This window comes from Triturus cristatus, chromosome 11 (assembly GCF_964204655.1).
Source record: "Triturus cristatus chromosome 11, aTriCri1.1, whole genome shotgun sequence".
Classification (NCBI taxonomy): domain Eukaryota; kingdom Metazoa; phylum Chordata; class Amphibia; order Caudata; family Salamandridae; genus Triturus; species Triturus cristatus.
In genome coordinates this window covers 1,030,387,294-1,030,531,472 of record NC_140594.1, presented here as the reverse complement: position 1 = coordinate 1,030,531,472, position 144,179 = coordinate 1,030,387,294, and the positions used below count along the sequence as shown (strand labels likewise).

The following is a 144,179-nucleotide window of genomic DNA, read 5'->3' as shown; positions in this document are numbered from 1 at the left end:
GCGGATTGTTGTGCTTCAAAATCGTCTTGTCCTTGACGTCATCCTAGCCGATAGGGGCGGAGCTTGTAGGGTCATCGGATCAAGCTGTTGCATTTTCATACCAGAAAATTCGCCATCTGTATATAAAGCCATAACTCGCCTTCATAAGATTGTAAGCCAGATACATCAGAACCCAGGCACCTGGACTTGGTCCGGTTGGTTTTGGAGTATATTATCTACCTTTGGATGGAAGGTCCTATCTTTCCTAGGTATTGGCCTTCTCATACTATTCAGTTGCTGTCTATGTCTACAATGTGGACCAGCGATCTGTGGTCTGTGTGCCACATCGTGTATTCCACCACCAAGATTTCATTCATCACGGAAGAAGAAAGAAGAACAAATGATGTTATATGAACAGATCAATGGATTGATGAAGATTGATATCTCTTAACGGGCAAGTAGGGGACAAGGAGGGAATGTGGAAATATGGATTTCTCTGATCAGTTATGTCCCCTATCTTGGACCCCAACGGTTTCATGTATGAATCACAAGTACATGTATGTTCCCTCCAGTTCCAGTTATGAAGACATGTGCGTCCACCGTCAACATGTCCTCTGTCAGATCCGCCATGAATAGGCCGGATATTCCATTCCTAAGTATGAAAGGCCACCGGCTTTATATGGTTCACTTATGCCATTTTACAGTCCAGGCAAGTAGGCCCTGATTCTGTCATCAAACTCTTCTTGCCTTCTGCCTCTGAAAGCTCCAGTCTGAGCCTGCATCTGGGACCATGAACTTTGTCTCATTCTCTGCGCGGCTCACGAAGCCTGACATCAGCCTATTCTCTGCCAAAAACTGTATTTCACCTTCGAAATTATCTGCTCCGTTCCCTGCCCAATGCATTCCTGTCTAGCAGTTTAAGTAACCATTCTTCCAGCTACCGAGCAAAGGCTCGGCTTCTCTGTCTTTATGCAAGTAATTCATAGCCCTATTGCTATGGAAGATTTCCGCCCTCGCATCTAGTGTAGACACTTAGACGCTTGTACACGCACTAACAGTCAGTATAGTCAGTATAGAATAAGATTCTGCTCTAAGAGACCTCTCTTTTGGATAACATAGTTCTTTAAACATGGGATGTTAGATATGATTTGGGATTAGGTTGACTTGACCCTCCAGACTTCTGTCGCCACATGTAGAGCTAAATGTCAAGTCCCCTTCACCCCCTAGTTGCACGTCAAATACACGTCATGCTGCTGCGCGCGCATTTCTGCCAAGTATTTCTGCTGACATTGCGAAATTCTTTCATAGAACCACCCTATTCTGACATCACATCTAATGACGTTCTTTCATCACTCCCAGTTACGCCTATTTTTGCTATGCACGAATATATTATACATATTATCAATTGTTACGCCTCTTGTATTTGTTTCACTGTAATGCCTATTGTATAAAAGTGATTGATTGTCAATAACGTATGTACTTCACTTCCTGAACCTTCGTGGTGATGGAACTTGGAGCAACTGATTATAATCGACCATTGGAATAAAGCCCATTCCGAACCTCTAATACCACGGATTCTGCCTCTTATTTACTGAGCTATTTTATTAAGTTTCTGTATCAAATTAAGTCCCGGTAATTAAATTATTTACCACAACAGGATAGCTTGACTCCAGTGGCACAGTGAGCCCAGGACCCACATCTGGGCATACCTGGCACAATTAGGGCGAGAAAGCAAAAGACACACAATTGATGGCATTCTGACCCACCTGTGTCCCTACGATGCTTAACGGCCAACGTTAAGTGTTTTTTTTTTTTCGGTGTGCAGTTTTATAAAGCTCGAACTGTACCCGAAGGTATTACAGCGCTCCTTTACATGAGCAACAGTTACATTAAATAAGGCCAAACTATGTCCTTGCTTGTGGCTGTCAGCATTTCCAGTCTGATGGAGGCCCAGGCCAAGATCATAACATACATCTTGGACAGGAGGGCTCATTACAGAGGGCCAGCCTAGGCACAGACGGGAGATTGATTCAGGTATGAAGCTGGTTGTTGACATTGTATAGAATGCAGTTTGTTATTAATGCATGTTTCAGGATTATTTGTTTTACTTTTAATAATTATAGGGTGTAAAGAATACAATTTAAACTGACAAAACGTTCTTTTTCAAACACCTTTCGGGTTCTGTTCTTTCTTGTTTATTTTATCTTCTTTTGGTTTATTACTCTGAGTGGGAGAAAAAGCTGCAGATTTGAGAGCAAGAGCTCCCTTTGTTTACATGACTTAAGAAGAACCAAAAGGAAACTACTCCTCTCTGTCTTTTCCTGAATGTAGAACATTTCAGTCTGTATGTACAGTGTACGCATTCTTGTGGTGATGATAGGGCAGGGCAAGAGAGAAGGTGGCATAACTGCTCAGGCCTGCCTCCATAGCAGTGCTTAATTTGAGGCAGTGGTTGCCGGTGCAGCCCACCGGTACTCATTTTCGGACATCACCACTTATTTTTCCTCATCAAAGATTTACTAAGAGCAAGAAAGCGAAAAACACAAAGAAGGAAGAAGAAAAATATGGAGAAAAAAATCACACACAGGGAGAAAGCAGGAGCCTGTTAGAGTGAGATAAAGGGGTAGGGAGTGCTTCCAGGTGGATTAAAGACATATGAGGTGGAATCAAGACTGCTCAGCCTTGGTATTTGGTGTGCTGACATTTAATAACACTGGGGGGGGAGGGGTAGGACCATCTTCCCACAACTCATCTTTCCCTTCACGCTCACTCACTGTGTTCTTGCATGAGTTCTATTCAAATCTCTGTTTCCCGCCACACCACTTTTAGAATCCACCAGCCGCCACTGCTTCAATGTACTATTGGCACTTCTAATGAAACCCTGCAGTGTCTGCTTCTATTCAAAATTCTCTGTTCACTTTTGCATGTCAGTTGCACTTAAAGATACGCAGACACTAAAACAAAAAGGTACCCACAACACTTCAAACAACAAAATAAGCAAATACATATTTAATCTGCAGGCCAATCATGTACAGGAAAATTAAAATAAAGGTAAACATGAAAGCGACTAGTTATCATTGCCTTGGGCACGGATATTCATCCTGTGTTTTTGGACTTTTCGACTGTCTGTTTATGAGAATGTGAAAACCTAAGTGACCTGTTTATGCCTGTGAGTGCAGAGAGGAAAGTGTCATGTCACTGCCTGTCACGGGAGTTTTGTGGGCGGGTTAGGTTATTGTTATCATGGGAATGTGACGTGTGCTGCAAAGGGACATTGGCCACGCTCTGTTTGCATTTCTGGTGGAATGTTTAATTTGTATGAACTTTGCCCACTTGAATGCGTTTTTCTGTGGCTATACCCTATCAGTTACATGTTTTGTGTAAGCCTCTACTATTTATTCATTTTATTTTCTCAATGCATTTTACTGTACTTTTTGCATGCGTCTTTTCCAGTTCAGTGGGGCCTGTCTTGTGGGAAAAGGCATTCTGTTTAAACTACTGAATGATTGTCAAAGTTTTTTTATCACCAAGTTTCTTGTTAGCAGCTTCTCTTCATCGCTTGGGTGTTCCTAATCGGCGTCCCATTTTCTTCTTTCTCAAATTCTACCCTGTTTTCTAGATTTCCTATTATACTTCTGCATCATGGTTCATCATGTAATAGGTCCTGCTCAGATGCTAATTTTGAACAATTCGTGGCATACTCATACTTTGGATGCACAAGGACCTAACCTGCGTTTTCCACACTAAAAGGTTTGAGAGTGCTCGATTTAATTTCAACATATTGTGAATGGGGCGTAATTGAAAATTAATAAACTTCTTTTTAAGTACTGCAAAATAATCCTGTGAAAGGACATGCTATGATATTTTCTGGATATGTTCTAATGGCCAATGTCTGTAACTGCATGTTTACTATTTTAATATTATGGTTTTTTTGTTTTTATGGCACAAGTACAACTGCCTGATCACAATAGCTTGGGTGTTTCCGCACCTGGGATTACCGGGTCCACAATACAAGGCCTGACTTTACCAGCAGGCACTGCACTTAGTTTTAAGAACAGCCAAGGGAGGAGTGCTGTATAGGGTCAGAGAAAACAAAGTCAATCAGTGACAGGAGAGCGAGCTGGTTGGGGATGGTTAAAACCATCTGAAACATCAATTCTAGCCAGCCAACCACCCAAAATACCTGCACCCAAACCATGCTCATTTATAATTGATCCCTTAATCGTGTAGCAATGGGTTTTATCACATTTGTGTTACCTTAAGTTTTCTTTTGTAAACATTTTATATATGGTTCATAACCAATATCCTGATCAAAACTGGTAAAAGTGAAACAAAGTTAACATATCTTTACAAAAGGTGTGTGACCCTTTACCTAAGAAATTGCTTTGAAAACCAGTAGCACATGTAGCATTTTAAAGCATACGAGTCGGTGAATACTGAATCAAATTTAAATACAACTGTTGCATATGATATTCAGTTTCTCTGTTCTTCCTTGACCATTGTCCCCCCTTCTCCAGTTCACATTTTCCCCTTTTCCTGCTGACCTTTTGGGATCCTCCACTAGAGTGGATTTAGAATTTTGACAGTCTCTGATCACAGCTCATTCAGGAATTCTGGAGTCACGACTATTTCTCTGAATAAACTGGAAGTTTATTTGTCCTTGTGTTGAACTTTCCTTCAGCTACTTCAGAGGATGTTAGAGGTTTTCAGAAAGGATATTTAATGAAAAGAAGTGTCAAAAGTTGTGGCTTCAACACATTCTATTGGTAACATAAAAACAATTTAAAGAACATTTTCAGGTGTTTTAGGGATCCTTCAAAATGAAGGTTTGGAAACATTATGTTCACTTTGAAGCACAGTAACTAGAATGCAGATGGCAGTAGGCCTGACCCAATTTATTTTTCAACAAACAAGTATGAAATAATTGGGCCAGATCTCTGTACTGGGGTGCATGGTTGACATTGTTCAACATTCTGTCCATCAAGTCTTCTTTTTGCTCAAAACAGTGTGTCCCAGAAACATTGGGGAAGTCTGGGTAAATGTATACAAAACTTTACATCTGGTTTGGAAAAATCTTCCTAAAGGAGCAGGAATACAGACATGAGAAAATAAATGGGTGGACGCAAGCATTGCTCTAATAGTCATAGGTGGGAAGTGTTACAAAGACTGTATCAAAAGGACTTCATTTGACTGACAACAAGAAGCACAGTACCATATGGTATGCATAGGCCACTGGGGAGCATGGCCAGGCTTCTGCCTGTGGCTTCTGGCTTTATCTGAAATCATAAGAGCTGACCAGGCAGCAAATCTGCAAAAATTCGAGCTCTTTGCAATTGGACCTCTGGCACCTAGTGGTTCCACACCCTAGTTCAGACGATATGTTATTTAAAGTCATTGTATGCACTGGTCGCAAGCACCTTGAGAGGTCATGCTAAAAATGGATGCTAGAATGCTTTCCCTTTCAGAATGGATCAATCGATTTTAGTTTTTTATTATTTGTTAAGGAATACATTTTCTACACAAAATATACAATATTTTCCACGCGAGCCACTGTTATAACTCAAAATCTTGCTAAGTACTGCTATAATGAATTTGCATTTGCGAAGGTCAAATTTTTTAAATGAAGAAAAATATTGGAAAGGGACGAAATGGCTTAACTGGCCGATGGGACGCGTGGCAAAAAGAGTAGTGGTGCGATAAGGGGTAGATGATGCACTTTTGCCAATCTATTGCAGCATTCGCAAAACGTACGTGGCACCAATGATTCTGTTTTGCGACAAGTTTTAAAAGACTCCAGGTTCAAGATAGTGGATTTATTGTGACCTTTATGTGTATGAAGTGTTTTTTAAATCGGAAACAAACTGTATCGGATGAAAATATGATGGGAAGACCTAACTTGGTGGAAGGTGAGTATGTATCCAACTCCCAAAGCAGCTCTGCTACAAACTGAGAGAAATGCAGTGTTTTTTCAAAAAACAAAAACTGAGAACATTTCTTGTTGACTATATTAGTAAGAAAGTGGCTGCAGAATGTAAATCTATAGAGGAAAAATCTTCAGGCAATTGACTCAAGAAGTAGCTTACCTGATGAAATTGGAGCTCTAGATCAATTTCACGAAAGCAACTGCACTGGAGCCACTCTTCTCCAGAAGCTCCACAGAGAGTGCAATTGGAACAAAACAGACTGTGTTGCTCAGTGTTGAAAGAAGGAAAATGCACAGGTATTAAAAACTGGATTCTACACTCTCAATTTGAGGGTGAAAGATGTTTCCTGTCATGACGTCAGAAAGAAATAGTTTTTAGTGATAATAAAGAACCTATAGTGTAGAAAACAAGTCTAGCCAATTTCTCTCAACTTACAAATATGTTAATAGTTATTAGGAAAGTCGAACACTCTGAGACGAAGACTACATTTCTGATGACAAGTCAAAAGGAAGGGCTTTGGTACAAGCATCAGCAATATTATGAAGAGATATTCTGGAACACAAGCAGCCACCCTTTTCTAGATTGTTCAAAGAAGAATGTCAAGAAAAATCCATCACTTGTTCACTTTTGACCCTAACATCTATGATAGTGCATGACTTAAGAATACAAAATGAGGTAACTTATAAATCACAACCATGTCTTATACAATGGTCTCATTCACATTCTGGTCCACAAATGCAGTTGTTGTTATAATGTACAGCGCTCTACTACCACTCTAAGGAAGCCCTCCAGAAAAGCACTGTAAATAATTACATGGTCCAACTACCTGATTTCAATATCTTTAAGGAGCGTCATCCTCTAGGTACAAAGCATTGTCAAACCCAAGAGACACCATTTCCAATTACTGTCAGATCTTGTTTTTGAGTGAATGTAAGAGTCCAAGGACCTCGAGGACTTTCCATTTCGTTTGGGCACACCAATATCATACAATTGTGTCTTAAAGGTCTCAGCTGAATTAAGGGAACTCAAGTGGTGCTCATTTTCTTTACATTGGTGCTGTAACCCCTCCATTAATACATTCAAGCCATCTTTAGTTGAGTCACTGTGGACTCGTCAACAGGCATTGTTGACAGCATGAAGGGATTTCAAGTATTTTCTTGAGAACTGGTCAAGCTAGTTTCAATAAGTCAACGATACTGATCAACAGAACGAGCTCTTGGTAGCAACAGAACGGGTTTTCAGCTTGAAAACAACGAAACACGTGCATCTCTGGACATTCCTTTGAATGAAAAAAGAACGGCTATCTTAGTTTAGGTTGCCTTCTTCAGACTAAGCCTTTATTCTAATCGCATGCAAACCACAATTGATAATTTATAATGAATCTGCAAGTAAAGGTGCTGAAAAACAAGGATTTATCAGTACCCCACTGTACTCCAAATTTGTTTACATTTTTGGAATTTTCGCACTCATAAATGTACTAGTCAAACATGGTGCCACAATATTGTCCTCATTTTTAGGTAACGTGCATTCACTTGATTTGGCATTGACTATTATTACAGAGCGTTGGTTTGTTATAAAACATAGGGGTTTCTATATGTTATGATTAGGGCTCCTGGTCCTATGGTATTTATTTTTTTAACATTTCCATCTATTTATCCATATTTATTTTTTGCCCATTTTATCTACATTTTTGTGTTTTGCTTATAATAGAAGTTGCAAAACTGTACATTTCCATATTTACTTAACTGATAAATGAGTACTCATACTTTAATGTTGGTTGTGTTTTAGCTTCTTAAGCTGCCAAATATTACATAACAATACATCCACTGGTAAATACTAGCATTATACCACAAATGTATATTGACACGCCGCTATTTAAAGAAATTTCCTCCTGTTTTTTAATTTCCCATGCTGTCCATCTGCTCAGCTGTTGGGCTATAATTCATGAAAGACAGCACGGAGAGTCACTTAAAAGCATCACAATTTTCTGTATTTATCCACTTTTAAAAATAAATGCAGACAGAAAACCGATTATTTTCTGTCTGTATTGATCAGTAAAAATCCGTAAAACCGGAACAGGGAGACTTAGTTAGAATACAAATGGCTCGCACACATCGAGTGTATCGCATTTATCATTGAATATTTATTCTTCAAAACTTTTATGTAAAATCATTGAACATTACACAAAAAGTGAAGGTGGGAATGCTTTCAAAATGTCTAACCACTGGCAAACCCTCAGGGTAGCATTGAACACCACTGTTCTTTTGCGTACATTGCCACCTCAGATTGGACCCAGTCATATGCAAATCAGTCTTGACCCTGCTCCACTGGGAACAGTCCAACCCAAACTACCAGGCCAGGTCCTCCCTGAATCAGTACACAAGCAACACAAGACTGGCATTGCTCGCAATGGGGTTCATCAATCAGATGCATCTTGGCTCCAGTGGTACAGTGAGCAGGGGGCCTACATCTGGGCATGCCCTTGCCACTCAGGGTGGTACATCAAACACACAAAAAGTGATGGGAGGAATACTTGCAATACGTTTAACCACTGGCAATTGCATGGTGTAGTATTTCAATCTAAAGAACAATGAGTTGGGATGCTACCCCCAAGCGACTGCCAGCCCATCCTAAAGGACACTGATTTGGACAAATTGCAAGCATTCCTCCCGTCAACTTTTCTGCATTTGAGATACATAAAGTCATGGGTCAGAGGTTCATTTTATCCATATAAAGAGTTTATCATCAGCCACTCTTTCATTTACAAGCTTACAATCTTGCTACTGACGTGTTTTGTTCTATGGAATTATAGCCACTAATGACTTCTGAAAAACTTTAATTTCCTATTTCATTCCAGTTCATTAGTGCCACTATTAAAAGGTGAGTATCTCTGAGAATTTGCAATAGGTGTTCCTGGTATCTAACAAGATAATAATCACTTTGTTTCTCTGTGGGAGAAGTATCCCATGTAACCTATCCAAGCTTTTTTGGCATTTCTGGAAGTTAAATCCTAAGATGGCCAAAAGTCAATAAGTACACCTTCAGTACTTTTATTTGGTGGTATGAATGCAGCAAGTAAATGCAGAACAAATATTTCTTTAGTCAGATGTGTACTCTATTACTGCTTTCTCTCTTCCAATTTCCATTTCAGGACATTGGCCAAGGCCGTCTTGTGTATAATTAATCACTTTGGCTCCTAGTTTCATGGATGAGGAAAAACCTAGGGAATCACTCAGGCAACCAGTGGTACCACTTCTCAAGAAAGAATGATATCAACAATTCTTCATTAAACGCTTGATTGATCCTTCTACTAGGGAAAATATTTAAGATCAAAGAAAATAGAATAAATTAATCTACGACTGGGTCTGACTCAACTGCCGAAAATACTCACCAATCTTGCCTGTACCATGAAGGCACAGTGCCACCTCCACTAACTGCAGAAAATCTGTACTTTTAACTTATAGCAAAACCAAGTGTCAACCATGACCATATACTACACTCAGATCTTCCAACAAACCAAAATAAGATTAGTTAAAGCGAAAAGAAATCTGAACATTTATTATGAGTTTAATGTGAGCTACACTGGGGCTGATCCAAACTCTCACTTCTCTCAAGATAATCTGCCTGTTCCAATATATATTTGGAATTTTCCCCCCAGGTCTGGCCAGTTGATCTGAGAGCTCTGATAGGGAAGTTTGAGTTAAATTAATTCTCCATGGAGAACATTAGCTTGAAGTATTTATGGTTTTTCTTGGTAAAAGGTCTGACAATTAAAGATCCTCTTTTGTGGAATAACCTTCCTGCCTCACTACAAATGAACACAACTATTAATAATTTCAATCCATGAAGAAGCCCTTTCTTTTCCATTAGACCCTGCACTCTTCCACTTTCTTTTCTCATTCAATAAGTTACGATCGACACATATAGATGGTTTTCAAACATGACCGGCTATTGTTTTCCTCAACACAGTGCCTTATAGCAATGTGCGACTATGTAGAGTTTGATGCTTTAATGCAGAAAACTGATGCTAATGAGTCCAAAGAATGCCATTATCTCTAAGACTATGCTTCCCTCAAAATTGGCAACGAAGAATAGGCCAGTGGCCCAAAAGTAAAATCTCCGGGGCTAATTTTAGACCAAACTCTTTGCAGAAAATGACATTGATGGGATTGCTAGGAGTTGAACTGAACGTGTAATGATTTTAAAGAAGCAGCTTATGTTAGGTTACCCAAGATTATATTCCTGAACATTGTGAAGAACTACCACTAGCCCAAATGTTGGAAAGGCACACAGTTCAGATTCAACCATTAACTTGTTTAGAAGCTGCACAGGATATGCATGACGGCTATTCTATTGTAGCTTTGAAAGCATGTCTAGAACCTTTTGTATTTGTAGTATGGTGATGGTCAAGTTACTGAACATAGTTTACTATGCTAATGAGTAGCCACTGCACCTTGTAATTACAAAATTCTTCTGCAGACATTGCAGATGAGGGCTTTGATGGATGCTAGTGACAATGGTAATATCTAAAGTATGGACCAAATCTACTTTTTGCATTTTGACATTCTCAGGAATGAGAGTCTACTCCCTACTGGGGTCATTATTGATTGCTTGGGAGGCTGGATTATCTGTAAAATATAATAAACATAGATGAAGTATTTTTAAAAAAGTTATAGAATGAATGCCTCCTCCTCCAAGAGATGTAGGATGTGAAATGCCTACTATATACATTTTTAAAGATAAAAAAATGGATGTACCACAAGAAAGAACCAAGTTCATACTACATGCAACTTAATAATTTAGGTAGACGCTGAAAAAAGAAACAACTTATTTCATGTATTCAGGACTGTTACAAAATCACATTTTTACTTGTTTATTTACCACTCCTGCACTTCACGCTATTTATAATTGTATGACTACTGCTTACTCTTTACTACAACTGAACTAGTGCACAATCTAGCTTCCCTGTCCCTCATCCACTCTGCTCATAATCCACAGACTAATTTTCACCCCCCATCTTCCTTTAGAATGCTCTGGGACACACCCAGGGGACATCATTTTTTTTTTCAGTTTCATATAGCGCAAACTAGACCCAAAGGTATCAGAGCACTTTACATGGGCACCAGTTGCGTTACAGACAGACACATGAATTGTTGTAGCGCACAGGGAGATTAAGTGATTTGCCCAGATTCCCAGGATGTTTAGCGTCCCTGCCGAGACTCAAACCCGGTTCCCCAGCTTTGAGGTCAACCGCTCCAGCCATAAGGCCACATCCTCTCCCCATTTCCTTATTTCCCATAACTGAACTTCCCAGCATCGGCTATAAAATATTTTCCGTATTATCTCCATATATATCCATGCCCCCCCTTCAGTTTATGCTCAGTACTTCAATTGACATGCTCTAATTGACTTTTCCCTTTACTGTCACACAATTCACCTCATTGGATGCTTTGCATTGGCTGCCCTTTATTTTCAAATTCACTCCCTTCATTTCTTATGTTATGTTTTTTAATTTATAGTGTGCGTGAATCATACCGGAAGGGGTATCTCGGTCCCTGACAGGATGCTGTTCAGCAGAAGCTTAGGAATCAAATCAGCACAGTTTGAAGTATTTCCTGAACATATAGGGCCTCATGTAGGTAGCCAAATACCGGTCGGTAACGGCCGATTTTCGGTAATTATACCGTTACCGACCGGTATTTTGGCTATTGGTATGTAGGGGGACAGATTGTGGATTCGGAATTTACCGATTCGGTAAAATTACCGATTCGGTAATAATACCGAATCGGTAATGTTACCGAATCGGTAACTTTTCCGAATCGGTAATTTTACCGATTCGGTAAATTCCGAATCCACAATCGAGATGTAGGGGGAGTGTGTGTGTGTGTTTACGAGTCGGTATTTACCACCAACTTATAGTTGGTGGTAAATAATTAATGTATGTGTTACTGCTTTTGTATGCGCGTAGCAGTGTGCAATGTGGCATACATACATGCCCTTAGGGCATGTATGTGTGCCACATGTGCACACATGGCCGAATCAGGGGTGCAACAGGGTGTCAATGTGACACCCTGCCACCCTTGCATGTCTTCCCCCCATTACCGAATCGGTATTTACCGATTCGGTAATGAGGCATACCTTCCCATCAATGGGAAGGTATGCCTCATTACCGAATCGGTAAATACCGATTCGGTAATTACCGAATAGTAACGAATCGGTAAAAAATACCGACTCATTACCTACATACGAGTTACCACTTCTAAAATACCGATTCGGTATCGTTCGGTATTTTAGAAGTGGTAACTCGTATGCTACCTACATGAGGCCCATAATGTTCAGGACACAGACGAACAGGTAAAGGCAACTCATTCCAGTAAAGCGGGGCAAGATATGAGAAGGACCTGCCTCCAGTGCAGGATTATCTAGTGAGTAGTGCTTTGTCACAAGATCGTGAAAGTCTGACTGGCGGGATGGGTTTAAATAACAGATAGATAACTTGGGCCTTTCCCTATCAGAGCTTTGGGAGTGTAAAGCACATTTTAAAAATTATTATTTTATGGACAGGTAGCCAAGGCAGAGAGATTAGTAAAGGGGAAGACGCTGTTCTGGAAGGTAAATTGCAAACGAGACGGGCAGCCATGTTCTGAACAACTTGCAGCTGGTCACATGTGCTGAGGCCAGAATGGCATTACCATAATCCAGTCTGCTTATCACCAGCACCTGGACCAGGGGTTTCCTCACAGAGAAGAAGAAAAGGGAAGCCTCTCCTCAGCAGGCCCATCATATGAAAGCAGGGGCCTTTAATCGACAGGACCCGATCTTTCAGAGTGAGTGATTGATCCATATGAATGCCTAAGATCTTGACTACCTCTTTAGGAGTTGTGCCATGGGCCACCATCAGGGTCCCAGAGCTGTCAGACCTTACCAAACAGCATAATCCCCGTTTTGTCAGTATTTAGGAGATTAGTAACTGCATGTTGTCTGCATAGGATAGTATTTCAAAGCCGAAGGCTTTGGCAAGCTTGGCGAGGGGGCAACATAAATATTGAAAAGCGCAGGGCTCAAACTTGAGCCCTGATGTACCCCTTTATTCAATGACATGGTGCGCGATTTCTAAGGACACAGAGTAATAATTTGGGTTTTGTTGCTAAGAAAGTCACCAAACCTGTGTAACGCAGTCCCATAAATTACCAATCTCAGGAGCAGCTCAGAGTCAGAGACACTATCAAATGTGGTGGACATGTCCAACAGTACCATGATGGATAACTGATTTGCATTAAGAGAACACCGGATGTGGGCAGTAACTGCCAGTAGAGTAGTCTCTGTGTTATATGAAGGTTGGAACCCAGATTGTGACAGATCTATACATTTGTTAGCCTCAAGATATTGCATGGGTTGTTCATTTACTTGTCCCTATAATAATGTGCCAGGCAATGAAAGCAGCGAGATAGGAAGGTGGTTTGTAGGTGCCATATTGGCCTTTTTTCTGAATTGGTATCACCTTTTCACTTTCCAAGCAGATGGTATTTTCTGATGAGTGCTTCAAGAGGTGTGAGCGAGCAGAGCTCTGCAGCAAGGGATATGAGCTGGTTGAGTTCACTAGTGGGATGCATGAGCACCCACGCGTCCACAGGTGGGTTTGAGCTGTGCACTAATGGAGCAGTGCTGGGATGCTCCCGGGTAGCCATGCGCTATATAAATGTCATTTTCATTTCACTAAGAGGTGTGAGTGATTGAGTGCTTCTAGAGGTGTGAGTGAGCTGTGACCAGGTGTAAGCTGGTTGTGCTCAATAGCAGGATGTGTGAGCACTCGTGCCTCCACAGCTATGGGCAAGCAGTGCCCGGCTTCAAGATGTAGGAGTGTCTGTGTATCCAGGAGTATGGGCTGGCAGTGTGAATGTCAAGGCATTAAAGTGTGTGAAGACTTATCGGGTTGGAGGCCGTGTCCTGCTTCCAGGCCACTGAAGCAAAACACAGGCAGGCTCGTGCACAGAGCACAGCCCCATGCTTAATTTTGCAATGTATGTTCATTTTGTACAGGGCTGGCCTTTTTTTAAAAAAATTGTAGATTGTGCTTTGTGCTTGTTTTGATGGGGCATTGCGGTTGTTTTCACCCAGGTCCTCTGAGGGAGGCATCGAGACGAGAGCTGCCTCTGCAAGGAGAGGAGACCCGATGGAGTCGGTGGTCGGAGGGCCGAATGCACGATGCTAGTCCCTCACTCGTGGATACACCAGGCCAGTCACTCACTTGTGGCTGTGCCACAGATCACACACCTGGAGCAAAAAGAGGGACAAGGTAAAGGCAGGATACAGAGGTATGAAAGCCTTTGTTTAATAATCCATGTAGCAGGACCTCTGTGAGCCCTACGGCGGAGCGGGCCTTCATGGAATTCCACTGAGTTTTCATGCAACTTCGCGGAATACCGCGTAGTTTAACTGCGCAAACTCCAGCCACCTCTGGTTAGAAGCAGCATGGGCTTTCAAGGGCGTAATTTGTCAAATGCCAGGTTTAGAGCTCTATGGTAGTCTCCTAGAGCTTGATAAACCTCTGAGTCTTCAAAATTGACAGTAGACTCAAATTCATTAGCAAAAAAGTCAGAAGCGACCCAATGCCAGTGCCTTATAGCATGGTTAGAGGTTTTAAAAATGGTTTACTTCCATTTACTGTAGGCATCTGAAACTGAACTAGTGAGTGATCGGCCCAAACTAGAGGCTTTGTGGAGGTGCATGTCAAAAGAGCTGAATTAGTAAAGATGAGATCAAGTGTGTGCCCTGCAACTTGTGTAGGCCCCCTGAAGTTTTGGTGCAGGTCCAAAAAGACTAAATCAGGAGTGAGCCGCACAGTTTCCACATTGAGGAGATAATCGTCATGCAAGTTAAAAGCACCCAGCAGAAGCCACTGTTGGGATGACAGAACAGAGGTAGAAATAGATTCGGTTAGGCGCGGACTAAACTTGTTTTTGGACCCGGGGGCGGGGAGTACACTAGAGCGCCCTTCCAGCAATCTATGGGGGAGAAATCAAGTTAAAAAATACATATCTCTGCCTATTCTGCCTGCAAGGTGTAAATAAGTGAGCGTTTGACAGTGTCTTTATATACAATTGCTATGACTCCCCCTGTCCCCCCTTCTCTGTCACGTCTATGCATGCAGTAGTTGTCTGGTAAAGCAATTGTAGCAGCTGGCAAAGAGTTGGAATTTATCCAGGTTTCAGAAGGAAACGGACCTCAGGTGACACAGAAGAGAACAAGTCCCAGAGCTCCATCGAGTGTTTTGGCAGAGACCTGATTTGCATAGAAGACAGACTGCTTATGCGTAAGTGAGTGTGAGAGAGGTGTTTAGAATATCGATAGGTGCGTTAGTAAACTGGTGATTAGGATTCTTTGCCTGGCTAATTGATCCACACATCACACTGGAAACATCTTGAGAACATAGAAATTGACATTTTAAGGAGGCTATTGGGCCTTCCAGCTAAAGTGGGAAAAGACCTTTGCAGTAGGTAGCTGCAGGAGCTAGGGTTCCATGGAAGTTCTTACCTTTAAGTAGAGCTTCTGGAGGATAGGTAATCCTAGTAGGATACCGGAGTTCGGTAGAGAACGAGGCAAGGGTCTTGGCTCCTGAAGACAGACTGGCTTGCATTTGGCACACCCGCTGTGCTTCGGCATCAGCTTTATGTGGGCTGCCAGATGTGAGCAGCTAGACTGCTGACCAAGCTAACAATCTAGCAGGAAGTGAGGAAATGAAGTGCTTTCTCCACACAAGCAGTAAATACCGTGGTTGGCCGTAAAGCATGAACACCCCAATTTAAAAGCTCAAAGAAGTATTATACATGAAGTAGCACATAAGTTAAAAAAGATTCAGAGCCACAATATCCGCTTGTCTGAACCTGCTGGCTGTGTGCAGGAAGTGGGAAAATTAAATGTTTTATTCACACAAGCGGTAAATACTGTGGTGGTCTGGAAAGCATAAATACTGCAATTTAAATGCTCAGAGAAGTATTTTACACAGAGTAGGACACAGAATTTAAGAGCCACAATACCTGCTTGCCTGTACCTCCTGGCAGCTCGTCTGCATCACCTTTATGTAGCCTGCTGGATGTGAGCAGCTAGGCTGCCAACCTCGCTAACAATCAAGCAGGAAGTGAGCAAAGTAAATGCTTTCTTTACACAAGCGGTAAATACTTTGTTGGACGGGAAAGCATAAGAAGTATTTTACGTAAAATAGCACAAAGGATAAAACAATTTCAAATACCTCCAATGATCCCCCTTAACTATCTTGCCCGATAAAGCTCTGTGTTCCATCAAACTTTTAGTTCCATTTGTCCTTGCTGTACTTGCCCTAAACATTTGGTGCAATTCTCTTTTCCAGTGTTATTTTCCCCACACTCTACCTTTTGCAATTCTCTGACAATTCATCTGTTCTCTTGGAAGCTTTCCTTAGTTTGGAAAAATTGCTGTGCATGGCCACTGCTTGAACTTGTACTAGCTTCCACATATCCTTCCTTCTTTATCTTGCAAATTGAGACATCAAGAAGTTAGAGACGTAAAGTCATCATTTGTTTGCACTTTATGTTAACTTGCAACATGCTTAACCATTACTTATATGTGTGCACGTTATTTTACACTTTGATTTGGTGAAACAAGTGGTTTATACATTCTCAATTGAGCTATAGTTGGCATCTTAACATTGACATGAGCGGGCCCGCGCAAAAGCATATAATGTAATGTTTACTCATTAGAAAATTTATTATCCTGTTGCAGAGGAGCACAAAACTGAAGTTTTGTAGATGTGTGGGAAGAGGCAACGAATAGTAACTGGTCACTAAAATGTGCTGGCCTGCTGTGTGAGACCTGGGTAATTTAGTAGCAGGAAACTGATGCTGCGAAATATCTAGTGAAACAATCCACAATGAGGTGTGTTCAAGGTGAATGCTTTGTCTCGACCGCGTACCAGTTTTCTAATGTATGGGATACGACATCTGGATCATACTTGAAATCAATTCCTTTTGAAAAGACCACTTTGGGTTTCAATGTTCTCTACTCAAAAGGTTTGAAACTCTTCGGGAATAATACTATCTTACAGAAGGAAATTCCTTTCACTGAAAGTGTCTTGCTTACCTGTGGTACAAAAGAGACACAAATATTACTTAATTTTGTAAATTCACAGTTATGTTAAAAAATGTCTTACACAGATCTGTATTTCTTGGAGACTTTGATCACCCTGGGAATTTATCTGATGTCAGTGGAAGATTTCATCTGAACAGAGATCATTATCCGATATTGAACATTCCTTGTCACTTTGCCTGGCCGATTTGAAGTTATCTACGTTTTGTGGAGGTGAAGTTGTTTTTTATGTTCATTATGAATGCATTAAATAAGACAACCACGAACATATGGTTCTGCTCATTTGATCCACATGTCATGACAAGAATGAAAATTACCAAATGTCTACTTGTAAAATTAAGAATAATTTTGAATTATTTTGAAGTTTTGAGTTTATTAGTCTAGGGGACCATTGCTTTTGGTGGGCGTGTTACTGCTGGAGAGGATAATTCACTTGCTGACATCTACTGATCGTAAGACAAAAAAGTGGCATGTGATCTTGTGAGTAGGCACGTGTGGAGTAGTGGAATTAAAAATAATAGTGCAATGACTTTACATTGGTTATCTATGAATTATTTTATCAGATATATATATATATATATATATATATATATTCACTGAGAGAACCATAGGTTTCAGGGGCGTTATAGTTAGCTGGACTTTTCACTCGTACAAAACCATAGAAATTCCCCCGTTATAGTTAGTTCAGCTAACTATAACTCGCGCGCCCGCAATGCACTGCTGATGACGTCACATATTACATCACTCATGACATGGTCAGTGACATCACTCATGACATCACTGATGACATCTCAAATGACATCACTGATGACATCATCCAGTGAATGTGTGTTTTTCTGAAAATTAAATATGTTTTATATATGTATATCTCAAGGTCGATGGAAGAAGTAATGGGTATATAAGTGTCTAAATGGATGATTTGTTTTTGAAAAATTGATTGTATAACTGACTGATTAAGTGTATCTTAGTGAATACATGGCTTAGTGAGTAATGTTTAAATATGTAAATATCTGTATGTGTATAAGTGGCTGCATGGGTTGGTGAGTAGCTACATGGGTGTCTATATAGGTTATTAGTTGATTTTTGAGTATCAGTATAAGTGTCTGATGTCTGTATGGTTCAGTGGGGGGTATTACGTAGTGCATAGGTGCATGAATGAGTGACTCACTGTTTGTATGTGTTGAAGACAGCATGTGTGCAGGACTGTATGGGTGGATGAGTGTGTGCATGGGTGTGTTAGTGAGTGAATGACTGTCTCAATAGTGTCTCTATGAGTAACTACATATGTTTCAAACTAGTATATGTGACTATTGGTGTATATAAGTGAGTATATGTGAGAGTGAGAGATTGAAAGAGTTTGTGTATGAATAAGTATGTGTTTCTATAAGTGATTGTTTAAAAGACTAAGTATGTGTAAGTTTCTGTAGAAGTAAGTGTGGTGGTGTGTGTATAACTGTATATGCAGGTAAACGGATGTTTGATTCTTTATTAGCATGAGTGACTATGTGTGTGAGTAACTTTATGGAGGAGTGGCATTGTGTAACAGGATGTATAGGTGTATGAGTACATATGATGAGTGAGTACATGTATGAGTGACTGTATAGGACTGTTGGTGAATGAGTGGATGTGGATCTTACAATTACTGAGTAGGTTGTTGTAACTGGTATTGGTATGTCCATTGTTTTGAAAATTTTAATTTCTATTTTTGAATGTGTGTATCAAAGGTTATATTAGGGGGACAGGGGGTCTGCCACTATCACAAGGATGATGTCATCAGTGATGTCATCAGTGATGTCACTGACCATGTCATGAGTGATGTAATATGTGACGTCATCAGCAATGCATTGCGGGCGCGCGAGTTATAGTTAGCTGAACTAACTATAACGGGGGAATTTCTATGGTTTTGTACGAGTGAAAAGTCCAGCTAACTATAAAGCCCCTGAAACCTATGTTTTTTTCAGTGAATTTCTGAGGCTTTTTAAATGCTAATTCCTAGCTATAACGTGCCTGAAACCGATGTTTTTTTCAGTGAATTTCAAAGGTTTTTTAAATGCTAATTTCTAGCTATGCCTACAGAGATAGGACATGTGAAGAAAGAAGGAAAAACGCACAGAAAGAAAAAAAAGAAATGCAGAAAGAAGCAACAGAAGTCCTCAAAGACGAAGAAAAGTGCAGGAAGAAGTATAACGTGCAGAAAGAACAAACAGAAGAGCAGAAACAAGCCTTGTTGCAAAATCATCCTGTACCCTCAACTTTTTCAGACGGATAATGGTGGGAACTGAGTCTGACTAACCAGTCCTAGAGCCAGTGCTATGTTAAAAGACACTCAGAATACAGTGAAAACACCTACATACACTAGGGCACACTATGCGTTGGGGTCCCCCTGTGATTAACATGACCTCCTCTGTAAGCCCCTAGTATATAATAGGGCAGGGGATTAAAACTACCTCTTAAAATGCACCACAGGGCGTGTTTGAACACGTCACCTCATGCCCCGTCCCCTCCCTTCCCCACTGTGTAAACACGCCCTGTAGCCGTTTTAAGTTGGGAGATTAAGTCCCCTTGAATCCTGAGGATCCCTAGGGTCCAACTAGACCACTAGGAACCTCCAGTAAGCGCCACAGAGCTGCGTTGCAGAGAGGTGTAAAAAGTGGCACAGCCTGCACCACCTCTCTGCAACGCAGAGCAGTGGTGCTTAATGGAAGCACCTGGTGGGCTAGTTGGACCCCAGGGTCCCTCAGGATTGAAAGGGAATTATTACCCCAACTTAAAAACGTGCCACAGGGCGTGTTTGCACAAGTCACCTCAGGCCCCGTCCCCTCCCTTCACCACTGTGTAAACGCGCCCTGTGGCCGTTCTGAGTTGAGAGATTAAGTCCCCTTGAATCCTAAGGGTCCCTAGGGTCGAACTAGCCCACTAGGTACCTCCAGTAAGCGCCACAGAGCTGCGTTGCATGGAGGTGTAAAAAGGGGCGTGGCCTCAGAACACCTGTCTGCAACGCAGCTCCCTGGCGCATACTGGAGATACCTGTTGGGCTAGTTGGCCCTCAGGGACCCTCAGTATTGAAGGGGAATTAATTCCTCAACTTACAACTGGCCAGGGGCGCGTTTGCAGAGTGCTGCAAGGAGGGGGCGTGGCCTCCGGCGCGATGCCGGTCTTTTATTTTTTTTAGAAGGAGGGCTGTGTGGCCCCCTTTCTTTTTCTAATTTATTAGCCCTGTGGACCCCATCCCCCAGGGCCTGCACCCTAATTTTTTTTGTTGAAAAAGATAAATTTAGCCCTCCCAAGGCATTAATCGGCCCCGGGGACCCCAACCCCCGGGTCATGGCCTATTTTTTTTTTTTATTCTTTAGGAGGGGGGCTGTGTTGCCATCCCATCCCCCGGGGCCGGCCTTTGTTTTTTATTATTTTAAAAATATATATATTTATAGAAACACCTAGGACATGCTGGACAAACCGTATGTACCTATCACCATGACGATTTGCGTGATATTCATTAAAAGGCGACTATGCATACAATGAATCCACGTAGAATGTATTCACACCGCTAGTGAAGCTCTGACATGTCTGACACCCTACCATACCTAATCCCGGCGCCCCCGCTGGTGGGTACTCTCCAAGTAGACACCCTTGTCGTTTATTTATACAAACAAGGGTAGCTATTGACGGGCACATTTAATACACATGCACACCAAGCCATTCAAAGGGGATTCAACAAAAATTCGACCAAACTATGCAAGAAACCCCCTCACGGTTAATAAAACACACATCCACCGCCGGATGTGTAATACTTTTTATTTTACTCTCTGGAAAGGAGACAAACCTCACTTGAGAGTCACAGCGTGCTCCTGGCTGAGCCCAATGCTGTGTTACACCCACCAGTGCCCGCCAAGTGCCACACACCTCTGTGTTGTATTCCACCAGCTAGTACGTATGCTATGACACTCTCTAGCCCATGTGCACTGTAACACCACCCCGTGAATATGTCATGCCACGCTTGCCTTCGCACGGGTTATATTGCCCCATCTAACGTGCCTTCCTCGATGCCTATGTTAAAAGCACAGCGCTTTGCCATACATATTATAATCTGGGATCCATATCTTTGTCACAGTGCATATGCAATGTTACACTACCCAGCACATATTTTATATTACAACTTTAGAGACTAGTTATGTTACACAACACTGCCCTGTGCATATTACACTCCAAGGCGCATATCACATAGCAAGCGCTAGTGCCTGTGCTATCTCGCGCTCTCCAATGAATCTGTCATTGCGCACAATGTATTGCATATTATATTTCAAGGCCCGGTTCATCTTATATCACACTTTTTGGTGCATAGTTTATACCATATACTATATCTAGCAATCGTGCTCTCAGGACTATGTTCTATATAACATTGCGTCCACCTACCCTTTTCACGGGCATTACATTTTGCGATGGGGGGTGGAGGGTCAGGGGATGTTTCTGCCAAGTGAGCCCGGAGTCACAGTCCCAAACGTCCTCTTCTTCCTGAATAAAAGTGAGATTATGCTGCATACTTGTTCATATTTTAAGTAGTTCGCACAGACACACATTTTAAAAACAATAAAGTTCCTAATAGCCACCTTCTATGAACAGTTAGCTTGCTGCCCCATCCACCTCCTCCCTATCCTCTGTTGTCTGAATCCATGGACTAGCCTCCTCCCTCCTGCCATGCATGGTCTGATGTGCTGCCACTGCCCTCCATTTAGCATGATGTACCAGTCCACTCCTCCTGCCCTCCATTGCCCAATTCTATGGCCCATCATTGACCTCCTGCTTAGCCTCTGTGCTTAGCTTGCTGCCCCTATTCTCCTTCCCCCTGCCCTCCGAAGACTTTGTGCATGCCCCTGCTCCATCCTTTTTGACCACCATGTTCCATGGACCTGCCACTCCTATCTACTCTGAGTGTTCTGTTGAGCTCCCCTCCCACCTGCCTAGCATTGTCAGATGACTGTAACCTGCCCCTGCCACCTCCACCCTGCCTGTCCACATGCCATGCCCCTATCCCCTTCCTCCTGTCCTCCATTGTCCATTTTACTGCCACACCCTTCTGCCCTCCCTGGTCTGTTGTGCTGCAACTGCTCCTCCTGCCTGCCTGCCTGCTCCGCGCGGTCTGTTGTGAGGGCCCCTTCCCCTGAACTCTCTTGTCTGTGCCCAGGTCCTGACCCTTCTTTCTATCCTACATGGTCCTTTGTGCATGCCCCTGCACCCTCCTTCTTGACCATCATAGCCATTGTGCTTCCACTTACCCTCCCGCTTGCCATGCATGGTCTTCTGAGCTGCCATGGCCCCTCCCACCTTCCCTGTGTGGTCAGCTAGCTGCTCCTGACCCCCTCCCACCTTCCCTCCATGGTCTGTGTGTATGCCATCATAGTCTCACTGTTGCTCTCCATGGTGTGTCTTGTTTCTAGTGCCCATCTTGCCTGACCTCCATGGTCATCTTGCTGCTCCTGCCCTGCCCCCTTGCCCCCAGCCCTCTGCTTCCATGTGCAGACCCCTATTCCCTCCCTCCTGGCTTGTCGGTTCCATTGTAATGCCCCTGATCCGTCCCTCCTGCCCTTTATGGTCTGTTATGCTGCAGCTTTCTCTCCTGTCTGTCCATTATGGTCAGCTAGCTACCATTGCCTCTTTCCCCTCTGTTGTCTGTTGTCCATGTGCATGGTCCTGTCCCCTCCTTATTGCTTTCTATGGATTGTTGTGCTGCACTCCCATCCCGCATGCCCTGTGTGGTGTATTGTGCTGCTGCAAACCCTGATGCCTGCCCTGTAGGGTCAGTTTGGTGACCTCTCAATGTCCCTCCTGTCCTCTGTTATCCGAGTCCATGTCCCTACCCCAATTCCTCCTGCCTACCATGATCCAATGTACCATACTTGCGGACATTTTGTATTTGGTAAGAGGGAGATTTTGAAATAAAACTGGGGTATTGATTTTCCCCTTTGAGTTACATTGAAAAAGAGAAGATTGTAGACAGGAAACCGATCAAGTAAAGCCCATTTGAGCTTAAAAACATTGGACGTTTCCTGGCTGAAACGGGTCTGTTGGCATGTATGGTTGTATGACCGCTGCCTCTTCCTTCTGCCCACAATGGTCTATTATATTGCCACAGCCTCTCTTGCCAGTCCTGTATTTTTGGTTTGTTGCCCCTGCCCCCCTTTCCACTGCCCTCCATAGTCTGTTGTGCTGCCACTGCCCTTCCAGCCTGCCTAGTGTGGTCAAATTGTTGCCTCTGCACTCTCCTACCTGCCTTCAATTTTCAGAGTCCGTGCCCCTGACCTCTGCCTCTCAACAGTATCCCAGTGAACAACTAGATTGCTAACATTCTATATTTATTACAAAAGTGTGGAACGCCTGACGTCATCTTGATGTAATCAAAACTGTAATGCCGAGAGCATTTCCTTTAGAAATTACATATATGAGAGGGTCTTATTTGCATCAAAATTATGGTTAGTGCTCTAAAAAACTAAAATGAGGACATATTTTCTGAGTTTTCAAATAGCGACAAAGAACTTTTAAATTATTTGTAATCTTAGTTTTTTTATCCAGTTGACCACTTGATTAAATATTGCATCCAAGGGGAGAGGGTATGGTGTTACTTCCAGAGCTGCAGACTTTGCAACTGGGGAACCAGGTTGGAGTTTCTGCTTCAGCTCAACATTCTGTGATTCTGGTCAAATCACTTAATCTCCCCATGTCTACAACCAAAATGAATTTGAGCTTGTGTGATGTAACCGATGCTCATGTAAAGCACTCCAATACCTGACAAGTCTGCACTATATAAAACTGCAAATACACAAACAATTAGTGTTTTGCACACTTCTGTCATTGGGCTACATTTGGGCTACATCTGGGTGATATTTGGGCTACATTTGGGCTCTTTTGTCTCTGGTGGTCATTTTAGGAGATTTATTTTTTATGAAGTTTCCTAATTTCCTCATTTACTGCAGTCTCCTCAGTAGGAAATGCTTTCAGTTTTTTACTTTGATTCCATCAAGAAGGTATTCAGGGGGGGCGTGGTCTCGCCGAGCATGGAGTGAGACGCGCGCTGCTTCTGCTCCGGGCTGCCGCAGCGATCAAATGCCTGTAACTGCGGTGTAGCGGCAGCAACTGGGTCCGGATCGGCGCCCATTGGCAGCGGACGGCGGAGGGCTCACGCCGAAAGGCTTCGAAGCGATCTGTGACCGCGGCCATCTGCATCGACTGGTGCGGAGGGCCTGAGGGTTGCTGCGCTGCCCGCCATTTTGCCTGCTGCCCGGCTGCGGTCAGAGCGCCTGTCCCCTCCGTGAAGGGGAGAGCCTGCAGCCACGAGGGTTGGGCTGGAGTCGCCTGGAGTGCCGGGAAGGCCCTGACCCACAGCGGACCTTGAGCTGCCGGGGCCGTTGACCCCGGGGACGGAGCGGCGGCCGCCATTTTCCCCCTGGCGAGCAGCGAACGGAGGAGAGCGGGAGGCGTGGAGGTGGCTGCCGGAGGTGCCAAAGACCGGTAGGAGATGGCGGCGGAGGTGGCTGAGTGGCGGCGGCGGATGTACCGGAGGGAGATCCGGGCTGCAGACCCCACATGGCGCTTCCCGGCTTGAGCCTGAGTGACTGTGAACGGGGGCAGAGAGGCTGGCCGCCATCTTGGGTGCGGGACGCGGCTGGGGCCTGGTGGCGTGGATGGCACTGGCGGAAGCCCCAGGTGAGTGACCGCTGATGAGGAGAGGGGCCTGCTGGCCGTGCACTTGGGCCCTGGATTTGCGGAGTGACTGGCTCGGAGGGCCCCTGCTGGCGTCCTCTGTTGTGGAGCGTGGGCCTGCCCATACAACGACTGGGGACTATCTGTGCACTCACTGGTGACCGTTGGGGGCTCTGGGCCCCGGGACGCGCTCGCACGCTCCTGCTTCGCCCGCCTCGCCCCTGGAGACCGGTCAGAGCCGGGCGGGAGCCCTTGGAGAGCCGGGGGCAGCACTAGGCGACGGCACAGTCTTCAGCGGAGTGGGCCCCTCTGGGGTTACCTGCAGCCTCCTCGAGTATTGGCAGGGCCTGACCGGGGCCGGGGGCTGCCCTGTGGTGTGGTGGACCCCTGAAAGCAGACGCAGGACTCTGGGGCGCTCTTGGCTTGGTGGGCCCGTGAGTTGAGGCACCTACATGGGCTTTGGGGAGCTGGGTCTCCGTTTGGGCCTGTACGTCCTGCTGCGACTGCCCGGAGGAGAGTCTACCCTGGGGGGGGGGGGCCTGGGCCTACAAGAGGGGAACAGCACTGCAACGTTTGCAGCATGACCCGCACGAAGGCAGGGAAGGTGCCCCCGGCGGACTCTAAGGATGCCTCCGTTATCGACCTGTGGGGCAAGTCGGGCGCCACGCCGTCGGGAGTGGGCGCTTCCGCTGAGCCGGTCACCCAGTCCTTCATGGCGCTGTTTATGCAGGAGCTCAAGACGGAAATAGGGTCACTTCGTACTGGAGGTACAGGCCTGTGTCAAAGACCTCCGGAGAGACGTGGGGGAGCTGGGCGGTAGAGAAGACGACATGGAAAAGACCCTTGATGCTCGCACGGAGGATCAGGAACACCGGTGGCAGCGGCTGGCGACCCTGGAGGAACAGCATGTTGAGCTCCAGATCAAGCAGGAGGACTTGGAAAATAGGGGGCGTCGGAACATCCGCATCAGGGGTGTTCCAATTGGGACAGAAGGTACGGATATAATGACATTTGTGGCGGAGTTGCTTCATGATGTCCGCGGAGACGACGATGCCTCGCCGCCGGCTCTGGATCGAGCGCACAGGGTCTCGGGACCACCGGGGCGGCCTGGACTTCTCCCTGACATCCTGACACGGGTCCACTTCTTTGTTGAGAAAGAGGCGATCCTCAAAGCCGCCAGGGATAAACCCGAAATTCAATATAAAGGCATGTCCGTTCAGCTGTTCCAGGACCTGGCCCCCACGACTCTCAGACGCTGCAGAGACTTCAGGCCTATCACCGACAAGCTGCGAGACCTTAACATCCGCTACCAGTGGGGTCATCCCTTCGCCCTCATGTTTCAATGGGAATCCAAGCGCAGAGTGCTGCGCTCCTATCGGGAGGCGGCCCAGTTGCTCCAAATTCCGGACACTCTGCCGGTCAGTCCTGCGCGGCGGCCTGCCGCTCATAGAACTCCACTGAAGCCACAATGGTCCACTGTACGAAGATCCCGCCGCCCTTCTTCCCCGGATGGCAGCAGGGCATCCCGTGACAAACAGGATATCATCCAACACATCAAATCCCTTTAAGGGGGCCCATCGCTGTCAAGCTCACAGGCATCTCCCCTCAAATGAGGCCCCATGGGGGGGGGGGGGACAACCCTTGTTGGCGTCAATCTTCGTGTTGGGCGGGCCTCCCGCCAGACCGGACTATGGCCACTTTGGAGGATCCTGCTTGCAGGCCCTTGGCGCCTCAGCTGAATGCGCGCCTTTGCCTGTTGGTGGTGTATCACCTCTACTGAGGAGGCGGTAACCCGGAGCGGGCTCTTGGTGATTTGGTCTCCTGGTCGGGCGATGACGAACCCCCACGCCTATCCATGGGAGAGTGACATCTCTGGGACAGCTTGTGCCGTAGTGCCTGGCTACTCCCTAGACTGGAATAGGACATGTTGGCCATGCTGGCCGTCTACGAGTTGGTATTGTTTCACTTGGTCCTTCCCTCCCCCCCCCTTCCCTTCCCTTTGGTACCCTTTCGGCAGGGGGGCCAGGCTAGCGCATGGATGATAGGGGAGCAAATTGCTTCCCTTGTGGACTTGGGACTATGACTTCTGACCCTTGCTGGAAAATTCTCTCCCTCAACGTGAAGGGGCTCAACTCGCCCAACAAGCGCCGCCAAATATGGCGGTACCTGCTGCTCCAGAACCCTGACATAATTCTTCTCCAGGAGACCCACCTCCTTAGGGCTGATGTCACCCGCATGGCTCACCCCCGCTTCCCTCGGCAGTTCTGGGCCTCGGCAGCCACTAAGACGGCAGAGGTGGCTATTCTCTGCAGGGCGGGGATCACTCCAGGGGCTGCTAAAGTGATTCGAGATAGCGAGGGACGGTTCTTGAAGGTTGAGGTCAGGAGGGGACATCGCACGCTCACCTTATGCAACATCTATGTTCCCAATCAGGGTCAGGATGCCTTTTTACGCAGGCTGATCAGGGAACACCTTGAGCCGGTGAACACTGACCTCATAGTAGGCGGTGATTTTAACTTGGTGTGGGACGCGGAGCTCGATCGCTGTGGGGGGGCTTTTCACGGGGTGGGGGCCATGTCCGCGGCGGTAAAGAGCGCCCTAGGTGCTTTGAACCTGGTGGATGTCTGTCGCTATCACTCACCGGGCCGGCGCGACTACACATACTATTTACATGCACACCTCTCTTACTCTCGTATAGACTTGCTGCTGGTCTCGCATGCCCTGCTTGGGGATGCGGTGGCGGCGGCACACCCTACCATCTCCATATCCGATCATGCCCACGTGGAACTGTGTTTACGCGAGCGCCGCAATGGTCCTCCACGCTCCTGTAGATGGTGGTTTCCGGACCACGTCCTTCGGGACCCGGTGGACAAGGAGGAAATTCAGGCAGCCATCCTGGCATATTTCGAGGCGAATGATCTTCCGGGACCCCCCTTCCCCTCTTGTGGGACGCTTTCAAGGCTACCATACGGGGTACCCTCACTGCCATCGCCGCTGCGAGAGCGCGGGAGGCGCTGCTATACGAGACCAAGCTCACACGGGAGGTCCAGACGCTTGAGAAGATGGACCAAGAGCGTCCGTTGGCAGCGCATAAAAGACGCCTGGCGGTCCTTCGCGGCCAGCTCCGGGCACACCGGATGAACAAGGCGGAGTAGGCCTTACTGGCGCTTAAGCAGCGATATTATGCTGGGGGCGATAAGGTGGGCACGGTTCTGGCACGACGCCTGCGTACACGGGCGGCCAAGGCCCATATCGCGAAGCTGCGGAGGGCGGACGGGTCGTGGGCTACCACAGAATCGGCTAAGCTACAGGAGTTTCAGGATTTTTATGCGACCTATATACGGCCGACCCACCGAGGGCGGATTTGATATCGTCTACCATGGGCGTCTGTGATTGGGAATCGTTGAGCGAGAGTCAGTCTGGGCTTCTGGAGGCCTCCATCACTTCGGCGGAAATGGCTGGCGCCTTGAGCGATCTTCCGCTGGGTAAGGCACCAGGCCCGGATGGGCTGCCGGTATCCTTCTATCGCGCCTTTTGGCCGCAACTACAACCGTATCTTCTCCGGCTTTTTAACTCGTTCGACAAGCTGGTGGGGCCCTCGCCGGATATGGCGATGGCTGAAATAGCCCTCATACCGAAGCCTGGGAAAGACCATACCCTTTGCTCCTCCTATCGGCCCATTGCCTTGTTAAATACGGATCTTAAGCTGTACACTAAGCTCTTGGCCAAGAGGCTTAGTGTCCACATGCCCAACCTCATTGAGCCGGATCAGGCGGGGTTTATCCAGCACTGTCAAGGGGCAGACAATGTGCGTCGGGTCGCGCACATAGTCGGGAAAGCTAAACATTGGGGGATACCAGCATGCTTGCTTTCGCTCGACGCGGAAAAAGCGTTCGATCGAGTGGACTGGTCGTTCCTGCGTGCGGTTTTACGGAAGGTGGGTCTGGGCCCGAGGATGGTGGCGCGCATTATGGCTCCCTATATCTCGCCGGTGGCTAGAGTGCGCGTGAATGGTCAGCTCACACAGGCCTTCCCCATCTGTAGGGGCACTCGGCAGGGCTGCCCCTTGTCGCCCCTGCTGTTCGCGCTGGTAGTGGAACCCCTTGCCATCATGGTACGTCAGTCTCCCGACGTCCAGGGTATTTCGCTTCGAGGGGTGGAGCATACGATCGCTCTCTTCGCGGACGACCTTACTTTATCTGACCCGTTGCGCTCACTACCGGCACTACACCGGCTGCTCCAAGATTTTGAGCGCACTTCCGGGCTTAAAATCAATCACACGAAATCTTGGGCCCTCAATATTTCGATCCCGGCTGAGGAACTCCGGGCGCTCCAAGCCTGCGTCCCCTATCAAAGGGCAACTAGGTCGGTGCGCTACCTGGGCCTCAACCTGACCCCAGATCTGGCCACCTGGTCGCAGGCTAATTGGCAGGAGTACAAGCTCTCAGTACAGACGGTCCTACGCGGGTGGAAGGCCCTACCACTTTCCTGGCTCGGGCGACTTAATTCGGTGAAAATGTTGATTTTGCCGAAGATCCTCTACCTCTTCCAAACGTTGCCGACACCTATTCCGGAACATCAGATCCAGGGGCTGCAACGCGAACTGGCCGCGCTTCTCTAATAAAATCTTGATGCTCCCTCGCGATAGGGGTGGCCTTGCCTGCCCGAACCTTCTCGATTATTACTGGGCGTCACACCTCCGCTATGTCCTGGAGTGGGGAGCGTGGGAGAGCGAAAAGGTGTGGTTCCACATGGACAGGGCAGTTACCTGCCGTCCATTGTGGGATCATGCCTGGTTGCCCCGGGAGGCGCGTCATCGTAGCGCCTATATGGCTGTACCCACCAAGACGGTTCTTGAGATCTGGGATAGGGTGGCGGTTTGCAGGGGGCTTACCACCTTCCCGTCCCCCCCCCCACCCCGATCGCACGCAACCCGCAGTTCCTCCCGGCGTGCCGTCTGCCCTATTTTGCGAACTGGACGGGAACTGGTTGTCGGACGATTGGGAACCTCTTCGCGGGCGGTAGTCTTAAATCCTTTGCCCAATGCCAGCTACAATTTGGGCTGAAGGACAGAGACAAATTCCAGTATATTCAACTTCGGCACTGGATCCAGGGCTTCTCCTTGACCCAGGCAGCCACACGACCCTTCACCCTGTTCGAACAGCTAGCTCGTACATTTGGCGCGTATAAGGGGCTGATCTCCCGCTTCTACAGGGTGCTGCAGCGATCACAGCGCCCGGACCCTCACCTATACCAACTGCGATGGCAGAATGTTCCCGGCTCAGGTGTTACCCCTCCTCAGTGGGCCAGGCTCTGGAGAGACATTCCAAAAATGTTACGTAGCGTTCCCCAACAGGAGTCAGCCTACAAGGTGATGACTCAATGGTACCACACTCCCGCCAGGCTTCAGGAAATGTTTCCTAAGACATCTCCCTTATGCTGGCGCTGTACGCAGGCACTGGGTGACTTTATTCATATTTGGTGGACATGTCCCCTCCTGGCTATCTTTTGGAAAGAGGTCCTTAGCCATATCAAACGGGTTCTGGGTTACCCCTTGCCTGCGAATCCACTGGTGGCTGTTCTGGGCCTCAGACCAGCGACTACGCGAGCCATGACGGGTCGCGACCCGCACCTTAGCCTTCACATGCTGTGTGCTGCCAAACAGACGGTGGCACTATATTGGAAGAAGGCAGAGACGCCCTCCATAAACGTATGGTTCACTCGCTTGTGGCATGTGGTGGCGATGGAGCTGCTCACGGCACGTCTTCAGTTCCGCGATACTCAATTTGAGAAACTCTGGAAACCTTTGGTGGATCACCTAGGGCGCCTGGAACATGCTCAATTGCAGCCACCACGACTTCGGGCCCTGAGGCTCTTCAATGATGTAGTATGCCCTGCGGATCCAGGGGGCTTTTGGGGATCGACTGATAGTAGATAGTTTGTGACAGCCTCTGCCACCCTCCTTGCGGGGGGAGAAACCTGCTTCTGAAACACTGGGCTCTCCCGGCCTCCATCGCCTAGTGATAGTGTGGCTGATACTCCTTCCCCCTCGCCGAACCTGCCCACCCTACCCCAGTCCCCCTTTCCCCGTTCCCTCTTTCACCTGGTTTCTTTTCAGTTGGTTAACTATTCAGAGATTGTTCTGGAGGGAACGCACACAGCTGTATTGGGGTACGACTGGAGCGCCTTGCTGCATGTTCTCACCTTGCCATGGTTAGCCTAGCGACGGTGGAGTCAGTTTATGCCTTAAGTGTCCCTGACGGATGATTGAGGGGGCACGAGCTGCGGGGTGGAGTGGGGGTGTGGTGGGGCGCTCCCCAGGGGGCTGTTCACGAGGGTGGGCGCCTCCTGGGGAGGCGTGCTGCTTGGCCCGGTTGTGCGCTGCTGCACTTACGAAGACATAGAACCAGGCGCAATTAAAGTTGCTGTACAAAAAGTTTGGACATCACGATGCCATTCCAGAACTATGCACCCTACAGGGAAGGGGGCCCTAGTGGGGCGCGGTTGGAGCCTTTTTCGTATGCTATTGCTCACTGGCACTACTGCAATTGCTTGTATCTGTTCTTATGATGTGAGGGTATTGTTGGACATCGAGCTTCTTGGGCGAGGGAGTGTGTCCATTTATGGGATTGCATATGAATCTGTACTTGGGATATGACATGCACCTCTGATTCCCTGGTCTTTTGCCCTTTGATATTTGAGTCTATTGGCTGCCGGCCTATATGGTTGTAGGCAAATAAGCTGTGTACTGTGTCGGTGCGACCCTTCTAAAATTAATAAAACGTTTATAAAAAAGAAGGAATTTAGATATGTCACACATTTGCCATAAATTCTGAATGTTAGCACTCTAGTTGCTCATTAGATCACTGTAGTAAAGCTACTGCTCACCACGGAAGTCTGCTGCTAGTTTTAGAAGTGCATGTTTCAGTCTGCATATCAGAATTTTTTAATGAAATAGAAGAGGATTTGGTAAGTCACTCAAAATGTGCCCTAATTTTTCTTTCTTCAGCACTAATCATAATTTCTATGGCAAAATGAACCCCCTCATTGTGTTCCTTTTTAAATTAAATGTTTTAAGTGTTACCAGTTTATTCCAATCAAGATGGCTTCAGGTGTGCCATACTTTTGTCATAAGTAAGACAGTAAGCGCTCTAGTTGTTCTTAATAACACTCTGGGACATTCTGTCATTGGGCTATACTTGGGCTACATCTGGGTGATATTTGGGCTACATTTGGGCTCTTTTGTCTCTGGTGGCCATCTTGGGAGATTTATTTGTTATGAAGTTTCCCAATTTCCTCATTTACTACAGTCTCCTCAGTAGGAAAAGCTTTCAGTTTTTTACTTTGATTCCATCAAGAAGACATTCAGATGTGTCACACATTTTCCATAAATTCTTAATGTTAGCACTCTAGTTGCTCATTAGATCACTGTAGTAAGGCTACTGCTCACCAGGCAAGTCTGCTGCTGGTATTCAAAGTGCATGTTTCAGTCTGCATGTCAGAATTTTTTTATGAAATAAAAGAGGATTTCAGAAGTCAAAATGTGCCCTAGTTTTTCTTTCTGCAGCACTAATCATAATTTATATGGCAAAATGAACCCCCTCATTTTGTTCCTTTGTAAATTAAATGTTTTAAGTGTTACCACTTTATTCCAATCAAGATGGCTTCAGGTGTGCCATACTTTTGTCATAAGTAAGACTGTTAGCGCTCTAGTTGTTCTTTAGAGCACTCTGGGACGCTGCAGTAGAACACAAAGGAATCAACTGACAGTCTCTGCCCTTGTTGGATGTACATGTTTTACTGAGAATGTCAGACTTCATTCTTACATGACTGAGAAAGATAATGTGAATTTACAGAAAATATGCTCTCAGTTTAGCTTATAGATCACCTTCCAAACCTCTCTGGGAAAAGCATGAGAAAATAGTTCTCTCTCAAACATGGTTCATGATATCACAGCAGAAGGCTTTTTCACATGGTAAAATCACCTTAGAACACACCACAATTCCTAAAATGAGTATGGTACCATCAACAAATGATTTATAATGTAACTAAAGTCTTAAAACCTATTAACTGCAATGCTTTTTAATGAGGTGCTATCATGTATATTGGTCCCAAGATGGCTGCCAACACTTCGTGGATGAAGTACTGACAGCCAATCAGATCTCACGAGGAGATGTCTCGTTAGGCTCCGCCCAGATATGTATGTGATTTTACTTTTGATTTTCTCAGGAACTACTGAACAGATTGACACCATATATGCAAAAGGCACATCCCTGAGCTGAGGACTACCTCTCTGCCAAATTTCAAGTAATTCTGTTCAGCCGTTCGGGCTGTACCTTGGACTAAAGGTCCCTATGGAAAATTGCATGGGAAAAACGTGTTTTGGGACCCCCCTTTTTTCTCGCCCCCGCTTGACGAATCCCCCCGAGACTTTCAGGGTAGGAGCGGAGCGGAGTGCCCCACCTATTTTGAAAATTTCGCGAGGATTCGTCAACCGGCGCCAAAGTTATTCCAAATAGAATGTTGCGGATTTCCTATGGAAACACGGTCCTGACTATAACTATCTACTGGCGACCACCAGTAGATTATATATATGTATATATATAGTGTGAAAAGAGGCAGTGTATGCAATTGGATTCTCAATCTTCACCAAGAGAAGCAACTGACATCCATGTTTCCACAGGTAGACAGTAAACTAAGAGCACCTGGTGTTTTGTGTTACAGCCGGTTGTATTTTTATGATGGGGGGGGGATTAGCTACTACCCGAGACGATTGAGTAGTCGGGTCACTGACTGTAATCCAATAGAGACATTCTTGGAAAACAGGAAAAAGCATGCTTTAAAACGTATGCGGCAGTCAAGTTGAGCTCTATGTCTCCTGTCTGTTCAATGACCGCTACAGGTGCTGTGTCTATATGTTACATAAAAACAAACTGTTTGGGGTTGAAGGTGTATTGATGCAATTAGAATCTTTATAAAATGTAAAAAGGCTGTCATTTGTCTCAAAGTATCAAAGTAGGTGTGTTCATTAATGTTCCAGCACTTACACATTGGACCTCAGACAAATACGATTTTTCTTTTATGCTGCCTAACGCTGTATCCTTAATTTTCAAGTAGGTTTCCTTTTGCCAAGTGCAATATATTGTCACAAAGATAGTGCATTGGCATTTAGTTTCATCAGTTTTCTTTTTTTTACTGAAGCAGGTATGCTACCTAAATTTCACTACATTATATCGTGCCCTAAAGCTACATTCCAACTAACTTTATTGAAAAAGTTAACTGCTCTGGTAGGCCACTTGGTCAATATATGTATCAGTGGCTTTGTGCAAAAAATGTAAAATAGCGAATTTTAGTTTAACACAAAAAAACGTAAATTACCATTTGTTTTTATGTGGATATATCATGCTATTTAGAATGTAGTGTTCACCATTGTAACAAGGGAAGTTCGGGGTCTGGTTTCTTTTGTCTTTCACCTAAAATACATTAAGTCATTAACAGCTGAATCCTTTTCATAATAAATATGCATCGGAACAGATCACAAAACTTTATAGGCAATTCATTTCAGATCATACAATATTTTGGAGATTAAAAAAATGACCCCATGGTTCTATCGTCCTGCTTTAAACTGGACTTGCAAATATAAGCATTGCTTAAAAAAAAATAAGAAATTGTAACTGAGCAGTATGAAATACATTTCTCTTGGTTATCGATGTTGATTTATTTTTCTTAGTTATGAGATAGGGCCATATGGGTTCTGAACATGGGTAATTATCATAGGTGCCAATCTATACAACTTTCTCCAGCACTGGTAGACAGTATGAAAAACAACAGAAAAAAACCAGACATCAATAACCCAGAAAATAAAATATTAGCAATAAATGCAGATGTACATGCTATTGTCAAACCGATTGTTCTTCTAGTGTAACATCTGTGAGTGTCTTTTGGGAAGTAAGAGTACTCATAGAAGTCTTGCAATTTTCTCCCGAAGCGAAAGGGAAATTATTGCAGTAGATTTCTGGCTCTATACAAGTAAGTTGAGGGACTTGCAAATATAAGCATTGCTTAAAAAAAAATAAGAAATTGTAACTGAGCAGTATGAAATACATTTCTCTTGGTTATCGATGTTGATTTATTTTTCTTAGTTATGAGATAGGGCCATATGGGTTCTGAACATGGGTAATTATCATAGGTGCCAATCTATACAACTTTCTCCAGCACTGGTAGACAGTATGAAAAACAACAGAAAAAAACCAGACATCAATAACCCAGAAAATAAAATATTAGCATTGTATACCAAAAATGAATTATAATTCATAAAAAATTGGCCATTTAAAAATAAACTAGCTCGATGTTACCCTCAACTTACTTGTATAGAGCCAGAAATCTACTGCAATAATTTCCCTTTCGCTTCGGGAGAAAATTGCAAGACTTCTATGAGTACTCTTACTTCCCAAAAGACACTCACAGATGTTACACTAGAAGAACAATCGGTTTGACAATAGCATGTACATCTGCATTTATTTTAATTTCTCTACTTAAATGTCTCTGAAGAAACCCCTGATCTATACATCCCAATTAAAAAAAATGGGTTTGTCACCTTACGTAACCCCCGCAGGATCGGCATTTACTCCTGCCTGCCTCAAAAGGTCTTTCACCTGTGTTTTCAGGATGGATAGTAACAAAAATGTTTGTGAATACCCACAACTGACAAATGTGCGGGTGGCGGCTCTACTTTGAAGCACCCACATTTCTATAATACTCCAAATCTCTTTTCCTTCAGCAGACCCAAATTGATGATGGTTGGGTATCTGCTGAATGGTGATTTTTCATTCAAAGTAAGTGAAGGTTTTGCTTTAAAAATTTTAAATCATGAAGTCTAAGTTGGAGGCACAATAATCTTTTTCTAGCACCTAACAGAAATTGATCTGTAAGTTTCTTTTGAGAAAGTACTTTTTCAGCATCCAACAACAGCAGCGACTAGTTCTGAAAGGAGATAAAGACAAAGCTGCAATATATTTTAGAAAGTTACGTAACTGGTAAATATATTTTTTTAACTAATTTGAAAATGAACAATGTAACAATTTGTGATAATTTATACACATGCAGGGACAGGGGCAAACACTCAGAGCGCAAGCAAGTGCGTACTTTTGATTAATGTGTTTCTACAGAGTCCGTCCTCGACTGGTACCCCTGTGATGTCTGTTGAAAAAACAAGTCATTTTCAACCATACAAGGAAAAGGTCCTATAAATATGATCTGTATGGTTGTGTGCATGTTTTTTACTATTTAGTTGCACAGAAAATTAGCAATCGCAAAAGGCAGGGTAAAAATGAGGTCCTGAGGAAAGCCTACTGACCCTTCACAGGCTATATAAAGGCTGAAACATGTCGACTTATCAGATGCCTGGGAACAATAATACCTAAAAGCATCACACTGATCTATTTTAACCTGGCCCTAGATCCCAGAATAATAAATTTGTTACAAAGGATTTAAAGGCTATTTTAACACACTCACTCAACCCTGCCTTCACTCACTGCTACCACTCAAGGAGCTCCACTTACAAACTTGTCAAGCCCACCCATTCATGTTCAGTGTCTGGGTGAGAATTCAATGATGAAGCATGCCACAGGTGGTACCTGTGGATGGGGAATATATATATACAATGTGTGATACTTCTGCCATCTAATTGATCTACATAGCGACATGTTGATGTTCTGTCATGAACTACTGTAATAAAATGACATTTTTACTTGGTAAACAACTGATATATACTTTATTTGTTTCAGTAAAACTGCATGCATGTAGATCTACATTTAGATCCTGTTCATACTTTTTTCTCCCAAGATCAACTTCGTTTTCACAGAAACAATGGGAACTTTACAATATTATTTGTAAGTCCCCCGAACATATTTTATTTTGCGTATAGATAACAAGTAATTAAGTAAAGGCCCGCACAATATAATATGATGCATTTGCACTAACATCCAGTCTACTAAAAGAGAACATAGTACAAGCTTTACTATTTGACATTCACATTTGATTTAGCATTACAATAAAAGTTATGGACTTTTCCAATGGCATTTTAATAAATATCCCTGCTATACAAACTAAGCCATTTCAAAGTTTCCACCACAACACATTTAACAATTATTAATCCATATTTTCAATAAAAAAATAACATTTATTTTAATGACTTCACGCGCAGTCCAAACAAATTGGCTGCTAATACCCGATTTCAATATACCTTGATAACAGTAGATCTAAATCGACTGGATGTTTTTATTTGGTAGAAAAGTAAACAATGGCATGTGTGTTCTGGAAAAAGGTACCTTTTAAAAATCTCTAGAAAATGGGCCAGCAATTGAACTTTATAACAGTACTTTAACACTGTGCCCAAGACAACAAAGGTATAAAAGACTGGCAGAGTACTGCAAGCACTTGTGTAACATTGTGCTTCAATATACTCTGTGCAGATTGTGCTTAATCTGGTTATGGTCATCGCATTATGTACAGATCATGAATACAATTTTACATGGGAGATACGGTCCTCTATCAGGTCTGCCTGTACTAGTACTTACCAATTAAAAACTCATCTTGTTAATTCTCCCCGTGGTCTCCAGAATTGGTGTCATCTACTTCACCTATGTTTTTTTAATTAACACCAGAACCATCATAACCACTATATTTAGCAGGCTCGGGTAACATTTTTTGTTTTACTTTGCATAGTTACAGTTATGAACTCAGTGAAAGATAATTCTGAACTATTAGGTGAACAGCAGGGAACTGTCAGAGGCAAGAATTCAATTTCCAAATTATTTTCACAACACAAAGATGTGTAGTAATAAACTGGTATGTTTTGTAGAGGAAAAGCTGGTTTCGCTGACATTGTCCTTTCTGATACCAAGCAATTCAATTAAATGCAGTGAACCAGTCAGGCTCAAAAAGCTTTAAAACAAAAGGCAAGTCTGACAAATATGAATTCCCAGTTGATACTAAAAAAACTCCTTGACGGAATACTATGCAAGTGTACATGCACATTGCCCAACAGAGGAACTTGCAACTACATTAATTGTGTTTTCAGTGCATTCAAGAAGCATAAGTCCCATTGTCAGTACCAAATGCAAACAGGTTACTTTGCGACTGTAGAGTCTGCTGTCCATGCATATTTGAAAAATTGTCAATCATCCAGCTACAAAAGGGAAAAAGCAGGAGAAAACCATTTTCCAAGCAGTGCAAGTAGGTCAGGCGTGCTCAACAATATTTCACCGGAGAGCAATCTTAGTGTGAGTAGCCATGGCTCAGTTTATGAGAGCAACAGTACTTTCATGCTGGCCTCCACATATGCTTGAAAAGAACTCCAAAGCAAGCCGGACATGGATGGGAATGAAGACATAAGATGTGTATATAACCATGGCGATGACCGTCAACAACACAGTGTTGAAAATGTTTTGTTCCCACGGCTCCAAGACATAGCTGCATGTAATCAGTAGGTACTGGTAGTACAGCCAGGACAGGTATTCTTTCATGTGCTTCACATCCATTTTGCGCAAGAGGGACGATTCTAAATGCCAAAACACAAACATTACAATTAAAATTGGCTTTTATGACATACTCAGTACAAGTGACCAAAAATAGATAAATGGTAATTGAAATTAACTACCAATTAATTTTAAAATCCCCTTTCCCATACAAAAACACATACTATCATGAAAGCAGCAAACATCCCTGGTGAATGAAGGATGTGCTACTGCATTTGCAAAAGAGCCTCCATGAAATTTTGACATCAAAGCAATAAGATTTGAATCAAAAGCAAGAGGGAGTTTAACATCCGGACACTGCTTTGAAAAGTCTTTCCAACCAGGATTCTGTGGTGTTTTCCATAAATGTGCAAACAGGAACTGGTACCATCATAATATTACACATTCCTAAAGCTGGACTGAATATACACCAGGGTTCACAGCTTTACAGAGCTTTAAGTACGATGACTAACTACAACTGGGGTAATATGCTCAAAATGGAAGAAGCCTCAGTTTTCATTATAGAAATTTCCCTCCTATCTGGAGCCACTTTGAAATTCCAAGGGTAGCACTTTCCAATATATGCTGTACCGGGCAAAGCATTCAAACAGATAACATTGAAATACAGGTGCAAGTTTCCAACCCATAGAACCGCCACATGTACAACCAACTACAATAATAAACAGCAATAAATGTAGATATCAAATAGTAGATTAAGGATATTTAATTATAACAGAAAATATTCCAACAGATTGTGCAGTCCATATATAATATTTAATTTATACTGAAAACCATTCTCAAGCAACAACTACAATCCTTGCCAGGGTAAAACACAATAGTCACTAAATTAACCTGTGCTTAACGCTTGCTAACTTGGCACAAAAGTAGTAAGGCTTAAAGTAAACTATAGTAAGTATTTATACAGTATACAAACAGCAATATGGTTTAAACGCAACACAAAAAAGATCCCTCACCAATTTCGAAAAATAGAGTACAATGTGATAAATAATTCAAGACCAAAGCAAAAATAAATCTTCCATCAGTAGAACTGGAGTTATGGATTTTAAAAGGTTTTCAGTAAAACCTAGGTCCCAAAAGGACAAAGTGCCAACCACTGGCACCTATTGTGCAAGACTGGGTAAAAGTCGAAAGTTAAAGCAGACCGTGATGGAGCAGGATTCAGATACACAAGGAGGATTGGGCCCAGTCTCAGCTTACCTTCAGAATTATAAGAATTTCTGAGGAAAAATATCTGAGAAGGTAATGTTCAATGGGGCAAGACAGCCGGTAGTGTCAGAGGAGGAGGTGTCGTCGTTGGGAAGCCTCTGGACAAAGTTATGGTGAAGATTTCTGCAATCTAACTGTGTCACCTTTTTTGAAGTTGAAAACCTCCAGTGGGACGAAGCTTTTGGATGAAGGCTTAAAGCAACCTTGCACCTGCGCCTGGACTCTGGGACTGAGGTGGCAACAGTTTGCAGGGTCTCAGCACAGATGGCAGAGTCTTGAAGTGAGCTTAATGTTCTTTGCGGATCTAGGAGAAATTACATATTGCCTCTGCTGTGCGACACAACCCGAGCAGAACGGACGCACCTATGCTGCTGCATGGATTGGACCCGTTGCAAATACTCACATCGCCCATGCATCGCCTTCAGAACCACCACTGCGTAACTCCTCCCCAGCCTTGCATTTGTCGCTGATGAGCGGGACTCTGCATTGCAGTTACGCAGGTCTTCGGCACTAATGCATTGCCCAACTGTGAGCTGCAACCCCGACACTGAAATTCGCATTGCAATACCCGTCGATGGGACCCTCCATGTCGACGCAACAGGACTTCGCACTGCAGTCTTGCCACATCTCAGAACTGATACACCACCTAGGCTGCGAGACGCATCTTCGAGGAGAATCACCACAACGCTCCGCAACCCAGGATTTAAAGTACTCGGTTCAGCGGGCCTAACCGGGTCGCTGTAGCCAGCTTGCACTCCATTGTGGTCCACCTAAATGTGTGACTTTCGCCTGGTCAGACGCAATCAGATATCCAATTGGGGATTAATGTCTCTTGGCACTATTTTTACCTAAAAACTTTAAAAACCAATATCTCCGGTTCTACTACTAGGATTTGTATCATTTTGGCTGGTTCTATGTATTAAACTCTGATCTATTTTTCTTTGTGGACGCCTTTTGGAGGGGTGTTTTCACTGTATTACTGTTTTAAGAGCTGCACAAATACTTCACACATTTCCTCCAAGTTAAGCCTGACTGCTCTGTGCCAAGCTACCAAGGGATTGGCACAGGTTAATTCGGGGTTTGCTTGTGTCCTACCCTGACAAGGATGGTTGTTGAGGCTTGACCAGAGCTCCTGTCCCAGTCAACCAACAACCCAATTTCTTACACCAGTCAACAAGCCCCTGGCTGCACTTTTGTAGTCCTGGGTTCAATCAGTAAGGCAGGCCTCTAAGGGTACAAGGCGGGCTTCAAGCAGCAGGGTATTCCTCTTAAATAGAGGAGGGTCCCGCAGGTTCAGGAGTGAACTCAAGAGTTGGTCTGAGGGTCCAATATTTATACTTGCTGCCAGCCTTTGAAGTAGGAGAAGCTGCTAGGCCTTTCTACCACCTGGTTCTGGAAACCTGATGGTAGAAAGTTTCCAGAACCTAAGGGTTCTGAGGTCAAGGGTGGCAAAAGAATGTTGTCAAGTTCTTTTGGCGTGTGATGGGCAGCCACTAGGTGGTGCATGGAACAGCTCTGTTCTTTCTATCCTTAAGTGCCCCTTTGTCTCACTATTAGAGAGGAATATACAAAGGCCAAATGCAAACTACACCTTGTCATGTGACCCCAGGATACAGGAAGCAAATGGTCAGGACAAGAAAACACCTACTTTCTAAACGTGAAGATTCAGAATTGTGCCTTAAATTCTGAATTTACCATTAAAATAATGTTTAATTACAATTCCTTTGAGACCAAACATGACATTTCTACAAGTTCCCAAACAAAAGTTATCACTTATTGAATGTAAAAAGGTAACACAATGTTATCCTATGGGAGAGGTAGGTCTTGCAGAAGTGAGAGTTTTTCGCTACCAGGACATGTACAACTTAAAAGTTCATGTTGCACAATTCAAACGCAAAACACCTTGCTCTATGGGTTGTTTAGGGCCTACCTTAGGGGGTATAATAGGTAATAAAGAAGATGTATTAGGCTTAGCAAAAGGGTTATTTTGCAAAGTAGAATGGGCAGCTTCAAACTGCAGACAGGCTGCAATGGCAGGCCCAATACATGTTTGAAGGGATACAAAAGTGGTTGGCATACTAGGAGATGCAGACCCACTAGTAGCATTTAATTTACAGGACCTGGGCACATGTAGCACCACTTCACTAGGGACTTGTAATGAAATTAAATGTGCTGATTGGGTGCAAGTCAATATTACCCTGTTTAGAAGAGTGAACAAAAGCACTTTAGCACTGGAAAGCAGTGGTTAAGTGCACATAGTCCTAAAGAAAACAAAAATACATTTCAGCAAACAGGAGAACAGAAGGTAAAAGGTTTGCCTAAGGCTGCAGGTCTAAATATTTGCACATTAAAAATTGTTTAATCAACACTAATTCATTGTCAAATAAATCACTTTCCACCCATACTTAATCAGGATGACCCAAATAATATTATTGGTCTTATGGAAATGTGGTTTACAGACTAATCAATTTCTATTACGCATGAGTTTCTCTCATGGGAAAAAAGAAGAATTTAGAAAAAGAATGACTGGGAAAGAAGGAGGGGTAAGGGTGAATATGTCATTAGCACTCCTTTACCATATGTGGACTATTCAATGCGTTCTATTACATCGTGGGGCTTTACCACACATTGGGCATCGTAGTGAATATATATACACACACACACACACACACACACACACACACACACACACACACACACACACGCACACACACGTTTATATGTATTAAATATAAAATATTACAAAAATGTTAGCATTTTCTGTTTGGGTAGTAACACACCCAACCTTCTTTTATAAACCCCTTTCTTCCCCTTAGCACTCTCATCCTGTGAACCCTAAAATCCTCTTACTACCCCTTCCACATAGCCATCCCTGAATCCTAAAACTGTTTACTACCACTCACTCGTATCCATCCCTGAATCCTTAAAACACCTTACTACCCCTTACCAAACCTTGAACCCTAAAACACCCTTACTTACCCTAGAACCTCAATCCCTTACTATCCCTTATCCATGCATGAAAGATAAAATAAAAAACTGCCACCCATTATCTACGCCCATCCCTGAAACCTATATGTCAGGTACCTAAAATGGTCTGCATGCTACTTACCTGTGTGATAAAGACTGCGAGGTAAAGGTGCTGAGTGATAAAGAATACATACTATTGCTGTAACATGCACAAAGGAATATCATGTACTAAGATTAAGATTACATAACACAAATCCTTCAAGTGTATAGTTGCAAGATGGACAGTTGATGAAAGCCAACTACAGAATATAAGATTACAACAACTTATTTCTGAACAGGATCCTTCAGCAGGCATTTCATCTAAAAACACTGGCTCAGAAAACTTAACTGAATGAGGGAAGTCACATGGTGAGCATCAATAAAAATGAAACGCCTGGTGGTCAGGGGAGAATATGGAAGCCTTGAGCTTCAACAAACTGATCAAGGCATCCATTAACATGGCTGAGGCACTCTGAACTTAATCTTCACACACACAACAAAGCTCCAAGGGATGCATGTACTAAAAATAGATTAAAAAGGGGTTGAAAATTGAGTCTTTTTTTGTTTTGTTAATCAATTCTGATTTTGTAAACCAACCTATATGCAAATAAGTTCTTTCACAAAATATTAAATTGAGGGGTTGGGAGGTGGGGCTCAGTGCAAACTAACTCATGAATATTCATTAGGCATGTAGATAATTGCTACCCCATACAAAAAATTGCTGCCTGTTTTCCTTAAAAGAAACTGGACTGCATTTCCAACTCCCACTGCTATAACGCTCTTAAACTTTTCTGAGATTCACAAAAGGGAAGGGGCCAAAGGGGACCCCCTCTATCTTTGCAAATCTGATACCACCCTCGTTGAGGTGTTGGTATCACATACATTTTTTGTAACTGCAATTGGGACCACAAACCATTTAAACATTTCTCTTGGACTCATAAATAGGAGGGCGGCGATCCTTTCACACAGTTTCCCATATGGGACTCAGATAAGGTTGTAAAAGCCCTTTTAAAAGTCTTTAAATAATTTTCCTAATCTGAAAAGGGCTTTGTGCATGAAGGAACTACTGTTTTCATTTGCAAACCCAGTGATTTTGTGAACTCCAGGGGGCGTTATAGCAAAAAGGTATTTGCACATGAGACCTTAAATTTGGTCAAAGCATTCAAGGTTTCTCTTTTAAAAGAAAAACACGACACACCTTTGGCCCTTGCAATGAACCACATTTGCAGTTAAAGGGGTTGGGAAATGCAAAAAAAATTAATGAAACCTACTGCTATATCATATGCAATATTCTCCAAAGGGGTGTAACTAGCACAAATAGGTCACGGACACCAATGGTGCATAATATGCTGTAGTAGCACTCTGATAATATAATCTATTCAAATTTTGAACCACCAAGAAAAAAAAAAAAAAGTGTATGACAATGGCACAGGGTGTCTCACAAACAGGACGACAATGAGCTTAGTAACACAAATTGAAAGGAAGGAAACATGGAATTAACATGACCAAGCCTCAGTAAGAGTTTGAAGCAACACACACAGTAGAAGATATTATAATGCTGTGACTTGGACAAAAGGAGCATACTATGCCAAATCCAAAAATGTGTTACGAGTTAATTAGGGGTGGTGCTTATTATCTTCAACGTGCTAACCATCACCCAAGCCTTGAAAAGCACCCTAGATCTGGCTACGTAACACAGAAGCCCTCTTTCCAGTGAATCTAAAATTTGAGAGAAAATAACTAGCATTCACTCTGCCTGCCATCCTTCAACCCACTGCTAACCAGGAGGTGAGTGGAAATTTGGCAGAAACAATATAGCCTTAAAAAATTTTATCACGCCATGCCAAGCATCTTGTAACTTTACATTCTGGCACTCAACCATAAATGTGTGCAAACACTTACCCCAGTCATCAGTACACCCCACCCCTTTACATGAGACGTAATCAAAAATGCCTGAAGGAGCCTCAAATTCTTTAAAAAAAAAAAAAAAATGACCCTGAAATCCTAGACAAGAACTGGCCAATTAGGACTCTTCCCTACCGTAGCAAAATCGTCAAATCAGAAGTCACAGTACAACTCCTAAAAATTGTAGAAAAAAGTAGATGACTCCACAACAACCAATTGAAATTCAAGCTCATTATAGTGATTGAAACAGCAATAGGCAATCGCAAAAAAATCACCTCATTTTCCAATTTAAAAAAGGCCAGGCAGTTTGATTCCTCCTCAACCTTGGCCATCGTTTTACGACCCAGTGGACTATAGCTTTTATGTAAAGGATTAATGGGGCAATTTAAAATGTTTATTCTTCCAATTTGCATAAGCTCATTTTGTGAAAAGAAACATGAAGTATTTTTAGTATGTCATCTCTCTTAAGGTATTTCCTCTAAACATTGACAACTCACTGACTTGAAGTAAGAAAGACAAATTCAGATCCATTAATATAGATATCATCATTTTATCAATTTAAGCTCTTTAAAACCCAAGTACAATTCCAGAACCGTGTGTTCAAATCACGTCCATTACAGAGTGAGGCATTTTGTTTTGAATGTCTCAATAGTGCCAAAACAAAAATGTTAATCCCAAGCGGGGAAAAATGCAACATGGTGGCATTTACATAGTTATCAGTCTTGGGTGCGGCCTAACCAAAAATTTGAGCAAACATAGCAATATTTTATCATTCAGCTCCCCAACACTCACAAATAACTGCAGTCATAAAGGAACCAATGTGGATATATCCCTGCACTTCAATATACTAGAACTACAAAAAGAATATTGAATGAAACTAGCTACATCAGTAGTTATGGCACAGATTGGTTGATTGAACCTACTCTACTTGGCCTAGTCAGGAAGCAGGACAAGCTTCAACATCTATAATATTAAGCAGCAATGTAGACCCTCAACTAAAAGAAGAAGATGGCATCAACTAAGTCTCAAAGACAATCCACAATGCAGTGGCCCTCATGAACTTTAGGTTAGACTTTGTTACCTTCATCATGCACAATGTGTTCTTGGACAAGTGTTCAGAGTACATCCATGAGAGGGCCAGAATGCCAAGACAATTCCTGTGGCTCCACTGTCTGGTTGCTGAAGGACTTCAGTCTCCGAGCTTATTGTGGGTGCAGTGGCCTTAAACTAGATTTTAGTGTTAGCTGTGGGAGGATACTAGAATTATCATAGTGCAATCCCAACCCACACTTCAAGCACTCAGAGCCCAAGTTTAGTATGGCCACATACTTTTGTCACCTTGAAACTGCCCAAAGTTGGTAGGTTTGGCACCAGGAACCTGTGTACAATGAGGAGCAATGGAGGGATTTACAAAGCAGGTCGCCCTCCACTCAAAACACAATACATCAACAAAGACCTGCTCTGATACTGGACTGCTAGTTTGAAAAAACCACAAACACCATACTTGGCTACTATACTAATGGAATAGCTTTAAAAATGCTACTCGAAATATGGCTTGGTGTCCCATTTTAAAAGAAGTGTGTCTACCCCGCCCCCTTACTTGGATCCCTTTTTTACAAGTGCCCATTGAAAAAGAACATGTGTTTGAAGGTTTGAAAGTACCTCACGTAAGCACCACCAAAGGAGCTGCTGGTAGGTACTCGCCAGTATGCTCACGTCTTCATCATCGTATCTTTCAAGACCAAAATGAAATATGTGAAAACAGTGCGAAACAAGGAAAATCTAGTGATACGAGAACAAATGGACCACACACGTTAATCATGTGCTATCCTACTATGACCCCATAGTGCAAAGAATAAAGACAATTTTTCTGCTTTTCCAAGCTTAAAAATTAGGTGACCCACTGTCGATACTGCCAACTTTAATCGATGCCGAGGACCTACTCCGGTTAAAAAACACACAATGTTGCAAACCACTTCAGTTTAGGGAAGGCCAACAGGTTTCATTACCAAAGTAACTTACGGATATTTTGTCAGGGCTCGGGGTCAGTCTTCACTACACTAGTATTCTATGATGAGCCAGGTGGTTGCCCTCAATGCTCCTACCAGAATCCCACCTTGTGAGGATGTCTGTGATTTCTGCAACACATATAATACAACACCCTGGCCAGGGTTGTCATTTTGTTGATTACATTTTACTCTATATTTCTAATTTGGTTTGGGTCGTTTTTTGTTTTTTTGCATTTTGATTTTATTACTGCTTTGATACTGCATAAATACTTTACACATTGCCCTAGGTTAAGCTTGGCTGCTCTGTGCCACAGCTAGCAGAGGGTTGAGCTCATGTTAATTTAGTGACTTCGAGGATTGTGAGAAGAGTAGTCGCCCACACCAAATAATTTAATTTATTACAGCCACAAAAATATTGATACTCTGGAGAATGGTCTCTTTAAAAACGTCCATGAGTTTGCAGGCAGGCAAGAAAGTAGAAGCTTGTCTCTGTAGACTTCTCTCTCTCCCTCATGAGTGGAGGCATTACAGAAAGTGTAAAAAGAAGATCTTGATTACTGTCTGCTGACAACTTATTTGTCTGTGCCCTAAAAGTGAAGATCAAATTTGTGGTCATCAAATGCATCTTTTTGAGCTTAAACAAAAATGCTAGAAACACATGTGTGTGTGTGAAGGGCAAGTAAAGTGGTTAATAACTGGGCGAAAGTTGACACCTGTACACGTTTGAGAATACCGCAGTCAAGAGAAGAACACATGTGGCGTCAAAGAGAGCCTGTAAATTTGCAGCAGACGTTCCGCCCACTTTTGACTCTTTTTCATTCTTTCAATAAGCAACATTCACACAGCTTCATGCAAACAAAGGAAGGACTAATGAAGTAGACGATATTACAACAGCAGCCAGGGTCCTTCTCAAGGACAAGAGAGCTCAGTCAAGAATCTACCTGCCAACCACTTATGTCACCAGTCTGCTGGTTCGCTTCTCTTATTCCACCATTGCATCTGGCAAAGACACAATCATCAGTTTCTTAAAATCACAAGGGGAACAGAGAGGAAGGAGAAAAGATACAAGACTGCATGACAGAAGGGGCCCCTGCCTTGTGCACCAGGGATGCCAGGGCAGCTCTAGACTGATAGAGGCCATCATAATTTTCCGGTGCAGTCAAAATATTACTTTATAAAATGAATTTGCTTGACAGAATATTACATTTTTTATTGAATGAAGTTTTCTCCTAGTAATGGGTCCAAATTGACAGACCACCCCACCCGCTGCCTTAAAATCGAATCTAAACTTGGTCTTCAAAGAACTGGCTAGCATATCAAAGTTAAGACCACTGCTTCATTATTTTTTATTTAGACAGTCTTCCAGTATACATGCATTGTGCAGCATCAGCCCAAAATGCAAAATACCCTGATTAAGATCACAACTCTATAATTAGCAAACTACACTCTGCGAAACTGCATATATATTGAGTTTTTTTGTGTGGACTTTTATATAGCACGAAAAAGACCCGAAGGTATCCGAGCGCTTTACATGAGCACCAGTTACGTTACAGATGGACACATTCATTTTTGCTAGGCACAGGGAAATTAAGTGATTTGCCCAGGATCACAGAATGTTGAGCGTCCCTGCCGAGACTCGAACCCGGTTCCCCAGCTCCGAGGTTGACCACCCTAGCCGTTAGGCCACATTCTCTCACCCTCTTTTTATCTCCCAACATTTTTTCATGAGTGTGCTTTTTTACAAAATATAATTAACCAAAACCAGGATGCAGGGAGTTAAATCTGTGCAGTAAGTCAACAGCACATTGAAGAAGCCATGTGACTATGAGGAGAATAGTTCCACGTTGAAGGAGGTGTAATACAGAACCTGTGAGGCAGGAAACGGTATTCATGTTTTTCTTATGCCAGTTTCGCTGTACTTGGGTAATAATAAGGAATTTGGCCTTTGCACTGCGTTTTGAGGACACATTTTCAAAAACAGAAGTAAAATGGCTTCCGGTATAGCCCTATCAAGGACAATTGTTTGTTTGCACTGCAATTCAGACCTACAAGCAAGAACAAAAAGGTATTTTGACTAAGTATCAGTTCACCATGGTCGGAATCTCAATTGCTTGGTTACATTCCACAGCGGCAGAATCTGGTTTTGTAAGTTTAAGTCCACCTACCCCTAATGCATGACATGTACCCTTTCTACTATGTGCTTGCACTGGAAATACCAAGGCATGAATAACTTAAGAACGGTTAATCATTTGGTCAAATTGATAGGAATGGACTTTACATAAATCAACCACGAGAACCACCATCTTTTGAAGATCTTCCTTACATTACCAGGGTCGATTGGTAAGGCTGGCACTTGGGCAATGGCCGAGGGGCCGGCATCCGAGTTCCAGCTGTGGGCTGCTTTTTTGGGCAGCCTGGGGGCCCATTTGGGCGGTGTCTGTGCTGTTCGGAAGAAGTCAGCAGCCCAGTGGTTGCCCGAGTGAACTTTCTGGAGGTAGGTGGGCCTCTGTTACCCTCCTTTTTACCAACAGGCAGAGGGGTCACTCCCTTTCTCAAGTTGGGCCAGCCCATTAATGTATAGAGATTGAGCGGGGCAGGAGGCCTGAGCAGAAGTGGTCTCAATTGATTTCAAGTGTAGTTCACCAGTGTAAACACTAACCCATGCTTTTTTTTTTTATCTAAGTGAAGTTAAGAAAACATGCCTTTGTAGAACCCCCCCCCCCATTCATAAAACTTTGCGAAGCAGTGTTTTGCGGAAATGCAATCCGCAAATGTGGGCTACTTTTTTTAAGCATGCCTGGTCCTATTTGTGATCCCGACCCTACGTGTTACGAGAGGAGGTCTCCATGGTGGGGTTACCAGAGCCCAGATGCCACAGAAATTATGAATAAAGATGGCGAGCAATCAGGCATACGTGGCTATGCCGACCACTTTTTTGGACAAACCATGAAACATGAAATTATAAGTTATTAAAACATTTTCTGAATGAAAAAAAACTGTAACCATAGTTACAGTAACATATAACCTTGACAATTACCTCCCTTTTACACTCAAAAGCATGATTATTGTTAGTGAAACAAAGAAATGCTTCAGCTTTCCTACTTTAAACACTTCACTGATAGGGGTTTTATCCCGGGCACCAAGCCCTTTTTTGGAATTAGAGGCAGGTACCACATAAGTCTTAACTTTCTTCCCCACTAAAAAGAAATCCAGGCCGACTTTGTGTCTACCTACCCCATCGCCCAACATATTATTTTCAAATGGGAATAAAGTTCACAACAGTGTGCATTTTATTTATTTTAAGTGACATCAAGAAAATGTGTGTTGTGCTAGGTTTCCTTCCTCACAGGCAGCTTTCAGAAACAGAGAGAGTTGTCAAAAGAAATATTTTTTCACCTAAGTTTTTTCAATTTGTTTAAGTTTAGTGGTGAATTATATATTCCTATCTGCAGTTTGGATGGGGGCATATGTGTGAAACTGATGGGTGAACATGGAAAGCTATACACATATGGAATAGAGACAACTTTCTGAATTCTTAGAGTAGTCATTGATGTGGATTGCTCATGGTTTCCTAAATCATTTTAATAAAAAATATAATGAATTTAAGATGGAAAAAATAGACTATGTCATCATCTATATTTTTTGCCCTTACGACATACCTCCAAAATTAATGTACTTTTATATCTGTTGGACTTGTCCAGTCCCAGGGACCTATAATGTTTATCAGATGTTCAAAAAACAAACGATAACCAGAGCTAGGAACTGAGCTGCAGCTTATGATAATTTTTTTCATTGCGTTTTGACCACGCATCAAGTTAGAAAGTAAAATCAAATGAATGAAAAATCGTATAATGGAAAGTTCAGCCATTTTTAAATGTGCCGAGGTATCAGTTTAGGAAAGGGATATTTGTGCCCCAATGAATTGGGATGTACCCATTATAGCATAAGGTTCCCAAGGCCTTTGAAAAAACAAGAATTTGCAATGCAATTGGTCTTGCCTTTGTGACCTTTAATTTATGTATTTAGCTATGCAGTACATTAGCCTGGGTGCTGAAACATCTACTGTTCTTTAACATGGAGGGAAAGTAAGCACGAAACTGCGCGATACGCCAGGTATGGGAACACATGGAGAGAAATATTGCCTTTCAGCAGAAAGTGGTATAGTCCAAAGATCCGTTTTTTATATAAAATCAGGGCCTTAGGTCACTAAAATACAAGATCTGGAAAAATTATTGTCTACGGGTGCTCGTGGAAGACAATTGCTATGGACTGAAATCTAGAGAATGCTAAAGTGATTATGGTATTTTACTGACCTCTGCTGGTCGTTTTCTATCAAGACGGTTAAATAGAGGCAGTTGAACAGAAAAAAAAGTCCCTCAGCTGGTACAGACAAGTCCTAGGGCTGATCTCCAGAGCCCACATAGTACATAAACATGTAAATATATAATAAGTATATATTAAAGTATATACAAGAGGTCTTGAATGCGTGACCTAATGAGACATTTTCATACAGATTTATATTAAGAGTACAAAAATGTAGTTACTGTAAAAAGTTCTAGTATTCTGCATGCCAACACTTTCCCCGATAAAAACAATACCCCACATGTGCGGTTACGCTTGCTGCACAGGACAGGAAGGCCCTACAGCACACCAAGGTAATATTGAGATTTTTTATTTTACTTACATTTATTTTTGGGATGCTGTAGTTGTAGTATTTAGGCATTAGGTTGGCAGGCACCCAGGATAACCTACAAACCATAGACATGTTTGAAAACTAGACACCCAATGGAGTCCCTGGTGGTGTGGCTTGTGCGGATCCCATCTTTCTTATTCAAAATACCCTGCAAACTTCAAAGTTTGTCTGAAATCACTGAATTTCCATATATTTCTATGTTGGAACTTTCGGGAATATTTTAGTATTCAATACGTTCCTACCACACAGCATTTCCGACATGTGTCTTGATCAAAATATACCCCACTGGTGCAGGTGGGCTTACCGTCTAGGACAGGAAAGACTCCAAAATGCTACATGGACACATCATGTTATTTTCTTTGCATTGCAATATTTCTGAGGATGTGGGTATTTGGATGTGGTATGTGGGTAGTCCTGGGTGGTGTGACTTGAGTCTATCCCTCTTCGTTTTCTTATCCAGAATACCTTAAAAATGTAAAATCGGTCTAAAGTCAATCAAATTACTGTGCCCATGGGAGATGGCTGCAATATTTGAGTCGGGGGTGTGGTGGGGGGGAAACTTACCAAACCTAGGTTTTTCTGAAAAAATCAAGACCTGTGGTAATCCATAGTGGTGTGGCCTGCCTTGAACCAAATAGGTTTTCCTATCCATAATTCCCTCCAAACATCACTGTGCCTACATCGCTAGTTTTCTTCCACTATCCATGGGGGACGGCTGTAGTATTGGGCCCTGGGTTGGCCAACACTCAGGGAAATTTACCAGTCACAGACATCTTTCAAATGTTGACATCCAGGATGGTGTGGCATGCATAAACCGCAGCACTTTTGGGTTACCTAGAATATCTATAAACATCAAAGTATATGCAAAATAATCAGATTTCTTAATTTATTGGACAGAAAATTTCTTAACTTGCTGCCAACAGCAAAAGTGCTTCTTTCCTTCATTGCCACACTTTTCCCAGCCTATCGTTTGGACAGGAACAGTACAAAACCTGGACTGTGCAACGTTTAAGTGGTTTTCACAGGTTTATAGGTTTGTTCCATTCCTATCAAGTACATTAGGCCCAGCCACACGTGAGGGAGCATTTTGGGGTCGGGTGGGGGGGGGGGGGGGGGGAGGGAGGGAATAATGCTGGTTGGTGAGATTTGTGGTATTGGCTGGAAGTGCCTCAGGTTTTGGCCACATAAATATAAGGAAAACTGCACTTTTAACCCATACTTTGACATTTGCATGGCCGTCTGGGAAGGAAAACATTGGGAACCATGCACGCCACACCACCGTTGCTTCCTATGCTTCTCACGTTTTCAGAAATGCCCTAGACTAGTGGGGGTTTTCTAGGTGCCAGTTGACTCTAGGCCTAAATGTTGCAGCCATCTGCTATGGAAAGAAAAAATTCTGTGCGCTGAGGCACATATGCAGAGTATACTGGGTAAGAAAGGATGCTGAGATCTATGTAAACCATGCTACCCTGCATTTCCAAGTCTCTAGGTTTTAGAAATGCTCAGGGTTAGAAGGGTTTCTGTTTGCCAATCTACCCTGTGCCCAAGTACTCCATTGACTCCCCAGGGCAAGTGAGGATAAAATGTTTTTAAGCATGATTTTGATGTTAGCCGTGCATTCTGGGTTATACAATGCGCTCAGAAGCATACAAGCCATTCCCCCTTAGATCACCCAGGGTTTCTAGATTTCAGCAACACCCAGGGTTGAATAGGCTGCGTGGGTAGTACAGCAACCATTACTGTGACAAATGGATTGGCATTTATTTGGGTGTACATAGTAGCTGGCAGAGAAGTGGTGAACCACATATTCTGCCTCTCCCAAGGTGGGAGGGGGTTCATATCAGTAAAACAGTCTAAGCTGAAAGTTGAGGGGGCAGCCCAGCACTAGGAAGGAACAGCCCCTGCTCTAAAATTCTTTTTTTTTTTTTAACCCACGTGTTCTAGGGGGCTTTTTGCCCCACTAGGGCAGACAGAAGAATCCAATCATGCTTTTCTGGGGGCGGGGAGGGGAGAACTGGGCCATGATCACAGCCCAATGCCAGGACGGTTCAATCTCTATCCCATACATAACAAAATAGCGAACCAAATATCCCAGGTGCCTAGTGGAACTTATTGCCCCCAGGTGGTTAGATTATGGATATATTCCCCCCTATTTGCCTCAGTTGTACAGAAAGTCTGTCTGAGACCATGGAGTGGAGAGTTGTGGCCCAATACCAATATGCGCCAGCCCCATCCCATACATAATTATTATAAAGAAACCCCTGGTCTATAGTGAGCTTTTCATCTCCTCGGGTAAGCAGACTGGGATAAATCTCCCAAGATGCCCTATACGGAGGAAAAATGAGCTCCTGGGCCCTGTGGGTGTGAGGGAAGGCCAATTTCAAATAGGCAGCCCCAATTTCTTTTTGTTATCAAATATCTGTGCTGGTTGATAGGTTTGTTTTTAGATGCTGCTGCTTGGAAGAGTGGCTATGTTCAACCTCACCAGAAGGGGGAGGCATTTTGGCTGAAGGGCAAGGATTTCATAAATACGGGAGCACAAGTATTTCTTAGGAAGGGACTCCCTTTGGTCTTTTAGACATGGAATGGCACTGGGGTTTACCGAGCATTCCTTAAAGTGAGATCAGACCGACACGGACCTTAAGCTTGAACATAGTTTGTGTCCGTGTATTTGTGTATGCCTAATTTGATGCACTATTCAGAGAGAATTCCAGGAGCAGACCGTCTGCAAACATGAATAAACTGTAATAATAACTAAGTATATTACCTTGGATTAGCAGAATCTTCAAAAATTAGCTACCAAAAAAAAAAAACAACAAAAAAAGTATATATATACTCCATCCGAGGCGTGCTAAGATGTATACCATTGATCCTTTGAGGTTCTTCTGGGGCAATACAGCCCAGAATACCAATAGTCAAAATCTGTACAGAGGCAAAGTTCATGGTTCAAGTTCCCGCTCATTTTAAAATCCAAACTGTGTGTCCAAAAATCGTTGCCATTAGAATTTTATGGTATAATTTTAGATGAGTTAGGTGTTGGTCCAAATGGTAAATCTGATCGAAAAGCCTGCTGAGACAGCAAGAATAATATCCAACAAATCCTTGGCTTTTAGAGACTGCCTTTGACTCACTGAAAGACATCCATGGGCTGAACAGAAACACAATTATTGAAAAAGTCTATCGGAAGGAAAAACAAAAAAAATGAGAAAACACGGATCTTAATAGGAATCTTCGAATAGTCATCAATCTTCCTGATATCCCAAAAGGCTGTTCCAATGTGAGGCTGCATGAACAGAAAAGCATAGCAACAAATGTGATTAATTTGTTTTTATTATTTATTATTTGATTAATTATGTTTTTATTTTATGGGACTTCATCATATTTCATTAGATAGGACATTTTTGCAACAAATGTTAACTAAATAAAGGATTTCTATGAATTTGAATATATAATGAGTATTAAGGGCCTGATTTGGATGTTGGTCGGAGTTGCCTCCGACCGACATCCCCACGGGTGTGGAACCAACTGACCTCAGGTCAGCGGTTTCAACACCTCAATTTCGATGTAAGTACACATGGTGCGGTCACAAACTTCTTTTTCTCAATGGGAGCTTGTGTGGTTGATCAAAACCGCCCGCAGCACAAGCGCCTACTGAAAAATAGAGGTTTTTGCACATCCCTGCACCTTGTGGTAGGCACTACAGTGCCTGCCACAAGGTGCAGGGATGTGAGGGGGGCACAACTGGAAGGCCAGGAGGAAAGGGGGCCTTGCTAGGAGCCCCTAAAGACACTTTCAACAGCAGTTCTATGTCGGAAAGACTGACATAGAACGTCTGTGGAAAAGTGCCATCATAATCTTTGAGGTGGAAACGCTGTCCAGAAGGGATTATGAAGCCTTTCCGACTAGCTAATGGGCTCCGTGAGCCCTTCGGAACGGAGTCGGATTTACCAGCCAGTTTTAACTCAGACTGCCGTCTTTGTAATAAGGCAGTCGGAGTTTATACCTTAGATGTGGGTCAGAGGCTTTCCAACCAACATCCAAACTAGTCCCTTAGTGTTTTCATTTCACTTGTGCATACACTGTAAACTCATACAGCAACCACTTCACCTCGGATGTAAACCATGTTTAGTGTTCTAGCTTTTTCATTTCATGACGTAATTTGGATTCTTTACTCCTATTAAGATGGCCACCCCATTCCATAATGACACGCAGGGTATGAGTGGACTCTGGATTGTGCATTTCACAGTAAATAAATGTCTGAGCCAATGCGGTGTGATCTTTGCCCTACCCCAGTAGTGATCCCACTATGTATCATTTTGACCACTTCTGAGCTTGCCTCGGAGTTGGTAACCCTCCATTCCAAGGGGTGAAGACAATGGTGAGTGGAGTCTATGATTTGTAATATATTGGTTTGCCTTAGCATACAAGTGTGCTACACTTCAGCGCTAGTTTGGGTACTATCTCTTCGCCACATGTGTAGTATAGTGACCCTGCCCATTAGTGAGCCACCTGGTCCAGACATGCTGACTCTACCAAACATATGCCATGCTCATGAAGTGGGAGCTGGGGTGGTTTTGAGTTATGTGCAGTGGAAAGGGCAACAGCCAAGGAGAGGAGCTGCTAGAAATGGTTCATATAAGGCTAGAGGCAGCATCACAGAGAAGGTAAGAGTCTAAGAGTAAAAAATAAAAAAAACTGAGATGGGGCAGAGACTGGAGTACTTGTAATGGCAGTAAACATGACCAATTGTGCACACATGGAGGCTAGCAGTTGAGTGATCCATGCAGATATTGGAGGGTTGCAGTAGCCTGCGAATGGCTACTTGACAAGGGTGCTGGAATGTAAATAAATGGATATCCTGTGCCTTTATTGACCCACCCAATCCGTGGGCAGCCTGTTAATGAAAGTAGACCATCAAAGCTGACAAATGGAGAAGGACTCTGCTTAAGAACAACTGCAGCAAATTTCCTAATTTTGCTGACAAAAATGCATTTGAATAAAAATTGCAAAGGTCTTTGTTAAATAACACATGTATTAAGAAATTTCATTTGTAGAAGTTAATTATACTTAAACTTTATAAACATATGCAATAAATAATACTGTGTTGATGTAAGTGAGCCCAACTGTCATGGTCATGTTAAAAAGAATTTGTATATTAATATAGGAAGGCCTATTTTCACATCGAGCGGTTTTGCACAAGATGGTTTTCTTTCCACAGCAGATACTGAAACTTTCTGGAAGCCTTCTGTTAGTTAGTGAATAGGTATTTGTTATGTATTAGTCAACTGGCAGGGAGGTTCTCACAGGGAGGAGAGGAGACAACAGGAAAGGCGATTCATGGGAATAACAACTAGAATTGCAAAATGTGACCAAAATAACTTTCCAAGTACTTATTTCTGTTGCTCATTGTGAGGACGTGAGAAACTGTGGATTTTACCTACTCCCAAGAGTTTGCTGAAATCTTATTGGATGCTATGAATAGAGAATGTAAAACCTGTTTCAATTTACAGTTTACTGTGTTATTATTAGTGCTTGTTCCTAGAGTAGGAGAGGCTTCGCTCATTTGCATTTTCTGGATATCCACCCATGGGTTTCTTGAAACCATATCTCTATTCAGGAGAGATTACTTTAGAACTTATTCTCTGCGTTATTAGATGTCTACTGATTTATAACTGAGAATCCTTCCCAGCTCATCTTTTCTTTATTGGATGTGCAAAGGCTTTATGCTTATGCATTTATTCTCTCACCAGAACACTTTTCTGGGATTCTGAACTGACACCTTATTCTATTTCATTCTAATATAATTTAGGTAAGGGTAATTCATTTATGGAACATACTTGCTGTATTATTTCAATTGTAAACACTCAGTTACAAATATTGCATTTTTCCTTACATTGAAATGTCAATTAATGGATTATATTAATTTCTAATGAGGATATTTAAAAGACTAATGCGTATTGAATACATAATGAAACTAAAGAAATGATTAATAAAACCCTTTAACCCACTCCAATTCTCTTTATTGGCTGTACTAACACCCCCCCACAAACACACTATTGAAAGCATTCCCCCAATGTTTACAAACTAGAAGCAAAGAATGTGATGGTGGCACAGTGAGTGGACGTGTAGGTACATGCAAGAATGAATCAACGGAAGGGTGCACAACTATATGGATGACCTAGTGCATGGTCAATGAAAGAATCATTTTATGAACCTATGGGACAGTGGCTGCATGGGTAAAAGCATTCAGGCACTTTGAGTTCGAAATCAAAATTAATGGCTTTGCCAAAGTTTGCACTTTTCGTCTAGTCCGAATAGGATTGGAATTATCATACTCTGTTGCTGACTGTGAATTGCAACATATCATGGTTACATCCGGCAGTGTTCCTTGGCATTTGTCTCAATTGAGAGCAGCTTATTACAGCTTTGCCGTAGTTTACGTTTTCGAGAGTGGAGCCATCTTCTATTGTTCACGTATCAATTACTTTAGGAAGCCTAATATTAGTTTTGGATTACTTATTTGGATATTTATACGTGTTTTGGATTGTGTAATCTACTGCATACGGATGTGTTGCAGTGACAGACTGTTCGTTTACTGTTGCCCATTGTTATTTCTTCAGTATTCCTATGAGCTGCCTTGAAAAAGTCTGTTGACCAGACAAAACACGTGCCGGCTATCATGTGCTGGGAACTGTTTAAAATAAAACTTGTTTGAACCATAATAAAAGCACAAGAAAACTTCATTGATGGATTACATGTCACTAATTATACCCAATTAACGTTTCTTCATTGTGTTTATTCTGCCAAGAAACTCCAATACCCTATTAAGGGATTATATTTAGTAATTACGGAACCTGTATAGGTTGGATCTAACTTTAAGTTGTGGTTGTGCTGCCGATGGCTTCTTTTTCTCATTCATGCTTTGCCAATGTTGTTCAATCTTGGTTCTATTTAAAAGGGCCAATTTACAAAGCCACCGTGCAAATATACGTCACCTTTTATTGAATGCATTTTTCCATGCTAAATGTCTCAATCAGTTGCCAAAATCTTAAATGGCAGTATCTTCAAATGGCTGCTCAAAGTAGTTTGACTGCCAGAGAACATGCCTCATACAAGATTGGAGGATATATCAAAAATAATTTCTGCACACGGAGCATGGCACTTGCATTTCATAAATCATGCCATTTAGGGCGGTTCCACTACCTTGGTAAACCTCAGAGTTGGAGCATGGGCTGCAGACAGTAACCCTCAAGCTGTTAAGAACACCTTCTGATCCGTGTTTCCTAATGGTGCTGTCTGCAGTTTATGTTCAAACTCGCAATGTTACAGAGTTCGTGCATGCGAGCCATCAAACAAAAATAATCAGGTGCAAAAATATATTGATAATATGGCCGACTCGCAGCTTTGCAATTCTAGGGTCAAGTTGACAAATGCAATAATGAATCAATAACTGAAAGCAAATCCAGAAAAACAGGAAATATGCAAATATCAGATCATTTGATTTATTTACAAGCCAAGCACTATTCTAATTGTTGCAGGAGTGGATGCCTTGCCATTTCAGAGCCCCATAACTATTGGTCATTTAAGATGTGGGGGCGCAAGTTCTAGTTAACTTAGCTAACTATAACTGAATTTCTCTGGTTTTGTAGGAGTAAAATCTGACACCAACTAGAACGTCCCTGTAACCTTTGTTTTTTGTAGTGAATTTCTAAAGTTTTTCTTAAAATGTGAATTCCTAACTAGAATGTCTGTGTAACCTACGAGATTATATATATATACATACATACATACATACATATAGACACACACACACACATACATACACACACACACACAAACATATATATTGTTACAACAAAAAAGCTGGTGAAAGACCAGGCAACTCTAGCACTGACAAACCTAAAAGAATAGGATTTTTGCTTTTAACTTTGATTTTCAGCGTTTTTCTTTTTACAGCGCAGCGACTTCATGAGAAGTGATAAACTTGAAAGTGTTCTTTATTTAATTAATTTGTAAAACTGTGTGTGATAAGATGGCTGGCACACTTGCTAGAAGAGATTATTTACTTTAAAGAAACACGGGTAGTTCCTTTGCTTTAACAATGGAGAAGAATGGAAGAGATCCCTGTACTGGAATAGCAGAGGGGACTGTGTGTAAGGGTTGAGGTGCGGAAGTAGACGCTTGCAAAGATTACAGTACTGGTGCAGGAGAAGCTTTCGGCCAATAGGTGAAGCAGGTCAAGATTGAATGTGCCTGCACATGTGGGTTGTCTGTTTGACCACAGGTCTGGAAATCAGGAGAGCACCCTCATAAAAAATGAGTGGATGGGTATTTGTGGACAGGTGCTAATGATGGATTTATCATGTTGCAATGGTTTACAGAACAGGGTGGACACAGAATGGTCCAGGGCTAAAAGGCTGAGACAGGGCGATAAGGACCCTGGACCAGTTGGGGCTGTGCTACACCAAATTATCAATTACAGAGTGGAGATAGAACAGCTTGGTTTTGAGAGAAGCTATGCGCACACACACACACACAGTTATCACAGCAACAAACATATCCACAACACTCACACATACTAACCACGTCTCCAGCCATTCATTCTTCCACATTGTTCCACAACAATCAGGTTGCCAGTGCAACCCCAAGCCACTTACTTTAGTACAAGTGTTGCACACACAGTGGAGATAAGATACACCGGAAACTTAAACAAGCCATTTGTGGAAGACCCAGCCTGAGGTTAAATTCTTTAGTCCTTGGAGTGTGTGGACATTACAGTCATATATACTCTCTGTATCTGTGACAGTGTGCGAGTTATTCATTAACAACACAGTGTCAAACATAATAACCTACTTGCTGATACACTGGTCGACAGACTTTCCCACTGTTACGGACTCTGTCAAACATCCTCAAAAGCTCACATCCACACTGGAATGGTGGAATGGGAAGGAAGGTAGAGGAGGCCAGGGTCGGAGCCAAACATTGCTCTACTCAGGGGTCTGTGTGATCAGCACAGGAGCGTGCAGCTGGATCCTGCATGCCGCATACCAGATTGTCCCCGGCCCAGTGGTTCAACTCAGCCACTGCTGGCACTGTGCCTGCTTCTGCTCACGTACACAGAGAAGAGGAACGTACAGACATTCCAGTTCAAGGTGTAGCAGCATACCTGCTCCTTCCTAAATAGCTGAATGACATCTGTTCCTACCAAGTCAAATATGTGGTAGAGAGCTGGTAGTAAAGCCCCTTCAGAGGCTGTAAATACTCTAGTGTTGTGGCTGCCAGTGCATTACATGGATGTTCTGAATTTAGCAGGTTTCTGACAAATGGTTCAAAAACAGTGTGTTTGGGGGAAAACAGAGGGCATTGTTGGGAGGAGAGGAAGTAGTGGAGGTAGGAAATCGGACAACTGCTCTTGGAGTTCAGAATTGGGCTGCAGTTCCATCCAGTGTTGAACGGCGGTGGTATAGTATGATGTACATCTCATACTGGAGAGCTCTAAGAGTTGGAAATTAAAGGATTTGGCAGCCACAGATGTACAGGTGATCGGACAAGCTGAATGAGGAGAAGTTTCTAAATATAGGTGTAAAGTGAAATAAAGAATGGCCTAGGACTAATCCATGAAAGATGCCTACTGGGAGGAGGGCGACATTTGATGATTTATTATGCTATGTGACTAAGGAGAAGCGGTTGGAGAGGAAGATATTAGTTTGTAGCTGTTTCTGTAACTGTACCCTCATTTTTATTTTAAAGAATCGGATGCTTGGTGGGATCTAGGGATGTAGGCTGAAGTGTTTTGGTGAAAGCATGAATCATAATTTGCGTTGTAAGCTTGCCCACCAATGTTGTTGACATGGTCAAACTGCATACAATGTACGATTGGTAGATAGTTCTTTTTATACATCACAGAAGAATGCCAGAAAGTAGTTTCTTCTAGAGACTGACCTGACAATTGGAATGGGAAGAGTTTGAGTAAAACTGATTTGCATGTGGAGTAGGTAATGAGCACCTGGAGGTTTGAGGTTTTGAGTAGCGGAGTAAGTTTGACAGAAGATCATTATGTTTACCCCGCTGGTGTGTGGATTTAAGGTTGGTGTTGGTAAGAAGTGGATAGAGAAAAGGTGAGAATATGGTAAGATAGACTGCACTGCAGAGAGTTCGGTATACAGCACCAGGATTTTTCTAGGGCTACTGAGGGGGTAAATATGTCAAACTGCTTTTCAAAGAAGTGACCACATAGACCAGGGCAGTAGATAGTTGTGATATTTGCTTAAGCAGGTGCACAAATGGATATGCAGTGGTATTCAATGGATGAATATGCAGTAGTGCGCATGAGCAATGAGCAGCGATAAGAGATTTGCTCAGGAGATGAGCTACTCCTCTGCCCTTTCTATGGGAATACACAATGTGGGAGAAAGTTAAGTTGTTGTAAATGGCTGCAACTGTGGCTGATTTATTGGGGGGGTCAATGAATGTCTTGGTGATAGTAATGAAACTTACATTGGGCTGGTGGGAGCCACAAAGTTGCTACTTTCACATCAAATAAGATCAAATGGGCACAAACACCACCCTATTGCCCCTTTGCAACCTTTCTGGATTACTTTTTTTTTTACGGAGTTTTATACAGCGCAAACTTGACCCGAAGGTATCGGGTATCGGAGTGCTTTACATAGTACCAGTTGCGTTACATGAGGACACATTCATAATTTTTTTGTTTTGTTTAGGCACAGGGAGATTCAGTGATTCGCCCAGAATCACAGAATGTTAAACGTCATTGCCGAGACTCTAACCCAGTTCCCCAGATTCGCTGGCTAACCACCCTAGCCGTTAGGCCAACTCCTCTCCCCTTAAAAATTAAAAATAATTTGGTTAAAGAGTACCACCACTCAATCCCATCATATAAGGCATTTTAGTGCACCCTTGGTAGGGAGTGTTGGGATGGCGACATTAGGATGACTGCAACTCTACATACACTACTGTGCAATTATTGGCCACCAGGATCTGGAAAATGCCATTAGGAAGCACAAAGCACACAGCTCTTGCAGATCGCATTGATGTTAGTATTACCCGCATAAGGAAATGTTTGCCATCAAATATTTCACTGCGCCTTCTAACACATTCAGCAACATCCATCACCCCCTCACAATAGCTTTGCAAAAAACTCTCGTAATTAGTCTTTAGCCAAATCACCTCCATACACAGCAGACTCAACCATCAACTGGACCCAGTCACCATTGCAACTCAACTTCCCATTATGGCCAATGATCAAACCCTGACCTCTTGGCTGCCGATCACCACCATCGAAATCGCTGCTACCATAAAGAACATCCACTCTGTGCTTCACCTGACCCTTCCCCTCCACCATGCCTTTACCAAAGGACTGAGATCAGCAAAGCACTAACACGCATCCTCAACAGATCTATCGACTTAGCCACATTACCGGGCACCTGGAAACATGCCACAGTCATGCCTCTACTCAAGAAACCATCCACTTACCCAGCCACGCTTTTCAACTGCAGACCCATCTAACTCCTACCATTTCCTAGCGAAACTAAGCAACTGACCACTCAACCACTACTTCAGTAAACACCATCTCCTCGACGCCACACAGTCTGGTTTCAGACCCAGCCACAGTACAGAAGAAAAAAAAAACACTCATAGCTTTCAGAGAAGACATCTGCATGATTTTTGACAGAGGAGAAATGGCAACCCTCTCCTGGGCCTCTCTGCAGCATTTGACCTGGTCTCACACCCAATCCTCATCAGGCACCTGTAAGAGATTGGCACCAAAATACCCACTTTTCCCTGGATAAGCTCCTTCTAAACTGATAGAACACAAGGTGTTAGCCAGGCACATTACTCCAAAGAAGCCCGCAATTTTATCTGGGGAGTGCCACAAAACGTATTGCTCAGTCCTACCCTCTTCAAAGCATACATGATTCCTCTGGAAAATGTAATCCGTGCACACATCAACATCCTCTCCAACGCAGACATCAAACTCATTCTTTCCCTCTTGAACAAGACATCCACTTGCAAAACAAAACACAAGTTCACAGCTGCATGACCGAGCCTGCATGACCCAAATAAGTTGCTAACTGGATAAAAGCCATCAACACCGGCAAGACAGAAGTAGTCATCTTTGACAACAACACCTCACCATAGGTCTCCAAATTGTGGATGGCCAAATGGAGACCCACACCCAAACCCACACCATGAACCTCAGAATAATCATCAACAGCAAACTGGAAATGACTGCACAAGTCAATGCAGTCATTGCATCCTGCTTCTAGGCCCAAGCCCAGTCCCAGAAGATCCTGAGGAATATATTTAAATTACTCCCCCAAACAACACTGTAAAAACTGTCACTCATGCCCTAGTCTCTAGCGGGTTGGACTATAGAAACATCCTCTACACTGGGACACTCATTAGAAGACAACAGATCATCCAGAACGCTGCAGTCAGATTCAACCTCCCACACCACACTACACCTCAGGGAACTACTGGTTCCCGATACACAAATTCCTCCACACATTCATGGCACTACACAACTCCGACATCACCTACTTCAACAGTTGCATCTCCTTCCACCAACCACCTTCGCTCCATAGGACTCCTACTTGCACACATCCCGTGCATATTTAGAACCAGATTAGGAGCACAGGTGTTTTTACATCGCTCCTAAAGCACAGAACCAGCTCGCACTTCACATCAGAACCTCCACCTCTTCTTGAATTCCACAAAAAGCTGAAGACCTTCCAATTTAATTAAGTGCCTGGATACCCTCATGGGTGATTTATGAGATCTGCAAATCGATATAAAACCTAACCAACATACCATAGGCAACAGAAGAACAATTATCGACCTGTCAGGAGACTAGTATTGATAGGGAGCAAATAAAGTTCTAGCATGTAGCTGAGATGTGGTGCCGTTTCAAGACTTGAGAGCATCCGAACTCAAAACTTCTGTGCTATTGAAACTGTATAAGTTTCTGTTTTTGACACACACAGGTGGTTTGCTGTAACCTAGGCATGTGATCACTGCAGATCTTACCACCATGGCTCAGAGTTCTGTTCAGTACAGCACACAGTACTTTTTTTTTTTTTTTAAAGTAAAACATGTTGAATTATCTCCATTATAACACTGATCTGTGAATCCAAGGACTGCATGCCATCAATGATCAATCCAATATACTGGACTTTGCTGCTTAGGTTTTTTTCTAAAGATGGCCGATGAGGGCCCCTCTTTTCAAGCAAGGATAAGTAGTCACAGGGTTGCCAGTTTTAATAGAATTCAATTGAAATTGTGCCAGTGTTTGATTTTAAGCAAACACGGTTTAAGGTTTTTGCATTATCTTGTATGCCTAGTGATAATTAAACAACTTTGTGTGGCTTTGCGAAGGCTGGACATACTCAGATTGTTTACAAAGTTGTTACAATGTATATGGTGGTTATCCTAAACATTTGGACTGGATTTCACCATCCAGTCAAAATTTTTAGAATAATTGCACATATACATTGTATGGATGTAGCACGAATTTTGAGATTATATATATATTGATGTGAACAAGGGCGCCTAAGCCCGAAACGCGTCATCTGTTGACTGCTGCTAGGTTTTAAATAAACATCTTGCCTGGAAAAAAGAAGTGGTTCGTTTCTCTTTCTTCGCTGCCGAGGCTTTGGTAGAAGTGGAAGGAGTTTTGTTTGTGATATATATTCTACTGGCAGTCGCCAGTAGATAGTTATAGTTAGGATCGGGTTTCCATAGGAAATCCGCAACATTCTATTTGGAATAACTTTGGTCCCGATTGACGAATCCTCGCGAAATTTTCAAAATAGGTGGGGCGCTCCGCTCCTTCCCTGAAAGTCTCGGGGGGGGATTCGTCAAGCGGGGGCTGAGAAAAAGGGGGGGTGCCAAAACGCGTTTTCCCCATGCATTTTTCCATAGGACCTTTAGTCCAAGCTACAGCCCGAACGGCTGAACAGAATTACTTGAAATTTGGCAGAGAGGTAGTCCTCAGGTCAGGGATGTGCCTTTTGCAGGGCTGGTGTAAATCTGTTCAGTATTTCCTGAGAAAATAGAATTTAAAAGCATATATACATCTATAAGCGCGCACCGTGCGCGTATGGTAAAACTTACCATACGTACACGCTGCCGTGCGCGATTCTGATTGGTTGTTAGATCTTAGTAAACATTCGAATCGGTCGAAACCAGGAACTGTCGGCCGCCATTTGTCTCTCGCAGTCTGAGGGGGTGAAAAACAAAAGTGGAGAACGTGAAAAGGGGGCAGGGTGGACAGTTCCTGACCCCCTAGCCTTAGTCAGGGGGTCCCAGAAGGACCGCCAAGGGCCCAAATTTCCTTTAATTTTTTTGCGAAAAATCGCCGAGTACGCGTAGCGTGCGCGTACGGTGGAAACAGCAAAATTCCGCGAACTGCGTAACGTGGGCGCGCGGAGCGCACCGTGCGCCCACAGCGCGCGCACGGTGCGCAAAGCGCACCGTGCACGTACGGTACGCGCACAGTGAAAAACCTTAAAAATGAAATAAATACATAACTTAGCGTTTAAAAAAAACGTACAAATATCACTGAAAAAACCATAGGTTTCACACACGTTATAGTTAGGAATTCGCATTTAAAAAACCTTGCAAATTCACTTAAAAAACCATAGGTTTCACACATGTTCTAGTTAGCTGGACATTTCACTCGTGAAAAACCATTGAAATTCCCCCGTTATAGTTAGTGCAGGCAACTATAACTCACGCGACCGCAATCCTCTGCTGATGACGTCAGATTTTACATCACTGACGACATATGTGTCTTTCTGAAAAAAAAATATTTGTAATATATGTATAGCTAAAAATTTATGGAAGAAGACATGGGTAAATAAGTGTCTAAATACAGTGATGTAATATCTGACATCATCAGCAGAGGATTGCGGTCGCGTGAGTTATAGTTGCCTGCACTAACTATAACGGGGGAATTTCAATGGTTTTTCACGAGTGAAATGTCCAGCTAACTATAACATGTGTGAAACCTATGTTTTTTTTAGTGAATTTGCAAGGTTTTTTAAATGCTAATTCCCAACTATAACGTGTGTGAAACCTATGTTTTTTTTAGTGAATATATATATATATATATATATATATATATATATATATATATATATACATATACATATATATACACACACACATCAAAAATCATGCTCCATCCTTTACAACAGTGGGAGGGCATAGACTGCTGCTTCCAGTGATATTTATTGTTTTGGCTCAGGCGTCTGCATCACTGCATCAAATGGAGTGAGATTTATGATTTATTGAGAGATTTGTGGGGTGAGGTCACTGGCTCTGTGAGAGCAACGCTGTGCACTAAGACCAACAACCAGTGTAAATATATAAAAGAGGAACTGCTATACTAAAGAGGAATTTGAGAGCATGTCAAAACTAGCACTAGGAAGATTCATCGCACAAGGCTATCTACATCAAGTGGTAATAAGAGCTTTGGAAGAGTGATTAAGGAAGACAGAAGTGAACCCTTTATTACAAAAACATAAAAAAATGAAAGGATGACAGCATCCAAACAATCAGATAAAATTAGATTAATAACTGCATTCAGCATGAAATCTGGTAAGATCAAGGGACCTTTCCCAAGCATTGGCATTAAATGAAGGGTAAGCTAAGTACAAGTGCCATTTTGGGACCATGCCTATCAATTACATACAGAAAAGCTCTGTTAGTTGGACATATGGTCATACACAGTCATTTTATGAGAAGTCAAAAAGATGCAAGAAAAGAATGGCGATTGGAAGCTGGATGTGCAGCTGTTTAAAGCTTGCAAACAAGAGAAATTATAACATAAAAATTATAATAAATGAGAAACAAAATAGAATAAAAGGAGAGCTTGTAAAAGCAAATTTCAAGTTTATAAACATAACCCGTTCCAATCAAATAAAGGGATTTAGGAACATATTTGGGCAAAAAGAAATGTGAAAGGTAGTTATCCAATTGCTGGGCATGTTCACAAATTTAGTGAAGGAAACCCAGCCCTTTAAATATTTTGGAATTGGTGTAGTGGAGGAAAATGTAGAGGTGGAGGATGACTAGAAGATTAGAGACAAGCTACATCACTGAAGAAATGACTGTAATCATCTGCACCATCACATTTTTCTACAGACACTGAAAGACTAAAAACCTTTGATACCTCAGGCCCTATGTTCTCAAGGCAACCTAATCAGAACGATGCGACAGCTTACTTATTTGTACTAAAAAGTGTTCATGAGACATGATCAGCTTTTTCCACTCGAGAGAAAGATAAGAACAGAAAACAATGAAAGAAATAATAAATGCCACTTAAGACTCCACTTAGATCATATCTTACTGGAAATAACCGTTACAAAAAAAAATATGGTTGAAGGACCATGTAATCACTTTGAATATGGCGGCTGCAAGAAATTGGGTTGTTGGTTGACAGGAGTACGAGGCCTGGTAAATCAGCAACCTTAGTCTTTCAGGTTGAGGCACAAGCGAACTCTAATCTGTGCTCAACCCTATGGTTACTTGGCACGGAGCAGTTGTGCTTAACTTAGAGGCACTGTGTAAAGTATTTGTGTGTAAAGTATTTGTGTATCACTTCAAACAGTAATAAAGTCAAAACACCGCACAAAAAGATCCCACACAAAGTTAGAAAAATAGACCTTTCTATAATAAATAAAGCAAGACCAAAACAACAAAAATCAAGTAAGTAGAGCTGAAGATATTCAATTTTAAAGATTTTAGTAAACATAGCTCCAAAAAACAAAGTTCAACTGTGGACATCCGATCACGCAGAAAATGGAGCAAAGTCATGAGTTCAGGCTGACTGCGTTGCATAACGGGCTGGCTCGAAGGACCCAGTTAGGCCCGCTGAACAAAGTACCTTTAATCCTGGTTTGCGGAGCATTTCGAGAATCCACATCGAAGATGCTTCTTGCAGCCGAAGAGATGAGTTTGTTCCAAGATGCGGAGAGGCTTCAGTGCAAGGGCCAGCATCGTGATTGAGGATCCCGTCTATGGGGATGGTGATGTCAAGTCCGGTGTCAAGGCTGTGGCGTGCAGTCGGGGGGTCGGAGCACCAATTACACAGAGCTGCGAGGCAGAGTGTGTCATTGAGGCAGACATAGGCGAGGGATGAGGGCCTGCACAGAGGATGCATTGCACAGTGGTGGTTGCACAGGCGATGCGGGCTGTGGCTGAGGTTCAGTTCTTTGCAACCGGTCCAATCCATGCAGCAGCGAAGATGCATATGTTCTGCTTGGAGTAGACTGCACCCCTGAGGAGATGCGTTGTTTTAGCTGGATCCACAGAGGCTGAACGAGCACGTGAAGCCCACTTCCAAGGGTCCAGGAGTAGAGTGGCACCACTTGGCAGGGTAAACTCACAGACGGCAGGTCCAGATGCAAGGTTGTTGGAAGCCCGTTATGTCCCGGAGGTTTCAGATTAGGAGGTCTGCCAGCCAGCCCTTGGAGTCACTCTGGGTTCTAGGGTCAAGAGATGCAGGTTCAATCCTTTTTACACAGGCAAGAGGGCGGCAGGTCAGCAGTTCCTTCAGATCAGCAGTCCAGCAGAGTTCCAGTCTTTGTAGCAACACAGCAGTCCTTCGTCCTGGCAGACTATCCACAGGTCCAGAAGTGTACCGAAGTGGTGGGGTTTGGGGTCCAGTATATACAGCCAGTTGTGCCTTCAAAATGGGGGGAGACTTCTAGAGGCATGCCTTTGAAGAGCAGAGGTTTCTTGCTTTCCCGGCCCTGGCTCCAAACTAACTACAGAGGGGTATGCAGCCCTTTGTGTGTGGACAAGACACAGCCTATTCAGGTGTAAAAGAGGATGTGCCCAGCTCCTCCCTCTCACTCTACCAGTAATGGCCCATCCAATCACACCTAAGCTCCCCCTTGTTTTCAGCTGTCTAGGAGGAATACACAAAGCCCAGCTATCAATTATACCCAGGCATGTGACCTAGAGACCGGCTGCAGGAACCCAAGTGGCTAAGGCAAGAAAATGCAAACTTTCTAAAAGTTTTTTGACAAAAGATTGGGTTAACCCGTATACCCTTGTGGGCTTGGGTGATCTACTGCATTGTGTAGGGGAGCCTAGAAGGGATATTATGTTTACATCAATTACAGTTCTTCAAGGTTATATTTGTGAATGCCTTAAAATTTGCATTCAAGCAAGATAAATTGAGACTAAAGGATAATAAAATAACTCAATAATGAATTCATCTTTAAAGCAAAATAGACTAAGTAGGGTGTATTATTTTTGTATAAATTTATAATTTTAAGAAGGTCGAAGGGTACAAAAATCTCAAATAAATAGGTGATAGAAAATGAAGATTTAGCACTAGTTGATCATGATCAAAAATGTAGTATATAACCCATTACAAATTGAATCCTGATGAAAACAGCCCATACATTGGACATAGCTTTCATGAGCATGAAGGTTCTATAATAGATTGAAGAAATGGGTTGGAGTGTCGACGTTTCGGTCTTTTGCGCGATTCATCTACAAGACCATCTTAAGGATATGGGGATTCCTATTAAGAGTACAGATCCTTTGGTAAAATTGTAATCAATAATCTTGTTGATGAATGTTCGAGAGTCAATTCTACTTAATTTATCCAAAATATATTACAGCCAGTGCATTGGAGAAGTTAGATTTCCAAATGTTAAACTATATTTATTCTTTTCCAGATGGGAAAGAGGCAATGGTAGCTAGCTTACCATAATGGACAGACATGAGAGAAAGCTGCAGTATAACAGACCATAAAGGGCAGGAGGGACGGAGGGACGGATCGGGGGCATTACAATGGAACAGACAAGCCAGGAGGGAGGGAATAGGGGGTCTGCACATGGAAACAGAGTGCTGGGGGCAAGGTGGCAGGGCAGGAGCAGCAAGATGACCATGGAGGTGAGGCAGGATGGGCACTAGATACAAGACACACCATGGAGAGCAACAATGAGACTATGGTGGCATACACACAGACCATGGAGGGAAGGTGGGAGGGGGTCAGGGGCAGCTAGCGGACCACACAGGGAAGGTGGGAGGGGCCATGGCAGCACAGAAGACCATGCATGGCAAGCGGGAGGGTTAGTGGCAGCACAATGGCTATGATGGGCAAGAAGGAGGGTGCAGGGGCATGCACAAAGGAGGATAGAAGGGAGGGTCAGGACCTGGGCACAGACAAGAAAGTTCAGGGGAAGGGGCCTCACAACAGACCGCGCGGGGCAGGCAGGAGGAGCAGTTGCAGAACAACAGATCAGGGAGGGCAGAAGGGTGTGGCAGTAAAATGGACCATGGAGGACAGGAGGAAGGGGATAGGGGCATGGCATGTGGACAGGCAGGGTGGAGGTGGCAGGGACAGGTTACAGTCATCAGACAATGCTAGGCAGGTGGGAGGGGAGTGGCAGCTCAACAGAACACTCAGAGTAGATAGGAGTGGCAGGTCCATGGAACATGGTGGGCAAAAAGGATGGAGCAGGGGCATGCACAAAGACATCGGAGGGCAGGGGGAAGGAGAATAGGGGCAGCAAGCTAAGCACAGAGGCTAAGCAGGAGGTCAATGATGGGCCATAGAATTGGGCAATGGAGGGCAGGAGGAGTGGACTGGTACATCATGCTAAATGGAGGGCAGTGGCAGCACATCAGACCATGCATGGCTGGCGGGAGGAGGCTAGTCCATGGATTCAGACAACAGAGAATAGGGAGGAGGTGGATGGGGCAGCAAGCTAACCGTTCAGAGAAGGAGGGTATTAGGAACTTTATGGTTTTTAAAATGTGTGTCTGTGCGAACTACTTAAAATATGAACAAGTATGCAGCATAATCTCACTTTTATTCTGGAAGAAGAGGACGTTTGTGACGGTCACTCCGGGCTCAATTGGCAGAAACACCCCCTGACCCTCCACCTCCATCGCAAAATGTAATGCCCGTGAAAAGGGTAGGTGGACGCAGTGTTATATAGAACATAGACCTGAGAGCACGATTGAAAATGAAAACTAAATGTAGTATATGGTATAAACTATGCACCAAAAAGTGTGATACAAGATGAACCGGGGCGTGAAATATAATATGCAATACATTGTGCGCAATGACAGATTCATTGGAGAGCGCGAGATAGCACAGGCACTAGCGCGTGCTATGCGATATGCGCCTTGGAGTGTAATATGCACAGGGCAGTGTTGTGTAACATAACTAGTCTCTAAAGTTGTAATATAAAATATGTGCTGGGGAGTGTAACGTTGCATATGCACTGTGACAAAGATATGGATCCCAGATTGTAATATGTATGGCATAGCGCTGTGCGTTATAACACACTTCGAGGAAGGCACGTTAGATGGGGCAATATAACCCGTGCGAAGGCAAGTGTGGCATGACATTCACGGGGTGGTGTTACAGTGCACATGGGCTAGAGAGTGTCATAGCATACGCACTAGCTGGTGGAATACAACACAGAGGTGTGAGGCAATCGGCAGGCACTGGTGGGTGTAACACAGCATTGGGCTCAGCCAGGAGCACGCTGTGACTCTCAAGTGAGGTTCTTCTCCTTTCCAGAGAGTAAAATAAAAAGTATTACACATCCGGCGGTGGATGTGTTTTTTATTAACCGTGAGGGGGGTTTCTTGCATGGTTTGGTCTAATTTTTGTCGAATACCCTTTGAATGGCTTGGTGTGCGTGTATATAAAATGTGCCCGTCAATAGCTACCCATGTTTGTATAAATAAACGACAAGGGTGTCTACTTGGAGAGTACCCACCGGCGGGGGCGCCGGGATTAGGCACGGTAGGGCGTCAGACACGTCAGAGCTTCACTAGCGGTGTAAGTACATTCCATGTGGATTCATTCTATGCATAGTCGCCTTTTAATGAATATCCCGCAAATCGTCATGGTGATAGGTACATACAGTTTGTCCAGCATGTCCTAGGTGTTTCTATAAATATATATATTTTTAAAATAATAAAAAATAAAGGCCGGCCCCGGGGGATTGGGTCCCCGGAGCCATAAGTGGCCTGAGGAGGGGTGCAACACAGCCCCCTCCTAAAAAATTTAAATTAAAAAAGGCCATGACCCGGGGGTTGGGGTCCCCGGGGCCAATTAAGGCCAAATTTTTTGTTTTTCAACAGAAAAAATTAGGGTGCAGGCCCTGGGGGATGGGGACCCCAGGGCCAGTAAATTAGAAAAAGAAGGGCGGCCACACAACCCTCCTTAAAAAATTAAAATAAATAAAAGACCGGCATCGTGCTGGAGGCCACGCCCCCTCCTTGCAGCACTCTGCAAACGCGCCCCCTGGCCAGTTGTAAGTTGGGGAATTAATTCCCCTTCAATACGGAGGGTCCCCGAGGGCCAACTAGCCTAACAGGTAACTCCAGTGTGCGCCAGGGAGCTGCGTTGCAGACAGGTGTTCTGAGGCCACGCCCCTTTTTACACCTCTCTGCAATGGCGCTTACTGGACATACCTAGTGGGCTATTTTGCCCCTAGGGATCCTCAGGATTCAAGGGGACTTAATCTCCCAACTTAAAAAACGGCCACAGGGCATGTTTACACAGTGGGGAAGGAAGCGGACGGGGCCTGAGGTGACGTGTGCAAACACGCCCTATGGCGCGTTTTAAGTTGGGGAAATAATTCCCCTTCAATCCTGAGGGCCCCTGGGGGCTAACTAGCCCACCAGGTGCTTCCAGTAAGCGCCACTGAGCTGCGTTGCAGAGAGGTGGTCCAGGCCGTGCCACTTTTTACACCTCTCTGCAACGCAGCTCTGTGGCGCTTACTGGAGGTACCTAGAGGGCTAGTTGGACCCTAGGGACCCTCAGGATTCAAATGAACTTAATCACCCAACTAAAAACGGCCACAGGGCGTGTTTACACAGTGGTGAAGGGAGGGGACGGGGCCTGAGTTAACGTGTGCAAACAAGCCCTGTGGAGCGTTTTAAGAGGTAGTTTTAATCCCCTGCCCTATTATATACTAAGGGCTTACAGAGGAGGTCATGCTGATCACAGGGGGACCCCAACGCATAGTGTTCCCTAGTGTATGTAGGTGTTTTCACTGTATTTTGAGTGTCTTTTAACATAGCACTGGCTCTAGGACTGGTTAGTCAGACTCAGTTACCACCAGTATCTGTCTGAAAAAGTTGAGGGTAGAGGATGATTTTGCAACAAGGCTTCTTTCTGCTCTTCGGTTTGTTCTTTCTGCACGTTATCCTTCTTCCTGCACTTTTCTTCGTCTTTGAGGACTTCTGTTGCTTCTTTCTGCATTTCTTTTTTTTCTTTGTGCGTTTTTTCTTCTTCTTTCTTCACATGTCCTATCTCTGTAGGCATAGTTAGAAATTAGCATTTAAAAAACCTTTGAAATTCACTGAAAAAAACCATAGGTTTCAGGTACGTTATAGTTAGGAATTCGCATTTAAAAAAACCTTAGAAATTCACTAAAAAAACCATAGGTTTCAGGGGTGTTATAGTTAGCTGGACTTTTCACTCGTACAAAACCATTGAAATTCCCCTGTTATAGTTAGTTCAGCTAACTAGAACTCGCGCGCCTGCAATGCACTGCTCTTTAATTTTAATTGGAATAATAAGGACTACTACTCCCAGAGGTCTTCATTGAGCCCATCGGGGCGGGACTTTGTATTAATTGAGGGAGTTGCCTACCACAGTACGATCTTTCCAACAGCCCAAGAGGAAGGGGAAACCCGAAATGCGTTGGTGTTTCGGAAAGCTGCTGAATTAGCCCGACAACGACAGTGTCCATACCTCAAATATAGGCTGGTTACCTGTGCAAATCCGTGTGCGTCCCGTGTGAGTAGCCAAGTGCATAAAATATCAAGGCGGAGGCTCATCCGCAGGGACAGCACCACCCCAGGATTTCGAGGGGGCCGCGTCAAGGGGATTCACTGTTCACAATGCGTGGCTTGCACGAAGGATTGAGGACACGGAAGTGCGCGGGCCCATTTTGGGCTCCATCTGGCAGTCATAAGTGCTCTTTAATTTTAATTGGAATAATAAGGACTACTACTCCCAGAGGTCTTCATTGAGCCCATCGGGGCGGGACTTTGTATTAATTGAGGGAGTTGCCTACTACAGCACGATCTTTCCGACAGCCCAAGCGGGAGGGGTAAACCCGAAACGCGTCGGTGATTCGGAAAGCTGCTGAATTAGCCCGCCAACGAGTGTCCGTTCCTCAAATATAGGCTGCTTACCTGTGCAAATCCGTGTGCGTCCTGTGAGAGTAACCAAGTGCATAAAATATATTTTATATATATATATATATATATATATAAAAATGTATACAAAAATATGAAATACACCCGACTGTCTATTTTGCTTTAAAGATTAATTTATTATGAAGTTATTTTATTAAGCTTTAGTCTTAATTTATCTTGTCGGAATTCTAATTTGAAGGTATTCACAAATATAACCTTAAAGAAATGTAATTGATGTCAAAATAATATCCCTTGTAGGCTCCCCTAATTGATACAATTCTAATTTCAAATCCGACTTCACCATAAACTAGGTTTAAAATTGTGATTCCAGACATATCAAACCCTTATAAAGTGTAATAAGGGGATTTCAATGTTATCCTATGGGCAAGGTTAGCCTTGCAGTAGTGAAAACAGAATTTAATAGTTTTTCACTACCAGGACATGTAAAACCTAAATGTATATGTCCATCTTTTTTTTAAATACAGCGCACCCTGCACTGGGAGCTTTGCAGGGCCTATCTTGGGGGTGACATATGTACTAAAAAGAAGATTTGGGCCCAGCAAAATATTTATTTTGCTAGGTCGAAATGGCATCTTAAAACTGCACATACACATGCTGCAATGGCAGGCCTGAGATATGTTTAGAATACTACTTAAGTGGGTGGCAAAATCAGTGCTGCCGGTCCACTAGTAGCATTTAATTTACAGGCCTTGGTCACAGGTTAGGCCACTTTACTAGGGACTTACAAGTAAATTAAATATGCCAATTAGGTATACACCAGTTCAACATGTTTTAAGGAGACAGCACAAGCAGGAGGTCTGAAGGCAAAAAGTTAGGGGAAAACCACGCCAAAGATGCCAGGTCTAACAGCGGCCAAAAGAAAGTATTCCCAAGTCCCAGTTCGGTCGATAGGAGTGGGCTTGATTTTTGTTGGATGGTTTCCACACACAGTAAGGAATGCAATTTGCATCACTGATCCTTGTGTGACTTGTTACTGAATTTGAATGTATTGTGCACTGCGTATTTTGGAAGTAGTTGCCCTCAGGATGGATGCAGCATCAATAGTGCGCTCTGCAGCCAGAACCAGTTGGAGAGCATACAGATAATGACATGGAAAAAAGTGGTTGGCATCATGCAAATCCCGGTTGTGAAATTTAGGGTCCAACTAGATCCTTTGTTACTTGCCCATCAGTCAAGAAGAAAACAAAATCCTCACGTTGACTGAAGGTTTCAAGCATTTCTTGTCCTGGCCTACTCCATGTAGAGACTGAATCGAGTAGTGTCTGTTCTGGCATTGCTAATTTTATACCGAAACATGTCAGATCCAAAAAAACAAGCAGGTCCAATTGGCTTCATTAAAACAAAGCGGAACAACAAGTTACTTTATGTTGTCACTTGTAGAGCGCGTGGTCACCCGAAGGCATCTCAGCGCTAGGAGGGAGCAACCGGCCAGACCCAGGGAAACCCAGTGAAAGCACCTTAGTGACCAGAATATTTAACAAGCATTTGCAATGCATTAGGTCTCGCATTTACGCGAGTTTGAGCTATTGGCATTGTAAATGACAATGCCAATAGGCATTGTTATTTGCAATGTCAATAGCTCAAACTCGCGTAAATGCGAGACCTTATGCATTGCAAATGCTTGTTGGTTTGGCTTGTCAGCACAGCTGTCTGCCAGTCCTATTAGTGCCATTTCTTTCAAACATACAAACAGTGCACTATGGCTCCGCCCAGAGGACCAAGGATGTCTCTCTCCTCTCTGAGTGGTTGTTTGGTGTTTTCCAGCCTCCTATGGAGTGCTTGCATTCAATGCACGTTGGAATATTGCACATCTCAGAAGTGCACTAAATCGACACACATTAAATTTTTTGCCATGCATGCATTGTATAATGGAATTTGTTTTTTAATTTGATTTCTCACTTTTGTAATATTTGAGTTTGGATTAGCTCTTTTCCAGCAGGAGAGCGCCATACACTGATAAATGTGCATTGGCAAATCCAATAAGTCTGACTTTAAGGTGCCAACACAGTCGTATGGAAAGGATGTTTACATACTTTAGCACATTGAAGCCAGAACCCTTGGCTCTGCTAATGCTTGCTATTAAATGACTGACTTAGAGGCCCACACTAAAAGCCTGGGCCTCCTCAGATGTGACAAATCTCACACACAAATCTTTAGAGCACCCACGTGTTTATTGGGGTTACTATAAGCGGCCCTTCCAAGGGCTGGAAGGAACTGGGGACTTGGGCGCCTCCCTTATCAGGGCCGGACTTTCAAAAGAGTCACACTAGGATGTGAAACCGGAAGAGGTAACCAGAGAGGAGGGGGAGGGGAGAGGGGGAGGGAGGCAAGGATGACGCGCCAAGGATCGAAAGGCATATGTCTAACAGTGTGTCCCCCCCCCCCCCCCAAACACCCGCATGGAAATGTGGATAACATGGGGTGGAGGAAAAGTAAAGAAGGAAGAACACAGGGAGAATAAAGGAGGAAAGGCGAGAGGAATGAAGGAAATGGAGGGAAGGATGAATATTGAAGGGGAGAAAATGAAGGCGAGAGATAAGGAAGGAGGGGGATATAACGGGGAGCGAAGGCGGGACAAGGAGCAAGAGAAGAGAGGGGAGGGAGTAATAAAGGAAAATAGACACGGGGACAAAGAAAAGGAGAAGAGGTGGAGAACAGACGATTGGGAAGAGGAGGAATGGAGGGGGATGAGAGAAAGGGGAGATAAAGAAAATGGCAGAAGGATGAGAAATGGGAGGGGGAACTGGAGGAACAGGAAGGAATAAATGAAAGGCGAGGAAGGGGTGAACGCTGCACAGAGAGGAAAGACAGGAGGAGACACGAGGGAGAGGAAAGGAAGCAGCAGGGGCGTAAGAAGGAAAGGCTCTACGGACTTTGTGAGTGGGAAAGAAAAGAAGTGAGGAAAAGGGAAGGACAGGCGTGAGGAGGAACAAGAAAGACGAAAGTGAAAGTAGAAAATGAAGATGGTAAAGAACAAGGGTGAAAAGAAGAAAGGTGGGAAGGAAGCGGAGGGAATGTTGGGGAGAAGGAGGGACTAACGGCAAAGGCATGAAAAGCTATGAAGAGGGAATGGAAAAGATAATGTGCAAGATGGTGGCGGAATACACTAGGCGCCAGGGAGGACGGTCACATATAGGATTATAGCAGGAGAACTCAGTGGCGTAGCAGTAGCTGGGAGGGGGGGCACTCTTTTTGGGGGCAGAGGAGGTGAGCAAGTCGTTTCTGTGAACTACCACCGTACCCCCAGAACAAGTTGCCCGTAGCCCCCTGCCCTGGAACAAGTCGCCCCCACCTGCTCTTACCTGCACCAGACTGCAAACTCGGGGGCGCCGCGGGTGGCAGGAGGTCTGGTTACGTCACTTGGAGAACTGTCAATATCGGGAGGTTATTCATGGTCAGGCTGTGAGTGACATCAAATGGCCGAGAGTAAAGCTTGCACTGTCTATGACGTCACTTAGAACCACGAGCTGAATAACACCCCCATTATTCACAGTTGCTATCGGTAATTTTATTTTGTATATTGAAGCCAACGAGGAGGGAGTAGGAGGTGGGAGTGGGGGCGGGCACAGTGGTGCGGGCCGCAGTTGTAAAAGGCAGGGAGAGGGTGAGATTGAGAAAGGGAAAGATAGGGATCAAAGGAAGCCCTTTGAGTCCAATGGGTGTTGCGCGCCTGGTACATAGTGAACTTCTAATTCCAACACAATGAAGAGAGACGAGAGCATACGAACGTTAAAGATCATATAATTCGGAACACAGGATGTCCAGTTTCTTTTGGGCTCAAGTGAAGCTCAAGTTTCACCAGAGGCACCTTGGATCAGAGAACAATACGAATGCTGTGTTGGAATACAACATAATAGGAAACGCCCTAAAAGAAAGCTAAATACACCCCGAGGACATGTTTTGAGATTCAAAGTCTTGATTTGAGCTTTTGCGCAAGGAACGTCGCCTGGGTTCATGTCTCCGTTCTAAGGGGTGCGGATTCCAAAATCTTGCTGTTGCAACTAAGACGAACTCGTCTCCAAAAGTGCGAGTTGCAATTTGTAGAATTTCCAATAGATTTTCATGAGAGAAGAAAGAAAAGGCCTGGGGTGTGCAAGTTAAATTCACAGGGAATAAAACTCATTTTAAGGATCTGTTGCCTTTCCGTTAGTTTTCCAAAAATACCCAAGTATGCCACATACCATAATGAAGCACACATTACCAACCATGACCAATTTACCGCAGTAAGACACTATAACCAGGGCCACTGGAACGGTGTGGTAGGGGAACACCAAATTATGTGGCAGAGGAGCACCGATTTTTGCAACAAGAAAAATCTAATTATTCGCACAAGGTAGAACATGTTTTACTTTTTATAGCATCATTTCTTTAGTTTGTAATTTTTACACATGGTAATACTATCTGGGCAAAGCTTTCAACTCCTTACTACAAGTTTTACAACGAAATACAGAACTAAGTGAAAGATAACCAATTAACCTCTGCTAGGCGCCTTCCACTGCATGTGAACATATCACAACATTTTAAGTACGTTTGGATCCGTTTGATCTTGAAACACTTTTTTTGTTAAAATCTGCAGATTGTGCTGCAGATAATGGATTGTGTGACAAATGCGGCAAATCAACACTTATGCAAAAGAAGTTGCGGCCGCAGAATCTCATAATTCCAGTGACTCGACTATAAATAACTGTGACAAAAGAAGAGCAGCTGATGATATTACTTCAATTATGTGGTTACAATGAAACACAAATGCATTCTGGGACAACACAAAAGGTATATGTATATTGTCTTTACACACCGGAACTAATGTGCTAGAGGACACATGAGCACTAGAATATTGGTTACATAAGACAATTCAAGTGGGGTATAAGGTCAATGGAGTAACATACTCATCCTCTTCCGTTCTGCTCAATATACCAGCTAGGAGCTAACTATGAGCATTGTCCTCTTGAATCCTAGATCACTGGGTGCAAAGAGGTGCTCAATACTGCACTGATGGTCGTTAGATGATGTAGAATCTGAATATAAAGACAAAGGTTTTTTAGGCATGGGTTTCCACGATACAAGACTTAATTGCTGTGGTATTTGGAGATGAATGCTCACATATTGGGTGACTCTCTGAAATAAGTCTATGTTTAATTTCGGTTTACATTCCGACCGACCGACCGACCGATTACGATGTTCGTGGTCGGAATATAAACCACGTGGTCATTCCGAATCGGTTCCGACCTGCTCTCGGAGTACCCGTGTTGATCAGAACCGCATCATACACCCCGAAGGACAGCGTATCCGTCTTCAGGATTACAATGTCGGATTCCAACAGCCTTTCTATGCTGGCCTTTCCAACACGGAAAGGCTGTCAGAAAGTGACTTTGGGGGCCCCTAACAGGGCCCCCTATATACGGAGGCCTCCAGTTGGGGGCAGAGGGAGTACCTAAGGGACCCCCCCCTGTAAAACCCTGCACTGTGTGTCAGGCACAATGGGGTGCCCGTGACAGGGTGTAGGGTTTTCTGCACCCCCCCCCCCCCCCCCATTTCCCTATAGGAGCCTGTGTTACTGCTGGTGGTTGGGTAGAACAGGAGCTCCCATAGGGAACAATGGGAATCCGACTTAACAGTGTTCAGTCACATCGTAATCAGGCGGTCCGAACCGCCGACCACAAGTCGTCGGTCCCAATTCCGAGACGGTGTCGGGCGGAGGCTTTCCAAGATATTCACGAGTGCCTCAGACTGTAAAGGTATTCTGGGAGTTGTACTTCTTGTTCACTTTATCTGAGCAAATTGAAACATACTAAAGGCAATAATATGTACAAGAAAACCCCAAGACTGGTATATTGCATACAACCTTGGTGATGTGGATCATTTGATAACCTCAACAAGACGCCCCCCAAAAAAGAAGTCTCTAATGATCAACGATTTTAAACCTGCATGTGTCCATCTGCTGAAATTCTGCATGCCATGCCTAACCTCTTTAGTGAGTTCCCTTCATACTTGGGAACAAAGCAAACCTCACATTAGTCATCCAAAGGCTCAAGAAAGAATCCTTCCAGCACCATCTCGGTCAATGCCCCCAGATTCTGGAATGCAGTACCAGCACTACCAAGAAATGCCCCATCTCCCTTTTCAACTGGAAAAACACCTCCTAACCCTACAACGGAGCACAAAGAAAACACATACTCCCTTCTCTTGATCTCTCCCATGTATTGTTTTCCACATAATATATGTGAGCCTCTCAAGGTGCTCGCTGTAGGCCTCAAGCCTGGTCCCTAATCCATATAATGTAATTGTTTGTAGGCACTTCTTCGGGTCTTATCGAGGAGAATGTGGTTTAACCCACCCTTCAATCCATGTCATTTAGGTCTTAAAATTATTTGTACACCAATGTTTCACCATCTAGGATGTGTTGGTCTGCATTCGATAAAATACACAGATACACTGTTTTGACGCGTGGTATAGTTCCATGGGATTGGAGTTCTATAATCCAGGAGGCCGTCCACTAATATAGGCAAAGTATTTAGTCCCCTAGAGTGCCTTTAGGGTGCCAAATTAAGTGGGGCACTAAATTGGGATAACAATAGTTTTTTAAAAAAGAGGGAGGGTGGGTGATGGTCCTATGCCTGGTCAGTAACAGCTTCTCTAGCGCCATCCCTTTATGCTCTGCACACCACCAGTGAACTTCCATTTTTTCTATATCCACCTTTTTTTCAAACAGTTCAGCAAAACATCTAAGTTCAAAAACAAATGAAATAGGGTTTTCCCTCCATTCAGGTGCAGAAGCTACATGCTGTGATTTTACATTCAGAATCACGAAGGACATCAAGTAACACCCTTTCATCTGATTAACTGCTGCAGTTAGATGCACTGGGCAAAATGGTTACCCTTTTTTGAAACTCAAACCCATTGCATCCTACAAGAAAGGGCAAGCACCAGAATGCAGAGCAGGAAAAAGAAAAAACAAAAAAAATAGCACCACCTTACCTGATCCTGTGGCCTCGATTTCGGCTCCTCCTACCTTGGAATGTCTAGGAACCTCCGTAAAAATGTTCTTTAGGAAACTTGGATATCTGATAAGAGAGCACAAGTTAAAAATAAGACCACATTTTAAAACATACCTTATCTACACAGTTCTTAGACATTGGTCTTTGCAAAGCATACCTGCCTTGTAATACAACCATTTAGGTCGAGCATTTGAGACCTCTTGTATATACTTTAGTATATACTTATATGTGTATGTACTTTCTGGGCTCTGGAGATGAGCCCTAGGACTTGTCTGCTTCCGCTTAGGGACTTTTTTTCTGTTCACCTGCCTCTATTTACCGGTCTTGATAGAGAACGACCAGCAGAGGTCAGTAAAATACCAGAATTGCTTTCTGCTGAGGGACTTTCTTTTTTTTTTCTGGCAACTGCCTCTATTTAACTTTCTTGATAGAAAACGATCAGCAGAGGTCAGTGAAATACCAGAATCACTTTAGCATTCTTGAGATTCCAGTCCATAGAAATTGTCTTCCAGGAGCACCAGAGCTTTGGACTATACCACTTCCCTCTGACAATATTTCGCTCCATGTGTTCCCATTCCTGGCGTGTCGATGTTAAAGAACAGTAGATGTTTCAGCACCCAGGCTAATGTGCTGCATAGCTATATACATATTAGGTCCCTAAGGTGAGACCAATTGCATTGCAAATGCTTGTTATGAATGTAGGAACGAGGGACAATTAAGGGGGTTCCAGGTGTGAGGCTTTGAAAGAAAGAAAACCAGTAGGCCTACTGCCAATAGAATGCACTGCTGAAAGTCGAAGGTGGCCCAAGACCAGTGCCTAATTTGTAAATAAAAATAAATATATTGTATATATAAAAAAATAAAAAGGATTTAAAAAGTGCACGGTTCCGAAGTGGTTCTTAGGAGCCCACTGTGGAATGCCGGGAGTGCGGACTACGGGGCTTAAATTGTGGCGCTCATGCCTTCTAATTCCATCAACCTACACTTCCTGCCTCCATTTCTCTGCTGCAGATTCGCTATTTTATTGTTAGGTCTCGCCTGACCCAGCGCATGTGCTGCTCTGGCGAGACTTATTGAGAGGGCTCCAAAAAGTGCTACCAGGCCAGCCTAGAGCTACAGTGCATGTGCGCGGGCGCCGCGCTTCACCGGGATTACTTTCACTTTCGCGGCCGCACGGCCGGCCGCTTTGATGTTTGATCGTGATCGCGATCACTTCCGCGGCCACACGGCTACTTTGCATAGCCAATAGGTCTCGCTTCTGGGACCTTATAAGTATTTAGTTATGCAACTGTTGCATGGCTAAAGACTTACAAGGTCCCAAAGGCGAGACCTATTGGCTATGCCAATGCTTGTTTTTCTCTTATAACAGCATTCGCTTTTGTTTTACCCCCCAAAAAACGAGATTTTTATTTTAAAATGGGTTTCAATGCCATTACAGTTTGCACACATTATTTACATCTTTCACGTGTTGCAGGATTTTCGTATTTACAATTTCACTTTTTATAATCAATGTTATTTCAGGTTAAAGTAAAATGTAATTCAACAATGTATTAAAATCCGCAGTAATATTGGCACAGTTGGCTTACAGAGTAGGCCACGTGCTGCGTTTATCAACAAACATACTTCTGGCCTCACAGCTTTCAGATCGGAATATAAGGAAGTAAATATGAATATGTAAAGGTTGCTATTGTGGTTAACAGCACATACAAGATCCATTTGTATCCTCAGCACATGATAACTTCACCTCAGCAGCGGCATGAGTTTTAAACTCACTGTACCTTTTGAAGATATTGTTTCTAGTGCAGCTTTTTTTTTTTTTTTTTTCATTCCCGCTTCCCTCTGACACTGTTTATATATCCTTCTTTTTCCCCTTTGTGTCCGTCTCGCCCTGAAGAACGGTAAGTCCCAGTCTCCACAAATGAGTGCCGATACTCACCCACTACATAAATTAAGGACTGCTTAAAAACCAACCAGTGACCATAACCCAGCCAGATTTTTGCAAAAACAGTTGGAAGGTGTGTCCAGTGGCGGATGGCATGTATCGAGGGTGGTGGGGTGGGGTAACGCAATATATTTATATATAAAAAATTAAAAACACACTTGCCTTGAGACGCTTCGTGCTCCTCCACCGGTCGTCTCTCTTCCAAGCAGGCTCCCACTAACTCACCTAACCCAGCCTGGCGCTGCTCTCAACAGCATGAGAGCAGCACCAGGATTGGTTGAAGCTGCCTCACTCAGCGCGCTCAAGAGCACTGGAGGCCTGCGCTTTCTCTAACCCAGCTGTCTAAGGCAGCTAGGAGAGAGAAGTTCAAAATGCACATGTCTGGCTGGTCGTCACAAGATAGCCCGCCAAAGAGACATGCACATTTTAAAGTGCACAACTGCCTGCTGCTACTCGGTAGCACTGGCCCGTCCTGCCACTCAGTTCGGGACGGGTCAGTTGTTAAAAAATACAATTATAATAAATAAACTTTATTACCATTATTTTTGTCAGCTCTGGCCTGGGTATTTTCTTTGTGGGGCGACACTCCTCTGCTCAAACGGAGAAGCCGCCCCTGGGTGGGTCCCAGGAGGGAAGAAGGTGTAAGCACAACCTTATGACAGTATTCAGTGGAGGGGAGCTTGCCAGTCCTTAGTACAGTATTCAAAGAGGGTTGCACATCCCAACCTACTGGGTGAGGTTATTAGCATTTGTGTAGCGTCGTTGACCATTAGAATGGCACTGTAGTGGTTTCATTACCTGGCTGGCATTTATTCACAGTTTCTGGGTTTTCCACTGACTGGTTGGCTGTGCCTGGTTGGTATAGATTTCATAAATGACGTTTAATTACTTATGATCCAAGTTGAATCATGTGAAAGTAAAATGATTCTGATACTGCAAAAAATGGTTTATGCATTGGGTGCGGATGGGTATGCCAAAAATCTGGGCAATTTTTTGTAGACCTAGGTGGTCTATTGCCCATTACACAGCCCATTCAGACTGCCTTGTAGGTGCATCTCTAGCTAAGTAAATAGCCATGATGCAATGATGTACACATGAGGTTGTTCTATGTTTAGATAGCAACTCTATGGAGGTAAGCAGTAATGATGCAGTGGTGTGCAGGAGCCAGAGGTATGTTTTGAGGAAGAATTTATCCCAATGACTGATAGAGCACCACGTTATTCTGAAATTTGTAGGGGTGCATCATATTCACTGTTAGTCCGCACCCATATATTAATCGAAGTAGTATTAAGGTGTGACTTAGAAATGTATCACTAGAATTTGCTTAACATAGTGTGTTTAGAAATGTAACCATGCTTTCATGAAGAGTAATGTCGTAGTTCATTGCAAATTTATTTTAGTCAACGCATAATGATTGGTTTTCATGTAATGCGATGTATTAGGTTTAACGTGCACCATATTAAAGTTTGCACGTGTAGTCTGCTTACTCATGTATAAAGAGTAATGAAATTATTGCTTATAGTGTGATTTTAGGAGTGTGTTTAACAGTGTAAAGGCCTGATCGCATATACGTTTAAAGAGAAAGGCCTGTTCATTTCTTATGTTAGCTAAATGTTGTAGGCCGAAAAGGATTTCCCTTGCTAAAGGCTTTGGGTTTCAGGGTGATAGAAAATCTTGGAGAAGTGAAAAGTTTCTCGTTCTCATGTTTCTATTGCAGGTGCAAGGACACTTAGCTCGTTAGAGAGACTAGGCCTTTGTTTTAGGAGTTAGGATGGTACGAGAAGCCAATATGGGAGTACACCGGAATTTAGGGATGATACTTTCAGTAGAGATGGTGTCTAGGACCCAAGGTCAAGTTAACCGTCATTGGATGGAATACAAGTTTCACTGGAAAAGTACTGGAAGAAGACCTGGCTGAAGAGGTGTGCCGAAGGGCGTGTTCTATGTTTTTGGGATTTTGTATTAGGGACAGTGCCCTGAGGGTTGAGCAGTTGAGGTTTAGATGGGAAGCTAGAAGGAGCATCTTAGAGCGAGCTCTGCCTAAGTAAGTGCACTTCTAAGGAAGTCTTCACTTCTGAAACCTTTACTCTCTTGCCTGGGAGGGAAAATGCTAAGTAGGGATGTCACCTTAGAGTTAGAGTAGGGATAGATTAACTGATTTTTCTTTTAGGCTAATGACTTCTAATGTAGAGACTGGACTAATTATCGCATTTCTGAGGTTATTGGAATTGATTATTCTTCTTATTCAGAGTCGAATGAGACTCCTGCGTAGGTTATCATTTGTATTAGTGCCCATTTATTTTCTTCACCTTGTACTGAGGTGTTTGTATGTGCAGTTATACCTGGTTGTAATAAAATCCTAAAAATTTAGATTCGGAGTTAGTGGTCCTTTTGGAACGGAGATTTGATTCGGTTGATCTACACTATTTAGCAGATAAAAAGATCCTGGTGACCTGAGAGGATTCTTGGTGATGGTAAGACGGATAAGAATCCGGCGTCATCAACTCCAATATATTGTATGAAATCCTTTTGCGGTTGCAAACCTTGCATTTCTCAAAATCACAGAGCTTACAACGGAAAGTGGTCCATGCCACTTACCAAACCCCTTTTGTGATTCGGAACGTTTTTCTGAGGTGGGAACGGGGTTCTGCAAGTGATTTCAAATTGCAACGATGAGGGGGCTTGAAAGGTTTGGCCCTGCTGAATGGAATTTTCAGTGGCATGTATGAATGGTTTGCGACTGCAATTGATATCAAACCATTGAAATGTTACTGCCACCTCAAAGGAAGTGGGTAACGATTTGAAAGGGGGAAGTTGAACTTTTGAGACAACTATGCCTTTGAAACATTTTTTAAAGCAACCGCTGTTTTTTTAAGGCGTGTGGGTTGTTTTAAAAAGAAAACAGAATGTACCCCAGTGGGGAATGTGAATGTAGAGATGGAGGTCTCGGTCTGCGGCAGGCCGTCATCTTTAAGATTGCAGCCAATCACAGTGGGTCGCAAGTAGCGACTTGCCAAATGTATGTACATTAGTTTGGTTGCTCTGCAACCCACTGCTAAAAGGCATTTTGCGATGTGACCTATAAGCAAAGGTCAAAGTGGGCGGGATTCGTGGGCACAATGTCCCCATAGTATTTTTTAATTAACAAAAACAGTTCCTCTACTTTGTGACAACTGTCTCAGAATGGACAATTTCAAGAGTCAAGGTGCCTCAGAGTTAGAACGAAAGGAAGTCTCCTGTGCTGTGAAGCCAAACGAGTGACAGATAGAAAAACAAGAAAAACAACAAACACGCCTTCTTGCCAGGGTGTCTGCTGCCTAAAAGAAATTTAAATGTGAGCAACTGGTTAACCTGCAAATGTAAAGGCTGCTCTGAAGCCAGTATTGGATTTAACTGATGGAGTCACTTGAAGCTTCGTGATGACAATTATTTATTCTTTTTGAGAGATATTGAATGGGGTCATGAGCAATCTGGGGAGCACGTGCTTTCAATGGACACTTTAAAAAAAGGTTGCTGTAAGTACAGTCTGTGTTACACTAAAATCTACATTTTGGAAATACTTTTTACAATCTTCACCCTATATCTTTCTGTGCATTGTATTGCAGCATATGTTACACTGTGTGCAATTCAAGTTTAAAAGTAATGACTTGCATACTCACAGAGCTCTCTGTCACAGGCTGGGACATTGTTGCACTACAAATGCAATAGTCGCTATTGCCCCACTGCATCTACCAGGATTACATTCTGTACCTTTCCCACCGATTAGTTTAACTTGCATTCATTTAAGGTGTGAGTTATTTTAGATTCAGTTACCTGAAGGTAAAAGACCAATAAAAAGAACCTATAGGATATTTTAGGCAAGCTTTTGACTCTGCCCCCACGCTTACTTTCTCCACCCCCTTCATGGTCAGGATCAGAGTCACAAACTTTAATGTACTTTGACCACTGCCTATAAGGACATAGGTGTATTCCAAAATGACTGGCAGGCCGCAGCAAGTTGGCGGGGCCACTATATAAAACACGCCTTTTAGCAACCTGGCCCATATATTTGCATGGTACGAAGGGCATAGCTTACAGGTTTTAGAGTTGGCAGGTGAGTTTCAAGCAAGTGGAATCAGGAGATGCACACTGACTGTGTGGTTCAATGACACCCAATACACATTCTCAGTGACTGGTGCCCAAACCCAAACAGCACGTTGTGATCACAGGTCTTGGAATCAATATATGAATATGACATCTGCACTTCCTGAGAGAAGCACGGCATTTCGGGGAGGCAGAACTGGTTCTCTTGGGATGGCTCATGAGTTTGACTTGCCAGCAGTGGAGTTGAAGCAGTAGTTTATTTTGTGGAGTCGGTATGCATTTCAGAGGAACTAAAAAATGCTCAGGCGGTCAGTAAACTAATCAAGCCATGACAGTGACACATTAGGCAAAACATATGCTCTGCCAATAGATGCATGGGAAAATGCATGCTCGTGTGGTAGACATAACAGGGGTAAATGTATTTCATTTTGCAGTTGGACGAAACATTCCCGTGTGAAGATTAAGATTGCTCAGTACAATTATTATTCCACATTCCTATGTGAGTGCACCTGGATTATAAGGTATTAGTGTGCTAAATGTTTGGAGTCCACAGAGGATATCAGGTCCTTTGGCTTTCAGCTCACCTCTTATGCTGATGACACACAAATTGTGTTGTCGCTGACAGAGGGAGCTGAAAAGGAGACTGGGGACCGCTTCTAGGACTGTATGAGTGCCATTTCGGTCTGCATGTTCTCCAATTGTTTAAAACTCAATTCCGCCAAGACAGAGGTTTTAAAATTTGGCAACAATCCTCGGGTGTGGACACCAGATTGGTGGCCGGAGGATCTGGGCTTATATCCAGTACCCACAAGAAAAGCCAAGAATCTCGGAATTTTGGTGGACAACACTCTCACTATGGGGGACCAAGTAAATATGGTGACCTCAGCCTGCTTTATGGTTCTCAGAATAATCAGGAAAATTAAGTTCTTCCTGTCTGAGAGTAACCTTAAGACCGTGGTGACAGCACTTATAATGTCGCGTCTGGACTACTGCAATAGTTTATACCTTAATGTTCAAAAACAACATATGAACAGGTTGCAACTGGTCCAGAATGCAGCGGCTAGAATGCTGACCTGAACATCTAAGTTTGTTTCTGTCAAGGGAGAACTCAAGAAACTGCACTGGCTCCCAGTAAAGCTAAGAACACTCTTTAAGGCATTGTGTATCATCTTTAAGGCCGTTAATGGAACAGGACCCAAGTATCTCAAACGTAAACTTAAATGGTATGTTCCTGGTAGACTATTATTTTTTTCCCGGGAGTTTTATATAGCGCGAACTTGACCTGAATCCAATCAGGTATCAGAGCGCTTTACATAGCACCAGTTACGTTACATGAGGACACATTATGGTCAACTGGAGCCAAACAAGTGCAAGTCGCTTCATTAAAAAAAATACAATTGGGGAGGTAAAAGCTTCATTCTTTGCGCTTCTAGAGCGTGGAATGAACTCCCTTTCCGGCTCAGAAATGCCCCAGAACTCCTTTCCTTCCATAAGGGCCTGAAGACATGGCTCTTTTCTCAGTAGTATACCCTCAGCTTCTCCAGGTAATCAGTACTTAGCGCCAGGACACCCAAGGGTAATTGTGCGCTCTATAAGTATAAATAACATAACCTACTGCTTCTGCTCCTTTTTAGGGGTATCTTAACCTTTTTACATTTTGAGTTGGGTAAAAATAAAAAGTTTAATTTTAAAATGCTACTTTTATCACCCATTTTGAAGTCTGTAGCACTGTGAATAACAGGTCTTAATGTTACCCAGCCAGATTGTACACACTATTAGGTCTGGCTACAGCCCGCTTTAGTTGTCTTCCACTCTTTTGCTGCTAGTTTGTGTACGTTTACTTGGAAGGGTCTACTGATCTACTTAAAGGAGTATACCTTTCATATCTCATGCTGTTGCATCTTCAGTGTATCATTCTGCCTCCTATGGAGTGCTTTTAATGCAATGCACAAGGGTCTATTTTACAGCTAGTGTACACTCAACCATCACACGTTTTGCCACATATAATTGCTTTTCTCGCTACAATTAGCACCACTAATATTTTAGTCACCACCAATAACGTACCACAAAACTATCAATACCACACCACCACAACTACATCAGCAATAACACCACAAATACCAATATAATCAATACTACGAACAATACCACAGTGCCACAACCACTACCATCGCAAATACCAATATAACCACCATCGGCATTTACCAAATATTGGCAAAGCGAATATATTCTCATGCACTCATTAAAATATATTATGATTTTTATGATATGAACCGTTTTTGATGATGATGTATTGTAATCACTTGTCAAGAGTCTGTTCAAACATACAGGCTCTTTGTTGTGCAGATTTCTTTCATGTCTATTACTACACAGGAAATGCTTTAAAAGGTCACTGCCACTTCCGGGTCATTGTATGACTTTTGACAAAGACCGTGCTGTCAAAACGTATCAGTCAATAAATACTTATGCATCCTTTCTTCAAAATCCTGAGTGCGACTATTTCTTGCATCCTTTCTTCAAAATCCTGAGTGCGACTATTTCTTGCAATATTCAGACGTAAGGATATATATATATATATACACACACACAAAAAAGAAGTGGTCACCACTGTGTAACTATACGTGGATCAGAGTTTTTATAGGAAGAGTTTTTATTTTGCCAATACCTTTAGTGCCATTTCACAGAACTGCATGAAACTTAAAAAAGAGTTATTCCACTTATTCTCTTTTCTGGAAAGTTTTGTGCCAATAAGTCAAGCGGGAGGCCAAACAAAGAGGATGGGGGTCACAAAATATTGTGTTCCTAAGTTCTTTCCCATATGAAACTTTGCTCTTCCATACAGAAAAACAGATGACCATAATTACATCAACTTTGGCAAAAAGTAAGAACTTTACTCAAAGTGAGCTTTATGTAATTTGGTGTAAATCCTTTTAATTGTTTTTAATACATTTGTGTTTAAAGAGTTGGTCAGGTTGTTCTTTGAAGGATTACAAAGTTTGGCATATCTGGAAAGGGCTGTCTGACTGGCTGAGAGAGCTTTGTTTCCTGTTGGTCATTTCAGTACCGCTATTTGATTTGATGACTGCAACTCCAATGACATTGTTGCGACTGCCATCACAGGACTCGGGGACGTAATCCCAGTGTCCCGAAAATGTTTAAAAAATAATATATAAAAAGGCCAAAACTATTTTTTCCCATGCGATTTTCCATAGGGATTTTGAACATGACTACAGCCTGAACAGCTGAACGGAATTACATCATATTTTGCAGAAAGCTGGCTCTTGGTCGTTGGAGGTCACAACATTTTTTCCAAAAAATACAACTATTTTTCCTCGCTAATTCACAGTGGATTTCCTGTGCTTGTGTTTTTTCTAAATCTCCCCCGGTGGGAATTGTGAGATAATGGGGGAGACAGGGACAGGCGACCCATCCCTCCCGAATTTCATCACCAGGGACCCCATATCCTGGGGCTCAGCCCTATAAAATATTGGGACGGAGCATACGGCCCCCCTCCTAGGAAGATTTTGGCCCCGGTACCACCACCACCACCTCCTGGGGCCAGCACGTAAGAATTAAGGGGAGGAGGGCCCTGGCCCACCTTCCTGGGCCATCAGCCCCTGCCTTATAAAATACTGGGAGGGGGGCACAAGGTCGCCCTCCGGAGCTGATTTTGGCCCCGGGGACAACCACCACCCGGGGCCAAGTGAGATCTTTTAACAGGTGGGGAACCATGCGGCCCTCCCTCCCTGGGCCATATTCGGCCTGAGGTGTCCCGACCCCTGGGCCCCAGCCATGCAGAAAAATGGGAGGTTGAAAATACGCGCTTCTCAAAGAGCTAATAATGGCTCTGGGGACCCCATGTCTCAGGACTAGCTCAGCTATGTCCCGGGGTGCCCACCCCTAGGGCATAGTGGTTCAAGTGCAGGCAGGGAAACCTGTGTTAACTCCTGCTTTGCAGGAGCAATTTCAAAAGGTCCTGCCATGAGAGAGGAAACATTAAGTCTGCTCCCAGCGGGCGGGGCAAGAAAACTGTCATGCCTGCTGGGAGCAGACTTTTCATCGGTTCCATTCCCCGATGTGAGGTGGACGGGTAAACAGATGGAAAAATTGATCCCACCCACAGGGAGCAGCTTACTAGCAGCTCCCTGCAGGTGGGGGGCAATGCTGCTGGAGGTGGGGAGCTGTCTGGGTTCACGGGGCTTCCCCCATGGCCCCAAACAATAACACAGTGAGTGCCCTGGGCAGGATTCAGGGCAGCCACCATATGGGGTCCCCAGGGCCAATACTGTTCAGGTGAGGGAGCTCTGTGACCCCTCCCCCTTCAGACAAGGGCCTGGGTGATGGGATTCCCAGGCAGGAAATCAACCCAGGAGGGGGACTGCATGCCTCCCTCCCCAATTACAGTAAGGCAGGGCCAGGGTAGATGGGGTCCCTGGGGCAGGGGGTTGCATGCCCCCTCCTCATTTACATAAGGCCGGGCCCTGGGAGATGGGGGTCCGTAGGCGAAATACATCCCAGGGAGGGGGGCTTGTGGCCACCCACTCAGCTTGGCTGCCTTTTGGGGGGTTGGCCACAGAGCATGGGTGCTGACCAGGTTTTGTTCCCATCCCCCAGGGTGCACGTCCAAAGACTCTGCACGGCACAGTGGTGGCTGCAGGCCAGGCCCTGTGGCCCACCACCCCACTGATTTAATAAAAAATAAAAAAATGCCTAGAAATTCACTGACAAAAAGAAAGGTTATAGAGATGTGCAAGTTTTGTTCAGAATTTACACACACAAAACCATAAAAATTCAGCTGCTATAGTCTTTGCTCCATTACTATTTTCATAGATTCCTTGATTCCCGATGGAACTTTGCCCTATAACTAAATTCCATTAAGACTGCTACCCTGACACGTTGGACCCACGGCGATTGGAGTTTGTTCCGAATAGCACTCCGTTAGTGTTGAATCCAGTTGATGATTGCTTCCCATTTCACCCAAGTGCTAGAAACAAGAGGACGCGTTTTTGGGACCATTATCTTGAGTCTTGTCCCATGCGACCCTCAGGTTTTAAATCTTTTCTATCCAAGACCTACTTATCCCACTGGCTATGAACTGGGACTACTATCTTGAGTCCGTGTGTAGTTTGTATTACATCACCAGCCTTAAAATCATTTCCATGAATTGCCAGCACAAGGTGATCCTGTGCGGTTTCACTTTGAAAAAGTGACTTCTACCTTTGCGATAGTCTGCTTGAACTCAGAGGTATCTTCTGAACCTCTTAGAGCCTTATCTTCCTCTGGAAACCAGAATGACCTTGGAAAAGTTGTTTGTGCATATTGTACAGAGCCCGGTGCACTACAATTTATGGTCTTTCTATATACAATGAACTAAAGAATGTTTTTCTGACTCTGAAGGATGGTTTAAGCACATCGTACTTCCGAAAAGCACGTCGGGGCATTTTCTTTGTTTCTGTATATGGTGTGTTGAATTGCGTCCTTAGTTGGAGTTTATTGTAATAGTTGTTGGTTCTCATCACGTCTTTTTTTGGATTATTTTTGTTTTCTGTGGAAACGTACTGAAATTGTATGGTTTTCTCCCCATTAGATTAGGGCTCTTATGTATGATATAGAATTCTATATAAAACTAATTAATGTTATGTTTATTGTATATCAATGTGACAAAAAGTGACAAAAAATGTGTATCTTTTAATAATAAATGAAGTGAACTATTAGTCTGTGGGACACTGTTTATTGCGGGTTCTTTACAGAACGGTTAAAATAACTTGATAAGGGGTAGATTTGTGTATATTGTTTTTCCTTTCCCTGGTTCTCCCCTTATTCATTCTTTCTACAGGGACCCTCTTTTGGGTATTTTTCAACTACCCCACATAATACATCACTCATAACATCTTCTATGACATCACCAATAATTATGACATCACCAATAATATCAGTACACTATCTGCTACAAAATTATTGATGAGAAAACTGTGCATGGCGGGGCACGGGTTATAGTTACCTTAGGGCACGAGTTATAGTCACTTGAGATAACTGGTACTAGAACACCTGAATTTCAATGGTTGTGTGTGTGTAAATTCTGAATCCAAGTATAAAGTTCAGATTTAAGTTTTTTTTATTTTACTTCCCAACTATAATGTCTCTATAACATTTGAAATGTACTGAAAAAAGGCTAAAGTTACATTATGGTTAGGTATGGTAATACGATTTTAGCTTACATTTCCCAAGAAATTCACTGAAAAAAAGCACAGGTTCACTTGACATTTTAGTTATGTGTTAAAATGAGATAAATACTAATGTTTGCATAATAAAATAAATAAATAAAAAACATATTGCAATTCACAGGTTATAGTTTACTGATCCAACTATAACTTGCACCTTGCCATGCACTGCTTACGACCTTACATACACCACTAATAACATCATACAATCATTGTGACTCTGTTCTATACAGTTTGTGGACTTGAAGTGTATCAGCACTCTACACCTATAGACAATGCTCTATTTACCTTGGTGGGATATAGACAATGCTCTATTAACCTTGGTGGGATAACCCTCTTAAAGATGCCGCATGACCCGCAATTTTAAGTAGAGAGGTTGACGGGTATGCATATACTACTGCAAATTAACCGTCTGTTGACCCCCATGGACAACCTTATGTCGTTTAGGAAAGTACAGTACACACATTCCTGAGGTGGCCACAACGGCATACAACTTTAAAGGCATGATATCACTGCCAGTGCGAGATAAACCACTTATAAATTGGACAACTCTATATTCTACATTATTCAACAATCTGAAATGCCTAAAAATCTTCAGCAAAGTTCCAGAAATAAACTGCCAAGTCTTGTAAACATCCTGGCTAAAGACAATTTGTCTATATCACTATTTCAATTACTTAACATGGGCACTTGTCCGGATATCCACTAATGGATAACATATTGACAAAAGCAGCTTTGGCCTTTCGCACTTTTATTTTTTGGACAGGTTTTGGTGTAAAAACCTCAACCTATTTTCAAACATACCTCTGCAACACACATTAGATGAACTCAGCCTTAGACGTGTTTATCATGGAGTATTACTTGCATCCCAAACTTTAATATGTAAACGGTGCACCCTCTAACTTTTAACATGCACCAACATACTTGTCTCCAGGGCTTACACTATTTCCATTCTATGTCCCCACACTTGTACAATCAGTGACTCTAAACTCTATAGGACCATGGAGATACCAGTGAAATCATCCATGATGTCATTTCAGATGTTATCAGTAATATCAATTAACATGCCAAGAGTGACGTACAATGTGAAGTCGCAAGCAATGCCCGGTGGGGCTCAAGTTACTGTTAGCTCAGTAAATTACAACTGGCGAATTTCAGGGTTTTTTCCCCCTCTCTAAATAAATGTTACTTTTTAATGTTATTTCAACACCTAACAATAACGTTACTTTTACCTTTTGTTTTTTCAGTGAATATATGTATACGTGACTCTGTAAGCACACATTGTCACAGAGTGCCAGTGTGACATATTGTACACAATGTGTCACCAGTACTGCTTGATACGTGTTCCTTTTGATATGTATACGATGTTGGAAGGGCTTAAAAACAGCTGTGAAAACTATAGAGACCATTGAAGTAAGTGTGCTATTTAAATCATACACTTCCCACCCACATTCATACAAATATAGGAGTGCATCTATTATTTTTATCTCCGCACCCACATTTCTGAAGAGAAAAGTTGATGGAAAGCAGTTACCTTTTCTGCCCCGGAGTAGCTTGATACGCAATGTTTACGAAGTGAGGCGCGCTCATCTTTGAACAATAGATGCTCTGTGGTAACAGATCACCAAGCCAAAAAATGCAACCCAAAACAAGGCGAGCAAGAAAAACTGTTCTTTCTGGACTGCCTTGCCTACCTGTATGCCAGCGGAACTGCCCCCTCCCAGACCCAGGCAAGAGGATATTCCGGAACTGCAGGTTTCGTGTGCGTTTTCAGCTAGTCCGTCTGGTTTCAGGAAAACAAACTACTGTAACCTTTGATTTAGCAATCTACCGTGTGCCACAAAAGAATAGAAACATTTACTGACACCACCAAAAATATTAGTGTGATGTTTCATGCCTGGAACAGCACCGCGCGCCTTTATGCAGATCATTAGAACCTTAGTAGGACAACTGTAACTATGCAAAGTGTAATAAAAGTTGCTTTAATTATAACTGCTCTAATGACGTTCTTCACCGCACACTGAAATATTTCGCCGTGCTCTTAATACATTCCAGTTGCAACACTGAACGTCATTTACAATGCACACATTAAAAGCACATTAAGTGAATGGGTCATAAAAAGTTCTCATAAAAAAAGTGTTATCTCCCAATTGAGTTAACATAATTTAACTGCTCTAGCTAGGATGAAAGGCGGAGCAGCAGAATTGGACCACCGATTTCATCAGGAGGTGCTGAACGAAAAGAACTGCCGTTATTTTTGTTGGTCCTTTTTCTGATTTATGGATTTTAAGAGTCAGAGGCCTGAATGTGTCCAAAGGCGGGCGCGGGCAAGTTCAGATGGTCTTGTGTTCTCCTTCGTATTCTGGGCCTTTTAGTCCTGTCATTTTATAAAGGGAAAATAAAACCTACTGGCACCAGAATACGACTAGAAGACAGGGCGAAACACTCACGCCAACAGCGACATAACTCTGGCTCTTTTGATTTAAGCGCACGAGGGTGAGGCGTGCATTTTTGGTGAAAGACTGCTTCCTAACGTTTTTTTCCTCACAAACTGGAACCCCCGAGTTGCCCAGGTCCATGCATGAGTACCACATCCAGTCCAAGCGTTTAATTTCTAGTCTAGAACGTGTATTCCTGATTACACCATTGTGCACCCCAACTACAAGCCCCAGAATGCAAAGCAAACACCTAGAAAAGATGAACTCCTCACGGGTGTGCCTGGAAAACTCGAGATCCCTGAACAACACAGGAGAACATGTAAGATAAAACTCTACAATGGCACAGAAAAATAATAAAGACATTTAAAACTGTATATTTTCAGCACATGCTCGCATTTTACAAAGCGCGTGCTTGCTTATTGCGTGGCACCAACGCATACAGCAGTCTTCACGAAAATAACTCAACATATTAAAAAGCAAAAAGAATTGACCGCTCGCCTCAAGACAAAACTTCTTAACCAACCAGAACACTTTCACACTTTGTGTATCCTCCATACAAACATGTCTGTCTAGGTATGCGGCATACTTAACAGTAATTGGTAACATTAGGTTGGCTTAAAGTCCAGTTGTGGTTTCCCACGGGCGTATATACGCATTTGTTTCTTAACGAGATACAGAAGCCCCCCTTTTCCAGCACTATTCCTCCCTCCCCTTTAACGTCCTAAAAAAATGCTTCCCGCGCTATTGAAGGGCTCACCTCGGCGCTTTGGCGTGCTATGCCACACTGGCGCCTCCGCCGTGGCGCGTGCGGCTCGCTGCTGCGTGTACAAGTGTAAACCTCAGACGCGTTCCGTGCATGTAGGTCAGGTGCGCGCGCCACACCCCGCTCCCCTTTGTTACCATCCACCTATGGCTGGGCCGATTCTAATGATTACTTATTGACTGGAAGACAACGGCACGGATCGTTCCCAGCGTCACCTTGGAGATAATGACCGCTTTTTGTGTTTTCATCGCTGCGTTTGGCTCGAAGCGCCCCTCTGTGAACCGAGGGGACATGCAGACAGGGGGTGGAGGAATGCGCCTCCTCGGCGTTCCTGTGCTCACCTACCCGCCCGCCTCGGACACAATCAGTGCCCCTCCAGCTGCAGTGAGGACTGCGGGCTGCAGACAGCACTGCAGCCGGCTGAGGCGGCCGTCACCCTATTACTGCAGCGAAACTGCAAAACCCCACAGCGGATTAAAGCCCAGCAAGATAGTTGGACAACCCCTACGCCGACGAATGCGCATAGGTGTGCATCGAATAATAAAATGAATGCGTGTGTACCAATAAAAATTGTTTCACTGCCGTTTGCAGAAAACATTTTTTACTAACTGGAACAACGGGTCACAAGTAACGTATGCAAAAGTACATAACGTAATATTACAGTTATTTAAAGTTTTACGGGTCAGGACTCGCTGATAAGTCCTTACCTGAACCATCCATCAAACACGTTCTTTCACTCTGTTGACTGGACCCGGTGTCGGCAATTCCAAGTAATTTCAAGCAGTGTTAAACATCTCCACAGACACACTGTTCATATTGGTGTGCCGCGATAACAAAGAACAAACTGTACGCGGTGTCTTTTTATGGTCAAATGTTCCCATTACCAGCCAGGTTCGTTATTGCAAGACCCAGATTTTCAGTGTTTCGCATTTACTAAATGAGGCGCGTCTGCACCTGCCAGATAGCAACATTGACACGTTCCAGGTTCCGTACCAGTGTCTCACCCAGGCCAGGGTTTTTATTTTACTATTAGGATTTGTATTCCGGTGGTTCTATTATAGAATCAAGAAAAGTCCCACAGTTCAAAAGAAAAACCTGGACTGGAAAAGTGATTCGTGAATGGACCTCTGAAACGTGGGAGACCCGAGGCAGGTGGCTTGCTACCAAACAGATAAATCATGAGCTGTGTTCCATCCTGAGGCTCTACATTAACAAGCATTGGCATAACCAATAGGTCTCGCTTTTGAGACCTTATAAGTGATTAGCCATGCAACACTTGATGTTGTTTAATAAAGGATATTGTGCTGGATAACTAAACACTTATAATGTCCCAAAGGCGAGACCTATTGGCTATGCATTGGGGGGCTTTATAAGTGATTGGGTAGAGCTATTGGCTTTGCCAATGTTTCTAAGCTGTGCTGTAGAGAAGTGTGGCTGCTGTGCAGCATGTTGAGAAGTTGTAATTAAAAAGTGTAAGAAGCACTAAGTGATGCTGCGGTGGTTGCGTGATGCTGTGCTGGCCCTGAGTGATGCTGTGGTGGTGTCGACTGATGTGGTGATGTTTTTTGACGCTGCCGTGCTGCAGAGTGATGCTGTGGTAGTGCATAGTGATGCTGTGGTGTTCCTGAGTGATGCTGGGGTTCTGCTGTGTGATGCTGTGGTGAAGGTGAGTGATCCTGTGGTGGCCCTGAGTGATGCTGTGGTGTTGCTGAGTGATGATATGGTGGTGCTGACTGATGCTGTGGTGATGCTGACTGATGCTGTGGTGATGCTGATTGATGCTGTGGCACTGCAAAGTGATGCTGTGGTGGTACTGAGTGAAGCTGTGGTGTTCCTGAGTGTATTTGTGGTGGTGCTGAGTGTTGCTGTGGTTGCGTAGAGTGATGCTGTGGTGGCACTGAGTGATGCTGTTGTGACCCTGAGCGATATTGTTGTGTGCTTGAGTGATGCTGTGGTGGTGATGAGTGTTGCTGTAGTTGCGCTGAGTGATGTTGTGGTGGTGCTGAGTGATGTTGTGGTGCCCCTGAGTGATGTTGTGGTGCCCCTGAGTGATGTTGTGGTGCCCCTGAGTGATGCTGTGGTGGTGCTGAGTGATGCTGTGGTGGTGTTGAGTGATGCTGTGGTGGCGCTGAGTGATGCTGTGGTAGCGCTGAGTGATTATGTGGTAGCGCATAGTGATGCTGTGGTGGTGCTGAGTGATGATGTGGTGGACCTGAGTGATGCTGTGGTGGACCTGAGTGACACTGTGGTGGTGCTGATTGATGCTGTGGTGGCGCTGAGTGATATTGTTGTGTTCCTGAGTGATGCAGTGTTGGCCCTGAGTGATGATGTGGTGTCGCTGAGAGAAGCTGTGGTGGTGCTGAGTGATGCTGTGGTGGTGCTGAGTGTTGCTGTGGTGGCGTAGAGTGATGCTGTGGTGGCACTGAGTGATGTTGTTGTGGCCCTGAGCGATATTGTTGTGGCCTTGAGTGACGCTGTGGCGGTGCTGAGTGTTGCTGTTGTTGCGCTGAGTGATGTTGTGCTGGCGCTGAGTGATGCTGTGGTGGTGCTGAGTGATGCTGTGGTAGTGCTGAGTGATGCTGTGGTGGTGCCGAGTGATGCTGTGGTGGTGCTGAGTGATGTGGTGGCGCTGAGTGATGTTGTGGTGGTGCTGAGTGATGATGTGGTGGCGCTGAGTGATGCTGTTGTGGCGCTGAGTGATGCTGTGGTTGTGCTGAGTAATGCTGTGGTTGCGCTGAGTGATGCTGTGGTGGCGTTGAGTGATGCTGTGGTGGGGCTAAGTGATGCTGTGGTTGCGCTGAGTGATGCTGTGGTTGCGCTGAGTGATGCTGTGCTGGCTCTGATTGATGCAAGAGAACCTGGATAGGCTGAACAGGTTTAGATTTTTATGGAGAAATGTAGATCTCTGTAGCTAAAAGGCAATAGTTCCAGTGTCATGACATCTGTGTACCTGTTTTATTTAAGCAAATAACTATTATGAGGCATCATATGTAAGTGTAAAGTTAAAAATGTGCAGTCTGATCCAAGTAATTTGTAAACCCAGATATTAAAGTCATTAAGGATAGTAGTTGAAGTTGAAGTTGAAAGGTTTTATAAAGCGCTCTACTACCAAGCGGTTTCTTGGCGCTGAACAAAGACTATCATGAGGAACGCAGGGAGGATACTACAATGAATAGGCCATGGAGAAGAGGTGGGTTTTAAGAGCTTTGCGAAAGTCCATGTAAATGGAAATGGATCTGATGGCAAAAGGAAGTGCGTTCCAGAAGAGGGGGGCAAGGGTAGAAAATCTCGAACCACTATGTTTTTTTCTTCGGTAGCGAGGGACGCTGAGGAGGAACTGGGTAGAGGAGCGAAGGATTCTGCCCGGGACGTAGGCATTGATCTTTGATCTGATGAAGTCTGGAGCCGTGCCGGCCAGTGACAAAAAGATCAGGCAACCCATCTTGAATAAGGATCGCTCCAGGATGGGAAGCCAGTGAAGGGTCTTTAGGAGGAGGGTAATATGATGGAATTTCGGAAGCCTGTAAATAAGGCGAGCTGCCTGGTTTTGGATGAGCTGCATACGGCGGCGCTCGTACGTGGCCATGTCTGAACTGGGGTGGCAGAGTGGGCTAAAGAACGGTGATGGATCAAACCCAGATCTGTTGACTGGGTGTGAGTGTTTGATTGGTTCTGATGCTCAGTCCATCACCACCCCCTTTTGTACCGCTTCGTACGTTGGGAATACCGACATACAGGCCGTTGCCATAGTCCAGGCGGGATAGAATCATGGCCAAGATGATGAGTTTGAGGGCTTCCACAGAGAAGTAACGAGAGATTTTACGGATGATTCTAAGGGACAGGAAACAGGATGAGACCACCGAGCTGATCTGGGAGCACATAGAGAGGTCTTGGCTGATTTTAATACCCAAGGTTTTCACAGACACAGAGGGAAGAAGAGGGGAGCCAAAAGTAGGGGGCCAAAAAGCGGGGGTCCAGGAGTTAAAAGGACCACCGATAAGAACCAACTCCGTCTTGTCGGGATTCAATTTAAGTTGGTTGAGGTTCATCCAATCATAGATGAATGTCAAAGTGGAGCGGAACTTGCGAATAGAGTCAGGAGAGGGGGAGAGATTGAAAATGAGCTGAAGGTCATCGGCATAATTAAATACCGTGACCTCCATTTCCTGCAAGGCGGCAATCAGGGGATATATATAAAGATTGAAAAGGAGAGGAGAGAGAGACGAGCCCTGAGGCACCCCGCAAGAGACTGGACAGATGGGGGCGGAAAAGCCCTCCAGTCTAAAGGCCTGGGTACGGTCCGTCAAGAAAGAGGTGAGCCAGGCCAGAGCCGAACCCCGAACGCCGGCGCCCCCGACACGGTCTAAAAGAATAGAGTGGTCGACCGTGTCGAAGGCGGCGGACAGGTCGAGGAGGACCAGGACCTGCGAAGAGTTGATGTCAGCACTCCTCCTGAGCTCATCCACCACGGAGAGGACAACGGACTCCGTAGAGTGAGCAGGGCAAAAACCAGCCGGATTAGCGGCGAGGAGGTGATTATCTTCGATAAAGGTGGAGAGGTAGGAAGTGATGTAGCTCTCCAGGATCTTACTCAGGAATGGGAGTAAAGAGATGGGTCTAAAGTTCGAAAGGAGGGTGGGGTCGACACCCACCTTTTTGAGAATGGGAATGACCGTAGCGACTTTAAACAAGTCAGGAACAATTCCCTGAGAAATGGAAGAATTAAGCAGGGTGAGGGGGGGATCGGGGCAGCTGGAAAATATCTCCCTCAGAATATGGGCGGGACAAAGATCTGAGGGGGAGCCTGTCTTGACTTTCCTCAACAGGGTGAGGAAGGTCTCCTTAGGGATCAGAGGGAAATGGTCATGGGTGGGGAGGGTGGGCGGTGGTAAGGGACAAGAGAAAGAAGGGGGAGGCCGCGGGATGTGGCGCTTGATTTTAGCAATCTTCTCAATGAAGTAGTCATTGAGGGCATTGCAGAGGGATTGAGAGGGGGTAGGCTTAGGGGCAACTCTATCAGAGGCTGCGAGCTCATGTACGATCGTGAAGATCTCTTTGGGTTTATTGGCCGCTTGATAGATTTTCTGGGAAAAATATGCCGACTTGGCTGAAAATATGGCTTTTTTATAATCCCGGAGAAGGGCCAAATAATGAGCCTTCCTAAGCGCAAGTTTCTGGGTTTTAAGGTCGTTCGTGAACCATCTGTTGGCGTCATGGGAGCGACATGTTCTAACCCGTTTGAGGGGGGCAACTTGGTCACAAGTAGCAAGTAGCCAACTATGGATGGTGGTCACTTGAGAGTTAGGGAAGGTGTCAGCTAAAACAGGAGATGAGGACGCTAGGGAACGGCAAAGAGCTGGCAAATCCACACGGTTCCAGTTTCGGGCATAGTTGGTTCTATTGACTCAAGTTTGTAAAGGGTTGTTGATAATGCCACTGACCCATTATCAAATATAGCTCAAGCTGCTAACCTGCATACAAGATTTATGCTTGTGAAAGGTCCAGTGGACTGTGGCTGAGCTAGTCATACACCTGAGACACCTGTATCTGTTCTAATCTGCCCCAACCTGAAGGTGTTTCAGATGCATCAGTATGGCAGGACATAATGCTATTACTTTCCAGCATGCCAGCACCTCTATGATCTCTAGTGGCCTCCAGCATCACATAAGGACACAACTGGTGCACGTTCACATGCAGAATGTTCTACTCTGTAAAGAAGCTTTGCTGAAGGCACCTTTAGGATGCTTTAAAGCTGTATTAAAAGTACTATCATAATCATGGACTGTAAATAGAAGCAGGTTACTAAAATGATGAGGGCAAATTATTTTATTTCTGCATATTATGGAGTTACTGTGTGGCTCAGCATAAATTGTACACATACTGTAAAACACTGTGTATTACTGACAGAGCACGGACAGTGAGCTGGCTCTTCCCTAATTGTATGCTTTAGTGCCAGTTAAAAGTTATTTAGGGTACTGGAGGCCACAGTCCTTTGTGGCAATAGGAGCTCCTCGTGCGTGTCAGAGATTTCTGCTATGGAAAGGGTGCCCGGCCTGCAGTCTGCTAGGAGCTGATAAGGGCTTTGCTGCAGGCAGCTAATTAGGGGGGACAGAAACATCAGAGTCATGAGAGATGCCAGGCAGAGCTGCATAAGCCATGACGAGAGAGTTAATGAGCCATGACGAGGAAATGAGGAAGAGATAGGAAAGGCAGATGGCGGCTGTGCGTGTGCACGCGTGTGTAACCGCAAGCTTTAGGCCACAAGCAGAAGCTTGTGGTCGGATTTCTAAAGCCCCACTCACTAAATGTCTCGCCAGACCAGCGCATGCGCTGGCTCAGGCGAGACCTAAAAATGACCATAAACCCCTTAACACCTTAATTCCATATGTACAAAAATCAGGCGAAATGGCAATAACCAGGCTCAATGAGAGATGTAGGCCGCTTTATTAGGACAGGTATGCAGATCAACATTTTACAAAACATAATGAATCATCTCACTAATACAATAACATCCTAACAACCCCCCCACCCCACCGTAAGCCTTCCCAACATTAAAATCCCCAAACCATTCTTACAAGATACAATGCTCACCATCCCCTTTCTTTTATCCACTGACCTTCACACATGCCTTTGCCATCGCTCCCCTGTGTTCCCTCTGCCCGCACCTACTCTGCAATGCCCCCCAACCCTTCCGGCCTGTCTCAAGCTCCTCAATTCTGCCCCCTGTCCAAGTGACGTCTAAATATCCAGACACTAAGACCTCCTAGATAAAATATAAATATTTAAATAAATAAATAAACAATCTAGGGAGGGCAAGCTAAATTGATTACCCCTACGTCAGGACCACATCGTTGGAATGACGCACCTAAACCTTTCGCACCTAACAAAAACACCTAAGCCCCACCCTTGCATACCTTGACCAATCCCTGCCTTTAACATAGACCTGGAATCCCCCGCCCGCCAGAAGCTAACAATACACATTTCATTACTAATCACAAGCTTGACACACTTCATTACAGAAACATAACTCACTCACATATCCTAGGTACATTTGTTCCCAGTGCTCAACTTGTAAAAGAATAGGTGCCCAGCTCTCTGCCCAGAAGCTTGCGGCCAGCGCTATTAAATTTCAGCATGCCGATTACCAAGGCTGTTCAGTGTTCAATCCACCTTATGACCCTTTAATCCCCTACCAGGCACTCCTTGCCCCTTTATTTCACTCTTGTAGGATCCTGCTTTCTCCTTTTAAGACTGTCTTTCCATTTTTCTCTTCCTCCTTCTTTCCCCTTTGTATGTTTCCCCCCTCATGCTCTCGGGAAATGTTGAACGAAGAAAAATAAGTGTCAGTTCCCAAACATGAGTGGTGTGGGCCTCCACTGACTAACCATCGGCTCAAATTAGGCACTGCTCATTTGAAGAGACTAGAGCACCCAACATGTGGAGCACACACATAAGAAGGGAGGATACCTTGCATCCAAAAGTCCTGCAACCCAAGCAAGCAATAAGTACTCAGCCCCATTAAGCTCCTGGCATGCTGCGTCCCAATCTACAATGCAGTCTGCCACATTTCATCTCCTGTACCGGCTTCATGGACAGAACAAGGACTTTATAGGTGAATTTGTGGACCTGGTCACCACCTCATCCACTCACCAGGCCCAAACGTCTCTCCTCTGTGACTTCTGTCTCCCAGAAAACTCAAGCATCAAAATACAATAGGAAACCTTTCCAGCCTCATGGAATACTTAATGTGGTACAGAATGTCACTCAATCAGTATACTCTAAAGGCAAAACCCTCAAATGGCTCTTCTTGACATTACCAACCTTTTCAAACAAACGTCCCTTACATATTGATTTAATTGAATACCCTGCCATCTTCATCACCCTACTCAGTGTCAAACCAACACACCCAGCTCAACCTGATAGAACAATACATTGACAACACTTAGCCTTCTTCTGTTTGACTTCCATACCTCTGTGTTGCATTCCACAATAGTCATCTTGCAAACCCTGTCTGTCTCAGACCGCACTGTCATCCTCAAATCTCTCAAAGCCACCTCCCCTGAAAATGATACCCTACCATCAACGTTCAACAAAACCCACTTCAGAAAAGCTCTCTCAACCTTACCATTGTCGAATTGAAATTAGGGCATCTAGGGCAGGAGCCAATCAAGAAGACCTATTTTCATTATCCATCTGCACAGGAAGTGACACCACTGGGTTTTCCATCATCCACTTGCACAGGGAGTGACATCACTATATTTCCCATCATCCATCTGCACAGGAAGTGCCATTACTCCTCCCCCTCCTATGGCCTACTTATGGCTCCCAAGGATCTGATGCTCCAAAGGCCAGTCTGTCTGCAGGCATCCGTGCCTAGACCACGCCTAGCTCCGGAAACGTGGTCCTCTCCCCCCTTTCGCTATCCTGCTGCAACCATCCACGCCCTGAACCCTGGCTGCCTCTCCACATGCTGCTGCCTCACACCACCACACAATACCTTGGGAGATTTCTCCTACACTTCCTACAAGTTTGTCTCATCGGCAAGATTATTAAATAAGCAATTTATGCACAACTCAGAGATCTCATCAGCTGCACGCCAACAATTCTGACTACAGGTGACACTGCCAAATAAGTCAGCTATGTTACAAATGACAGACAATGCCCTCCTTACCACATATATAAAGGTGACTCTGTTGCAAAGCAGGACACTTCCTTACATACAACTAGCCTGACCAGCTTCCAAATATCAACTGATCTCGGCCAAACCCCCATGATCCATTCGAACTAAGCAGAGTTCAAGCCTCAGTATGATGAATAAGCACTGCCATGGTTCTAGGTCCCACAGACTCCTACCTCCTGAGTTTGCTGGACCTCTCTGTATCCTCCAACACTGTCAGTTATCCTACCCTAATCCATACCTTTAAATCTCCAATGGGATTCATCTGCCATTTCCTTCACTGGTTCTCTGTCTAGCTATCCAACTTTCACATGCTCATTAAATTCAGCACCTCTAGTTCCCACAAGTTCCCTAACATCTTTTGGATATCTCAAAGGAGTCAATAGAGGTGCTCAGTTCTCTTTTGCACTTTAAGATAACACACTGCTATTTACTCTGCACTTTATTCAGAACCTTTTAAAGTTTTAATTCTTGATGTGTTGGTGGGGTTGAGGGCAGGGGCAGTATATACTTAAGTAGTGGGATTTTGGCCATGTTCAATGACATTTTCCCTCTTAGACAACTAGAGCCGCCATATCGGTTAGCGCTCTAGTTGTCAAGTCAGGCCTGGGTATTTAATGCAAATTGGGGTGTGGACGCACTTACAACAAAGGTGTTCAGTTCTTTTTTCTCTTTAAGATAACACACTGCTATTCACTCTGCACTTTATTCAAAACTTTTTAAAGTTTCAACTCTTGATCTGTTGGTGGGGATAGGGATAGGGGCCGTATTTACTTAAGTAGAGGGGTTTTGGCCATGTTAAGTGCCATTTTCTCATTTTTCTGCTTGGACAACTAGAGCCGCCAACTTCAGTTGGCACTCTGGTTGTCAAGTCCGGCCCGGATATTTCATACACACCGGGAGGCTAATGCGCTACACATGTGCTTAGTTCTTCTTTGCACTTTAAGATAATTCACTGCTGTTCACTCTACACTTAATTCAGTACCTGTTAAAGTTTTAATTCTAGATTTGTTGGCGGGGGTAAGGGCAGAGGCTGTTTTTGCTTAAGTAGGGGAATTTTGGTCGTGCTCAGTGCTATTTTCCCCCTTGGACAACTAGAACCACCATCTTAGGTTAGCGCTATAGTTGTCAAGTCTGGCCCAGGTATGTAATGCACACCGGGCCTCTAACATGCTGCTTGTGCGCTGCTGGCATGCCAAAGGCAAGTCCGTCTGCACCCATCCATTTCTGGCTTGGGACCAGAACCCCTGCCCGTTTACCTCCAAGAGTTACAAGGCAAGGGGGATATCCTAGACACGTCACTAGGATCTGGGTAAAGTACGGTTCAGGAAAAATGGCCCCAATGGACACAAATTTGAAAAGAGAAATATACACATCAACAACACCTGTCAAAGCAATTAAAAACAATATTCTTCATATTGACCACATTTAATTCATGTGGAACATTGAATCTTATGTAAACAAAACATAACATTTGTTATAAACAACTGTAAAGAGGTGCCCCAGTAGGGAGGGAGGGGTAAGTGCAGCAATGTGCAGATGTGAGGGTAAGTGAAAGAAGGAGTGTTTACATCGCTGTGACACGGACATGACTTTTTGAACAAGATACATGGAGAATGTGATTTGTCATGCCCATGAATCATAGAAAATAGAAGAGAGACAGGATTTCTATCAATTAACCTACAATCACGTCACTTTCTGACTTTGAAGCCTGAAGGCCAATCTTCATCCAATTCTCCACCGAACACACCGGTGGCCTAGGGTGGCCATCACTTGGTCCTGATGAAGACCATACTGTAAGGACTCCAATTGCCTACATCCATTCTCAGGGTCGAAACGTCGACAGCTTTATTATCTGTTTACCTTTGTAGACAACAGTGATAGATTCGCCATGTCCCACCAATCTGTTTTAACATTATGGTGTTGTAAATCGACTGAACCTTGGATAAGGCTAGATTGCCTTCTTTCATGATTTAGATGTATATATTGTTCACTGCCCTCCTTCTTTCACTTACCCTCACATCTGAACATTGCTGCACTTCCTCCCTACCTACTGGAGCACCTCTTTACAATTGTCTATAACGAATGTTACGTCTTGTGAACATGAGATTCAATGTTCCACATGAATAAAATGTGGTCAATATGAAGAATATTGTTTGTAATTGCTTTAACAGGTGTTGTTGATGTGTATATTTCTCTTTTCAAATTTGTGTCCACTGGGGCCATTTTTCCTGTAACGTTTACCTTCAAAGCGGTAGGCTTTCTCCGCGGTGGAACTTCCTCAGATTAACTGGCCAATAGGTATGGACTGTGACCACTTTGTTGATCTGAACAATGCCCCTCTCATTTGTAAAGGGTGGAAACTTGAAGTGGGGAATTTTAAACAATTAAACAGTGGCCATAGGCCAGTGAAAGGAATGGAAAACAGCCAGAAATGGCAGATGTGTCTGCTTAATTGTAGTTCACTGCTGAGGCACAGCTCTGAGCTGTTTATATTCTTGTAAGACAAGTAAGCAGAGGCTCTGTCTCTTATAGAGAGGACTCTATGCCAGATGTTGTAATGTCCCTCCCTCAGGGATACACAATCGCAAGGTGTGATCGAGGAGAGAAAAGAGGCAGGGGATAGTTATAATTTTCAAGAATGAGGGAAATTAGCACCTATTTGTATCTTGGAAAGGGAAAGCTTATTTTTCTCCATGGAACTTTGTGCTACCTTCACCTTCTCAGGCATACTGATGTATCGTTCTCCTGGTACAGCTACTCAATTTATTTATGCGCTACCTGATCTAGTGGCAGAACCTACCCTTCAGAAGGCGAACCTCACGTTATTGGGGGATTTAAATTAGCATTTTGGGGAAGTGCAAAAAAATTACTGCACGAGCTGGCTGCTGTTCAGATGACTCAACTCGTCAAACTACCCAGTCATAGTTTAGGCCACTTAATGGATCCCATTTTTACAAATATTACAGACATGACCACTGGCGTTCACATTCCAATACACTGGTCAGATCATTACATAGTGCCTAGAAACAAAGCCATTCAGCCTCATCCTCCTAGACATAGTCGTTTCTGGTCAAAGCTGGATGCAGCGATATGGGAAAGCTGTCTTAGAAACTCATCCCCCATAATGGAAGGGGATACTGCAGAAAGGTATAAAAAGTTTGAGGGCTGGCTACGGAACTTCTTGGATTTCCTTGTCACTCAGAGGATTCAAATGGGTAACCGCCAAGGTGGACACACCCCGTGGTTTTCATCTGAGCTTGTTAAACTAAAAAGGAAGGAAAAAAGTAGGAAAGGGTTTGGAGGAAAACATATGATGAGCCTAGTAGGGCAATTCACAAGATAGCCTTGAAAAAATATCAATATGCAATAAGAGAGGCGAGAGGCAAGAGTCCTATTTTCGCTCAAAAAATGAAAATATGCCTAACTCATCCAAAGAGTTATCTAATTTGGTGGACTGTCTATCTGTGCCAGCAAGGAGTCAATCCGCCCCCCGAGGCACTCCAATATGTTTGCAAACATTTTCCTCAAAAAAGTAACCAATATCCCTTTTTCCCTGCCATGGGATTCTGGCTTCAGCAAAACTTCTCATGCAGAAAATTTTGCTAAGGATACTCCGTTGGCATTTCCTGCAATCAGCAAAGAGATTACTGAAGAGATCTCAAAGTCAATTAAATCAGGGTCACCGCAGGACCCAGCCTTCCATATATACTTAGGAAAGGGGGCAATGCAATTCTGTTTATTTTGACTGAAATCTTCAGTCTCTGGAAAGTGAGAGAGTCCCTCCTGCATGGAAACATGTAATTGTGACACCCATGCTGAAAAAACCCTCTGCTAATCCTTTACAAGCTGAGAATTACAGACCAATTTCCCTTCTTCAAAGGGCTAGGAAAGCCCTGGAGAAATATGTGAACAAACACCTGTCCTCATTTCTGGAGACACATGATATTTTACACCGAACCCAAACAGGTTTCAGACCTGGAAGCAGTACTGAAACTACCCTATACTAGCAGCCACAGAATAATTGAAAACAATTTTGGATGACGGAGGCTGATTTTGTTGGACATAACACAGCCTTCGATACCGTCTCCCATCTCGTTCTAATACAGAGGATGGAGGAGGCTGGAATTTCTCGAACTTAGGTCAAATGGCTCGCCGCCTTTCATGAAAACTGGAGTTTCCAGTATGAAAAGAGTCCATGTTTTCTGCTACCCACTCCTTAACATTTCGGGTTCTGCAGGCTATTCCTTAAGCCCCATATTATTTAATTTATATTTGTTCCAGTGTTATTTGTCAGCAATAACCTTTTGGAACTGTGCTGGCCTGACATTGTAGGGGAAAACCCTCATCCCACTCTGGCAGTTAAAAGCCTTGAGATCTGGATTGACAACAAACTTTCCATGGAGGTACAGGCTAGGAAACTTGCATCATGCTGTTTTGGACTTCTAAGGACACTCCGAAAACTGTTGAGTTGTGTACTGTGCTCTTTTGAGAGAGTGGTTGTGCAAGGGCTGGTGATTTCATGCTTGGACTATGGAGCTCTACCTACATGGAAAGTCTTAAGTTAGTGATAAAGAGGCTTCAAGTGTTTCAGAGTGCCGCACCCGGATTCTCTTAAAAATTCAAAAATTCCAGTTGGCTACACCGGCCCTAACAGTTTTGCACTGGCTACCTGTGCATAAGAGAATCCAGTTCAAGATACTCTGCTTGGCCCATTGTGCTATGCATAGGAAGAGCCTGCAGCTTATACAAAGATTGCTGAAGCATTATATTCCCAAGAGATCACTGTATCTTTGGGATCTAAGGCTGGCGCTAGTTCTCCGGATCAAGATGGAAAGAAGTGGAGGTGCATCTTTGCCTGCTTAGCTCCCAAACTCTGGAATGCCCTCCTTGTGGATCTTAGAATGAACCAGTCAGAACTTTGTTTTAAGAAACACTTAGAAGACCTTTCTTTTTAAGTCCTACTGAGCCTTGTGGCAGAAGTATTGCTTTCAGCGCTGGGAGGCCCGTTGGGTAGCTATGCACCATAGAAATTCTACAGAATAGTATAGAACAGAATGGATTCATCTTCGACTAATATATGCAGCAACTTGGGACTTTACCCACTGATAACAGCATCAAGATCCACAGCTAAAGCAAATTACAGTCAACTCTTCATGGTGCTTGTACCTCATCCAGACCTGGAAGTTTTGCACCTACCTGAAGTTCAACCCCACCAAGAATGAATTCTTACTATTCACCAAAAATAATCTCTAAGTCTGTCATAATAACATGGACTTGATAAGATTTGAACCCCAACTTTCTTCTAATGTGAAGTCCCTCAGATTCACCCCAGACACCAAACTCAACCTAAAAGTACATATTGCAAAAAAAACAAGGCAGCCTGGTACCAGCTATCTCTGCTGAAAAAAGTGAAAGTATTAATCCCAGAAAACGACTTTGGAACCACTTTTCAAGTCAAATTCAAATTCAAATTCAAAACAGCTTTATTCGATTTTTAAAAGCAAAACCATAAAAGCATACATATATAATAATTCATTTTTGACAAGAAGCAATACAAATTTATACCAATTAAGAAAAAATATCCTAATTCATGGAGATCCTAAATCTTATGATGGTTTTGAGAAACGTTAAAACAGAGGAAATGAGAAATTCATCATCCAACATTTGCAGTTTGACCAAAGCCACTCTACATTGCCTCAACCCTAGTTTATTTAAAACGGGTCGGAGCAACCTTTTCCTTGGTTCTGAGTAATATTTGCAAAAAAGGATACAATGCAGAGACGATTGAACAGAAACCTCGTCACAAGGACAGGGAATAAGGTCCTTTGACCAGCAATTCATCACAGGGAAAGTCACTAGTCTAAAAAAGGCATCAACCCTAAATCGGGTTAAAAGCATTCGAGAATAGCAGCTAGGGACAAGATTCAAGTATGGCTGTATGCCTTGCTTTTGAATAAGTAAATGGTTAGCCATAACGGAGCTCTTACATTTCTCCAGCAACCAGCGTTTCTCTGACAAAAAGTCCAGGCAGAATTTCTTGAGTTTTTTTCTTGACAGATCTGCCATGGTGTCTGGAGAATCAAAGAATTCCGAGTGGCCCATCTCAGCAAAAAAACATTTAAGATATTTGAACCAGGAAATTTTTGGGGACCCATCTAAGCCAAGACAGTCCCTGATTATGTCCCTATTCAAACCTGTCTCAATTCCCGACCATACTTTATGCCACAACAAAATGGGCTCTAAGTTGATGAGATCTGAGATATAAGGTACGCCCAGCTCTTGATGGCAGACATAAGAGGAGGTGGACCCAGGCACTGCCAATAGGAAACGAAGGAAAACATTTTGACAGATCTGGATACTCGAGGCGTTTCCTATACACCAAATTCCTGCACCGTACAGTGCGGTAGATACACATTTGGCTCTATAAATGTCTAACAGCACTGATACAGGGCGGACCCCTACCTTATTGGAGAAATGTTTGACGGCCCCTATGGCTCGTGAAAAGGCTAGTTTTCTTGATTCCCTTGCTGCTGACCAAGTGCCCTTTTTGTCAAAATTAATACCCAGATAGGAAAAAGTATTGACAGTCGTAAGTTTTGTGTCGGATAAAAAAGAATTGCAGTGAAGGTTCTTCTTTTTTGTGCAGCACATATTAAAAGTGTTGCTGATATTGATCTTTAGACCCCTATTGCCCATGTACTCTGAAAATTTGCTGATCGATCTTTGGAGACCGATTTGAGTCCGGGCCATAATTACAGCATCGTCTGCATATAAGAGAATGGGGATGTCGGAGTTGCCAATTTTTGGATAATCCTGCTTATCTTCCAGGAGGTGAGATGCAACTGAGTTAATATATAAGTTAAACAAAAAAGGAGCTAAAATACAGCCTTGTCTCACACCCTTTCCTATAAGGAATTTGGAAGTGCACTCCCCTTATCTCCAAAACGCACCCTAGCACCCGCATCTCGATATAGTTCTCTGATAAAAATTAGAAGGTTTGGGTCCACTCCCATGTCCTGCATAGTTAGCCAAAGTTTATTGTGATTAATGCAGTCAAAAGCCGAGCTTAAATCCACAAATGTGAGGAATAAGTTCTCGTTTTTTGCCTCGACATATTTGGCTACTAACAGGGCTAGGTTCAATCCTTGCTCAATAGTTCCCAAACCTTCCCTAAAACCATATTGGAACTGGGAGAGAATACCTCTTTTGTCGGCCCATGTTTGCAGTTTGTTGAGTATAACTCTCCCCGCGATCTTCATGAGTGAATCAAGTAAGGAGATCGGTCTATAGCACTTCGGTGTATTACGATCTCCTTTCTTGAAAATGGGCACCACGATGGCTTCCTGCCAAGTCCGCGGAAAACCCACTTTAGTAAAGCTGTTAAGAACGTTAGTTAAAAGAGGAGCCCATAACTTATTGTTAGCCTTGTAAATATCCACGGGTATTCCGTCCGGGCCCGGAGCCTTTCCCGCTGGGCTCTTGTCAATGGCTATCAAAACTTCTTCGATGGAAAAGGCAACGTTAATTGGATAGTGCAATCTATCCTGTAATCTTAAATTTTGCCCCCCTTCTATAACTACCTGAGGGTCTTCTTGATAAAGCTCCCGAAAATAAGTCACCCAGGTCTCTTCAGTGATGGCTATTTCGATAGAATCTGATTCATTATTAGTAAAAAAAGGAGCATTCACTGCTTTCCAAAAAGCAGTATTATTTTTAGATTGGCAGGCTTCTCGAAGGGTGAGCCAAGCATCCTGTTTAATTTGTTTCTTCCTTTTTTTGACTGCCTGTTGATAGGCGGATCTGGCCGATCTTACTTCCACCATTACTCTGGGATCTCGCTTTAGTTGGGTCAATAGGTGGGCGTGAGTCCTGCTACACTCTCTATCAAACCACCTCTGGTTTTTGTTAGCCCCAAGATGCAGAGGTTTTGTGAGTAAATTCCCGATTTCCTCAGTGATACTAAGGAAAGCATCGGTCACTTTTAAGGAATCGACGCTCTCAGTTAGACAGGTATTAAATTCCACTTCCCTGGAGCGGATTAAAGTGCCAAGGAAGGCCACTGGTTCTACTTTGTCCCATTTTAGGGTGTAACCATTCCTGCTGGCAAGCCGTAATCTATAGTTGTATAGATTCTGAACCGTGGAATCAGTGTTACTTTTGCCCTTCTGAACGGCGAGGGACAAACTAAGGGGTAGATGATCACTCATTACTACCTCGCATAATTCAAAGGAACAAATGTAGTGGGAATAGCGTTTGGATATAAGCAGGAAGTCAATGACGGATTTACAGCCTCTACCTATGAAAGTGGGGCTAAATGGGACTAGTGGGGAGCAGAGTTCATTAGCAAAGCCCAGATCCAGGGAGAAGAGTATATCATTTAAATATTTTCCCAAAGGAGTATGAGAAAAATGTGCAGAAGGAGCGCCCTCCCTCTCCCCCAGGTCACATATGTTTTGATCACTGAATGGACATAAAGTGTGATTAAAATCGCCAATCCAAATGACACAAGTATCAGAAGAATCCTTATCGTCCATATTTTTTAACGATTCAATTAGTTCCTTAAGTGTTGAGGCCCATAAATCTTTCGGTATATTATTATAAAAATTTATCAGATCTATATGTAACTTTCCCCCAAGCGTTATATGCAAAATTTGGTAAAAATCAGAGACTGGTGAAAAGGAGATTTTTATGTCTCTTACACAGTTGGAGACATAGGTGCATAAACCCCCTTTGTTTCTCCCTCTAATGGTGTGTATTGCTGGAGTATGATAGGTACGGTAGCCCGTCATGTGCATGGGATCAACTGTCCAACATTCCTGGAGGCAGATAAACGAAAACGTTTTCAAAAAAGTATTACAATTCGTTTCTCCTAGTCTGGAGGACAGACCTGCAATGTTCCAAGACAAAAAGGTGAGGTCAGAACATGTGTCAGCCTCTTGCAGAGAAGGAGGAATAGTAGTTTCACAGGAAACAACGTTGTCAAGCGGACCTCTGTTTAGACTTAGGGGATAGTTTGGAGTCTCTACCATCGTGAAGTTAATAAATGTAGTTTCAGGATTATCCCGAGGGGAGGCTATCAATTGTGCTGGCTGTTGATCGAACAATATTGACGCGTCCTCATTTGCAACCTTCCCTGCAGGTTCTGAAGCGGGGGGATTTTTTGGGGGCAGTCAATCAACCGCATCTAGGCAACTGTACCTATTTGCACTTGAAAAAGACTCCAGCCAGCCCTGGTCAGTTGTAACCATCCCACCTCTTACAGAATTACTGTTAGTTTTACCTCGCCCTACCTGAACCCACTAGTTATTATTAGCTTGGGAAGGATAGAAATAAGCAAGTGGTAATGGGGTGATGCTAGTGAAATGTAGAGAGGGTCATGTCTGTTGGACGTGTTTTACCGCCTGGGTGTTACTGAAATTGATCACAATACAGTCCCCTGGTATATCTTTGTTTCTTCTACCCACCCAACTAACTCTCCGCGCAAACAAGATCGTGGCGTGGGTACCAGGAGGGAGTGGTCGGTTGTTGTTGAGCCAGTGCATTGTTTTGTTCTTTAGCTCATAATATGACTCAGTGATGTTTGCTCCAATACAAGGTACACCCGTCAATACAATAGCATATGGTGCGGATTCTGGTGGAAGATCTAGAGTAGGTAGGTTATATGCATTTTCGTTGGGCAAGGCCCTTCTATTAACTTTCGCATTTATATTCTGTGCCGTGTCATTTGTTACTATTATATTAACATCTGGGGATTTCTGCTGAGGTATTTCTCCTATAAGTTGGTCTTTGATGGCACTAATGCTAGTAGAGTTTTCAATGCAAGCAGTGTCCTCACCATTTCTCCGGGATGTACCTAATGGCCGGGCCAAGTGAGGGATAGTCAAGAGAGGAGAGGTTTTCTCTTTAGAATTACTTGCAATATTAGCTGGTACGAGAGGTTTACAATGCTCTCTGTGTAGATCTATCTTCATTAGTTGATTAAGTTCAAGATTTGTTAGAGCAGTTTGTTCTAATTTTTTAAGGCGCTCTTCTATCTTGATAAGCCTATCTATAAATGGTCGGGTTGAATGTTCAAAAAGTTCCCTTATTTTTAAGAAAAAACCCTCATCTATTTGCGTGGATTTATTTGGGGTTGCTTCAAGCAAAGATTGTTCATCAGTCCCCAGAGTTTGATTGGATGGGAGTTTATCAGTTTTGGATTTGTTCGATGTTGATTTATTCCCCTTTTTACCACGCGGGGCAGCCTTTTGTTTTGGTTTAGCCCCTGGGGTTAAGGCAGGAAAGGGGGAAATGACATCGGAAGTGGCATGTGATTGAGCTCGGGTAGAAACACCATCAGATTGGGTAGTCACAGCATCGGACGAGATGATGTCAGATCTGTTGGTATTTCTAACAATGTTAGCCCTTTTCCTTTCCAAACTTGAGTCCATAGTTAAATCAATACTGCCCCCCTCGCTAATCGTACCATTATTTGTAATAGAATTTGTGTTATTAGGCGCAGGTGAAACAACTGAAGCAATAGTCCCTAAGGAAGAACGTTTAGCAGTAAGCGGGTCCAACGAGAGACGACGCTCTGTTAAGTCAATTTCACGTTCTAAAAGATTGGCTGCTCTTACAATAAAATTGTCCAGAGTTCCAGCCAGGGTAGTATTAGTAGCGGTACCTTTGGCCCTGGGCATTCTTTCTGCAATTTCAAATATAATTATCTCTCTCAATGATGAGGTCGAATTGCAGGGGGGGTGGCCCAGCCCAGTGTCTCCAGTCTCGAACGGCCTCAAACGGCCCGCTCTTTGCCCGGTCTTAGCCCCGTGCTGAGACCCGCGCGCGTCCCGCTAGCGCGTGAAGGCAAGGAAATGTTTATAAGGGGAAGGGAAACGGTGTTGGGGGAGGAGTCGGGAAGAGGACCAGGTGCGGCTGTTCAGCTTCACGCACAGCACCCTGGTCCTCGCAGTCCCGATTACGCCGGGCGCTCACCGCAAAACGAGCATCCAGCAACGTCCCCTCACCAGAGTTAGGCACAGCGCAGCGGGGCCAACAACGTGGAGTCAGGGCACCAACAATGTTCCAGGCAATAAGCAACGGAGTCCCGGTCCCTCGAGCGGCTCCCGCGCAGCGGGGGCCGCGAGGCGCAGTGGAAGTTCAAAAGGCTGAGGTAGGAATCCAGGCAATCCCGGCAGTGACAAGCAGCAGAGACCAGTTTCTCCAACGGAGCCCGTAATGCAAGGGCTGCACCGCCTGATGAAGGTGTTGGGGGAGGAGTCGGGAAGAGGACCAGGTGCGGCTGTTCAGCTTCACGCACAGCACCCTGGTCCTCGCAGTCCCGATTACGCCGGGCGCTCACCGCAAAACGAGCATCCAGCAACGTCCCCTCACCAGAGTTAGGCACAGCGCAGCGGGGCCAACAACGTGGAGTCAGGGCACCAACAATGTTCCAGGCAATAAGCAACGGAGTCCCGGTCCCTCGAGCGGCTTCCGCGCAGCGGGGGCCGCGAGGCGCGGTGGAAGTTCAAAAGGCTGAGGTAGGAATCCAGGCAATCCCGGCAGTGACAAGCAGCAGAGACCAGTTTCTCCAACGGAGCCCCGTCAAGTCATTTGAGCCCTGGTACTGTCACATCTAGATTGTAGCAGCCAATCCCCATTTCCTCCCAGACTCCACACTGGCCTGACTTTAATGGCATTGTAAGAAATCCAAATGTTCTGCATGTGCACACCAGATTTGTTGCCCTTTGCTGGACTCTATATTTGTGCTGGCTTTAGAACTCCATGCACTTTACTCCTGCTAGCCAGGAGTAGAGTGTCTGTGCTTTCACGCTTTAAATATAGTTGAACTTGCTGATTCCTAATTGGCACATTTAACTTTCATATAATTTGCTAGTATATGGTGTAGAAAGTGAAGCTAGTGCCTGGAAGTTAAATGTCACCAACGGACAGCAGCACCCATCTACTGTTGTTGCAGGGTAGGCATGACTTTAGTCATATCCCATGGGGACTGACTGCTTCAGTGTAAACCTTGAAGTAAAACCTGTCAAATTATCAATTTTTCATAGGAGAGAACTTTCCTTTTAATTACTGCTAAGTCTCCACTATGCAAGTCTTACAGCCCACAATGAAGGGTGGATAGAGTTTAAAAGTGTGACATGTAGAATATTCAGGGTACCAAGTCCATACAGTGACAAGACCAACAAATACTATTTTCACTGCTGGGGCAGACCAAGCTGTCCTATTTAGAAAACCAGAGTAGAGATTAAAATACTAATACTGTATTTAGAGAATGGCACCACCTAGAAAAATAATTAAACAACTATTTATACTGGTTAAAAATAAATTCTAATTTAATGATGAAAATGGTTTTTAATAAATATTAAGGAAAAAGAACATCAAGAAAGTTACCCTTTACTTGTCTGAACTGTTACAAGAAAACTTCTGCCATCTCTCAGCCTGTGTTCTGCCTTGAATAGTTGTGAAATTGGTATGATATACCTCCCGCGAGCAAACAATCGGCTGACCATAAAGGATGGAGAGAACTCCTCTGAACACGGCAGAATAATCTTATTTATTTATTTATTTATTTATTATTTATTGCATTTATAGAGCGCACTATCACCTATCAGGCATCCTGGCGCTGGCATATACGTGCATTAAGAGACTACTGTTTCGGGAGGAAGCTAGAATAACCATATCATGCACTAGGAAAGAGCCAAGTTTTTAATCTCTTCCTAAAAGGCAGAAGGTCGACCAAATGTCTCATCTCCACTGGGAGCTTATTCCATAATCGGGCGGCAGAGATGCTGAAAATTCTGCCTCCGGAATTTACTTTTTAAAATGTTGCCACCTTCGCTAGTCTGGCTGACGAGGAGCGAAGGCTTCTTTCAGGGACATACCAGGCAAATTTCCTCTGCAAGAGTTCCGGTCCTAATCCATGCAGAGACTTAAAGGCTATGCAGAGTGACTTAAACTGGATTCTCTGCAGTATCGGAAGCCAGTGCAGTTCAGCCAAAGCCGACGAGGTCGGGAACCGTCTTGACTTCCCCAGAACCAGCTTAGCTGCAATTGCTTGGTTCCTCTGGAGCCTATCTATTAGATATCTCGGAGAATCTAGCAGCAGCGCATTACAGTAGTCTAATCGACTTAAGATGGTGCTCTGGGCTACCAATATTCGCGCATGGATTGGCAATAGCGGGAAAATTTTGCGAAGGACTCTAATAATAACAAAACAGCTCCCCACGGTTTTATTAACCCGAGATTCGAGCGTCAACTTGTTATTAAACACAACACCCAAATTCCAAACCTTGTCAACAGGCAACGGTGGACGCTCCGAATTTGAAGGGCAAAAATTTGAGGGCAGCATGGGGGAAGCCCTCCCAGCTACGCAATAGAGAACCTGAGGTTTTCTCAACATTAAATTGCAATGAATTTTCCCTTAGCCATTTAGTTATATCTCTCATGCAGTTATGGAACACTTCAAGGGACGTAAACTGTTCCCCCTCCAAGGAGAGGATCATTTGAGTGTCATCCGCATAATTAACAATTTTAATATTATGTGCCCTTATAACCGGAATCAATGGTTGCAAATATATATTAAATAGAATCGGACTGATCGCGGAGCCCTGAGGGACGCCATACAAGGTGTTCGTAAAATTAGATTGATAGGGGGGAATCGCCACTGCCTGCCTCCTATCAGAGAGGAAGGATTGAAACCACTTCAAGGCGATCCCTGATATTCCGACCTCCCTCAGTCTTGTCAAAAGAATGGCATGATTAACCGTGTCAAACGCGGCAGAGAGGTCAAGCAGGATAAGAACTGCCACTTGACCTCTATCTGCCCGCGCACGCAGCTCATCCATTACTGTCACCAGGGCAGTTTCTGTACCATGTGCAGGATGAAATCCGAATTGCACATCTTCTAGGATCCTATTAGTTTCCAGATATTTGGATAGTGATCTACTAACTATCCGCTCTACGATTTTAGTTGGGTAAGGTAGCAAGGAAATTGGCCTATAGTTTATTGAACAGGGAGGATCCAGAGTTGCCTTTTTTAGAGGAGGTGTTACCAGTGCCTGCTTCCAGGTGCTCGGTACTACTCTAGAACTGAGGTATTGGTTGCAAATCAGATGGAGTACAGGGAACAATTCTCCTCCCAATTCCTTACAGATTTTATGAGGCACAGGGTCCAGTGGTGAACCCGAGGAAATACCTAGGGCCACCTGACCAAATTTCTCCATAGTGGGCATCTCAAATTCCATCAGGGAAAACGTACTCTCTGTCTCGAGTTCTTTCCTAATGCCGGAAGAGAACCTCCTCCGCTGCCCACAAAACTCTGGGCCAGCTCCTTCCTCTTCCACAGGGTCCCTACCAAGGCCATCAATGATAGTTTGAATTTTATCATTGAAAAACCTGGCAAGGTCATCACAGAGAGCTTGGGAGGAGGGTATCTGCTTCTTGACGCAATCAGGATTCATCAAGTTGTTCACTATTTTGAAAATACTACTAGTATTATTAGGAGCATTTAGGATAGAATTGGAAAAGTATTCAGCTTTTACAATATTTATCTCCTTTTTGTAGCTAGCAATTGCTATTTTCCAAGCAGGCTTATCCTTAGCTTCGTACCTCCTCCTCCATTTCCTCTCTGCCTGTTTACATTCTAGTTTCAGATCTTTTAGTCTATCATTAAACCATGGGGCAGTGGGTCTTCCTACTTTCCTACGATTTCTCAGTGGAGCAACCTGATCCAGAGTGGAAGTGATCTGTTTACAGAGGGTCGCATAATTCTCTTCCACATGTCTGTCTGGCATAAAACAGCCATCCAGAGCAAACACCGGGGGAGTGCTACCCTTTCCTTGCAGGGCCTTCCAATCTCTGCTAACATAATTTTTTATTTCCCTAATTACATGGCTCCACCCTTCGGTATATATGCCTGGAATTTAATCAGATAGTGATCGGACCAGACCACCTGCAATATGTCCAACATTCCCAAAATGTGATCCTCTGCAAAAATTAGGTCCAGGGTATGTCCTCCCTTGTGGGTAGGCTCAGAGACCTGCTGATGTAGGTTAAAACCCTCACATGACTGAAGTAAATTCAGAAAACCACAGTCTAATGAACCATTAAACCACAGATTGAAATCACCCAGAACCACCAACCTAGCATGTGTAACTGCCAAATTACTGATAGTCTCAATCAGTAACTGCTGTTGCTGCATGCTAATGGCCCCTGGGGGTCTATAGCAGACAATCCCAGTGAATACATGCCCATTAGAGTTCCTTAGGGCAAAACCAAGCATTTCGAACCCTTCTATCACATCGATCTCAATAGCAGCCAAATTCAGTGATTCTTTAAATATCACACCTACTCCTCCTCCCCTCCCAATCAGTCTAGGTTCATGACAGACTTTATACCCCAACGGACATGTCAATACTAGTTCTAAGTCACTATCTGGATTTGTCCAGGTTTCAGTCATGAATAGGATATCCAATTTGTGGAGCTCCAACATCAGCTGAATCTCCACACAGTGCTTGGGCAGAGACCTTACATTAAGTAGCCCGCAGAGGAGGTACTCTTGTAATACAAAACCAGAGAAAGGGCCCGCATTCTCCTCAATTCTAAACCCCCCTTCCCCTTTCCCAGCGCACCTATCTTGCGTAGTTCCGGACCTGTATAGCGAATACAGCAGCCTCCTACGGTAACATGCTGTGGTCTGAAACGGACAGCCTGGCTGGCGCTGTGCGTGGTCGGTGCGTGGACGGGCGCAGACGGGCTTGCCTTTGGTGCGCCATCGGCGCGCCAACGGCACGCCCACTGCGCCGTCCGCTGCGCCAGCGTGTCCTTTGTAGCTGTGGGCCCAAAAAGACTAGACCGCACAAGTCTAAGTGGAAGTGTGCAGTCTAGAATAATCTGAGAATAGTATAGAACAGAATGGATTCTTGTCTCCTATCATCTTCGACTTATATATGCAGCAACTTGGGACTTTACCCACTGATAACAGCATCAAGATTCACAGCTAAAGCAAATTACAGTAAACTCTTCATGAAAGTCTTCTTCTGAAATGGTGCTTTTACCTCATCCGACCTGTGGGGCTGTGGGCATCCTGTGGCACCAAACTGTAAAGTCCTGCTTGATGGGCCTGGTGAGTCACATGTAACACTTTTATTTGTAAACATTTATTTTATTGATCTTTTTTTTGCATAACAGCCATATGTCCACCATCTGATGTAAAACAATCATATTGAATACAGTCCCCATCAAAGGGTGTAGGTGAAGGTAAGACTATATAAACATGTAAACAACAAACCTATTTTGAACTCCAGCAACTGACCCAAGCTTGCATGTGTGTATCGTGAGGGTATGTGACAACATTCTTCTGACTGTCGCCTATAAGGGAGAGTATGTGGTACATCTCCTGGTTGAGTAGGGTTGGCCTATGCTATACCTGGACCGCCCCACTTCTGCACTTTAGCTCGTTTGTGTTTTTTGCGTCGATGGGTAATGCCTCCTCCGTGCCATCTCTCTTGCACAGGTGCTCCCTGAGAGCTCCTTATGCCTCCGCTGCCAGGAAATTATCAAGGACTTCTTGCCAGAGTCACATATAACACTTGGAACACACTTGAAAGAGAGAGAACAGGATGGCTAGACAATTTTTGTTGATCCCTTGTCTGGTTGCTGAAGGACCCTGTTTTTGTTCTACCTGACTTATGTCTCTGGGTTTGTTGTGGGTACAGTATCTTCTTCAAACTGGATTTTTAGTGGTAGATGTGGGAGGACATGAGGATTACCATAGTACACTTCACACACACATCCCCAGTCATCAAAGTTCACGTTTGGTGGCCGAATACATTTTTCATCTTGAAAATGCTTTGACACATGGGCTTTTTGGCCTGTTTGCAGTAAGGTAAACAGGGAGTACTGAAAAGTGGGCAGGGTCGGCCTTGATCACTTTTACCTCATTGGTGAGGGCATGCCTAGGAGTTATCCCCACACACTAGCTAGTGCCAGAAATAAATGTGGAATCCCAAGGCACCCTCCTCAGAAAACTATATGGGCCTGCAGAAGAGGACTGTGACTTCGGAGGAGCCCTGAAGGACTGGATCTGCTTCCTCCTTTACCCTGGCTAATCAAGTGGGCCTTTTACTGGAAGTGCCCAGCTGACTAGTGCCAACTGGACCCTGGTGTTGGCCTATGCCTGACACCCAGTGAGTTTATAAGTGCCATCCCATAGATCCTGGGGGCCTTTAGAAGTGTACTCCTGAGGTGGATCTGGACTTACAATACTAAGTAAGAAGGTATAATCTTTAACAAGGACAAACCTGGTTGGTGTATCCAACGCGTGGTGAATGGCGATTGGCCTCAAATCATACATAGGTCCCAGTCTACAACAACCATAGACTATCATTGGCGCTTTGTGCTTTTAACACTATTTATATTTACACGTTCAAAAAATCATATCTCTTGTTCAACTTTTGGATGTCAATCGTTTTTATGTCATTTTGTTTATTACATGTTACTCCATTTTCCTAACTCAGTTTGGGATTTTTATTGTTTTGCATTTTGACTTTATTACTGGTTTGGTACTGCGTACTTTACACCTCGCCTGTCTGCTCTGTGCCGTAGCTATCAGGGGTTGAACTCAGGTTAATGTGGTGTCTTTGAGGGTTGACCCTGACAAGGATTGTGAATATTCCTTGAGGTGGGTAGTCACCCACCCCAAAAAATATTCATTTTTTTTTCCAATCATTCTATGTACCACAGCATGTCTTTTGAGAAATATTACCACAACACTCCAACCATGATAGAGCTCTACTAGTTGCCCTTGCCATCCCACAACATCTTCTAAAACAGCTGCATTATCAACAAAGCTATCATGACTGTCACCCTCACCTATCTGACCGAGAAGCTCAACACCAGAGATGGCTTTGGACACATCTTCAACCAGGGCTCCATCAGACTAGAGCCAAAATAGAAAAAAGCATGTCTTCTCCATTTATGCACCATCAAACTAGGTTACATGCACATTATGTGACAAAAAACGAGCAGGGGAAGTTGCAGGAAATATTATTTTCAAACTTCTTTGATGAACAAGCATTTTAAAACCTGGCATCAAGGAAGAAGGTCTGACAAAGGCATGCCTGCATCCCGTTTTCCTTTCTTAACGGAAAACGGGATGTGTTTTAAAAAGAAAAATGAAACGTTTCAGTTTCCTTTTTTAAGAGTAGGCAGTGGTCCCTGGGCCACTGCCTGCACTTAAAAAGTGTTTCTGCAACCATTCACAAAGGGAAAGGGGTCCCTTCTCGTTTGTGACTGACTTACCACCTAATTGAAGTAGATGATAAAACTGCAAATGTTTTGCGACAACATTCCTGTCACAAAACATTCATAGATCCCGCTGCAACTCGCTATTAGGAAGGGACGCCCTTGATACACCCCTTCCTAATACCGAATAGCAAGAATAGCAAACCCTATCTTACAAGTCAGTAATACGTTACCAACTTGCAAAATACTGTCAGTACATGTCAAATGGTTATTTAGCGGTAGCTAACAGCTCGATTCTCTGTTCGTGACCGCTAAAACATTTTGTACATGTGGCTCTAACTAGCTGGTAGAAATATCTCAGCTCTGCACAATGGGACTCTGTGATGCCCCATTGGAGCCCCCCAATACACAGTTCAAGATTAGACCAGCAACAGATTTCTCTAATCTTGTAACCTTTCACTGCTGGCCACATAAAGCTGATTAGTATAGTATCGGATGCTAGTGGAGATTTGGCACCTGATTTGCATGGCAATGCCCCAGACAAAACAAGGTCACACCTTTTTGCCCACTTTAAGTTTGAAAGATGGTCTGAAATTCCTGCTAGTAGGAATTTCTTGCTGTGGCTAGCCTAAATCTCTTACCCCCCTGGTTCGCGAAATGCACACCAGCTCCCTCTGACACACAGAGTAGCACTCGGCAGGAATTACCCACTTTTTATATAACTAGGAGCACATTTTACACAGAATATTTGAGTTCATTAGAACAGAGTTTTCAATAAAGTCTATTGATCATTCATAGACTGACAAGCAAAATAGGAAGCGTTCAATAAGAAGTATGTACATGCAGCATTTCAGCTCGCCAGCTGGGAGAGGCAGGGTTACTTTTCAGAAGAAGGTCATGCAGAATGCAAGCTGAATCATGATGTACTACCCATTCATGAGATGCAAACCCATAAGTATTGATAAAAACCTAATTAATATCACAATGTAAGAAGATGCAAGACTACAGCAGCTCCAGTAGGCCCTGAGTGGGGCTGCACAAAAACCTTGCTTTCGGTCTGTGAGGTTGTAAATGCAAAAAAAGGGTGCATTGCAAAATCCTTCATTATTATGCTGAATATCATTGTCTGGCAGAAGAGGCTGTTTGGTGCTACCTAACATGGGAAAGTGCTCTAGTATTTCCGTAAAATTTGCTTCTCGTTCAACGCATGATACCGTTGATTTTCCAGCTCACACGTCTATGGAGTGCTGAAGATTATTTACCTGTTTTGAACTTGTTCTATTCCTAAGATAACACCTCTGTAATACTTGACCCACTTAAAGAACATTAATAAATAGAAATTATTACTATAAAATACTTAAATACTATGAGGGCCGATTACGATGGCTCAAGTTTCAACATCCTACATGAAAGATCTTCAAATGGTTGCCTTAGAACACCAGAGTGACTGCCATGCAAGCACTCATCACCAGCAGGCTGGATTACAACAGCACTCTCTACGCTGGAATTTACAAACAACTCCCACATAGACTCAAGATCATCCAGAACACCACCTCAAACCTCATACTCCACCTTCCACACCACAGCCACATCACACTGCTTGACTGGCGACCTATTCACACGTGCAGCTAATTCAAACTTCTCATGCACACACACAAAGCCCTACGCAGCACAGGACCAGAATACCTGAACAGCAGCATACACTTTCAACAACCCACCAGACATGTATGCTCTGCCTCACTCTCACTCGCACGCATCCACAAAAGCAAAACAGGAGGTCACTTATTCTCCTACATCGCACCCTAGACATGGAATGACCTTCCTCAACACATCAGAGCCTCCTCCTCACTTCTCGAGTTCTGCAAGAAACTGAAAACCTTGCTGTTCATATAAGCATCTTTGGAACCACACACCCACACATCTACCCATGTGTATGGATACCCTCTCTGGTGGTTAGTGCACCATACAAAGTGACATAACATAGCATAACATGACATGATGCAACAGCCGTCTAACATGAGGGTATGCCGGTGAAGAACATTGGATGTGTTAGGAATCCCCCAATCAGAGACGGGTGCAGTGTCATTGAGAGATGAGGCATGTAAACATCTGTTTTGAGTGTGGCTTGGGCCACCTCATCACTTCCAGGTTGGCCACTATAGACATGCAACAAGTTGGTGTTTTTGCCACAGCAATACGAATGAGCTACATTTCCCAATTTTTCACTGGGGCACCCTGTGCCGTCAGCCATCAGTCGCACTGACATCTCATGGAGAAGCCAACTTCCTCTGTCTCCAACTACACCTTCCGTACCCTCTCCTGTATTACTGTAGTCAGATCATACTAACATTGCTGACACAGTTGTGGAGTGGAGGCCTCAAGTAATATTTTTTAGTATGACTTCAGCTACGTTATGAATTCTGAGTGATCTCAGTCCCCTGTTGGCATTCAGCTTGTTGATGTCACTGCCCAAATGACCAAGTGGCTATGACCACCTGGCCTGCTGCTGATTGATTGCAAAGCATGAGTGCACGCGCAATTTCTGGTTCTACACTGAAGTAGCGCTGTTAGCGAATATTACAATTTGACTCGTCCATGGTTGTAAGCACCCACATTATCATGAAAGTAATCCTTTGGGCTTTTAGGGACTGTTCTATGGTCCTCAACTGACAACCCAGTACACTGCTTTGTAAAAGATCTATTCTCAAACAGCTTTTTGGCACTATTGGCTGTCCCATCACTGTAAATAACTGCATGGGAAATATACAGTGATAACTGTTACCCTCTAGACACAGTCATTTTCTTCCAGCATTATAGAGATGGTTGCTTTGACTCAATTTGTGAACATCACAAGAGCCTATATACTAGCTTGGTAAAATCTTGCCTCTGCTTCAGTCAAAAATAAATAAATTTCATCTAAAATTTGGAATGATCATTAAGTGCTACCTGATGAGGGAGGTATCTTGTTACTGACATACCTTAGTGTGATTTTCAAAGTGTCTTCCTGCAGTTATGTGTCTGCTCACTATAAGGTTTTAGACTTCATTTCAGGGCAACTATTCGTAAAGCTTGAAAAAAAGACAAAGTGATGTTAATTTAACTCCAGAGATTTTGGAAAACCTCATAGAATCGCAATGCATCAAGTGTAAAAACAACACTTCTGGCACATTTTTTCAATATCTCAGGTTGTGGGTGCAAAGTCAAACTATTCTGCATTCCAGACTGCTGGTGGAATTTGCAGTAAAATGTTTTGAACAAAAAATTCCTCACCCAAAAAAGCTCTGGCAAAGGTAAAAAGTATATCTTATACCAGAAGTGTAAACTTGATTTACTGGAAACTTTTCAAAAAGTTGCATGTCTATAATTACTTGTTTTTTGCATTATTGTTTACTTACCTGTTTGTTTGTAATTGCTTACTAGCATTGTCCAGCAGCAGCTACCTGGTTCTGGAATTGCCCTGCCAAAAAAGAGATGGGTTTTAGGAGGACATGTGAGCCGGGACAAGTCAACCCCACATCTGGTTTCAGGGCCAGGAAGTAATCACAGATTGACAGCTAAAAGATGTCTTGATGGTTAACTAGGAGCGATATATGAGGCATACAAATTATGTGGCATGGTAACTACCGCAGGGCTGTTCAACTCCTTTTGAGGGTTTTGTGGTATTTAGGGACAGAGGCAGCAGCTTGTTGTAGTGGCCCCTGCTGTCAGCCGACAGAAGTGCAGCTCCACGCATTAGTCTCCCTTATCAGCAACTGGACCATGACTCTGTTGACAAATAATTTTGTGCATATCAATATTGAGCATTAAAATGTGCTATGTCAGGTATTGTTCGCAGAAAACGATTGCTGTACTTCTGTTGCATTATGGAAGAAAAGCTCTGCAAAGCGCAAACCTGCAGAGAATATTGCGTTCTGTAGCTTGGCAAATTTCATCTAGAGTTGAAGTGATATCACCATGTACTGAAAATATCTCACAATCTCCAAAAATCGTTACACTGGGCCCTTAAGTCTTAAATGAAGGACTTTTGATGTCCCCCTGCCGAGTTCTCAAAGGTGTGTGAGAGATGAGGGCTTATTTTCACAGTTTTTTTATTTTGTTGTTATAAAACCACTTTTGAAATGTATGCTTTTTTCAAATAACTTAAGACGTGCGCTGTCCTAACCAACTTTGAAAATAACTTTACTGCGCGGGAAAGGAGGCTTGAAGTGGAGGGGACGGAAATGAGGCACTTCTATGGCGACATCAAAACCCGCCAATCACTGAGGAGACTCAGACACTCCCATGATCCCCAAAAAGCCTCCCCCACGCTCCCTCAAAAAGACTCACGAGGTTGCCGCTGAAGAACCTGTGGAGGTTAGAAAGCCCTTGATTGGCGTCAGCTTCCCAGCATCCCTAAACAGGAACAAGAAACCCCTAAGAGAAAACCCACTGTCTGCATGAGTTTCCAGCCGAGTTTGTGCTCATAGTGTAATATCTGCTCTTCACCAGGAGACCTTGTAAACAAAACCGATATCGTGTTTCTCAGGGTGGTGGCACCATGTGAGTTGGCAGGTCTGTGCTTGTACAACCCAAACTTATATGTGAATGCCACTTTGGATGACATTTGCCAGTGCATGTTTGGAGAGGTTATCCAAATTGAGCTACATCCCTCTTGCAAAGTTAGTGTAAAGATAGAGGTGTATTTGATAGGAAAAACTATGCTGAGAAATTTCAGTTGATATGAAATTAGGCTAAATTAAGAGCCCGTGTCATTTTGAGCATGACATTATTGTAATTGAATAATTTGCTGGTTGTATGAAGTCCTTACATTTGACCCCATAAATATATTTATGTAGGTAACAAATGCAACTGCAGGACGGCAACCTAAAAAGGAAAGGGTAAATAAAACTGCTGCCTGACTTTTTAGGTCTTGCCTGACCCAGCGCATGCGCTGGTCTGGCAAGACTTTTTGTGAGGGCTCCAAAAAGTGCTACCATGGCCAGCCTAGAGCTACAGTACATGTGCGCGGGTGCGCGGGCCGCGCTTGATCGCGATTACTTTCACTTTCGCGGCTGCTTGGCATAGCCAATAGGTCTCGCTTTTGGGACCTTATAAGTATTTAGTTATGCAACTGTTGCATGGCTAAACACTTATAAGGTCCCAAAGGCGAGACCTATTGGCTATGCCAATGCTTGTTTAGTTTGGAAACCTGTCAGCACTCTGAAGCCAAACCAAATCTGCTTAGGAAATGGGCAGCCTGTAGAGTATCCAAGAGCTCGCAGCACTATCAAAGGGATGGGCATGCGTCTGGGTGGTAGAGTTTAACCTTCCGCAATTTGCAAAACACACCGTTCTGCGGTTTCCGAAATAGGAGGGACAGCCACTTAGGTGGTCATGGACTCCAAGATGACGTATTGACCCTGAGGTGCAACATCATAGCTACTTGACCTTCGACGCTGCTCATCAGTTTTTCTCACTTACAGTATGTTTTTATTTTGACAGCAGGGCATGCAAACAAACACCAATCTGTCAGTCCTGGTATTACAGAGAATGCCGATTCTCCAGTTATTATGCAGAGAGAATCTTGATTTCATTAAAGACAAACGGAGGCTAACATTATGCAAACACTTTTATTTGCTTCCCAAACATGCAGCACTTTAAAGAATGTAAATTCATCATAAGTGGAACATTGGTAACATGACAAGTAGACTCTGCAGGCTCCCATCTTCCTCGTGGACTGCGATGACACAGCTGTACAACTTGAAATTCCAGTAAATCCAGTTAGTCTTTAACATTGTTATCTGAGAAGAAAGAAAACACTGTATAGTGAAATGTATAAAGACCATGAGTAGTAATGTACATTAATGTATAATAATAATAACACATTAAAGCATAAACATTACCGAACCCAAACCTCTCGGGGAGAGGAGGGTGGGATAATGTTAGCCTCCGTTTGTCTTTAATGAAATCAAGATTCTCTCTGCATAATAATTGAGGAATCGTCATTTCATTACAAGACCGAAGCCTGCCATTATGCATGTTTAAAGCCATGTAAAGCTACACTGCTAACATGCTCTATTGGTCTCAAGTAAAACTTAGAGAAAGTACTTGCGTTAGACCAGTCTGCTGCTTTAAGTATTTCGGGGAGAGATCCTCCTGCCCAAAATACTTTGCTAGCCATTGCACCTCTAGAAGAGTGAGCTCAAAATCTAGAGAGGTCCACTCCAGCCTCATGCATAATCAAGCGGATCCATCTGGCTAGAGTCGCTGAGGAAACCGGTCTAAAAGGTCTGACATATGATAAAAGAAGTTGATCACAACCAACAGGTCTAAAAGTTGAAATCTTATTTTCATAGCACTTCATACAATTCACAACACATAGTTTTTCAGATTCATGAAAGGTAGGATAGAAGATAGACTCTGACATTGTTTTCGTTCTTTTCCAGATGTCGAAATGGATGCCTTCGCATGAGTAAAATCTATTAGGAAGTTCTAGTGCCCTAATGTCAGATACCCTTCTGAAGGAGATCAGACACAGGAGAGTCGCCAGTTTCATTGAGATTCTTTTAAGGGAGAGTGAGTCGTTGCCAGGCCAAGAAAGGAAGAGAATAAAAATAAGGTTAACGTCCCAAAGGGATTCGTAACGGGCCTTGGGAGGTCTCCTTAGTCTAATACCTCTCATAACTCTTTTGATAAGGGAATTGCTACCAATAGCAAGGTTATTAATGAGAGTATGGCCTGAAGAAATTGCTGATCTGTAGCAATTGATGGTTCTAAAGGAAAGACCTGACTCAAAGAGATGAGCAAAATAGTTAGCTACCTGTTGTAGAGGGCAGTGAACGGGATCCAAATCCCTTTCCAAGTACCAACAAGACCATTTTCTCCAAACACCCTTGTATCTTTTCCTAGTTCCAGGTGCCCATGAGTCTTCCAATAAGCTTTTAGCTTCTCCCTCAAGGTCAGAATATCTGCCTGAACCTGATATCATCTTCCCTTCTAAGACTAAAGGGTGTTCTTCTCCGTCTGGACCCTGGAGTAGGCCTAAGGATGATGGGATCAGCCGTGGAAAGTACTGCTAACTCCATTACCCCGGGAAACCAAGCCTGCGATTTCCAAAAGGTAGTTACTAGAATGATGGAGCACGGCTCTAGTCTCACCTTCCACAGTAATCTCTGAATCATTGAGAAGGGGGGAAAGGCGTAACCCTTGATCCCGTCCCAAGGCTGGATGAATGCATCCACTCCCGATGCATTCGGGTCTTGTCTCCAACTGAAAAAACTCTGGACTTGATGAGTTAATCTTCTGGCAAAAAGGTGTACTTGGATCGGGCCCCAAAGCTCTTGGATCAGAGAAAAGGTCTGAGGATTCAATTTCCAGTCTCTGAAATCGTGAAGAAAATGAGAATTCCAGTCTGCTCTCAGATTCTGGGTTCCTGGAATGAATTCTGCTCTGAGGGTGATCTTTTGATTCCAACAAAAATACCAAATTCGCTTGGCAATGTCTGAAAGGTTTTTGGATTTCACGCCCCCAAGGCGATTTATATAAGAGACAGCTGAGAAGTTGTCCAGTCGGATTAGGGTATTTGAGTTCTTTAGAAGCTCTTTGAAGCTCATAAGCGCATTCAAAGCTGCTAGCATCTCCAGACAGTTTTATTGAAGGGATTGTTCTTGTAAGGACCACCTCCCCCCGGTCTCTAGATTGCTTAGGCGAGCGCCCCAGCTGTGGTTGCTCGCATCTGATTCTAAGGTGAAATCTTGATCATTCCTGAAAATAGCTTTCCCGTTCCAGGCTTGAAGATTGTTCAACCACCAATGAAGATCCTCTCGAGCATCTTCCGAGAGAGGGAGAGAGTCTTCGTACCAGAGGCCTTTCCTCAGGCTCAGTGTTTTTAATCTTTGCATACCTTTTTAGTGAAGAGGACCCGGTGAAATGGCCTGAATAGAGGAGGAGAGAAGACCTAGGACTCTGGCTAGATCTTTCAGGTGAATACATTCTTTGGAAAGGAGAAACATGTTTTTTATTTTGGTAACCTTCATGTGGGGAAGGATTAAGTTGGAAAGCATAGTGTTTACTTCGAAACCCAGAAATTCTATTTCCTGTGTAGGTGTCAGAATAGATTTTTCCATATTTATGATGAAGCCCAAGTCTCGGAGAAGGTCCATGGTCATTTGTAAATGATTCATAATTTCTAACTTGTCTTGAGACATGATGACGGTATCGTCTAGGTATATTATCAGATGACTCCCTCTCTCTCTGAGGTAACTGACCACTGGTCGTTGGACCTTGGTGAAACACCAGGGAGCTGATGACAGGCCGAAGGGAAGACATTGGAACTGATAAAGAGTTCCTTTCCAAGTAAACCGAAGGTACTTAAGACAATCCTTGTGCATGGGTATCGTAAAGTAAGCATCTTTGAGATCTAGTTTTACCAGCCAATCTTTGGTTTGTAAAATGTCCCTCAAAAGATGGATACCCTCCATTTTAAAGTGTCTGTAAGTTAAAAATTTGTTTAAATACTTTAGGTTTATAATGGGTCGCCAACCCTTGTCCTTCTTTTTGACTAAAAACATAGTGCTTAAGAAACTCTTTGGAATCTCTGATATAGGGATTTTTATAATAGCGCCTTTGTCTAAATTTGTGATATTTCCAGTTCTATTAGTTTTGAGTTTTCCTTGTCTAGAGTAATCTCGTTTGGGATCTTTTCTTGGAAGGGTTCTTCCCAAAAGTCTATCTTGAAGCCCTGTACCGTTTCTAGGACCCGCGGGTCTTGGGTGATACGTAGCCAATTGTGTGCAAAATGTTTTAGTCTCTCTGCCACCCGGGGGGAAGGGAGGGTATTGAGCTTACCTTGATAAGATTGGTTGGAGGATCTTGATCTGCCACCACGGGCTCTTGAACCCCTTCCTCTCTGGGGGTAGAAGTTTGAGCGGAAACCTCTATAAGGGCGTGAGCCTCTTTCTTCTTGTGGGTAAAATTGGGACCTGAAGAAGCCACGGCTGACAGGTTGTCCCCTCCTGTCAGCCCTTCCAAAAATTGGTTGTCCACCAAAAACTCTTCTCATGTTGGATTGTGCCTTGCTGAAGGCATTGAAGGTGGACAATTACTTGCCCAAGGACTTTACGAAATTATCGCACAGATCTCTTCTCTGGTGGAAAGGTCCGCCAGTTTCGGGTTCAGTTTAAGGAGGGCTGCCTTCCTCCGTTCGGTAATGAGATTGGTGTTGGCGTTGCCAAGAAAACAGACAGCACGTTGAGACCATCCTCGTAGGAGTTCAATATCGACCGGGGTGTTATTAGATCGCGCTTCTTCGGTCATCTCAAGTATTCTGGATAACGGTCCCAGAACGTCAAGAAGTTTATCTTGACATTGTTTGAGGCATTTTTCGATCCCTTTTCTTGGATCCTTCCCCGATTTAAATAAGAAGGTGATTCAGGGTCGAGATAAGGTGTGTTACAGATCTTGTCCTCTGAAGAGGGTCGAGGGCATTCATTGCGCAATAAATTGCGAGTGTCTCTGTCCAGGGGCTTCCTGACCCACTTGGAAAGGTACTTACTCACATGGACCATAGGCCACCATTCGGTGCTGCGGGGGTGGCGAATGGTAGTGGGATTGAACGTTTCCCCATCCTCGTCAAGATCCTAAGGGGTATCTTGGGGATCAAAAATAAACTCATCATCATAGTCTTGATTTAGTTGTAAGGAATCATCACTTAAGTCATAATCATTTGTACCGTATAGGATACCATCATCTCTAATGCTGCTAAGGGCACCCCTTCTCTCTGTCCCAGCGAGCTAGGATCTTTCTATTGTGCTGCTACAAGCACCAAAATCTCTTGTAGCGCGATTGCTACCCGTCTGTAATGCATTGGTGAATGCTTCCTTCAAATGTTTGTTTTTTTGGGGTACTTTGCCCCTTTTTTAGGCCCAGTGGTAGAGAGGGAGTCCCCGTCGGAGAGGGAAAAATAGATTTCCTCGGCAGGGGGCAGCCTCTTCCTCTTAAGTAATGCAGCGTCAACTGCTTCTCTCACAGAAGATTTAAGTTCTTCACTAATTAGTCTCTTCAGACTATCCCCCATAGGCTCCTTAGGGGACTGGAGCGGAGTATTAGGCTCAACATCCATGACAGTATGTAAATATAAATTCTCAGTAGTAATTAGCCTTGTTAAGGCTTACTCATGGTTGTGCTGGGTAAGCACTGCAATCAAAATCGGGCCTGGTAAAGTTTATATTCTTTGAAGAATAAATGCGGGTTGTAGCGTGAGAGAAAAGCCAGCAGTTGGCGATCTTCTGTATGTTATAATAATTTGGCAAGGGAACTAAGCAAAAAGACTTCGGCTCCGTTTCGGTCACCGTTACGTGCTCGAGAGAAGCGTAACTATGGTGATCTGACGTGGAGCCGGATGGAATGGAATTGACTTCATGCTGCCGCATGTATTGTCGTGTCTCCTAGCAGGTTGCTAGGGAACACGTAACTCAAGGGACGCAAGCTTATGTCCCATTTCCTAAAGTATTTATAGATAAAAATATTGCGTCTACGGTCACGATTACAAACCGCTGAAGGTGGGCCAAATTAAGTAATTATTTCCATGTAAAAAAATATAAAATACCAGCGGCAACAAAGGGAATCAAGAGTGCACGCGTTTGTGATTTAAATACTTACAGAGCCATAAATGATCGCGAAGCGATCGCAAGGCGAAAGAAAGCCATTCCCAGCCATAAATTGGACAGGGGAGATGGCCACCAAATTAAACCTAGAAGGAAAGCCCAAATTAAATGTAGAGGAAAGGCATGTGTTTTAAAATGCCAAACAATTCATCAAAAATAATTCAAAAGATGTAGAGAGTATCATTACAACATGTTATAAGTTCTATCATGCAATATATAAGCAAATAATACAATATTGTTATAAAGAACGCTTATAATAGTGGAGTAACAAAAAGTATACTAAGCTGTGTCAGAGCAGCGAACAAAAGAGGAAGATGGGAGCCTGGACAGTCTACTTGTGATGTTACCAATGTTCTACTTATTATGATGTAGTTACATTCTTTAAAGGGCTGCATGTTTGGGCAGCAAATAAAAGTATTTGCATAATGTTAGCCTCCGGTCTTGTAATGAAATAAGTGAGATAACTGCTGTACCTACCAGGAGCAGTCCCTTTGTTGTTCTGCTGTGAGCTGGGAAGAATTATTCACTCTTTCCTCTGAACTGTGGTTCAGTTCAGCAGTTTGGGAGTTGTGTGTGTGTGTGTGTGCGCACATCTTCTACCACTTTCCTGTTAACTGTTATAAAGGATAACACCATGTCAACCCTGTCACATGGTTTTCAAGTCAATATAGATGATCATATAAATGATCTTTTCTCCACTGCATTGGTTCATGGACTGGATCGACTTGGAAAACTGTCAAGACTTACGCAATGTGTTGTTACAGGAGTCTTAATAGGACTGGAAGGGCTTGGAAACAATGGTGAAGAGGTTTATAGTAACTGAAAGCTTACAAACAGCAGACCATACAAAAATTGTTTTGTCTTCAGACTCACTGGTTATGCATGCACTTCTAGGGGAGATTAGGCAGACCCAGTATTTAAGGCTAACAGCAGATGAAACAGGCACCTGGCAATGTTCTATTCAGTTCTTGAAGCTCTCTACTTAACTCTGTTCACATTGAATTATTACATTTGGCCATGTTTTTTTTTATCCGTACTTTTGTTCCCTCATGGTTAGGGCTTTCTCCTTTTGTCCCTTCTCTGTTTCTGTGTTTGTTTAGACTGGGCACTCCCAGTTATCTACTTACCTTTTGCTAACACAGAAAACCTCACCATCCGGACACAGAAAAGAGTGACTGATTCATAGCTCTTTCTCGATTCTGTGGGTGTTGGTGCATGGCCGTTCTCATATGGTGTAGCGAATTGTTGGTTTCATTCCGATAATTAACAATTCTTCTCCATGGTAACTAGTTATGTTTCCCCTCGAGGTTGGCACTAAACTTCTTAGAGGGACAAGTTGTATTCAGTCACACAAGATCAACAAATAACAGGACAGTGATTAACTTAGATGTCCAGGACTGCGCACGGGCTACACTGAATGAACCAGCATGTGTCTACCCTTCGCCAACAGGCACAGTAACTTGCTGAGCCTCATTCGTGATAGGGATTGAGGACAAAATTAATTCCCATGAACGAGGATTTCTCTTCAAGTGTGGATCATAAACATGTGTTGATTATGCCCCTGCACTTTGGACACACCGCCGGTTGCTAATACCAATTGGATGGCTTAGCAAGGCCCTCGGATTGGCCCCACCGAGCTTGGCAATGGCCCTGGCCGAGCACAGAGAAAACAATCAAACTTGATTGTCTAGAGGATGTATTCACCTTTTGCTTCCTCAGGTCCAGCCGAGGTGGTTTTCTTGATGTCCTGGGCTCTCCGACTGGTATCCAAGTTGGCCAGATGATCATGATATTGACTACAGCTAATCAGAAGGGACAGCCTGATTCAAACACTACTAATACTTTTTTCACTTTAACAGGTACACAGTATTCAGTGTACGTGTATTGCTTTTATAGCTGCTTCTGTGCTCTTTTAAGTTTGTTACCTTCCCATGCTGGGGTCAAATCTATGCATTCCTGTTGCGCCTGTATACCTCGGACGAATTTGTCATAGAGAGATTTTGATTCAGTGTTTCTCTATTATCCTTTTCCTTGTTTTTTTGCCTGTTTCCTACTGTTTGTCTGTTGTTACATAGAAATGTTAGCACAGGAAGTAAAGGATGACAAAGACATTCAGTGGGTCTCCTAGGCAGAACTGTGGGACATGATGGCAGCCTTGGATTGCCTTTTCGCCCTCTTCTAAAGATTAAAGCGACATCTCATAGGGTGCTCAAGCAATGGTTCACATTGTTTTAGGATCGCTATCTTAAATGATACTTCCCAGTATGAAAGCTAAAAGCCAAGGTAGTAGGATATCACACTCCCTTCTGTAAGAGAATGTGACTGCCTAGCTATTGGAGAGAAAGATCTCACTCTCTGTGTGAGAAGTGATTAACCTCCCACAGTGGCTCATCAGGAGGAACCTCAAAGTTAATCCTATTTCAATAAAAAATAATGTTGACTCTCGTCTAGTAGCATGATCTGAGCAGCAAGGCAAACCACTGAGAAAATGAGTAATTTAGCTTGTATGAAATAAACAGAAAACAATAATACAGTAAGAACTAAACATTCACAATGTTCAGATCAATGTTAAATTTTAGAAAGACCAAATCTTGAAAAAAAACAATGCTAGAGAAAAAGGTTTCAGAAATGAAGAAAAATATATGTGAGGGAAAAGGAAGAAAAATGCCATTCTTGGCCATGGAAAGTACATTCAGGTCAATAAGAAATGTTTCAATTCTTGGTGGAAGGATGTATTAACTTTCTTCTGGCAAGGTTCTGCATACCAGCTAGCAATTACAAGGCAGGCACAACAGAAAAGATATTGCCAATATGATGATGATATATCCACGTCTATCTCTTCCAGTGGGTCATCATACAGGCACCATGATTCTGGGCTTGCCAGATCTGGTTTGGTGATAGATGTCCCTCTCGAAATATTTTCTGCCAAGGGCATACCTAAGTATTCTAACTTGGCCTCTCGCCCATGCAAGCCCCCAGGTGTCCCTGAGCACCAAGCATTTGTCACCCTGTGCCCCAATCTACCATGAAAACCATCTGGATATCATTACCTGGGAGTACAAGAACCCCTGAAAGAAGGGCATTTCAGAACTCTCCTTTTGTTGAGCTGTGTTGTTCACCCATGGAAGATAATCACAAGACTTAACATGTTAGGTATTAGGAGATCCCCTGCACATAAGTGGGAACGGGTTACCAGGAATTCCCCAAAGCCTAGGGATCTCCTGCAGGTATTGTTCTTACAAGAAATCAAATTAAAGCAATACTTGCAAATATCTCAGCCACTTAGCCTACTGGCAATTGATTGGTCCACATTCCAGTCCATTGTTTCTACCTCCACTGTGCCACTCCAGGTATGGAGCAAACATATGCAAATCAGTCTTTGTCTTGATGCAATAGGAAGAGTGTAGCATGAACAGCTAGGACACTTCCCTTGTTAGCAGGACCACAAGCAATCCTAAACTGAATTCACTCTTTTTGTACAGACCTCATCAGTGATGTGCAATTTGAATGCTACAGCACAGCAAGTATGAGACCAACCTCTGGATATTCCTCTTGCACAGAAGAATGGTATAGTAGATGTTGTGCATGATGGCCAGAGTTGTGTTTTGATGTTGTGATCCTCAGTATGCCTATGCGTGTGTCAAAGTGAAAAGGAATCAAGTATGAGATACTTACGCATTGTAGAGGCCAACATGCATGTGGTCATGCATCCAGTAATGCTTTTGATTGTGCAACTGTCATGTAGGTGGTCAAGCGGGCATATCAGTACAATCTAAGAACAGTGGGATAATGCACTAAATATAAAAGGGATCATTGGCAGTGGAGGCAAGACATGGCCAGTTTAATTACGCTTCAAACGTTGAAGGGCTAAGTCTATAAACATAGTGAGTGAGAGTAGTGCAGTAAGTTACAAATTTCCGAATCACCCAGTTCTTGGAGACCCAGAGGAGCCTACCTTTTCTTCATGGTCTGGTTTAAAGAAGCAGACGCCAATCACAGTACCTTCGAAAAACAGTTGGTGCTGCATGCCCAGGCTTGTTTCTGGAAATGGCCGCGTTTGGCATGGATCTTGCTCATGATCAGGTCTATGTATTCGAGACAGTAGACAGCTTCTGGTATCTGTTGTTTTATGGCTATATTGCATTGCAGCTGTATCGTCTGGGCTGAAGAGTCCAACGAGTGTAGCGAAGGGCACTAATCTTTTTTCATTGTTGTGAAGGTTGGTAAGACCTCGCCATGTCAATCCCTGGTTGATTCTCTTGAGTACAGCGGCAGCCAGGTTTTCAGTCTTCCTGAAATCCAGGTTTTTCTCTGTAGACTTATCCTTTTGTGGAGCGAGTTCCAGAGGACAGCCCCTTCACTGGAGAAAGGAGTTCTTCCTGTACGCTTTATCTTGTTAGGCAGAATTTTCAGTTGTGGAGCAATTCTAAATCGGAGTGATCTGTAAATATCTTTTCAGCTTTTCTCGCTAGAAGGCTGGGGTTTTGTGATTGATGGCCCTATGGATTATGCAGAGAGGCTTCAAATGTGATTGCCTAGTGATGGGAGCATAGTGAAGCATTTCTATGGCTGCAGATATGTGGTCGCTTAAGTGTACAAATAGTAGTCATCTCTCTGTGGCATTTTGATTTTTTTAGCAGCCACAGTATGGAGAGTTATAGCATGTTTCCTAGTCACAACGTGATTTGTCAAAGATGGTAGATACCTGGAGCGTCTGTGAGAATTTGAGAAGAGGTAAGAGAAAAGAATTGTCGTAACATCTGTCTGGTGTGATAGACATTGCTTGTGACCTGATGTACTTGTGGAATAAGGGAAAGGATTGAGTCTGTGATCTCTCCAAAATTTCTCACTTCTGTCAATATCATTTGTGGTACTCCAAGTTCTTGAGGCCAGTCGGCCAGAGTATGGCAATGAATCCAATCTCCACATGTGGGGATCTCTGTCTTGGATGCATTGAGTTTAAGGTCATTAGTTGACAACCATTGGTCTACAACTTGGAGACACAGGAAGGCAGCAATCTAGTCTTGAGCTTTCAAGATCTCTCAGATTTTATATCTCATGAGAATCTCTGTTTCATATACATAGTTGTAGCATGTCTGGTTGAACAATTTGATGATTCGTGGCAGTGCGAGGAGGAAGAAGTAGAAGAGGAGTGGAGCAATGATTAATCCTTACGACAGACCTGCTTTGATAAGTGGACAATGAGGAAATCAGGAGTTTCAATTCAACCAAAGCGAATGCTTTCACAATGTCCTACTTTGATGGTCATTACAAAGTCTAATGTGTCTTTACACACCTCTCCTGAGGTCAAAGACGTAAGTCTGTATCTTCAGTGGTTTCATGTTTAATCTTTCATCTTGTAGGAATATCCTGTAATTTTGTAACTTGAGTGTCCCTAAAGTAACTCGCTGGCTCGAGTCTAATCAAGCCCAACATTCAAGGAGGCCAGAAGGAGTGGCTAGCGTGGCTTCTAACAAACACTGTGCTGTATTCTCTGCGGACACTGGTAACCTGAATTGCCCAGCCTTAGTTTGTTAATTTTTGTCAAGATTTCTTGTTTCTCCCCAGAAGAGGGCATTTTCTCACAAAGTGTCCTGCTCTTTTGCAATAAATACTTAAGATGTTCTTCCTTCTCCAATCTTTTTCTTCTTGGGACAAAGACTTGTGCACATTCCCAATTTGCATGGGCTCGTCAGAAGGTGTAGCTTACATCAGGTCAGCTGCAGTAGTTGGAATCCCTCGTGTTTCAGCAAGCCATTAATTTTGCTGATGATCTATCGGAAGTAATAAATCAATTAATCCAATAGATGTAGCAAATCAGTTGCCCGCCAGAGAGAGAGCATCTTTACGCTCTTTTCGTAATCTGTGATGGGATGCAGTGGCTAAAGCCTCATTGGTCCATGCTGCTTTTGATTTAATTGCGTGAATTGACTAACGCCGGCAATAGTCTCTTTACCACCTTGTTGTAAAGTTAATGAACCAGAATGAGCTGCTTGTGTAATGTGATCAAACCCCACATAAACGTTTCTAAGAAGTTTGTATTTTTTGAAGCAAAGGACTTTTATTCAAGATTAAGGTCATTGAACATACTAAAGTGCCCTTGGATAAGTATGGTAAAATAAAGGCAACCTTAGTGGTAGCAAAGGTAAACTGGGTAGGCTGTGCTAAAGAAATCTTCTAAAGATTAAAGCGACATCTCATAGGGTGCTCGAGCAATGGTTCACATTGTTTTAGGATCGCTATCTAAAATGATACTTCCCAGTATGAAAGCTAAAAGCCAAGGTAGTAGGATATCACACTCCCTTCTGTAAGAGAATGTGACTGCCTAGCTATTGGGAGAAAGATCTCAGTCTCCATGTGAGAAGTGATTAACCTCCCACAGTGGCTCATCAGGATGAACCTCAAAGCTAATCCTATTTCAATAAAAAATAATGTTGACTCTCGTTTAGTAGCATGATCTGAGCAGCAATGCAAACCACTGTGAAAATGAGTAATTTAGCTTGTATGAAATAAACATAAAACAATGATACAGTAAGAACTAAACATTCACAATGTTCAGATCAAATTTTAGAAAGACCAAATCTTAGAAAAAAACAGTGCAAGAGAAAAAGGTTTCAGAAATGAAGAAAAATATATGTGAGGGAAAAGGAAGAAAAATGGCATTCTTGGCCATGGAAAGTACATTCAGGTCAATAAGAAATGTTTCAATTCTTGGTGGAAGGATGTATTAACTTTCTTGTGGCAAGGTTCTGCATACCAGCTAGCAATTACAAGGCAGGCACAACGGCAAATATATTGCCAATATGATGATGATATATCCACGTCTATCTCTTCCAGTGGCTCATCATACAGGCACCATGATTCTGGGCTTGCCAGATCTGGTTTGGTGATAGATGTCCCTCTTGAAATATTTTCTGCCAAGTGCATACCTAAGTATTCTAACTTGGCCTCTCGCCCATGCAAGCCCCCAGGTGTCCCTGAGCAAAAAACATTTGTCACCCCGTGCCCCAATCTACCATGAAAACCATCTGGATATCATTACCTGGGAGTACAAGAACCCCTGAAAGAGGGGCATTTCAGAACTCTCCTTTTGTTGAGCTGTGTTGTTCACCCCATGGAAGATAATCGCAAGACTTAACATGTTACCTTGGGTATTAGGAGATCCCCTGCACATAAGTGGGAACGGGTTACCAGGAATTCCCCAGAGCCTAGGGATCTCCTGCAGGTATTGTTCTTACAAGAAATCAAATTAAAGCAATACTTGCAAATATCTCAGCCACTTAGCCTACTGGCAATTGATTGGTCCACATTCCAGTCCATTGTTTCTACCTCCACTGTGCCACTCCATGTATGGAGCAAACATGCAAATCAGTCTTTGTCTTGATGCAATAGGAAGAGTCCAGCATGAACAGCTAGGACACTTCCCTTGTTAGCAGGACCACAAGCAATCCTAAACTGAATTCAGTCTTTTTGTACAGACCTCATCAGTGATGTGCAATTTGAATGCTACAGCACAGCAAGTATGAGACCAACCACTGGCTATTCCCCTTACACAGAAGAAGGCTATTGTAGATGTTGTGCATGATGGCCAGAGTTGTGTTTTAATGTTGTGATCCTCAGTGTGCCTATGTGTGTGTCAAAGTGAAAAGGAATCAAGTATGGGATACTTACGCATTGTAGAGGCAAACATGCATGTGGTCATGCATCCAGTAATGCATTTGATTGTGCAACTGTCATGTAGGTGGTCAAGTGGACATATCAGTACAATCTAAGAACAGTGGGATAATGCACTAAATATAAAAGGGATCATTGGCAGTGGAGGCAAGACATGGCCAGTTTAATTACGCTTCAAACGTTGAAGGGCTAAGTCTATAAACATAGTGAGTGAGAGTAGTGCAGTAAGTTACACATTTCCAAATCACCCAGTTCTTGGAGACCCAGAGGAGCCTACCTTTTGTTCACGGTCTGGTTTAAATAAGCAGACGCCAATCACAGTACCTTCGAAAAACAGTTGGTGCTGCATGCCCAGGCTTGTTTCTGGAAATGACCACGTTTGGCATGGATCTTGCTCATGATCAGGTCTATGTATTCGAGACAGTAGACAGCTTCTGGTATCTGTTGTTTTTATGGCTATATTGCATTGCAGCTGTATCGTATGGGCTGAAGAGTCCAACGAGTGTAGCGAAGGGCACTAATCTTTTTTTATTGTTGTGAAGGTTGGTAAGACCTCGCCATGTCAATCCCCGGTTGATCATCTTGAGTACAGCGGCAGCCAGGTTTTTAGTCTTCCTGAAATCCAGGTTTTTCTCAGTAGACTTATCCTTTTGTGGAGCGAGTTCCAGAGCACAGCCACTTCACTGGAGAAAGGAGTTCTTCCTGTACGCTTTATCTTGTTTGGCAGAATTTTCAGTTTTGGAGCAATTCTAAATCCGAGTGTTCTGTAAATATCTTTTCCACTTTTCTCGCTAGAAGGCTGGGTTTTGTGATTGATGGCCCTATGGATTATGCAGAGAGGCTTCAAATGTGATTGCACAGTGAAGCGTTTCTATGGCTGCAGATATGTGATCGCCTAAGTGTACAAATAGTAGTCATCTCTCTGTGGCATTTTGATTTTTTTTAGCAGCCACAGTTTGGAGAGTTATAGCATGTTTCCTAGTCACAACGTGATAGATCAAAGATGGTAGATGCCTGGAGCGTCTGTGAGAATTTGAGAAGAGGTAAGAGAAAAGAATTGTCGTAACATCTGTCTGGTGTGATAGACATTTCTTGTGACCTGATGTACTTGTGGAATAAGGGAAAGGATTGAGTCTGTGATCTCTCCAAAATTTCTCACTTCTGTCAATATCATTTGTGGTACTCCAAGTTCTTGAGGCCAGTCGGCCAGAGTATGGCAATGAATCCAATCTCCACATGTGGGGATCTCTGTCTTGGATGCATTGAGTTTAAGGTCATTAGTTGACAACCATTGGTCTACAACTTGGAGACACAGGAAGGCAGCAATCTAGTCTTGAGCTTTCAAGATATCTCAGATTTTATAACTCAGGAGGATCTCTGTGTCATATGCATAGTTGTAGCATGTCTGGTTGAACAATTTGATGATTCGTGGCAGTGCGAGGAGGAAGAAGTAGAAGAGGAGTGGAGCAATGATTAATCCTTACGACAGACCGGCTTTGATAAGTGGACAATGAGGAAATCAGGAGTTTCAATTCAACCAAAGCGAATGCTTTCACAATGTCCTACTTTGATGGTCATTACAAAGTCTAATGTGTCTTTACACACCTCTCCTGAGGTCAAAGACGTAAGTCTGTATCTTCAGTGGTTTCATGTTTAATCTTTCATCTTGTAGGAATATCCTGTAATTTTGTAACTTGAGTGTCCCTAAAGTAACTCGCTGGCTCGAGTCTAATCAAGCCCAACATTCAAGGAGGCCAGAAGGAGTGGCTAGCGTGGCTTCTAACAAACACTGTGCTGTATTCTCTGCAGACACTGGTAACCTGAATTGCCCAGCCTTAGTTTGTTAATTTTTGTCAAGATTTCTTGTTTCTCCCCAGAAGAGGGCATTTTCTCACAAAGTGTCCTGCTCTTTTGCAATAAATACTTAAGATGTTCTTCCTTCTCCAATCTTTTTCTTCTTGGGACAAAGACTTGTGCACATTCCCAATTTGCATGGGCTCGTCAGAAGGTGTAGCTTACATCAGGTCAGCTGCAGTAGTTGGAATCCCTCGTGTTTCAGCAAGCCATTAATTTTGCTGATGATCTATCGGAAGTAATAAATCAATTAATCCAATAGATGTAGCAAATCAGTTGCCCGCCAGAGAGAGAGCATCTTTACGCTCTTTTCGTAATCTGTGATGGGATGC

General features: G+C 43.5%; 1 protein-coding gene across 8 annotated transcripts; it reads right to left on the bottom strand.

Annotated features, from left to right (window-relative positions):
- Positions 1–36,462: 36,462 nt before the first annotated feature.
- SPTSSB (serine palmitoyltransferase small subunit B) lies at positions 36,463–97,482 on the bottom strand. 8 transcript variants are annotated; one of them, XM_085635219.1, is made up of 4 exons: positions 97,461–97,478; positions 81,287–81,372; positions 79,198–79,326; positions 36,463–38,280 (listed from the first exon to the last, which is right to left on the bottom strand). In XM_085635219.1, exons 3-4 carry the CDS (start codon positions 79,199–79,201, stop codon positions 38,018–38,020), a joined length of 267 nt encoding a protein of 88 aa, XP_085491345.1. In that variant the 5' UTR covers positions 79,202–79,326; positions 81,287–81,372; positions 97,461–97,478; the 3' UTR covers positions 36,463–38,017. The 8 variants fall into 8 exon arrangements, with proteins under 8 accessions (XP_085491345.1, XP_085491343.1, XP_085491344.1 ...); XM_085635217.1 differs by lacking the exon at positions 97,461–97,478 and adding an exon at positions 96,748–97,134; XM_085635218.1 differs by lacking the exon at positions 97,461–97,478 and adding an exon at positions 96,582–96,626.
- Positions 97,483–144,179: the final 46,697 nt, after the last annotated feature.